Genomic DNA, 132,899 nt, shown 5'->3' with positions numbered 1-132,899 from the left:
GGAAACATAATTACAGAAAAAAATAATGAACCTAAAAAAAGATGAGTTGTACCTTTCAGACTGGATGCCATTTTTCAGGATGCCAATATACTTCTTTCTCTTGTCCAGGGGCAAAACGTCCACAATGCCCCCATCTGCTTTGATCACCCCTGCATGGATGGCTGCTCTACAAATACTGGAGTGCTGTAAAGAGAAAGAGAGTTGAATTAAAGTCTTTGTAATTCTTCTACTATGAAATACAGTAAAAAATCTATTACACCCAGACACGTCTGCACATACGCACTGGTACACTCACACAGTTGTTCCACAGTCTGAGCCAGAAGTCTGGCTCCAGCACAACAGACCATAAGCTCTTATCAACAGTCTGGAGCAGAATCATTCATTTCTAGTCCAAACACAGATCACACTGTCCATACTCCCCTCCAACAATTCTTACCAGACGGTTCATGTCTCATATTTAACCAACATCCAACTACGACAAAGCTGTACAATACATTTGGGTGCCTGAGATTGCAAAACATTCTCAAGCACATTTGCTATTACCCACATTGCTGACTTATTCTGTGCCGGTTGGTATGTAAGCATGGTTAGTTAAGGATCTCTTGGGAACTGTGATCTGTAGCCAGCTGGATGTCATCAAGAGTCAATTTCATCCATGGTGAAACCCCATTAAACCCCTCATAGACTTCATGTGCCAGTTGGCAACTCCAAAATGAGCCACAAGAGTGATGGGAATACTTGCACAGTGTACGTCCGTTAAGTTTCGTATGTAGGGTAATTTACAGTGACTAATACACTTTGAACATGTCTTAGGTGACGTCAGAGTAATGATGTACGAACTAGCCTTCTTGAAACCATGTCTTTCTTTCTCTTCTACCTCTGAGATACAGGCACACAGTTACGATAACACTTGAGTGAGCCTGTAAATGATCAGGCCCCATGCAGGGTAACACATTCCTGGCATCCTCAGGCTTGCCTCACCATTATGCTCATTCCCCATGAGCCATGTTCCTACTGGGAATAGCTTTTCTTAGCTACCAAGCAATCCTTAAGTGACTAACAAACACTAACAAATTTCAACCCTTTTTGTTTAAATGGGACAGAACTGAATGGCTACTGCGCCGGTGTGATTCTTGATCAAAGTGTTTGTAATGGCGTATTACTTACGTCTGTATAGATGTTGTTCCCGATCACTGGTGACCAAGAGGAAGGCTGATTTTTGCAGTTGGTCGGACAGGAGATTCTGAGGAAAATATTAAATATTTGTATGAATTTGCAGCAACAGGAAAGGGTAATATTAATATTAATTATTATTTCAAGGCTTCTTTTCCTGATGTGTGTCTAGATTTCAAAAGTTTTACAACAAGTAAGAGAGTTAAAGGCTTTGATTTTTTTTTCATTTTCATTGTCAGTTTCTTAATTTGAGTCATGGGAACCTACATGAACAAACTTTTGGTTATATAGATTATTTTTATGTAGCGATTTCTGTATTTCTTTATTTCACTCACTACTCTTGCTGGTTTGAAGTGGGTTAATCTACTGTTCAATAAAGTAGATCAAATTAGTTTTTCAGTGTAAAATCATGGATATTTAAAGTTATAGATAAGTTTTCAGTACTATTTAACAGAGCAATTCTATAAGGGCAAAATGGCTGATTATGCATGATTTAAAGAATGGATGTGAAAGCGCACCTTGGGCAGTGTGAGAAAGGCTTCTTGAATGAGCAGATTTCAGCAACTGTGGTGTAGCAGTCAACGGTCATTTCTGATACAGAGAGAATAGAAAATACTTGATATACCAAATATTTGTTTGCTTACTGGGTGAATGTACATACAAATGGGACTCAGGGTCTCACCTTCCACTCTGGCCACCACAAATGCATTGCCAGGTTTAAATTTGCTGTAAAAGACATCATAGTGTTTAAAAATTAGGAGAACACCGGTTCTTATTATTGCTTAAACAGAATCACAGAAGCAAGGATATGTATGATTTCATCCTATTTGGGCAACAATGAGGCCGAGCAGAGGTATCTACCTGGAAGACTCAATGCCATTCTTTGTGGCTTTGACAAAAAATGGAAACTTGTCCTGTCTTGTGACGTCGACCACTCCTCCGTTGTTGTCAATCGCGCCGAAATGGATAGCAGCACGGCAGATGCTTGATTGCTTAAACAATGAAAAATGGACACATATAAGTATACATTTATATTATAAAATGGTACTTGGTATTACATTTGTTTCATGCAACAGACTCACCACATCGTAAAAGAGAGTCCCCCAAACTTTCCCTTTTTTATTCAGGCAGTTAGCAGGACACTTATATCTGTAGAGTTTAAAAAAACATTTTATGAAACTGGAGGATGTGTTAGGTAAATGAAACTGAATAGACATATGTGTACATCCAAATAATCTGACCTGTTGCAGGTTGCTCCTCTGCACTTATCTCGCAGTCTAGTCTCACACTTAATGTTCTGAACTGCAAGACAGAAAGAAGAAAGAATCTGTAAAGAAATGTGTGAGAATATGAAAGTGTGGGGTCATTGTTAATAGTTCTTGTAGCTACCCAGGAAGGTGCTACTGGGAGTCTTTGAAGATGGAGTCTTGGGAATGTTGAGCCTGGACACTGGTTTCTTTGGAGCAGAGGGTTTGGGTTTGGGGACAGGTTTGGCGGTGGTGCGAGGTGGGAGTGGGACCTGAGGCCTCTCCACCTCATTCATGTCCTCTGTCTCTGAGCGCTGAGAGTCTAATGATGGATAAACAGACAGAGTTCAGGCTGGTAATATGTTTAATTTGAACATCTTTGAATGAAAATCATACAGCTTTGCTCACCTTTGTAACACAGATTATTCCTGCATCCTCCTCCATAGCTGGGAGGGCACTGGGAACAAGGGCGGCCATGCTGGTACGGAGCCTCACCGATCCAGTTGCCCCTGGAGAAGTGGCACAGTGGACAGATTGACTAAGGTGGAAATTAATCATCAGTCAAGCATCTCTGGGCTCATGGCCTTATAATTACTTCAGAGCTCTTTGCCTGCGGTCAACACTCCTAACAGTCATTAGTCCCACAAACTAATAAAAACCCTCCTCGTTGTCTGTCAGGCAATTACATTCTGTGGTCTGTCTGGAAAACAAACGTCTGCTCAGCTCTTATTTTTCTTTCCCAGTGTTCATTATTATTTTTCTATTCTGACTTCTGGAGGAATTTTAATAGGGCCAGTATGTCACACAAATGCCCCGCACAACTATTCAAACAGGAAAAATCAACTCTACAGCTATCAGAAACACATACTGTAACATTTGTCAGTGCTTTGAGGAAATTCGAACAAGAGTCCAGAGAGTAAAGGTGATGATGAAAAGTGGAATATGAAGGAATATTGATCTTACTTTGGGGAATAGTTGCACACAAGGTAAACGGCATTCTCCCATATTTCTCCCCACACGTTCATCCTTGGACACACGTGCACAGCACAGCCAACACGGCTAGTGGTTGCCCAGACCAGCTGTAAAGAGGGAAATAAAAGAATGGCCAGTGGTACGAATGAAAATAATGAAAAAATATAATGAAGTAAACTATACACCTTGCAGCCTAGATTTCCTGTGTCACTTCTCACAGCTCGTGGGTCAATCGGTCACTTGAGGAGGCAACTAGATCAGCAGTCACAAATTAATGGGGCCACTGGGACTTTGGGCAGCGCCTCGTCTGTTATTTTATTCTGCCCCAGACAGATGCTCATCATGTGTGAACACACTTTGCCCTCTATGGCACAATCGTGATCATTTTCATCATCCAGTTATAAGTGGAAAATATGACAGTTTTTTAAAAATATATCTTACTCAGAACAAACAGAAATCAGCGTAGACCCAAAACTGTCTGAGGTAAAATAAAATGCCTTATTAAATGGAAAGCTGCTGCAGTGGTGTTACAGATGAATGATGTGCCATTTGACGGCGAATTCAACACAGCGTGTTCCAAAACTCCTCCTCACTTTCCTCCCAACTCTCAAACATGTGCGCTCTCCCTCCTCAGGAATGTTCATCTTTTTCTTGGTATAGTTCGAGGCCACTGGAAGCAGTGAGTCAGCACGCAGACTGATGTGTGCTGAGTGCTAGTAGTTTAGCCCAGTGTAATATCTAGCTTCAGAGGGTCTTCCACTGCAGAGGTAGTTAAGGGGTATGACTGCTAGGACTGCAGATACATCAGCACCTCCAGCAAATAAAGAGACTGAGACGAGGTGATGATGCTCAGATTTGGCACTGTCCCCTCTCTGCAGCATCTTTAAAAGAATCCAGGTCAAGCAGTGAGGGATGTCTGGTGTCTGGAAATGACTACCAGATGGCAGTGATCAGGTTTCAGGGTGAGGGCAGAGGGAGGATTCTGGATGTTTCTGTAAACTCATCCCAGCAGCTACAAAGTAAAGTCTAGTCGCAGAAGGGGCCAGCTCCACTTCTGTTTCCTTTAGATTGATTTATTAATTTTCCTGCTCATTCCTAAATTCTCTTCTCTGTCTCCCACTCTGCAATGTTTAATTATTTACCGCCGGTGACATCTTTGTTTTCGCTGCCTACAAGTTACTATATGCCTGAGTGTCATTTAACCCCTCTTTCCTTCAACATCTTTGCCCATAAATACTGTGAAATATCATACAGAAGGAGAGGGTGCAAACCCCATGTTGTTTTCTTATACTGCTCAGAAACATGTTATGTTACATGTGTTTTGTTTAAAAGGTAAAAGAAGTCACATGGTCAACACTAGCACAAATACTATCATAAATATGGCAGAGATGACAGTTCATAGTTCAAATGGAAGTCAAATGTCTAAAATTAGACATTTCAAACTAGGTGCAGAACTTTTCCTCCAGACAGAATTTTGCAATAACTGGTCAAGTTGAGAGTAAGCAACTCACTACTGAGCAGTTCTTTAACTTGTATTTTGTCTAAGTTTTCACTGAACTCTTTTTTTTTATCTCACCTGGGTGTAATGGGTGCACATGGGCCCGGAGCAGCGTTCTGGACACCAGGGGCTGCACTCATGGGGGTAGGGATAGGTGTAGTCTTTCACCTCATCGTACCAGGCCTGGACGTGGAAGGCAGGGGACCGGTATCTGTAGGGCCCATGTACACACAGACACACATACACAGACACACAGGTACACACACACACACACACACACACACACACACACACACACACACACACACAAACACAAACACACACACAAACAGTAGGCTCAGTCACAGGCCATCCAGGTACCAGGGGCAAAAGGGAAATATCTAAGGAGGCTGCCAGGTGCTTTGGCCAGACTTAAGAAACACTGCATGAACCTCACTGCTCCTCCCCTTGCTTCAGGCCTCAAACGATGAGTCTGAATTTGACCTGGCACACAGAACAGCAGTCTGTTCCCCTCCATAACAGGGGAAATCAAATCAGGTTAAAAAAAAGAAGAAGAATGAATCAGAGCAAACCTAAACATGGCTCCACATTCTAACAAATCAGTCTTAGGCCTTATTATAAACATCTCTTTTTACGGTATTGAAAAGTGCTGAGCTTATAAATGGAGAGTGGAGGGGGAGTGGAAAAATAGGACTCCACACTGGGTTTGCTTGGCACAGGAAGAAAAGAAGGGAGTGGGGAGGGAGGGAAGGGGCTGTGAGAATGAGAGCAGATTCCTGGAAGGGCACCTGCTGCGATAGCCATACGCTCTTGTACTATACACAGAGGCCTGCTGTGTCTGATGTCTGTGCAAACACACACACACACTTAAGAACATCAAACTTAATAGTATCGTACTGACTAGCGCTATATATGCTTGCACCTCACACATGTTTATGCATCATTGATTTTGAAAAATGCAGTGATTTCTTTTAAGAAGTAAATCTGTTTGAATTGATTTTGATTTTGGTTCTTGCGACATCCAACAGTCATTGCATTCCCAGCACTCAACGACTTTGTCTTACAACATGAATAATTAGGGAAACACTTGTTACAAAATAGGAGAAGTGCATAGAAAGTTCAAATGAGCTGCTGGTAATTTGACTCCCTTTGGCCTGTGAAAACTTTTGTTCACCTGTTTTTGTTTAACATTTGAGAGCTTCCTCAGAATACACATGTTTATATTCCTTAAAGTCAGATGACAAGTATAGTTTCGGTACTTAGATGCTGTATCTGCACTATTACCTTATCGTAATAATAATTACTCCATAATAATTCAAATAAATACAGATAAAAATGTCAATGCATCTCACCTGCCCCAGTGTACAGCCAGGTTCTGTCCAATAGACATGAGAAGGTCCTGAGGTCCATGATCCCAATGACATGCCTCCGCCCAGTGAGTGGCAGACCGCTCCAGCTCATCGTCCCATACCTGCATGCATTCAGTAAAACCAGTCACTCACAGGGAATCTACCTGCAACATTCACCTGCTGCATCTACTATAATGTGAAGCTGTGTGTCTAACCGCAACCTGTTCAAGGCCTCCCACACTTCCCTCTTTCTCTGTGAGATGAAACTGAGCTGGATACAAGTACAACATTAACCTTAGACAGTGACATTTGAGTGGAGCAGCTGGCACCTGGCCTCAGTCCACTACAAATCTCCAGCAATCACAGCTGAATTATCCACATTTCCTGAGTGGGTTTCTTTACTGCAGTGCAGAGGAGAGTGGAAAGCAGAGAGGACACCTGACTCCCACCATGGAGGGGGCACTATGAAGGGAGGGAGGACTGCATACAGCGTGGCCCCTCAAAGAACATCTCCTCAGTAAATTTCCAGCCTTTTGGTGGTCGCTAACACATGCGCACACAGACACCACTGTAACCCCAAGCACCCATACACTAACACAAACACACACACTGCCCGTTTGCTGGAATTTGAGAGAGCGCTGGGTAGAGTAAATCTTCAGACACTTTCCTACCCGGCTATAACCACACTCCAGAGACACAGGCCACCACTATTTCTCTTAACTTTATGGACCTTGTGGTTTTCAATAACTTTCTGTGTGTCTCAACAATAATTTCTCATCTACTTTACCCATTGATGTGCCACGTAGTCTCACGATTTTCCCTCTCTACCCTTATTCTCTCTGTCCTCTATTGACCCAGCCCTCCCTCGCTCTTCTCCAGTGCTGAGCTGTTTGCAGGTAGGACAGAGTCAGCATTATTATCCTCCTTGTAAAAGAGCAGCACAGCAGGCTAGTAATAGCTCAGCATCATGACTGCATGTTTCCAACAGAGAGAAAAGGTTGTTTTTTATTAAAGCAACACCACTTTTTGAAAGTGTTTAAACTCCTAATCACCAGCCTCATTTCAGAGTTCAGCGTTGCTGACACATTAAAATGTACTTCTTTGTGAGGTAAAGCCAGAAATTAAAGTTGTTTATTGTCTTTGTTGACTGAGAATGATTGCTAGATATGAAGGTAATGTGGTTAATGGGACATGTCTCACCATGTTCTCCATGTTGGAGGCAGTGGGGTAGACACTGCCCCTCAGCTTGTTGTGAAGCAGGACAATCTCCTCACGGTCTGACCAGCGGATGGCTCGCCGGTTCCTATTGCCAGTTGTGTTGCTGTTGCTGTTCTGGTCAATTTCCTCCTCGTAGCGGCTCAACAGCTGTCTGAGTTCCTTCGAATCAGGCAGGAAGAGGGACACTGAGTCCCTGACGCACAACAGCAGAAGGGAGAGGGAGAGAACAGGAAGCCAGGCCATGACAGCGCAGGTCATTCTGACACCCAGATGTCTGAGTTTAATTTTCAGACTACAGAAGACAGCGTTTTTTTGTGCGAATGCAGCTCCTGTGTCCCAGACACAACCTGCAGGGAGGAAACATTTAATGAGTCTTTCCTCTCTGTGTGAGTCAACAAGTTACTGGGTACTGAGTACTAGTTACATAATACAGGTCTACAGATTACTACACTTGCATAGGAACCACTTCCTCAAATAAAATTGTCAGCACAAACAGACTTTTTGCAATGTTTTAGAAGTTTGATGAAGTACGAAATATCAGTGGCTGTCCTTATACTTTCCCTCCTGTTGCAAAAGCTCTCTTGTGAAACTGACTGGCATAGTAAACTGAGACCTCACAAGAGTCCTCACTCAACTCTGGGCTTTTTACTCTCATGAGTTCTGCTTTCTGTCAGTTTAGCCTTTAGTCTGTTTATGGTTGTTGCATAGAAACAGTCACCAGTATTAAGTACCCTAATAGAAGCTGATGCAATCTAAAACAATTGACCAGCAATAAGTCCTATCTGTTTGATGCTTTGGATGTTTAGTTTGTGGTTATAATGACGCATTAACAACTCCTGTTTAAAATATTCTGTCCTCCACAAGTATGAGATACATAACAGTTATGTATTACGATCCAGTTGGAACATTATAAACTAGTAGACTTGTTGTATAGGATTATACTAGATTATACAGGTGTAATTTGGTGATTCAGTGTCTGATTCAGGACCCCACTCAGCCTTTCATTCTTCAGGTAACCCTCTCAATCCCTGTGATGACAGGTAACAGAAGAATGGTTAAACTGGTTAGAAATAAAAAGGGTTCAATTAAATCTGCCAATTTATTAAGTATAGCATGTCAACCTTGAAATATACCAGTGTCTCCTGCTATCTCCACAAGGTTAGCTCTACTCAATATCAGATCACTAGCCAACAAATCACTGTTAGTTAATGACGTCATTATTACCTATGATCTAGATTTTTTAATTCTTAGTGAAACATGGCTGACTGAATGTAGCTGTTGTGCTATTCTCAATGAGGCAGCACCAACAAATGTCAGTTGTATGATGTGTCGAACTGGTAAGAAAGGCGGTGGAGTTGCTGCCATCTTTAAATCTGTATTTCAGTGCAAGGAAATTACATTAGGGGATTTCAGCTCTTTTGAGTATCTCTGTTTTTTATTAAAAGGTAATCCAAAAGTTATTTTTTTAATCATTTATAGACCTCCAAGATACTCATTGATGAGTTTGCTGAACTGCTGTCAGTTATCTGCACTGACTCTCTACAACTTTTTAATCATAACAGGGGATTTTAACACAGACAATAACATGGACAGTAATGCCAAAGAACTCTCTGCTCTACTTGACACTTTTGGCCTCTTGGAACATGTGAAAGGGCCCACACACACTCGAGGACACACTCTGGATCTGGTTATCTCTCAAGGTGTTGATATTTCTTCTGTTGATGTTAAGGACTTGGCTCTTTCTGATCATTTCTGTGTGCTCTTTGACTTACAGATCATTCAAAATGTTCAGTTAACCTCTGTGTCTGTTAGGAGAAGGTACATAAATGTATAAATACCAGTGCAAAGTTTATGGAGGCTATAGCTATGTCACCAACTGTGAGTGCAGAGTCAGCTGATGAACTCAATCAATCAATCTTTATCTTAGCGTAAGTGGAGAAAAACTAAACTTCAAATTCACCATGACCTCTATAAACAACGTCTTTGTAATTTTAACTATGAGTTACTCAAAGCTAGACAGCAACACTTTTCTGAAATTATTAATAAGAACATCAACAACACTCGTACTCTGTTCGCTACAGTTGATAAGCTTACAAACCCCCCTAAACAGATAGCCCCAGAACTCCTTTCCGAATTTAAAATAGTTAATCAAAAAACCATAGAGGAAACAGTGCAGCATCTAAAACCATCAACATGCTGTCTTGACACAGTGCCATCAGACTTTTTTAAAACTCTTGTGAACTCTGTCCAAACAGATTTGCGACAAATATTAAATAGCTCACTTCAATCAGGCACCTTTCCTAAACCCTTAAAAGTAGCTGCTATTAAGCCACTCTTAAAAAAGAGAATGCTGGATGCTTCCATGTTAACCAACTACAGACCTATCTCAAGCTCATTAAGAAAGCTGCAGCTCAAGTTTTGACCACAACAAAGAGATCAGAGCACATTACTCCAGTTCTAAAGTCTTTACACTGGCTCCCAGTCATCTATAGAATAGATTTTAAAGTTCTGCTACTGGTCTACAAATCACTGAATGGTTTAGGTCCAGAATACATGAATGACATGTTAGTAGAATATAAACCCAGTAGAGCTCTGAGATCTACTGACTCAGGTCAGATAGTTGAGCCCAGAGTTCAAACTAAACATGGTGAAGCAGCTTTTAGCTGTTATGCTGCACACAACTGGAACAAACTACCAGCAGAACTGAAATCAGCCCCAACTGTGAACATTTTTAAACCCAGGTTGGTATGTTTTAATGTTTGGGTTTTTATTTTTATTTCTCAATATTTTTTTATGTTTTTTGTTTACTTTTAAATGTTTGTTTTATGTAAAGCACATTGAGTTGCCATTATGTATGAAATGCGCTATATAAATAAAGCTGCCTTGCCTTGCCTTGCCTATTGTATGTTGAAAAGTTATTCTGTACATTTAAAAGGTATGTTTTCCTCTTTATCTACAAAGAAACAGTGATCTGGATTTTTATTGTACATTACTGAATAGCCAACATCATAATGTCATCATTATCTTATTGAGCATATTGTGAGACTATACTGTGACACTGGCCAGACCCAGTGTATGAGTGCAACATTTAATTTGAACACAAATGATATCAGACAATAATATGAACCAAAACACTCAACAAATTTGCAAATCTAGCAAATGCCTGATTTATACATCTATCAGTTTAATGAGTCAGTTTGTGATAATATAGCACTCTTAACATGGAATATAATGATACCTTCTTCTTACTTAGTAAATATGACATTCACTTTGCTTTAGAGTTGTTATTGTTACTGTTAAATTCTGAGAAATGCTACCCTGTCTACATCATCTTCTTACCGTCTCTCATTATTTTCTAATAAAACTGAGTAGCAGCATGTGACACTAAGGAGGTAAACCTGAGTTCATGTCAGGTTGACAAGTGTTCACCCTGTTGAAGCGTATTTGAGCACAACAGTGCATTCCTAACACATCCAGGGGCAATACTCTCTAACTGACCCAGCAGCTGACCTCCCTATGGAAAAAAACAAAACTTCCAAGATTTAAGCAAGACCAAATATCACAAAGCAGAAACCTTTGTTAAGAGAGAGCAGCAGTCAGTCGGTATTATTAGAGAAGAGAGAAAAAAAGCTAGCTAGTGCACTGGTTGCTCTTCTCCTTGAATCCCTTCACCTCTTTCCCTCTAGCTGAAAAGGCAGCATGAGTTCTGGCACCGGCTCTGTGTCAACATGCTGTGCCAGCTCAAGACACCAGGAGCCAGCGGGCAGCTGAAGCACCACACCCTGCTCCTCTCCTTGTGCCCCTTTTTCACACTGAACCTCTACCAACTTCTCTGTCTGGGCCCTTCTCACAGCTCTCCTAAATTTTATACCAGAGTGACAGACACGAACATATCCACATGTTGCTAGATACTGGAACAATCTCTGCCACCGGTGGTGATCTAAAGAGGGACTGACCTCCACTTCACCTCACTACTACTTTGAATGTAAACACAACTAATGTCACAATATATAATCTCTAAATGCATTTTCATAAGCACATGATGCCCACAGGCTTTATGTGAATAATATCTTAAAATGTAGGATTCAAAATATTAAAATATTCCCCTAGTATGCTCAGTAGGTATACTGCTCTCCCACTGACATGGCTGCAAAGTAAAGTGTCAGCCTATTTTACAAGTAAAGTAGCAAAGTCTGAAAATATGGGGGGGGGGGGGTTGTTGCTCTCATAATGTCATGGTATTTAACATTTTAAAAAATCATTGTAAATAAAGAAAAAAAATCAGCTTCATTCACACCAAGTTATTTCTGTCTAAAGACGTAAACGATGTATTAGCCTTTATAAAGCCCCTGCCACATCAAAGCGCAGCTGCATGCCATATAACGTGTGTAATGTGTAATCTTGCTCACCTTGACCTTGCTTGTCTGTAGCTGCTTGATTTCGGAGTACGGAGCGGTTTATATTTTATTCCCTTGTGAGAGGACCAGGCTGCCGCGGGACTCGCTGCTGCTTGTTGGCGGTGTTCCTGGAGCACATAGGAACTGTGTAACTTTCTGAGCTGCTCACAGAGCCTTATATAGAGAGGGGGACCCCTCGGGAGCAGAGGAAAAAATTAGTCTCTCCTCACTCCAATCCCTCCCCCACCCACTCGCCAGTCTCCATGAAGTAGGCAGGAAAACCGGCGCACAGCCTAGTGTCTACAGGAAAGCACCGGGTTGTTAAGATCACCATCTCTGAATCACGATCACGAATGACAGTTATTACAGAGACACATACACAGATATTTAAACAAACTTAACAAGAAAAAGATTATTTTAGACTGTGATCATTTCATAAACTTTTCCGTCATAAATTAATACAGTCTTATTTTTAAGTAATCAGATATTGAGTTTAAGCCATTTTGTCTGACTCTCAGTCATTTTTATTATAGTTTTTATTCACTGTTAATCCTACCAGTGTTATTTTCAGGATCACTTATAAAAAAAACAAATATTAAATGGGCAGTCTGCAGATTTTACACATAAAGTTCAGTTACTTCTCCTAAGGAGTAGTCGACTACAGATAAAGCCTATGAAAACATTTCCATGATACCCTCTGTGGTATAATGGTTGCTATGCTATTGTATTCATGTATGACCTGAATTATGGAACATGTAGCATCCAGTTTTTAGAGCTTGTGTTTAAAATCAGCATATTTCAGCTCCTGCTGCTTCAATTTAAACTATTCTTTTTTCATCAGTTTCATGTAAGTCAATTGATCTTGAAGTGCATCTTGACAAGTTGTGAGAGAACCTTTAAAAACACTGTAGGACAATAACTCTTACAGATAACAGCTGACTCCTCCTTTTTGATCACTGCTCAAGACCCAACAAGGATGTCAAAGGTCAAACAAGGTGTCACATCCCAGGTTTCTCTTCAATCATACGCATACAATTATAGATCAATAATTCAATAATAAATCCATCCAAGTGTAGGAAATGAGTGCAAAATATTACACCACATGACATATTGTAAAAATTCTGTTTTAGTCTGTCGGCACTGCACAACATCTATGAATTGAATTTCACTAATTGTAAATAGGATAATTGAGTGAAATCAGCTTTTGTAGTTTGACTGGAACAACATCACTCAGGGTTTACATCTCTAGTTAAGACAAACTACAGAAAAAAACAACACATTACCTTCATTAAGATCTCCACAGCATGAAAACACTTCAGATTTGGTCTTGGAGAGGTTGAAGTGTGGAAGAGAGGTATTGAGGCTCATCTGATCTAAAATCAGGGTTCATCATGTGTCACTGCTGTATTGTATCTCCTTACTGACCTTGCAGAGAGCTAGCTGTGTTGTGACCCAAATAGTTCACATCTTATTCCATCATGAGCTTGATTTCTGTCTGAAACATCTCAGATATTTACAAGAACACAGCCACTCAGAAGGGATGCCAGCAACTGAACCCACAGACAGATTGTCTTCCCACAAAGAGTCTGCCAGTTTGGGCTCTGCACTCAGTCAAAATACATGTTTAACAGGAAGTCTGGCCCATCATGCATCTGTTTTCTTTCTTCAGTGTCCCGCAAAGATGCTATAGTGGGTAGCTTTTGTGAGATGTTTACTGTAAAATGATGTTTCTTAGAGAGAGGGAAAGAAAAGCAGGAAGATCAAGCTCATCTGTCTAATCTATAGTTTGCCCTCATTCATCCTTGTCAGAGAAACTCACCCATCTAACAAACAACCCATGAATTGTGATTTACAGTTTTCAAATTGTGGGATATCAGACTAATAATTTAGTAAAACATCTGGGATTGTAATAGCACAATCCAGAGATTCCCTAAATGGAGATTTTAAATCTTAAGAATGACATTTCGATCTGTCCTGATGTCTGCAGTCTGCCTCAGGGCTTATGAAGGAAGTGTTTTCTCCTCCAGGTGCATCATGTAGAACTTATATGAAGCCATTCTCCTTAGCTATTACACAATGATGTAATCAAATCCTAATGGGTTTTGAGTTGACTGCAGCTACTGTTACAGATCAGTTCTCCAAACATAAATTCGTCCACATGAAGGAAACACATTTGAAAGATTACACCACATTACAGATGATTTGACTCTTTGTAGAAGTTTTGTTTTTATTTTTTGTGCATTGACAATGAGAGCAGCATCCACAAATACCAGCTTTGTGAACCTTTACAGTGTTACGGGTCTCCTCTGATTGTAAAGGGGTACTCCACAGATTTACACATGATGTTTACTAGTCACAACAACTTAGCCTGTAAAAACAGCTCTGGATAAACATTGTTAAGTCTGAGAAACAACCCAGATGACGTCAAAGTTTTATCATCATCATCATCATCATCCCTGACTTTTACTGGAAGCCAGTATCAGTAAACCCCATCTAGAAAGTAAGGTCTTATGAAAGACATCGTCATTTTTCAGTTGTAGGATCAAGTATTTTGGAGTTTCACCCTTATTAGGAACTAAAAGTCAGGATATTTTGGCCTCAGTTGTCTTCTACTTTGATCATTTTCAATATGTCCCTAGTGAGTCCCCCAACTTTATGGAAAAGAAAAAACTAAACCACTAGAGTGCCTCTTCTAGATCTGTAGTAGCAGTTTGTGCATTTATGGTATGTTGCCTTGATCTTGATTGTAGACCCAGTTTGAATTTTTTTTTTTGTCTCTGTGGGTGATGTAAAACAGTTCACAAATACCAGTCAGCACTTATTTGTGCTCTGTCAAACCATTAAAGCATCATGTTACTTTGAAAACTCCTTAAGCAATGCTGAGTTTTCAAGAACACAAATTTGGCCTCCAACTTAATAGCTTAACGTCCTGTCTTGCTGGTGTTTTTTTTTTTCAAACACGCTGTAAATCATAAGTATGAGGACATCTTTTCTTGTGTGAAGGTGGTCCATATTGCTGGATTGTGGATGAGTGGATTGTCAGGATTAGAATTTATTGTATATGTCCTGATGAGAAAACCTCAATCTGCATTTCCTGGTCCTGAGCTGTGCGTGTTAAGGTTAGTAGTCATTATGTAAGTCAGATATGATGACTGTATTCAAATGCCCATGGGACGGTTTCCTTCTCAGAACCATTATTCATTACTTGGCCGCATCAACCCTGATACATAATTCATATCAGGACAAATGGAAACTGGAAACTCACAAATCTGCATTAGTCTCAGTTGACAGAAGGATTATTCAACTCAAGTTTTTTTGTGTTTTATTTTTTTGTTTGTTTACGTTTTGACATTATATAATCATAAGTGGGTTAGGGCCTAGTTTTAGTGTTCGAAGGGACCCTACATCCATTATGCATACACACACATACCGATTTCCAAATACAACACAGAGAGCTGGTTTATTTGTACAAGGACTTCTGGAGGTCCTTGAAACTCTGCCTGCCATGCTTATTTTCCTTATAGGAACTGTGGAGTGCTACAGAAACTCTAAACAAGACACATGAAAATGAGATGCAGTGGAGGGAAAAACTGGGGGAGACTGAATGAAGAGACCATATGGTGTACAAGGCTGATTATAAAAACAAACCAGTGGGTGTATTGAAATGGAACAGGAAATGCACAAATATCACTCCCACAAGTATAAACATGTGATGGGAGGCCAGATAAGTTCAAAGCTAGCACACAATAGGAGAAGTGAGCAGCATAAGGATGCTGTATAGAGGAATTTGTACTGGCCCTTTGTGGTTTTTGACATTCTGAATGGAAGATATGTTACAGGCAACAATCATGATAGAGGTAAGTGCCATGTTGATAGGTAGAAAGTACCCACAACGTATCAATAATAGGTACTATATATCCATTATCCATTACACAGTGGAAACACATGGACATAGCATCTGTTTTCACCATTCAGTAATGGATGTTTTTAGGCTTTTTACTGCTCAATGGCACCTTTACCGGATGCTGCAGATGGAAAAATCCAGATTTGGCAAACTGGCAGTGAGTTGCAAGTATGGCTTGGTTTGACCAATAAAACATGTCAAAATGAGTGAGAGGAAATACTTCAATCTCACATTGCCAGTTTGGTGAACTGTGCCCTTAGACTAAGGCACGACTTGCTTTTGTTTCCATATTGAGCGATGGTGGCATTAATGGCCGTCACATGACTCAGAACAAGGTAACTCGGTCACAAGTGGTTGAGTTGGAATAGATGTGACAGGTCCCTATTGTTCTCATCCCGATGCTACATGTGGTTTGACTTTGCTGCTGCAAGACAGTTCTCAATTTTGGATCTCATCTCCACATTGAATAATTATTCTGATCCCTGGTACTTTTTATTACCCAAAATGCCACAATAACATAGTATTACAGGAAAGCATCATGTTGTACGAACCCACTTTGTGTGATTGCTGCAATACTTTGACCATAAAAAAAAACAAACAAAAAAAAAACTTGCTTGTGTTGAAAAATATGCAGTTTGAAAAAAAAAAAAAAACAGTCAAAGCCTTGAAACATTACTACAGCATGGCTAAAGGAGACAATTCTGAGTAAAAGGTGGTCTATGAGTGAGTGTCCAAACATGTAATTTTCTCTTCATGCTGTGGGCCTGTAAAGAAAGACTTCTTGTAGATGCCTTTGGACATTAACATGGAAAAATACTCCGCTTGATTGTAAGTTTGAGAGCAAAGCCACATTTCAGTGGACAGCCGAGCTATAGTAAGGAAGGAATAAATAGTAAGGAATACCAAAGGGCAGAAAAATCCTGACATGGCAGATTTTTCAATGATGGGTCTGCTTCCAATTAAACCAAACAGAGGCGAGCTCAGCCATGGCCTTAAAGATCACTCTGAGCACTGAGGCATCCAGTAAGACCACAGGAGGGGAGATATAACATACTACACATAGTATATGTTGACATGCAGGAACATGAGACCAATTAGCAGCGTGTGTGGTAAACCAAGACTCTGCGGATCATTTTTTGTTTTGGTTTATTGTGCACATTGTTTTGTAGGCCAGTCCAAGGTGTAGAGACTGCAGATGTTTTCAGTATCATAAGAAAGCCAAGTAGTGTTTCTGACTACACTTCATTAGCAAACGGCTTTTTGCACAATCCTTTATTTGAACAATAAACAAAATAGAATGCTGGAGGCTTAAAATTAAAAGACAGTATAGATTTTGTTTTTAGATCAATATCCCAACAATTCCCAAGAGACAATAGTGTTAGGAGCACATACTGAAAAGAGATATTATTGAAGCATTTCACCAGCACATTTCCTGACCAGCCATGAGAGACTGAGATAAAACTGTACAACAGAAAGCTCAAGGTGTCCGTTTCAATGTCCCAACATCCAAACATTCTTCAAAAAAGGTGGGGAGGGGGTGAAAAAAAAAAACAACAACAACAAAAGAACAAAAAACAACAGTGTCACAATTTGGCCAGTAATGATTACAAAGCCAGCAGCACAACTGAACTATTGTTAAAAGTTAGAAGATGTAATGACAGTCTAAATAGCATGCCTCCTTTTTCTGTGTGGAATGAGTCGTGGACTGTGACAAGAAATGGCAACAAGACCTCCAACGGAGAAGGAAAAAGAAAGTTTGAAAATAAATTGCAGGAGAGGCAGTAGGGCCAATATAACGCTGTCCTTTGGTTTACCTGGGAAAGGTTTCTGACTTAGAAACCCCACAAGAAAAGTCAATTGAGACTACACACCACATAAAGATGTTATATTCACATACGGGTAAAAAATAATTTAAAAGTAATGAGTCATTTTGGAAAATATCTAACATAAATTTCAAATTGAAGGGACTGAAACAAATCAGTGTCAGTGAATTTACAATCAAATAAGGGACTTGTTAAATTAAGTTAAATATGTGCCCTTCTATTAAAATAGACATTTTCACTCTGCACCATCTCTTTGATCTGAAGCATGAAAATGTGGGACAACCACCTTCAGACAGGGACCTGCTCTCACTTGTGTACATTGTTTTAATTGATGGGACAGTCTCACAGAAAAAAGAAGACTTAGGGAGATAGAAGTCCAAGTGTACTTCTACAATCATGTAGAAATACTTGAGCGGATTACTTTTTGTTACATGTTAATACTGCGATTCTGACACTGTAGTTTGGAATGAAAAGGGTCGAAAAACATGACAAAAGAGAAAATGACAAAATAGAAATAAATATCAAGCAAAGAACTAGTTCAATTTTATTCATTGTTGTGCTTTAGCCTGTGTAATTTCTTTTCAAAACACCAATTCAAATGCAAGCATATTTCAGAAGGGAGCGAGAGCATGGGGACATCCAATAAATGATCAATGACAAAAAGAAAAAAAAAAAAAAACAAAAAAACCTAACATCCTTTAGTAGCTCAAACAAACAAAAATCATCACAATGAATGAATGAATGATCCAAAAATCAATATCTTCGACAAAAGCAAACATTCTCCTTTTGTGCGCATTTCTGGGGTCATTATGCAGAGCTTAAGCACAGATGTAGTCCTACTTCCCCATAACACTCAGTTTTCCTCAACTGGGAGGCAATGCTGAGCCGCAAAAGAGTGATACAGGTGTCAGGTACATTCCGCTAACACTTCAGACATTTCTTTTGCCTGATCAGGGTTAGACGTACACTGAGTGGAATAACATCACAGATTGAACCTAAGGCAGCCCCCGCTTTCTGCTGACTTGGGGGGTTAGATGGGAGGTGTGGCTCAAAACTACACTGATAAGCCACCTATACACAGGTGGAACCTTTAGACAAGTAAAGACAAAAATAAAAATGAAACAATGGAAAAGAGAAGGAAATGTACAAAGTAAACAAGGGCGGGTTTTGCAATGGAATCTGTCTTGATTGGTTTGCCATCTCTCCAGTGCAAGAACTGAGTCTAAAAACTAGCGAAGTCCATTAGGACCCAAACAAGTTTCCAGTCAGCTAGATTAATTTTTCATATCCTTTTTTTTTTTTACATTTTAGTCTAAATATTTGCAAAATACGTATTTGCCTGTCATATCGTATCGTAATCAATCAGTTTATACTTTGTGCACAGAAGCTTATTTGTTATCACTTAAATTCTAAAGCGCTTTTTTTTTTTTTTTTTTTTTTTTAAAGATAGTCTTTCTAACTCTAAACCCAGATACCATAACAAGGTTCTCTCAAACAAGAAAGCTGCTCAGTTCTCATTTAATGTACCACATCTCCTGTTTTTGATGGCTCAAGTAAGGTTTAAAAGCATCATAAAAGTGAGGAAATGGAGGAAGAGGAGTTGGTGTTGGTGGCAGAAAAGACAATCTGGTCTTGGGAAGAGAGACTTGTAAATGCTGGTGCTGGGTCTTTTCAATGCACTAGGGCAAATTCAAATATGCTTTTAGACTGCTGCAAATTCATTAGGCCAACAGTTCTCCTTACTAAAAGGCAAACACTGATATTTCTATGTCATTTTTCTTTTAAAAAAAAAAAAGAGAAAAAAAAAAAGGTAATCCAAACAAGAGAAGTTACCCCAGCAGTCCATTTGCAGCCTGTGGTGGATAGTTCTTCCTGTGTGAGAGTCCACTGTTCACTATCTGAGCCGAGCTGTGGGCTCAACCAGAGGTGAGTCTTGGGTCCATAACTGTGACCCAAACTCACCGTCTATTCAACAGTCCTTCTTTGCTGCTTTAAAAGTAAAACAAAAAACAAAAAACAAAACAAAACACAGCAGTGGTGCACAGAGAAGAGAGCAGTCACAGGGAAATCTTCGTGAATGCAGCTTGTTTCTCTTCTTCCAAGAGACAAGGAAAAGGGTGTTGGAAAAGCTGGTTCTCAGGAAAGCAGGGGTAGGAGGGAAGAAGAGGAAAATCTTGCAAGAGAACAAGTTGGGCAGTGTTCCTGTTCATTTGTTTGGTGTGTGTTTGTATCACGTGTACATGTATTGTCAACGAGTGCATTTTGAGCATGTATGTTTTGTGTGTTTGTGATTATATTGGGGGATGCTTGCGTATATGACAGGATGTGTGTGTGATGTGTGTGTGTCTACAGCAGGTCGACACGGCGGTAGTACAGCAGGTAAGCGGTGCGCTCTGCAGTCTGCTTCACCACCTGGTACTGGTTGATGACCTTCACCGTCTGGTCGTCGATGCGCAGCCAGCCATTAAGACCAATGTGGAAGACATCCGTGGTGTAATGACCGCCTGTCGCGCTATTCCCATGGTGATAGACAACTAGAAGAGTTTAGTGACAGAAAAAAAAAAGAAATAAACAAAGAGTGGGAAATTTTATTTGAAAAATGTGTAGACTTCAACCTAAAGTCTGAAGCACAATACTGTGCGCAATGTAACTGCAATAATGCATACAAAACACTAAGAAAACTCGTTGTTTTTAAAAAGGAGGCATGTTTTGAGTTTAGCTTGACAACACAGTCCAGAGATTTAATGACTTGTTGCAGCACAGGACAGGTGGCATTAGTTTATAGTCACAATGATGACTACAGAACACTCAGCTAATCAGTAGATGCCAGATGTGATTACATTGTGTTCAACTGCACATGTCCATTTTATTAATTTGCGCACAAGGAGTGATTTATTTTCTTCAAACACTTAATGCAGTTTAAAAAAAACTCTGAACAGGGGACAGAACTCAAGCTAAATCAATCATAGTCATTGCCAGTCGTTTTGACATTTTGTTCATTTATTTAGCACACACTCCTCAACTGTTGGTCAAGGCAGCTCTGGTGCTCATTTGTTAATTCAGCAATTATGAAAGCAGAGGGAAAACACAGGCTGATTAATTATGAACTGTTTTTCCTCCAGCTGGATCAAGTGTTACTTGGAAAACTCAGCAAAACACTGAGATATTCCAAAACACTCTCTCTCATTTATTACGGTCCCAAAGTCCCTCCTGATGTCAAACATAAGAGCAACTGTCAACACCAGAGAGGATGGATGGATGAAGGATCGAGATCATGTTTAACTAACAATTATTACAGTGACAATATGTAACAAAAATATAACCCCATTCACCAGATGTAATGTGAATGAAGTACATAAAAAACAAAACACACCTGCAAAGAGCCTGTAAGTTCTTTGGCCTTTGACAACTTTGCTCCGCACTCCAGAGGATAAGAGATCTGAAAGACAATAACAGAAAATACCCTGATTAGACAATGACGTTCCAAAGAATCGCTCAAATTATAATAACATACAGGATGTGTTGCACCATTTTCTGTTGTTGACCTATTGTGATTCATACTGCAGAAAAATCAAATGTTTAGGGGAGTTTTATGATGATACAGAGTTCTCAATTGTATACAGCTTAGTAGCCAGACAGGAACATTGTTCTGTGGTAGTGTGATCTGTTAACAGCATTTGTTGGGCTCAAAATTGAAATGTAACTTTCACTTTAAGTTTTTTTTCTGTACAAAAATAGTGAATAAAATATTTACGTGTATTTAAAAACTTTAACACTGTCATTTTGACTCATTCTGAACCTGATCTTTTTTATAGCTATGCCGGGAATACTGATACTCATTTTCATGTGTGGCTCCCAAGCTGAGCAGATAGATCATCACTCACCATTCTTTCCTTTTGAGTTTAACAAAGACTCATCTCTCTCTCTCGCTCTATAAATCGTACCGACACCAGCATCTCATTTGGCCAAATCATGGAAATAATTATCTGTCAGACTTTTGATGCATATTTACTAACTTTTGCCCCAGATTAAGAGTTCTTATGACTTATATGGAGTCCTGTCAACATGTTTCTTAGCCACAATAGCGCTTTCATGATTGACTGACATCAACTTTACACAACTATATAAAAAGGATGTGTGGGCAAATATTAACACCTGGTGTGGTCCATACCTTTGCTAATTTCCAGGTCAACGGGGTAATCGATGTTCTTGGTCAGTTTCTGGCAGCCTCCAGTCTTTTCAAAAATAAATCTCTTAAGATGGAGCACTAACACAGGGGGCAGCTCTTCCAGAGTTACCCTCCGACTGATCTCAATCTGAAATGAAGGACAAAAAGAAAAGACGTGCATTCAGAGAAACACATTGTGGTAGAAATAAAATTTATCCCAGACAGCTTTGTTACATTTTCTTCAAACATTAAAAAGACTGTCAAACATTTATTTATAGCTATAGACTTAAACCCAATAAAATGCTACAAAACAAGTACAAAACAAGATGTTACATTTCATTGCAAAACACTAGAGCTTCAAAGCAATGACTCATAAATCGCTCTGTTTTGGGTTGTTTTAAAAAAAAAAAGAGGACAATAATCAGGCTGTGGACCAATGTTTACTGTCTCTGAAATAAAAAAAGACCAGAATGATAGCTTCATCTATTAAATAAAAAACCTAAAAAACTATAAAGATGCCCATTATAAAGCTGCAGCAGTTATTTCAGTACAAGAGAAGTATTTGAGACTACCCAAGGAAACAATTACGAGCTTTGTGAAGAAAATTAAGGGATCCAATGAGGACAATATATGTTTTTACAGTTTTAAAAACACAATAAAAGGCAATAAGAGAAGTCACAGTTCATCAGTGAGGCAGGGTTTCATATAAAAATGTGATGTGATAGTGCTACTGATAGTGTTACTGACACCTAAAAGAGCCTTTTCTCATACCTCCTGCTTGGTTTTAGAAGTGTAGCCCTGGACAGACTCCCGTGCCACCAAGGTTTCTAGAGCCTCCTGGACAGTGCGGATCTTCTCTGACTGGATGTCCAGCTGCAGAGTAAAGAAAGGCTGCAGCGTGGCTGACTCCTTAGAGTTCTGTTGATACACCACCGATCTGACAGAGAATCAAAACACCGCGTAAGATATCCAGAGGAAATACCAGTTACGCATGAAGAACCTGGCTTTCTCCCATCAGGGCAGATTATTATTGATAACTTGCTTCGCTGAGTATATACACACTTCATGGAACATATTTTGAATTTTACAGTCTTTAATATGTGAAGTGGCTTTAAAAAATTGTAAGTGTAAAGTAATTACATCTGTAGATCCTCAAGATTATTGACATTGGAATCATAAAATCATCATAAGCATATCCTGATTGCAACATCAAATTTTTAAAAGGAAAAAAGGCACTGAACATCCTGGCTGCTAGAATTCCATTAAAAAGTCTAAAAAAGACTGAAATGGGGAAAATCAGAGTAATTTACTGTGTACATGCACTTAAATAACCAGGTTATGTGGGTAATCGCAGAATGTGTTTACATGCACCTTAGTAACCAACCTGGTTACTGTAAATTTGTGTATACATGTAGCAGAACAGTAACCAGATGTCTCTCCAACCCCAACCTAGAGGCTGACAGATTTTAACCCATTACTGATAGAATATGCTACTTCCTGACTTTTTGTGGGGGGGTTTTGGTGTGTGTCTTTGTCAGAATGCAGTGTGATTGAAAAACATTTTCAATGGTAGAAATTGACTTATTTAGACTTATACAGGCTACTCTGTTGAAGTTTCAGTAAAATCTAATTATTTTAAATACAAGGACACATCGCTCCTTGTAATGATCTCTCCATTCATCCAGCCGCTCCCAGTCTGCAGTCTTCTTTTAAGCATGTGTGTAGTTGTAAAAAGCCATTTAGGAAACCTGGTTACATGACTACATGGTAGAGTAATAGGAGACATCTATCTGGGGAAACCAGGTTTCTTTAATCCCCTAACCCGAGAGCTTTCTGGAGAAAATCGACTGTAACCGGGTTACTTAAGTGTAAGTAAACTCACTGAGTGATTCCCCAAGACAAACAAATTACTTTTGCTAGAGCCTCCAAAAAAGCAATGGGTTATAGCCAAGCTCAGTGGGTGTACACACCACACTCTGTAAACATACACTTCTGTATTCCATTTCTCTCTGGTTGCACCCATTTCTGAGAAAATAATCCTCTGAGACACTGCACAACTAGTATAGACCTGGACTGTGCCAGACCAGAACCTCATAGACCATATTATTTAGGCAGGCTATGCCTGCACAGGTTCTAAACTTTCAAATTCATCTGAAAGTTAAGACCTTTGTTTGTGAATGTGTGCCCCACGTCTTACTGTCCAGACTTCTTACCACATTCAGTCCACAGTGGCTGTTATTCTGAAGGACTATGGTGCTAGTTGCATAAAAGCTGGAGATGGCTGGTGGCAAACCGATTTGTGATGCCACCATGAACTGAGGTCAAGAGCGAGAGAGAGAAACTAACTGACACAATAGTCCATCAATGTACCTGATGTGTCCGCCAAATATGTCAGTGATTGGCGTGCGGACAAAGTCAGCTTGGCGAGTGATGGAAGTCTTGTTTCGGGGGCCAACTTGCTCCCACTCATCCTCACTACCCTCTTCCTCCTTATCAGCAACATCTTCCTCCACACCTGGCTGGGACTCTGGTCCGTTAGGCGTGGGAGCTTCTGCTCAATGAAAATGAAAGAAAAACATTTTAGAGGTCCAGAGACCAAAGTCTTCAAACTGCCTTGAAATACGCTAAAAATGTTTTAAACAATTCTCATGAAGTTTTGGGGGATTCAAACAGATACAATGTTCTTCAATAGTTAACTCTGAACAACTGCAACAAAAAATAAAACTCCATGTCAGCATTTTATTTGGAGTGTATACTTTCCGTCGTTACCACTCATATGATGGTATGGTAAATAGCTGCAGCTAACAATAATTATGTATTATCAATTAATCTGCTGATTATTTTCATGGTTAAGCATTTGGTCAATAAAATGATTGATTAAACACTCATTACAACATCCTGGAGTTGAAGATGACCTCCTCAAATGTCTTATTTTGTCCAACCGTCCAACAGTACAGACATTTTTGCTAAAAATGTACTATTACTGTTATTCAATTATCGAAATAATTGCCAATCAATTTTCTGTCAGTCAATTAATTGAATTTAGTCATTGCAGCTCTAGTGGTAAATGGTAGAACATTTCTAGATCACAAAACATTGAAGTTTTCATTTTAATAACACAAATGTTCCTTCGTCCATTCCTGTCTCTTGTGACAACAGCACAAGAGACTGTCTGAACAAACGCAAGAATATGCTGTACCACGCCTAGGAAGGGAGGCAGTCATTTAGAAACACAGCTCCCATGGTAACGTGGATATAAATTAAAATATGATTTTTAAAAAATCATTAAACAGTGTTTAACCTTGTTACACTTGGTGTAGTTGTGACTTTATAATCCACATCAGACAAAAAGAATGCATCAACAGTATTTTCAAAATGTGCACATCTTTAACATGTATTTACGTAAATAATTTTTCCTTGACAAAAACCCAAACCAGCCAATCACTACTAGGAAAATGAGCTAAATTGATAAAGTTGATTTTATACTTGCACTGCCATGGGTTCAAATTTACCCATACCCGTTATTCAAAAATACATTAAAGTTTCATTTTGGTGATGTGTGTTTAAAAATGTTTACTGTAGTTGTAGGCAGATGCTACTCTGTTCTACTGAGAAATGTTACACCTGTTGAAAACGGCATCTAACTTTATCACTTCAGTAAATAATACATCCGTGTTGACAATAAAAACTGGTCAGAGATATTTTCGCTTCGTATTTAATTGAAAACAAAAACAAGCAAAAAACCTCACAAGCTCAAGGCTCTGTCTACTACGCTGTACTTCGAGTACCAAGAGCAATAACATTCAACAGATTAATTCGATTGGACAGTATCTATAAAGACTTTATAAGTCTTGTGATATGATTTTGATAAGTGGTAAAAGTGCTTACTCTCTTCCTGAGGCGAGATTAGTTTTTTCAATGCCAGCATCTCCTCGTGCAATCCATTTAGAGTGAAGCCAAGGTACTCCTCCGCATCTTCCTGTCGACCCTGAAAGCAGAGCATGAGGACATCGCCACCAATTAAAACACACCACTAAAAATGCTGACTGTCAAATAAAACACTCATGACTAACAATGAATGTGCATACACAGTCATTCATTGAGGTAAACAGACAGGAGGGTGCAGGCCTCATTGGATAAAGATTAAAGTCTCATTCAGGGTTTAAGTAATTTCATTCATTAAAACTTTGAATCATAATTGACTCAGTGTGTGTGCATTAACTATATTATTCATGCGAGTTATCAAAAACAAGCACATTTCCTTCGAGCACTGTCTGTTCCAGAGGAAGTGTATTCAAAAAGTGTAACAATTACAAAACAGCAGCACCTGGACAGATTTTGCAGTGATTCTGTAATTAATGAGATCCTGTGGCAGCAGATCCTACCTTCTCAGAGAGACTTGACTTGATGAGAGTGAGAAGTCTATAGATGTAAGTGGGTTCAAAAGGTACACCAGGTCGAATGTCTTTCATGGCCTTCTCGCCAACAGCTGTGGACACGGTTTCAAAATTGTACATGAATTGTGTGGACAGAAAATGAAATCATAATGTGTTTGTAAAGGCTTTCTAACAACGTACCTTGCTGTTTGGCTTTAGATGGCACAGGCATGTTGTTGAACTCATTTACCAGCCTTACACTGTCAGAGAAACAAAGGTGATGAGCTTAACATATTTTAACAGAGCATACTGATAATCACTCCTATAGCAGTTTGCTGAAATATTACTCACAAGTTGTCTATCATGGGTGTGGAAGTACATGGTCTCTGTGTTTCATTATGCAGAGGAATGGACTTCATCAGGTGATACATGGGAGGGCATGCAATCAGGGCCTGTAGGGTCTGAGTGTTTAGAGTCAGGGAGGAAAGCAGTGTGTAGTAGAAGCAATGTGACTGTAATAGTCACTGTAATATACTGACAAGTAGATCAATTCTAACATTTTGAAACAAATGGTATAATTCAGAAGCTTGTAAAATTAAAATAACTTCAGACATATTTCATATTTTCATCTTGCAAGTTTTTCCAATCAAACTTGAGGATGGAAACATCTCAAATGTCAGTTTCAATCAGTTTCCCAAAAACACAGTAAGATTAATCACTGTTAAGATGTTTTGTGCTTTCTTTAAAAAGGAAAAACATAATTTTCCTGGCATTCACAGTTTCCAGACAGAGTTGAAAAACACAAAAGTTCACAATGGCTGGGACTTCACACCATCTGCCGATATACCTATCCTTTGTGCAACCAAATGGGTAAATGTGTAAGCACAGTTCTGAAGTGTTAAAAATACATCTGTAGCAAAACATCAGAGTGAAAGGATACAGCGTTGATATAGCACCAGTTTCCCTTGTTGATCAGTCCTCTCGGCTGCAAAGACACTGGTTTATGTATCAACTTCACATTCTCAATAAGTTCTGGGGAATCAAACAGACACAATGTTCTTAAATAGACAACTCTGTACAACTGCAACAAAAAATGAAAACCCACATCAATATAATGTTTTGAGTACATATTTTCATTCATGAACACTTTGATATGATATGTAGGAGAAGACCATTTATAGATGACAAAACAAGCAAGTTTTTTTTAACAACACAAATGTTCTTTCTTCCATTCCTGCATCTTGTGACAACAGCACAAGAGACTGACTGAACAAAAGGAAGAATATGCTGTACCACGCCTAGGAAGGGAGGCTGTCATTTACGAACACAGCTCCCATGGTAACGTGGATATAAGATTTACACATGTGATAATAAAAACAGTGATGTTCAGTAAAATGATTAAACCTGTAGATCTAGCTATGACTACAAAACAATACACATCACACAGAGCAAATACATCAACAGCATTTTCAAGATGTGCATCTTTAACCTATATTTACATAGATTGCACTCATGCATTACCAGTCAAATGTTTTGGACACACCATCTCATTCAAGTGAATGGAAATGTAGATGATTTAACTTGTTGCTTTGCAAAAACACATTGCATTATGAGTACAAGCCAATCACTGTTAGGCCAAACTGATTTTACTTTTGCACTGGCTTCAAACTGATGTATTTCTTTGTCTTTTCTTTAAAAAAAAAAAAAAATTCAACTGTTAATTATAACCTGTGCTGACTGTGTGTGTTATTCATACATAAAATACACACAGACAAAATCTATGGTCAGTTTTTAGCAAATAACTATAGATCTGCTTCTGGTCGTGATTTGTAATTTTACACACCAGTGACCAACTCTGGCCTAACTGAGCCAATGTTCAATGTCCTGTGCAAATGTTCCAGCCGCTTACATATTAAGGAAAAAGTAAACCATTGGCACAACACTGAGGCTTATTGCACATTTCCCTCCCCCGTTTCAATCAAGCCAATCAGTTGTATGGACTGTACAAACAGGTCGTCTGTGGCTGTGTGCTGATCTATTTCAAAATGCTGTTCACATGGAGGTCCATGGTACTAAACACTGGAACAGCAGACTAAATACTATCAAACACATTCAAGTAAAAGCGCTAAGGAACTAAAGTGCACAATAATCCAAACACTGGGGACACATTTCTTTCTGTACATATTTGCATTGCCTAACACAGTCTACAGTCTTATGTTGCATGTTTCTCCTACAGAAAAAAGCCATTATAGCCTGTGGGGATCAATATGAAGCACTGGTCTTTGAGTGACACCCATGAAGATAAGGAAACCCTATTCTGCAAAACATTAATACAGCCCCAAGGTTTTCTACGTAAAAAAGACACATTTTAAATGTTAATAGGGAACACACTATCGCTGAAATGTAAAAACTTTGCATTAATTTATACACAATAACTACTAGGCAGTTTAACAGAACAATGTGTGCTGTAAATGCTCCAATTTGATTTAACTGTTTTTTGTTTAAAGTGAACTGGAGACATAGAAACAAATTAGGTCTCAGGTAGATTTCCACAACCTTTTGAGAGACAACTGTAGACCAACCAGAACATGGTCTACAGGTGTGCTAACAGGTCTGTGAGGCTGTAACAAGACACAGCAGTGCTCTGAGCTAAACACTATCACATCATCTACATGATGACCATCTTAGTTTAGCATGTTAGTTAGTTTGCCATCTAGTTATCACTAAACAAGGTTCAGCTGAGGCTGCTAGGTCACTGGTTTTAAAGGCTTTTGGTCATACCCAAAGAACTGGCCAAATTACAAATTTAGATTGATGAAGGCACTAGGAGAAAAGGCATGGGAATCATGAAAGTAATTGGGATTCATCTTCTAGTCACTACAGATATAAGAATCAAATCTCATGGCAATCCATCCAGTCAGTGTTGAGATATTTTACTAAAAGCCCAAAATGGGAACCTTCTGGTAGTACTCGAGGAAAAGTCACATGATAGCCAGTCAGTAGAATTCATCTTATAACCATTTCCCCATGCAACTATTTGTGTCTTTCCAAAGGTTCATGGAATTCAATCAAATAGTTGAGATATTCTAGTCTAGACTAACCCACAGACTGGCAGTGCACATCCTTAGTCTTAAACATAGGAGCGAAAGATTTTGCATCCGTATCTCATTGCAAGTCCTCAAATGACTGAAACCCGAAGTCCTCCAAAATACCAGTTAACTGTGCTTGTTGTTGTGGTCACTTCAACGATTGTCGAAGCCAAACCACAATTGTTTGGCCTTAGTTTATTTTCTAGCCTGCCTGATAAATACACATGTTCCTCTTTGAATATCACACTTAAAAAAGGTAACATGTGATTTGAGATGCCTCAATCCTCAATGCCTGAATCCTTACAACATGTAAAAAAATTATAGAACATCCACCTCTGATACAGCTGTGTGAGGGGAATGAGGCAGGCATGCCAAGGCCTCCTGGCCTACTTATATTGGTGTTATACTGGAAATGGGGTATGAGACAAAGTGGGTTACACAAATGTGACTAATGACTCAGTATATGGCAGCTATTTGGGATGTAATACCACCATCTAGTGTTCATTTAATTTCTTGAACATGAATATAACATGCCCTAAACATTTCCCTGGGGTAATGTGTTAATGAACAAATTCAGCTTAGATTTTCATGTAAATGACCATAGGCTGCAAAATAAAACTGGTCACTTATCTCTACTGCTAAATTATTTAAAAGTTTACAATCACTTAATACAAGAGGCAGAACAGTACAGTTGTCTCAACATTGCCACCAAGTGGACAGATGGGGAATTAAGCAGCAATGCACATTTCTTACAGCAAAACACTACAAAACATGTAGAATGGGTTGTTTTCTGAAACATCTTCATGTAATACCTGCAAGTTTAGGGGCCATAGGATCCTCTGATACGTGGACAGGGCCATCTTTGACCTCCACAACTTTCTCAGGCTGCTCTGGCGTAGCAAGGGAGGGAGCCACGACTTCCACAACATTCTTTACCTCCACAAAGGCCTGAGGGCCCCCAGGCAGAGGCTTGGAGTTGTGGAAGAGGCTAGCCCAGGATTTGGGGAGGTTGGCAGTAGGTGCAGCAGGAATCACAGGCGATTGAGCCTGCTCTGTCACTACTGGCTGGGCAGCAGAGTCTGGGGAGCCCTGCTGAGCCTGCTCCCCAATCTCACAGTCTTCTTTGTGTCCATCTGCACTGACAGGAGTATCAGGCTCTGCTAGCCCATTGGCTACCCCACTGTCTGCTAACTCCCTTCCCTCCAATTCAGTAGTCATAATGGATGCCGCAACGGAGGGGGTAGCCACAGCAGCTGAAGGAGGAAGAGGTGATTTGGAGCGGGGGCTGTGTGGAGTATCTGAAAGTTCAGGGCTCTGTGGAGCCAAATGATCTGGCTGCTGATCTGCAGTCCTCGGTCCCTCTGTCATCCCTCTGCTTTGAGAGGAGGATGAAGAGGAGGAAGTTGCATTGTTGCCATCTGATAAAGAGGCAGCTCCACTTGTTAAGTCCAAAGAAGAGTCATCAGGGCTATCACAAGTCCTCTGATCGGCAGCGGATGTGGGGGCAAACTTGGTTGCTGTCACTGCGGCTGTTGCCGTGGAGACAAGACAAGGGGTGGAAAGTTCAGCCCCTGACAATGCCTTACCGTCCACATCCTCAGCACTGTGGTGTGGGGTGCCGAGTGCATGTCCGTTCACCAGTGCTGTCACAGGCGTCCCATCTGCTGCACTGCTGCTGTTGTTGCTGCTGCCAGTTGCCGGGTCCAGGTAGTTGTAATATCCTGGCGGTCGCTTTTTCTTTTTCTTCCTCTCCCGCTGTCCAAGGCTGCCAGGGAGTCCGTCCATGTCCTGGCAGGCCTGGTGATTGTCCAAGGCCGAGGCCTCTGTGTCGGGGCCATCCAGCGAGTTGAAGTGAGCTCCATCAGGGACATCAGCTGCTGGTGGAACTGTCTGTTGGGCTTTCTGGGCTGTCTGGCAGCCCAGGATGAACTCTGGAGCCTGGGGGTTGAGGGTGCTCGACACCTTGTATAAGGGATCATTCACCCCAACAGGCTTAGAGTCCATCACCTCGTCAACGCCAAACTCAATGCGCTGATAGTCTTCTGCTGCAGGTAACATAACACATAAATTAATTAGAAACAACAAGTTTTTTCCTCAAATACAGCCTAAATATGAAAGAAAACACTGCTTTATGAGATGTCCTCATATAAAAACTGTAAATCCCAAAAGGGATTGTGGGAGCTCTGACTGAATCTGACATACCGATAAAAAGAAAAAAATACACCTATTTTTAGCTCCAACAACTATTGCTGAGCCTATACTTGACTAAACCCACATTCCTTATTTATGCAACTCCCAAGGATATTGCTAATAAATCCAGAAGTAGGATGATTCAACAACTAACATTTCCCATTCGGCACAAAGAGACAATGAAGTCTAAAGGCTACATATTCTACAGCATACTGACAACATTAGCTAGCAATTATATAGCCAGACTGAATAATTTGTTGTAAATCTATTTATGTATAGACATAAATTTGAATGTATAAAATTGAACCAAGCTTTGTTTGGCACTAGAAGCCAACCACTTTGCACAGTTGAGGCTAAACTGCCACAGAAGCAAAACAATCATAATTTCTTAAAAGTTACTGAGATTTCATATTTAGTTTGCATTCAAGGGTTCAAGTGCATATGCAAATTGTGCTGAATTTACCTTTAAATAAAAAGACCTAGTTTCTTGACAAGCGTGATAAGATATTCTTCATAAAAAAGTGTCTAAAAGAGGTAGGTTGATAAACATTAAAGTAATCAGAAATTATAGAATAAAGTTATGTGTAAAAACAGTCCTGATAAACATGATAAAATCCAAAAAATAACATGCCTACCTTACCCTTTCATACATGGTTAAACCCACCATCCAACATTAATTTAAGAAGTTTTAGACAATATTCTTTTATAGATGACTGAATCTTCATGATTCATGTGTTTTTAAACTGCATTTTTTATGTATAGCAAGGTGACAACTGATATTTTCTGACTTGAGGCCTAGGATTCAAATGTCATCTATAAATTGCCTAGGACTCAAATGTCATCTATAAATTAACTAACTGTAAATGAACCATGTATTGCATGAAGTTGATATATTCTGGTGGAGACATCCGATTAAAATAAGTTTGCTGTTTGTTGGTGTGCCATTTTATCCCAAATGAAGTTAGTTGGCTATTTAAACAAACTCAGTCTTTATTTCAATTTTATACATTCACAAATATCCTCAGTTGTGTTTCATTATTCATATGCCCTGATATGTAGCTGGAATGAAAGGAATGCATTTCAACAACTTAAATATTTTGGATGTGCCAAAAGTGAAATGGTCTGGATACTTCACAATGGACTGCACATGAATGATGTACATCAAAGTGCATCATTTCTGTAAGACAGAGTACTTCTTAGATGAACATTGTCAAAACAGTTTCAGTAATGTAGAACAATGTACACAAACATGTCTGTCATCATTATAAAACAATTGTACTTCATTGTTTAGTTAAAATGTGTTGCATGGCAGCTTAAATAATAAATGATTATGCAGTGTGAGGCGCAAAAGGTGAAAAAGTGAACAAACAGGAAACATTAGTAGGTGCTAATCAGAAAAATCATCCAAGTGTCTCTTATTATGACACAGCAGACTGGTCACCGAAACTGAAGACCCTCATATTCTGCAAGGGTTAAGAGGGTATAAAGACAGCTTTTACCTCCTTTACTAGGATTAGAAAAGTCCTCTGTTAGTGTTACTGAAATCACACTTCATAAATGTAAAATGCATTCAGCAGTAAAATCATAACCATGTAAGGCTAAATAGGAACACACATGTTAGCAACCACATAAAACCATCACTATGCCCTTAGTAAATAAGCTGTGATTGTTAAATCATACAAAAGTCCAATCTGATAAGTCAACCTGGAGCCCTGCAGTGGTGAAAATGCATTATATGCAAGAGAGGATAAGATACTTAACAGTATCTTGAGCATGCAAAGCTCTACAGATTTTACCAACAGGCAAGAGAAAGAATATAGGTGCAAGGTTTAGAAAGCCACCAGTTTTTGAAACCTGGATTTTGAGTTTACAGCAAACGTACAACAGCTAGTCAAGCCACGGGGTGTCAGACTCCTCAACTCACCGCAAACCTGCAGTCCCATAGACTCCATAATATAAGGTACAGCAGGAGTGCAGTAACTTCCTAAATAATCAATACAAATCAGGGTAAGGCAAATGTCATGTGCACATGGGTACCATTTTAAAGAACGGTGGCTGCTATTCCATCTTTTTATTACTTAGTGGCTTGAAAATCAAAAGATGAAAATGGTTGATGTATTCTTTAAAATAATGAGGGTGAAGATCTACTGGGATTTGTAATTTAATAAATATTGTATGTATAAAAACACAGAAAACAAACATGAAAAATATCTCCCTGCCAGGCAGATCAGGTCAGCTCAGCCTGGGCTTCAATGTTACATTTTAAAAAGACCTGGTTTGACAAACTACAGTGATATTAAATAACAGCATGAAAATAGCCAGCTCCTACAAGAGAAGGTAGGGTACCGTGATGCCAATGAATTTGAAAAGTACATTATTTAATAAGTACATTATGTAATTATACGTGATTGAGTGAATGTGAAATGTACATACCAGAAGACTGACTAACGCATGGGACTTTGTCATTGAACGGAGGAAGCTGTGAGACAAAAGACAAAATCAGATGTTAATATATTAAAATCAACCTGATTCATTAACGTTTCAGCAGATAACTGAATATCTTTAAGTGGTCCAACAAAATGGTTTTGTTTTTGTTTTTTTAAACTTCACACGACAAAGTGAGCACCGGAGGAGAACACAGATTGTCATTGTAAATAAAGCTGTATAGACAGCAGAGTGAAATGCAGTGAAAGAAAAGCCTCTGGGGGACAACATGTGTCAGAGTTGTGGAAACCCAGCGATGGTGAGGAAAAACAAATACATGTATCCATCCCCTTCTCTGACTCCGAGCGATCACATTTTCAGTCTCCAGAGAGAAGTTCTGTGTAAGGGCACTGCACATGGACAGGAATGCTGTTCTATTTACTGAGCTTTGCAAGCTTGTTGTGCTAAATATCACAACCTCTTGTACTGAAGCTCTATGAGAAATTTGCAATGTAGCATAAAGTCAAGAGGTTATGTAACACAACAAGTGATCAAAGCTCTGTAAATGCAACCATGTTCCCGTTCTCATTGTCGGTTAATGATGACGCCTTTGTAATAACATTTTGGAACCCGTCCAATGAACCGTGTTTCCACTTACAGAAATACTGCTGATCAATATAGGCTACCTTTGTCTCATTAATTGTCAATCACAATAAAATAATGATTTGTCAATGCAAATATGACACATATTAGCTTATTCTTGTTTACTGACATTTTCAAACATTTAACATTATAATTACTTTGTAATCCAGTTCCTTACCTCAACATAACATCGTGGAGTCACAAAAAACTGATTGATCTCATCAGGGCTGAATTCCCCGAAGATGTACTGAGGAGAGAAAACAATACAACAGTTAGCTGAAAAGAAAAGCAATATTGTGAAATCCACTTTTCTCAAATATGTATTTAAAATAAAAATATAAAAATTAGGAAACTGATTTTGAATGGCTTGACAAACCATCAAAACAAATCACAAAACGTGAGGTCATTCATCAATATAAAGAAAAGAATAAATTAATGTAAATGTCAAATGGACAGGTAGGGGTGTCCAAGAGGGGTCCAAGCTGATTTCTGGCAGAGGATATATATAAAAATATATTCATAGATTCATGTACATATCGCAATTTTTTAATGGGGTGATTTTAAAAATGGATTTTTCTCCCCAGAATCGATTTTTTTTTCTATTTTAGAGGCTCTATTTTGGCCAAGTGTTTTATTTTATTACCTTACAGCACTACCTTTTCATCACGGCTGCAAAAATGACTGTGCTTGAAGTAACCTGACGTTAACTATGTTGATCACTTGCTCGATTTCATTAGAAGTTGCTAGCAGCTAGTTAACCATGTAACTTCGCTTTTGGCTTTGGTGTAGGCTTCATAACACAACCTGCCCCCTCCCTTCATAAGCTACTGAAGTAGGGGAGGATAAAAGCAGACAACCCAACTCTCCTGGACGTCCTGTTAGTCTCCAGCATATTGATAGCGGCTCCTTGACGCCCGCAAATGAGACACAATGTCCCGGAATCTGGAACGCGCAAGCAAGAGCGCGCACTAGAGAGTGACTGAGCGCGCGTGTGTGTGTGTGACTATCAATGCAGCACGTGTGAGAGCACAGCGTCCTGATAGTGTGTGTGTTGCTGCTTATTACACCAATCACACCTAAATCTTCTAAAGTATAGGAGCAGTTCACACTACATAAAACTAGAAAGTGTGCACACGCACAAAAAAGGATGGGTTTTCTATGGCTTTTGCGCGTCATATCAATGATCTAATGTCACTGTGTGGATCATTAACCTTGTTGCAGTGTGCTCCCTGGTTATAGTTAGTGAACTATCAGCTTCTACCTGCTCAGATCTCACAGTCCGCAGCAGGAGAGGAACAGAGCAGCAGGGGAATCTAGCGCACATAGTTTGTATGGAAGTTGTTGATTTTTAACTCTGTACATGATTTGAATAGTTTTGAAGTTGACCAGATCCTTAAACTTTAGTGCTTTCAGTTTAATGAAGAGTGGGTTTGTTGGTTCTCTGTAAGAAGTTTTGTTTATGATTCTTATGGCTCTTTTTTGCAGGATTGGATCTGTGTTTGTTTTGTATGCAGGGCTTGAAATTAGCACTCGCGACCCAAATTCCTCAATTGGCGAGACAGAATCTTAGCTGTCTCGCCACTTGGCTAGAAGACTGAATATTAGGGGTGCCACGAGATCTCGTGAGACGGAAACACAATGATATTTCTTGTCGAAGTGAATATTGTCTCGCGAAGCTATAATTGAGGGGAGCACCAAAAAAAAGACGATCGGTTTTCTATCGCTCATTTGCACATCATGTCTTCTTTTTATAATGTCACGTGTGGATCATTAACCTTGTTACAGCTTCTACCTGCTGAGAAGATCTCACAGAAGTATGAGATGAGGAGCAGGAGCAGGTTAACCTCAGGTCTCTACACTGAGCCTGAGGTAATAAGAGCGGAGGAATCTAGCGCAGCTATGGAAGCCTAATGATGCCAAAAGTAAAATGAGTCACATTACCAAATTATAACACAAATATATTGTTCTACTTGTGTATTTATGTGATACAGAATTTGTGCAATTTACTTTTATTTCTGTGTTTTTTTATTAGCAATATGTTATAATTTGTGATAATTATATTTGTTTATTTAATTTATATTTATATATTAGAATTGTTTCTAAGCTTTATAATTTACTTTTTAGTATTTGTGATTGTATCTAACTATTGTATTTATGGTTGTTATTTCCATAAATACCAAAATCTATAAAATATCTATATGGAGAAACCTTTTACAGTGCTGCATATGATATGATGATTATATATTTAGAAAGTAGAACTAAAGTGATTCATTACAAGATGATTAAAACATTTCAATTCAATTTCCATTTTGTGAGTTTCAAATAAAAGAACAGTCATTTATTTCCTCATTGAAGTTTTCTTAAAAATATTGTTAAAATCTCGTCTCGTGAACCCAATATCGTGTCTCGTCTCGTCAGCTGAGTGTATCGTCACACCCCTACGAAATACAATAGTATAGCAACGTTTTGGTTTTGGCTAATAAAATATCTGGTTGGCTAGTAACTTTTTTGATCTACTAGCCACTTGGTTAGTAGATGAAAAAGTTCATTTCAAGCCCTGTTTGTATGTGTTCCCCATACTTCCACACAGTAGCTCATGTATGGGAGTATGAAGGAACAGTACAGAGTGTATAGTGACGTCTGACTCAAAAGATATTTGACTCTGTGTAATATTGCAATGGACTTTGAAGTTTTTCTTTAATGTGATTTATGTGTGGTTTCCAACACAGTTTACTGTCAATCATCACACCAAGGAATTTGATTTCAGATACTCTATTTTTGTCATTTATTGTCAGTTTTTTGCATGTGTCAATTGCCCAATTACCAAATATTATGTGTTTAGTTTTGCTTAAATTTAGTGTCAACTTATTTGAATCAAACCATCTCTTTAGAATCTTTAGAACCTGTGATTTATTATGATTAATTTCAACATATTGATATGTTATTTAGGTAACAGGTTATCCATTCTAGTGCTACTCCTCTGATTCCATACTCTTGAAGTTTAACAGTAACAGGTCATGATTAACTGTGCCAAATACTTTTTTTAAATCAAGAAATATACCCATGGCATATTCCTCATTTTCTATGGCCATTGTTATCTCACTAACAAAGTCTAACAGTGCATATGATGTGGTCCTGCTGGTTCTGAAGCCATACTGCTGCTCACAGTATTTTATGTTTTGTGATGAACTCATGTAATCTCGAATAGAATATTTTTTCAAGTATTTTGGAAAATTGCGAAAGCAAAGAAATAGGTCTGTAATTTGAGAGGATGTGTTTATCTCCAGACTTATATATGGGTATTACTTTTAATGTTTTCATTATATTTGGAAATACTCTGGTTTTCAGGGATTGGTTGAATATTTATGTAATGGGTTTCACCACAGTCAATGTTCTTAACCATGGACATGTCCATATCATTCCAGTCTGTTGACTCATTTTTTAATCCTTTGACAATTTCAATAATTTCTTCTTCATCTGTTCCTTTAAAAACATTGAGTGTTGAACATGTACATTACTACTTTTCATTTCATTTCTACTGTCAGTGCTTGCAATCTCTTTTGCCAAACCTGGACCAACACTAACAAAAAACTCATTAGCTACTAAATTCATATCATTAATAGTGATGTTGGTTTTGGTAACTGAAGACAATTCATTAGGGGTGTACCGATTGACTGGCCACCAAAACTAGATGATTTTATGCATTATCAGCTCAGGCTGGAACCAGCAGGTCACTTTGAGTATGGGGTGATTGGACTAGCCAATTTTCTGTCACACTGAGGCTGTGCTGACTAGCGAGAACATCAGTACATTAGCAAGATAATTTAATCATGGTGAATTTCCATTATGGGGATAATTGTGAATATCCTCATGAGTGACTGGAAAAATCTGTGTAGCTCATTAGCAGTCTTATTGCTTTCTTGATTTATGTTGAATTACCATTTGCCACGAGAGGGAGCATCTTTCCAGTCAACTGTCACCATAGCTGAAGGCTCTAAATATGAATGCTTGGATTTCAGGTTGATCGGTACATTTTTTTCATTAATGGATTTTTTTTTCTCTCATTGTGATTACCTGCTGGGTGAGGGCGAGTCTGAGTTTGTCCTTGTTTGTTTTCACATGCACAAAAAAGGTGTCCTATGATGCAATAAAAATATTTGTATCTTAATATAAAATTTTAGGTAAAGTGATTTCAGTATGTTTTAGTGCCATTTTAAGACGTTTAGCCCAATTATTGAGAGTAACCAGGTTATGTCACCTTACATTGATTATACTCAAGATCTCTGTATACATGAACTTCACCATAGTTGGGTTTTCCCCCCACAGCAACCTCCCCAAGACAGTCAATGTGCTGCAGCCAGTGTATTTGTCATCAGCCAAAAAGAACAGGTCAGTGAGCCTCTTAACATAATCTTGGATAAAAATGGGAATTTCCAAGACCATAGCCAAACTCTGGGAAATCCCTGTTTTCATCAGAGATAATTTTAACAAAATTAAGCATCCTTCAATGAGCATGTAAAACAGAATTTTTTTATCTCTTCGGCGTGTGACATTGTGTTTTGTGTTCTATTCATCTGGTCAGTTTCTTCATTCCTTGCGTTGATTGATTTTTCACCTACCCTTAAAGTGTGTTCCCACTCAATTAAAAATTACTGAAAAACTGGATGCAATGTCACCTTACTGTGTTTTCCTATATTAAAATAAGTTAACTTTGTTTTTTAAAGTCACTTTACAATTTTAGTCCTCATTTTCTTTTTTTCAGAGTATTGTTAATACTATTAGTACCATTATTGTCATTGTTTTATTTATTTGTTTTTACCAACAGTCATGCTTCACCCCTCACAGCTATAGGGGAAACACCATACAGTGTAACGTAAGTGTCCACATGTCCATGGAAAACACAAAGCAACTGTGAAAAGATGAAATGAACTCACTAGCCATGCTGTTAATCCTCCCAGTGAAATAAACAGTGGAACGTGAAAGGGGAGGCGCACAGAAAAGAAAGTGCAACTCAAGCATATGTAACTCTTTGCAAACGAGGCCCCACGCGAGGGCCCACATTGCTGAAATGGCACTACAAGCGACAGCCAGCCAGCCGTAATCCAAAGGCCTCAGGATGGCTAAAACAATCACAACAGAAAGAATGTCCCTTTGCTTCTTTCTGCAGGCGTGCCACACGTACCACACTAAGCTTCCTTTGCTGTTCGTTTGCACTGAGGATTACAACAAATTAGCCATCTGTATGATTTCAACACAGTTTAGTGACGACACAACACAGGGCAATAGGGAAGGCCGTACATGACAGAGTGAGCAGGGACGAAATAATGTCAGATTGTGAACGCAACTTTAAAAAGTGTAACAATGAAGAACAGGATGTACCAGAGACTGGCTGTGTTTTTTAAGCTATCATTATTGATACTTTCTCTACATTGATTTTTCAAAACCCTCTGATAACAGCTTCACCATAGATGTGTGCCACCGAAAATATAAATACGAGGAAAAACCCACAACCAATAGTTTTGTCCAAAGTACACATTAAACCCTAAAACTGACTAAAGTCACAAAAAGACCACATTGTCTTCTTTGTGTAACAAAATGTAAAAACATGAATCTTGACATTCAGCACAATTAAGCCAACATCCTCACTGTTGTTGCTCCCTGATGAACTCATGTGCATCCCATTTACAATCCAATCAAACAAAACACCCCAGAGCAGTATTTAAAAATTCTATTAAAGTTAGCCAGAGTATTCTTAGTAATAGCGGATAATATATTTGAAATTTGTACTATAAGCAATCATTAAAAAGCACAACTACATGAATATGTACAGATTCTTAAACATTAAATTAGCTTTTACAGATTTTGAGTCACACAGTAGCAATGTACAACCCCCCAAAACTGACTACTACACAAACAATCTGTGTACTCAAACCATAACAGGTGACAGAGCCAGCACTAATGTGATTGTTCTCTTAAATTGGAATGCAGAGTTATTAATGGACAACTTGGCTGAGCATGAAAATGCTGCAGCGCCACTACAAATAAGGTCAGACTCATTTTCAATGTATCTCTGGAGCATGCCTGTGCCTGCATATTGGTGAGATGTAGTAATACAGTGACAATAATCACCAAGCATGTAATAAAGAGGAGTATGACACTGGGAGAAAGGAATCACTGTCATCTATTCTGATTAAAAAACATCTAAAAAGGTGCCACCAGACAAGAGCAACTGTTTGAGATTTCAACCCTGTGGCAACATCATTTATACAAAACAACCCTGTCTCTCTTTTATAAATAAATGTGAATTGTTAAGTTATTTCAACATGCAGCAAGGCTTGGAAGATAAATCTTAGAATTGGTCTGACACTTTCCTGCCCCACCACCTAATTAATCATCCTGAAGACAATTGGCTGTGTTCACGTGGTGAATAACTTTCTGCTGTTCCCTGTAATCAAACTCTCAACCATTCCTTATAAAACAGTCTTATACACTTATCTGCCTAACTAAAACTAATGTATTAAAATAAAAAAAGCCAACCTTCATTAAGGTTATAATGCTTAGAGAGGTTTTTGTCTGCTTTAAAATCATTTTGAAAGCTGCTGTTTAATTGTTGTGCATTGCTTGAGGTGTTTCTAAAATTTTGTCTCAGTCACTGACATAAATATGGTGGACAATGGGGTAACATAAGAGCTCTCTGCTAACATTGTGTGGCACAATCTGTCAAATTAACTATCAGAATTTGATATTAAAGGTCAGCAGCATGCTAAAATGCAACTACTCAGAATAATAACACATTTACAGATGGAGTGGTAAAATGCTAACATTTAGCATGTTGGTGTCACAAGATAAGGATGAAATGGAAACGTCAAAGAACAGCTAAGGTGATGGGAATTGACCCATAAGTTTAATATTAGTCTAGCCGATAACTTACGTTGCACAAGTGCAAATGTTTACCTGGTGAGGTGAGGACAAACATTTGTGGGAAAAATCACAGATAAAAAGTACTATATGGACTATGACTATCTATACAAAATGTAATGGCACAAACACTTGAACACAACTGATGAGAATATACAATTTCACTGGATGACATTATATGACGTATACTCAAACTCCTACATGACTATGTTTTCAATCTCTGGGGAGTGACAGGCAGAAATCACTGTGCATTTTCTAGATGGAAGCTCCATGTTTACACTGCTTTACTGGTTTGACAAGCTGAGAGGAATAAACTACACTACAAAATAAAAATATGACACCTGAATGCCACCCATGCATTTTGTGTGTGTTTAGTAGTCTTTAAAGTCTGTGTAAAGTAAGAATAAATATGTGTTCTGAGTTTGACATACCACAGAAAAGTGTGTTGTTAACCACCCTGCCAAATTTGAATGATTAAAAAAACATAAATCGCTAAATATATGAAATTAGGCTTCAAAGTTGTGTAAAAATCAGCCTCTTCTCTGCTCCCAAACGCTGTGGGAGTGCCCGCCGAGTTCACTGAAACCCCGCCTCCTACCAAGTGTCACCTGTCAAAGTCACCACCTCTACCAGAAACATGGACACTAGGTCTGAGAGATTTCTGCTGCTAACTCATTGGCTAACTGGCTAAATGTAGACTGTAGTAGTAATAGTAGTGTGCGCTGAATGTATTTATACCGCTACAACAGCAGGGGCGGGTTTATGCTAATCACCGCTGCGTTACTTTCAGACCCGCCCACTAAATCCTGAACACAGAAATTTTGAAACACAGTTTGTGAAGCCTAGCTCCACAATTCAAATCTAAATGGTTGAAATGCTTTTTACACATTTTTTAGAGATACATTTATGACTTATTTAATGTGTTTAAAAGAAAATGTCTGAATTCACTTTACACAGTCTTTAAAAAGGATGTGTGTGTTGATGGTCACCTTAAAAGAAAACTTCACCACATGTTAATGACGAACTGTTTCATAATGTCAGTGTCATGAACATTATAGAACTGTCAAAATAAAAACAAAAAACAATGAATCTCTTGTATCAAGTTAAGCCATCAATTCTTGATATGACTAATTTTTGAGGTAAGTTCTTGAATGCAATGAAATTATTTCTCAAAGAATGTCATTTTTGAAGAATAATCCCAATTTTATGCCCCAAAAATCATCATTGTTTCCTTTGTGGATAAATGTTTAAATGTGATATCTATGAACCAGTTTTAATGTATAATTCAATTTTCATTACCATAAATTAATTCTAATTTTCTGTGTATTTCTTAAGACCCTGTAGTGGCCTTCTGAATGTCCTGAAATATATACATTGTTGACTAAGCCTTTATCACTTCAATTTTGAATAAGGTTACTGGTGTTGCAAGGTTGGAAACTGGCCATCAGCATTCGGTTGCCAAAGCTGACAATTATGTGCCATATTTTAAATGTTTATAATTGCAGTAATAATCGCCCTGTGTAATTATACCACATGACCCTATAATTAAGACTGGTTAACCATCACTTGTGTTTTTTTTGTTTGTTTTTTCTCCCTTGTCATATGTACACATACACATGAGTAAACATGACTAACAAGTAGCTCAGCTTTGCTTATTCAGCAAAATTAAACAAACAAACAGTTTAGCACACTTTGAAGATATTTATGATGAACTGTTACTGGGGGGGGGGGGGGGGACTGCTGTGCAGCTGTATTTTGACAGTTGTCAGATCAAAGCTTTATTTATTTGCCGATGCAATAAATGAGGAAATGCTGAAACTAATTTGGGGAAAGCTGTTTTAAAAGCATGATGTCTCTTGAGGTGCTGCTGCCTTTAGTTATTTTGCTGCTCCTCCCATTTATCAGCCCTAACTTGCCACAGGAGTTTTAACGAAAGTTCTTTTGAGTGTCTGAATATCAATATTAACATTACTAGCTTTTAGATTTTTTACCTTTTTTTTAATCCACTCACTTTCATATTTGTAATTTATTAAAGTTGATTAATGTAACAGCAGCACTTACATTTACTGAGCACAAGTCATGAAAGGGACTCTTTTTTTCCTGTTGGAAAAAACGGTTGCAAACAGGAGCAACCAGAAAAAACAAAATAGTTGACAGTGATCCAAATTTGGTTGCCCGAGGAAACTGAGGAACAAGTTAGTCAATACTTGATTGAAGTTTAGATAATAGTACAAACACAATACCATAGTAAGATCATTGATATGTTAATGAGTACATGTATGATCCTTTATTTGATAGGCCAACTATAATTTGCCTGATCATTATACCAAACACACATAAGCTGAAATCTGTATTTGAAAGAAGCTGGGGCGGGTTTTATCCTTTAAGCTTTCACTTTGCACAACACTAAGCCAATAGAGCCACTGAATTTTAAGGGCCAGGAAGAAGTGTAAAAGCATGCAGAGTCAGGTCCTCACTGAGGTTTCCCTTCCTATGATCCTTATCCATGTTTCAACTTTTGCTTCATCAGCCAGTTTGAACACTGTGGAGCATTTATCTTAAGATAATCGTATTTATATTGTGTGGACTTCTGTCTCAGGTTAAAAGCTACTTCAAATCAAGTAAGTTACAAGAAACTTCGGACCTGGCATGTATCTGCCATGCACAGCTAAGACTTCAAAATGGGCCTTCCCACATGATAGCTAACTTCCTCAGAAATCATACCCAGCATGCCAACTAAAATGTAAGTCACACAGAAACCGGCGATGTTAACGTTCGCTAAACTCAATCCTTGTTTATAAGCATTTCCATATCAGATCAATCCTTGCTATCAACCAAGGGCCCAGACTTTCGCATATATCTAGCTCACCAGCTAGCGAACTGACTGCAAAGTAGAGCCACACCACCTGTGCAAAGCTGCTAGCTGGCTACCAGCTAAGTGAACGGCACGTAATTAACACATCCTCGCTCACAACCACGCAACTTATCGCATGCACAACAACTCACAAAGCAGTCACCACACTTCATTGATTCCTAGTGTGCAATTTTAATCAGTTATGGTAAATGTGCGCTCGGGGGAAGGCCCGTCGCAACACTGGGGCAGGTGGGCCATGCATACACGCAGCAGTTTTCTGTGTCACTTTGCTCTGAGAATTAACTCATGACACTTGAGGGATCTCACACCAAAGTGCCACTGACATGGGCTCAAGCACGCTTTCGTGACATTTTGCTTAACGTGGCTGTCATACTGTGAGAAATAATTGTAAAAACCTACAGCAAATAGTGCCGCTGGCTCATTTGAATGAAGGGACGGCGGGGCCTGTTAGCTACCATGCTGGTGCTGTTTCAATGAGGCTTAAAGAGGGGCATTAGCAAGCACTTTTTTAGCACTCACATTTTCAATGACACGACTACCCCAGGTATTTCAAATCGCAACACACACGTAACCAAACCGCTACTACAACGTAACGCTATTTTAGGTCAAACTGTTGTACACATGTATGGCGGCTGTGGGTCTATAAAGAGCGTCAGGGGTTGTTTTTTCAGGCTAACGTTAGCGAGCTAGCTTAGCTACCTGGTTGCTGTAAGAAGCCATGCTCCCGGTGAGATTTTTCTCTCCTCCGCTGACAAGATGAAAACTCTCCCGGGAAGGTGTTGTAAGGTTTGTAACGACCGCTACAGAAGGTGTCCTACTTCGACGCCATTGTCATTTTCTCCAATGTTGTCCTGGCAGTCGTACGTCTCGATTCGTGTAATGCATCAGCACTTCATGCCGCTCGCATTGCCGTCACCGCCATTTCTATCAAGCATCTTCCTCGCCTCGCTAGCCCGAACCAGCGCGCGGTCGGTTGTAAGTGGCAGCGTGAGCTCGAGGAATAACGACAGACACTTCCGGTGACGGTGACGGTTTTTCTCTCAGACTTCACGGTAATAGTCCCCGTGCATGTAATGAATCCCTTGTAGTGACAGATGGAGACATTTTTTTATGTCACCTATGCTGCGTATAATAGGTTACAGATTACTAGTTACCCTATTTAATAAGATATTCCTTTATTAGTCCCACGATGGGTACATTTACAATATTGCAGCAGCAAGTGGACGGTAAAAAAGTGTCAATAAAAATAATAAAGATAAACAATAAATGTGCACAAGCAATAAAAACAATAGTGGTAATATAAATAAATATATATGTATATATTATAAATCTGTAATTAGTTTCTTTCTCTTTTGTTTGTGTTTATATATACATGTGTGTGTGTGTGTGTGTATATATATGTATACACATATATGTATCTATAACACACACACACACATGCACACACACACACACATATATATATATAGTAAATAATAATAGTAATATTATGTACAAAAGTAAATAAGTAATATAGATGTTAAGTGATAATATATCTGAGTTGAGATTGTTATTGTACAGATACTATTTAAAATGTATTAAGTCATATAACTATTTCAATTCAACTTATAACATTTGATTTATTTTCAAATTTTTATAACAAATGTTTTTAGCTGTTAGGGTAAGTGCACCCATTAAGCCCACCAAAATCTAGGTTCATAAGTAACTGTAATTTAACTACACATTTTTTCTCAGTAGCTATAACAGATTACAGTTACATTTATTTTTAATCCCCAAAACTGCATACAAGTAAAATATTGTTGCATAAAACTAAAAAAAAAAATTAAAAAACAGGTTATTTTATGATCACTTATGCATATTCACAAATGATAAAACTGAATTATCAGGGAACCCTGAAGCAAATATTTTGCCTCAAATTAATCCCCCACCACAACATTCTGCCCTATTCCTGTGTGTGTGTATGTGTGTGTGTGTGTGCGTATGTGTGTGTGTGTGTGTGTGCAACATTGCCTCCAAATTCCCTTTGAGTAAACTGCAGACAGAGGACTACACATGATAGCTTAATTATATTAAAGCTGTCATGTTAAATTTGTCATCTTGTTTGTCTATGCTGTATTTCTTTAATTTGTGTTTCTTTCTCCCTCCTATGTTGCCCTCAAGTTCGTTTAACACAAATTTACTGCAATTACTTGACACTTGAACAGGTTGTATATATTGTACATAACCACCTATCGTATATAAAGTAATGACACTTTTTACCATCTAATATTTATCACTCCTTGCCCTCTTTTTTGCACTGTTTGTGACCTGGTTACAGTTCACCAGTGTTACCTGTAGTCATATCTTGTGTATCTTTCTGAAGTAAATTAAGAACCACTAAACCGGAGTCAAATGTGTAAACAGACTTGGCAAATAAATATGATTCTGATTCTAAAATGTATTTAGTAATATGCACCATGTTATTATAATATAAACTAAAATAATACATGTGTTAAAGTAGATTTTGACACCCTTCTACCAGAAAATGTAGTAATGGGCCCTGGAGCAGTTGCAACTGCCTTACATTAGCTCAAAAGGTGCATTAATCTACAACTTCAGAGTAGGTGGAGTGATCTTCTCTCTGTAAATGCAGAAATAACCTTCTGATGGCCATGACTTCAATCAGAAATGCTGCAGAGCTGCAATTAGCACGACTTCATTAACATGGAACATGGTCACAAGTTTTTCGTGACATTTATTTTGAAATGCGGCGGAAAAAGTAAAAGTGACGTAGTGGACTGTAGCCGCGTGCTTCACGATGGCAGCGTGACCGCGTGCGGTGTGTACGTCCGGGTTGAGGCATGAATCGCACATTTTTGTTTTTGGAAGTTAGAGCACGACTGAAACCAGCCATTTTTATTCACGCTTCGGTTTTTCTTGATCTTCAGTGAAGCTGCCTGTGCTCTGAAATATGAGACCAAACTGATACAAGTGCAAAACATGTTGCTGTTTGGTTTTATTCTGTAATAAACCCAATACAGGCCTAATAAAACACGTATTGTTCAAGGCACAATTATACACAATAAATACATTCAACACACTTTCAACTACTACACATTGAAAATATGCCTAAAATGCTTAGATTTTAGGCATACATTCCACTGTCTTTTTGCAGAAATCCACCTCGTAACCAGTGGGCGTGGCACGGCACAGGTGAGTAGCAGAAGCAGGAAATCTCAACACAGGAAGTTTGAAAAGGGTTGTTTTTTTCTCGACATAATTGTAAGGAGGACCATCAATCTCCGCGGTCTACACAATCCAAAGGTAGGAAACTAATAGCGTATCTCTGAATTATTCAGGAGCCCTACATCCATTAGCCTTAATTGAAATAATGAAATCGAGATATGGATGAATAAGGTAGGCAGGGAGCGGACAAAAATATGAAAAAAATATGTTATCAGTCAATGTTTACACGGGTGAGTTTGTTTACTTCTTGAACAGGGCCCTACCAGGAAATCGTGATCCTGCAGTGATGGAAGAGGTACCTAGTTCTATTTAGTTCAGCAATGTAAAAGTAGCCTACCACATTATAAGTAAAAGTCCTGCAGAAATATCCTACTGAAGTAAAAGCACATAACTATTTGCAATTAAATGTAGGCTAGTTGAAGTAGTACAAGTAGTGGTATGGTTCCTCTTATTAGACATCATTATATTATTAATACTGAAGCAGTGAGCAGCATACTGTTGTAGCTGCTGGAGGTAGAGCTAGTTTGAGCTACTTTGTATAGGCCTACAGTTTGCTGGTTTAGTCCAGTGGTTCCCAACCTGTAGGTGTTGGGGCCCCTTTGAAAGGGTCACCAGATGAATCTTAGGGGTTGTGAGATGATTAATGAGATGCACTTTTTCTCTAATCTTTGATTTTTGGTGAAATATTGGATACTTTGAAAATAGATTTAAAATATACCATGTGAGAAGTTTAGAGGGGGGGAAAAAATCACAATTTGGTGGAGCTGTTAACAGTTCACAGATATCTGAAAAGTGGCCCTGACTGCACACCTCTTTTGTATGACGTCAAAAACCAAAAAGTTTGGAAACAATTGGTTTAATCTTGTTATATTATCCATTGTGTCAAAATTTAATCTGAAAAGTAACAAGTTATACATAAGTACAATATTTCCCTCTGAAATGTAGCGAGGAGGAAGTATAAAGTTGCGTCATAATAGAAATACTCAAGAAGGGATACTTCAAAATTGTACTTATGAACAGAACTTGAATAAATTAACTTAGTTATTTTGCTTCACTGCTCTCCAGACGTGGGACCACTGTGTGGAATCACCACCTCTTGCTCATTATCCATTGTATTAGTAAACCTCAGTCTTTGGTCCTTTACTTCATCCAACTATTAATCTTTATAAAATGATCCTTTGTGCTGCTTTACTGTGTAGACCAGTGTCACTTACAGAGATACAAGCCAACTTTGTCAACGAGGGTCCGTAATAGGATTTGTGTCAATTATCATGTTATGTAGGCAGAGAAAGATGCCAAAGAGGGGAAGACACCACCAGAGGAGTGATGATTATGCAGAGCACAAGAGCAGGGACAGAGACTACTCACACAATGCAGACCACTCCATGTACGACAGCAGAGATCACAACCAAAAGCCCATATATATGGACAAAAGAGGATCTGCTGGTGACAGGAGGGCCAAAGAAGGCAGACAGAGGGACATGACAACTGACTCTCATGAGGAGTCACATGCTTACAGAGCCAACAATCATCAAGGACCCTCGAGACTGTAAGAGACCACATATTTTGTGTACATGGCCTTATGCACTCACTGTCATGTCTTTTGCATAGACTAATGTGTTAGTCATGCAGCTCATTTTATTACTTTGCCATGTAAAATGACATACCATCTCAATGTCAAATATTTCATGTTCTTTACAGGTCCAGAGAGACTTCGGTGTATCACTCTGAAGAAGAATATAATGAACAACACCACAGACAAGCTCTTTACAATCTCAAATATATCCTAACCAGTAGAGGCAAGTCATATTTGTTTTATAGTTCTTCTGTGAGAAAGTAAAATATAAGTTTCAATCAAAGCTCATGCTTGTCAACATTCAACATTTCTAGCCTTTGTCAAGATATTTACTCCCGCCCAAGAGGTTTTTTTAAATTCATTTTTTCATCATTTTGATTGTCCATTAAAAGTGAATTTAAAGTGCAGAGTGGTTGAAAATTCAGAATGATGCAATTGGGCAGTGTGAAACCTGTGGAAAACACTTGTTATTCCTTCATTTATTGCCTGCAGAGAGCACGTACAGTTAGCAGTTGCCCTGAATGTGATAATAGATCATATATCATACTATGGATACATGTTTTTGAAGAGCTGATTTGGAACAGGCCCAGATTATTTTTAAATCATTTATAACAAAGATATTTGTTTTATTCTTATATGTGCTATTTGTTTTTTTGTATGAAAAGTTATTTAAGTTATATTGATCTGCTACCAGATTCATGAACCAATCAATTCAGCTCTAGTTTCATTGTTTCATTTTACTATACATTAGTATCAAGAATGTTTATATCCTATGTCTCCCAGGTGTTTGTCAGATTATGGAGGTATTTGTGAATCTCCTTATCGTCATCTGTGCCGGAGTGCCGTACAGCAACAATGGGGGTTACCGTGACCTGGCCAGTCTCGGTGGACTCTACTATTATCATTTTGGTGGAGCAAATGCCTTCACCGGAGCCGATGCAGACAGGGTGAAGGAGTTGGACCGGTTGTTCCATCAGCTCAAGCGGCCTCCATACGTCTTCACCATGGCCTGTGGAGGGGTTTTGATGATCTATGCCTGCGCCATGTTGGCTCTTGGGATTTTCAGAGTCCCTTTCCGCTGGCCCCCTGTGCTTCTGGGAGAGGCTCTGCTGAATTTCCTCATTGGCTTGGGCTACATCCCCGCGCTGGCCTTCTACTTTATAAAGTTACAGGAAACCTACGATAATCCAATCTGTAAGGAGAGAGAGAAGCTCTACAAGAGCAAAAACCACCAGGGCTTTGAGTGCCAGTTTCATGGCGCTGATATCGCAGGAGGTCTATTTGGGGTGCTGGGTGTGTTTGTTTTCATCTTTGGCACAGTGTTAGCTGTCAGAGCTTTCAGGTCAGTGCGGGAGCTGAAGAAGCAGATGAGAAATGAGGACAATAATTTTTAAGCACTATTTATTCCTTGACATATATGAACACATTTGTTCATGGAGTGACAAGAGAACATGGAAGGTTTTTTAGTCCCATCAGGTGTAACTTTGTGTACTCTGGCAGAATGTAATCTGTGAATCAGCTTTTTTTATTCTATTTTGTATCCTCTGAAGTTTTTATAAGTTTTTAAATTGTATTTTGTAGAACTTTTTTATTATTTTAACCACTTTATTACACTTTTCCACTTTACATACCTGTGAATGTTGTCTGTTACATTTTATATAAATGTGTAGTTATAATAAACTGCTTAAATGTTTTTATGAATTATGTTTTATTACTCATTTTAACAACTTCTGTGTATAAGTAACAACTAGAGGGTAAAACTCAGAGAACTTTGCAAATAGTGAACAATGAGAACAGTACAAGCAGCTATATTTTAAATTTTATTTTCTCTATGTTATGGTTCTCTTTGTTGTACAGACAGTACTGATCTCAAAGTAAACTGTCCAATTGCCAGAAAGAAACCCTAGAGACAGTTGTGCAGCAGAGAAAAACATCAAACTTGCCACAAACAATATCTTTAAGAATGACATTTCCAGGTACAGTCTTTAAGGGTTTCATAGTCGAAGATCTCTTTCAAGTTTCAATTATTTGTGTTCCACACCTGCATGACTGTATATACTGTACCCTCCACAGATCTCGACTCTCTCAGGGTGAAGCTCAGTCTGTTGATAATGAATCCTGACAGTTGGATCTGGAAACAAACAGCGGATGTGATAGATTGATTCGACATTTCCTTTAATCCAAATGTAAGTAGCACTTGATAGGAAAATGTCCAGTTAACAGTGTCAAATACCTTCTGAGCATTATGTCTGACTAGTACATAACAGTTTTGTTGTTGTTTGTGTCGTCACATCAATAATAATAATAATAATACACATTTAAAACTGATAAAACATCTACAGTATTCCCCAGGGAACAAATGATAATGATGGCTCCTCTCCTTAGAGGTACAATATCTTTGTTTTTTTAGACTTTATTTGAAAGAAACCGAGAGACGTACTTTGTTTGTCCCTAAAGGTCTCACTCCACTTACAGCGAAACCACTGACACTAGGAGTTTTGTCTTTTAATTAGTTTTTTTCTTTTGTCCTAATTTTCATAAACCATTTAACTTGACATTAGGGTGTCATTCTTAGCTTCACCAATAGATGGCAGATCAACTATGTTCAGGAATGAATGAAGACCCCAGCAAATGGAGCTTGTTTGTACAAATGTCTACAGTAGCTGGAAAGTACTACATCCGTATATGTGGGATGATTGAATGTAAGAAAACTAAGATAAACACATAAATAACCTCTTATTACATCACACTTGGGACTTTGAAATGAAATGCAAAATAAATTGAAGATATCTGCTGAACAAAAAAATAATTCTGATATGCATTAGAATTAAATGATCATTAAATTGTGAGCAAAATGGACACTGGACAGAAATTCACAGTAAAAAGTTTTATTGCTACTTGGCTTAAAGTTAATTAAAAAAAACAGCTCATCTGCTCAAAACTAATGATAGCAGCATTTTAAATAAAATAACAACCATCTTCCACCCTCAAAGTTCACAGGAGTACAATTCTGTGTGGCAAACAGCAAAAGTGCTCATTGTTAGTCTTGATCCTAAATAATCTCTCTTCTCTGATTATTAAACACAAAACTAAATTTTAGCAGCAATCTGCATGCTCGAATAAAAACCTAAAAATCTTAAATATGCTCAATTTTTGTACAAATAAATCAGATTTTGTGTGTTTCCTAAGCTTTTATCTTGATTTATATTTAGGGCATGCTTTTAACTTTACATAGTTATAATTTGTACCTTAAAACAAATTGAGTGACTACTTTTCTGTAGAATCCCAATCACTTTAAATTCTATAGTGGAGAGGGAAATAGAAATTTGCATGAAACAATGAAGTACAAAAATAAACATCAGCTTCTTGGTGTCAAGAAAAAAAAAGCACTCTTAGAAAAGAATGTACAGAAAAGAACCATGAGATTAAACAAATGGCTACTTTGGTCACATGTTAAACAACTGGAGAATCTTTGATCAGGTTCATTCACCGTATTCACGCAGGATTACAGTCGATCCATTACTCACAAGGGCATGCATATACTTACTGCACATGTGCACTTTAGCTTCATTTTTACATACACACAAACACAGACATTTGGCAACATAGTTGTACAGGGAGCTTGTTAAGTTGTGCAGAGAGGAAAGGATCCATTGCACTTAAAACATGAATCAGCAGCTTAAAAAAACACTGACACAGTAGCCTACTCAAATGGACATACCCTCTGTTTTGGCGCATAACACCACTGGACCCCATCCACAAAATGATTAAAGGGAATATTCTTAACCAATGCATTGTACTCCACTGTACCCTGTGCTTCCTTTTTCTGTATCTACACATACAGAAGGCATATGTACACGCATACTGATTAGTCTACTGATACATGGATCATTATACAAACATATTTCATGTTGAAAATGTGGACTGGATAGTGGGTGAATATACGCTGTTGACCAAGACACAGACAGAATGGATGTACAGTGTGTATAACTGTATATAAAACGAACCAGGTGGATTTGAAGAGTACTACATGCAGTGCAATGCAGTCTGACTTGGCAAATTGGGACCAAATAGTTAAAGCGGCACTTAAAATGAGCCAAAGGAAAGGACACTCACAAAATAACGAAACAGTGATGCAACTTGCACACACAATCTCAATAACATACATCTCACTTACATACATACATACATAAGTCAATATTCATTTTCAGACATATTGAGAAAAATGCGTCTTGTAGTTTTAGGTGTTGGAAAATGATGCTCTGATATACTGTACAGAGATATATATATAAAGTTGACACTTTGCATATTTAAATGAAGGAATTCCCCAGCCTCGGTTGTGAATACTATTTCTTAGTAAAACTTGTAAAAAGTCAATTTCTCTTCTTCTAACTTGTAGAAGAGAAACACTTTTCTCAATGTCTTTCAGATTTGTACCACATCCCTCACAATCAAAATCTGTCTTATAGCTTCTCTACCTCTTCCTGTGGCATTTCATATGCAGCGCTGACTGATGTTTCACTGGCATCCATCAGGATGTCTGACTGACACACCTTGTGGCATCTGATTGTGGGAAGCTTTCCCTTTTCTATCTCAGACACTGCACAGTCAAATCAATAATGTGACTGGAAACAATTTATCAGGCATATCAAAGATTGCCTGTTCTTCATTTGAGAGAAAAAAAATCCAAAACTTAAATTGAAATTACTGTCTAAATCTTAAATAGGCAAATTAAGGACTTTTATCACATGACAATATTATTGGATACCAGTATACAATTAGTACAATGTTTCAAACAAATAACAATATTGGATATGAATAATTTGTTTTTTAAATGGACAATCGAACTTCCTCTTTTCCAGACAGGAGGGGTGCAAATAATATACTGTATGTATAACATTGTACATTATACTATATAGAAATATATATATAACAAGAACAATGTTGGACAGATACTGTTATTAGGAATTAAGAATGCATATTATGCTGTTTGTGGTGCTGATGTTGAAAATTGAATTATCAATTGAGACCAATTCAGAGGTAATTGATAGTAAAACTCTCTCATAAATAAGAACTGCTTGTCATATTATAAACACCAAAAAGTAAATGTTATGTTATGTCGTCATGTGACTTACATTATCATCACATCTGTTGGCTATGTATTCTTAGATAAGAGGTGATACGTTGAGCTGAGGGGAGCCACAATAATCCAAGCACACACAATGTTGATCAAAATCTCATATATTAAACTCAAAAATACATAATTCTGAATAGCATTATTTTGTATGTACAAAGTGCTTCAACAGTGTTAAATCCAAATAAACAAAAGTTGCAGATAACACGAGAAGATTCAGACTCACACATCAATTAAGGCTTCATCACTGACTTTTCACTCATTCCTGTGGAGCAAAGTAAGGACAGAGGGGCTGTTTTAATAAACTACACCCTCAGTGCTAAAGACCTCAGTCACAAACAGAGCATGAGTGGGATTAAACAAATGTTTCCTCCTTTCAAAAATAGTGAGTGGTGATGCTTTAAGGCTACAAGGGAACACTGAAAGGTCCAGCTATGCAACAGCTGTGAAATGCCACAACTGCACCACTTCTGACTCTGGAGTGGAAAACAAAAATATACATCTAATATAGTAATCACTTACATGAGGAATTACCCAACTTTGGCCTTCTAACAACCACGGCAGTCCTAGCAGAGCTGCTTTCTCTTTTGGCACAAGGTGGGGAGATTAAGTAATGGGTCAACTGAGGTTTTCAGGGCTGCATATTTACCTGATAATTAAAATCATGTTTTTTTAGGTGAATGATTGGTCCCACACATTTCAAGAGAAAACTGCTGGGGAATGGATGGCACCAACTGTTGAAGCACTGCATGGGACCAAATAGAGGAAAGATATATGATACACTGTTATAGGAGGGACATATCCTGCTACAGTGTATTATTATTACAGTACCTCATAGTGCTGCTGCACTGATAATAACTTTTCTATTAACAATGTGAGCTGAATCCTATAGATGTATTTCCCCCTGATCAGAAAAAGGCATGAATGTATGAAATATGTGCGAGTGAAAGACAGCTATATCATATCATAAGGATACACAATTTGTTGTTTTGTCCCAAATTTTCTGAAAACTACTATTCAATAAAAATAGCATGTTCACCTGTCAAAGTGTGGACTCTGCCCCCAAAACTTTTGTTTCAAAAACTGAATTTGCCTGTCAGGGCATGGATGGATTAAAAATAAATGGTAGCAGCCTCAAAAGTTTGGATATATTAAATTGTACAATCTAAGTACTAGAGGAGATATTTCATAACACACAGTACATAAAATACTGCATCTATCCTTCTTGTCTTGACAGAATACCATGTATTAATTCACTGTTTGTGCCTTAATAGACTGGTTTGTCCAGATAACTACAATTGAATTATATCCAAACATTCTGGGATCACCAGTCCACACTCCAGTGACCATAAAACTGACTAGATTTAAATGAAACTTTTGTTTTCCTATGTAGTTTATAAGGAGATCATGTGATCATGCACTGTCACAGATTATAGTGGATTTTTGAATTCTACACCATGTCAGCTCTGTACAGTTGAATTACTTTGATGTTATTTTTGACAGCTTTTCAAAGTGCATTGATCTAAATAGCAATATTTTCAATCTTGACGTCATAAGCTGAAGCACACCTGGTCACACCTGCTAGTTGTGAGTGTGTATTATACTTTCATTTATTCTATAGAGGAGATTCTATACACATTGTGTGGGAAATGTTAATAAAATAAAACCCAACCAAGAGTTTTCTGGCAATGTAGATTATTTTGTCTTTACATTTTCTAGTTTCTATGTCACTAGCATTTATATTGTTTGATTTTCCTTTAATAAGCCACAGGAGGAGGAGGGTAGCAGTAGCTGTGCCAGTGTTGGTCTCTTGGAGACACTGTCTGTCCTCCAAATTTAGATAATGAGCTCTATCCTCAAACACAGACAGGGTGTACGGGAGCACCAGGCTGTCTGCAGTAGGCACTTTTTCAAGTTTCAGTCCCAGGGCTTCTCTCCAGGACATGAGAGACCACATAGCCCCTGGAGAGGAGATTTGACCTCACTGAACACGATCCCGCACACACCATCTAGATTTCTTGACTTTCCAAGTAAAGGGAAATGTTGCTGACATGTTTAAACACATGAGGTATCCCATTTCAGGTCAGGCTTGTTTTGGTCTTTGATAGTCAGCTTTCCTTTTAACAACATTATGTCATGATCAGGGATCTTGGTTGCCTTCTTTTCTTGGATACCCAAATTGTTGCACATAACCTCTTTTTTTACCTCACATTAATGGCACAGCTTCACCTTGTAACTATCAATGTCCCACATGCTTGTCTTGTCTTCACAAAAGATCTGAGTGGCAACATGAATTGGAATATCCCACATTTATGAGAAAAATCTCCTCTACTTCCCTCAAATGGCACGATCACAGAATTGCAACCACGTGGCACTGTGCTGTGTTACCCTTCTAGAGGGCGGTATCGTAGACTTCTTGCTGTAAGATCGGAGTTGGCCCTGGACCTGGGACCAAGTTGGGGGCAAAGGCAGGAGGGTGAGGATGATCCCACACGGGGTCTTTTAAGGAAGGGGGTGTGGATGGTGCGCAGGGGCCTGAAACTAGAGGGCTATGGCCTCTTAGCTGCTCCCTGACTTCCTGCTCCAGACAAGGAGGCACAATCAGCTGGTCCTCTGGGTCCTGCTGTGCTGGGGCAGTGAAGTAGCCAGATTTCTTCTTGGGAGCCTCCAGGGCCACCTCAATGAGATTATGACTATCCTCAGGGGCCACCACAGAACCATTGGACAGCTTCTTCCCAAACAGGCTACACGTGGAAGGTGACTTCTTAAGGTCAGCAATCTCTCTCCCACAAACTGCCAGCAGGCAGCCGTTTGTTGCAGACACCACCACAGTGTTCTGTCTGCGTGTTTTGCCATTGGGATAGTCAGAGCCTCGCTTTTCAAAGTCCAGGTCTTTGGGGCTCTCAGGGGCTCCTGACCGTAGCTGGAAAGCACAGCAGTGAATGTCTACCTCCACTTCTAACTTGCTGCCATTGGAGATCACACCCTCGAGAGGAGCTTCATCATCACTGTCCAAGCCATTGTCAGACTGATTGCTTGAGAAGGTGGCACAGGAGGGCTGCCGCTGGAACAGGCCTGGATGGGTTCCTGGCCCAGCTGATCCTGGCATCATAATACCACACAGTGTACTAGCAGGGTGCAGGCTACACCGTCTCTCTGGGCGAGAGGCAGGTCCCGATGATGGGTGCTCGTCAGAGGCAGTGGACCCCGCCTCGCTTCCCACCTCTGATGCTGATGTCTCACTATTAAACTCAGAGACAATACCACTACTGGATGACAGCATGACTGTGTCATTGGAGCCTGGGATTATAGACACAGGAAAAGGTGCTGGGGGAGGACCCCGTGGTTCAGTGGTGGAGACCGGTGGCTCACAGGTACAGCTATCTTCACTAATGTGCAGGGACACCACCACAGCCCCGATGTTATCCTTGCAGCCATAGCTCTGGGCGAGGGAGCAAAGCTTCTTGGCAGCAGCACGTGGATCCTGCACAGCCTGCACAGTGCACACTGCCTCCTGGTAGGAGACACGTTCAAACAGTGCTCGATTCCCCAAGATCAAGAACTCATCCTGGGAAAAAAGGGGCTCAGTGTGCACCCAGGGCTTTGGTAGCACCCAGGGAGACAGATAAGAGCAGCCCAGCAGGCGAGAGCAGCATGTCACTCCGCTTACTTTGTTATCCTATAAAACAGAAAGGCCCTTAGTATAATAATAATGCATGGCTGTACAATGTTTGATTATAAAGCTGCACATTAATACTAGTTCTAAAGATTTATATGTAGGAATAGAAACATAACATATATTTCATCTGTACATTACCTCAGTAATAATGGCTTTGCTAAGTTTGACTCTCTCCATCTCCTCAGTGCAGTTCTCCAAGCTGTAAACCTTAGAGAGAGGTACAGGTCGGCCATCCCGGCACAGCACTGCCTGGCAGGTACCCACGTTGGCCACAGTGAGGCTCAGGTAGCCTCCTGGCTCTGAGGACTCATGGTGGATATAACACAGCAAGGCAGAGGCACCCAGTTTCTGTCCAGCCATACCTAGTTTCCTGTCCCAAAGGAGAAAAGACAACAAAATTGCTGTAAAACCCTTATATTCACTGACCAGCCAAAAATAGCCAAAATACTGAGAGGGCAATTATCTGTTATTTGCAAGCGTAAAAAAAAGTATTTGTAAAGACTGACATTTACAAATGTGTCTTACCTATGTGATGTGATGAAAGTGTTACTCATATACACACTGTCTATACTGGAGTGCTGCACTTCCTCACAAAGCACATCTCCCATGGTGCACTGGAGCAGCCGGGGCACTTCCTCATTGCGGTCTCCATCGAAGATGCCGTAACATGCTTCCACACTGTCTCCAAACCGGTCTACGGCCAGCACAGACACACACAACCTGCCCCCAATAATGGAGCGGAATTAAAAAACAGATGACTCTGTGCATTCCATACAGAGGTGAACCTCATACATAGTTCAGCTCATGACACCATAGCTCCAGGTCAAAGGAAACAGCAAGGGGTGACAGCTGATAAAAGACATTGCATGGGCCCCTACAGCAGTCATGACCCTGGAGGAGCAGCCAGGCATACTGAGGTCTCTACAGTAATGCACTTATCGTTGTTACAGGCATTAGATCCAATTGAATTATTAGGCTCCACTGCACCAGCAACTCTGACTGCCCAGATAAAACTGCTAGGCTCCTGCCAATAATTCAGATATTGACTCAGTGTTAGACACCTGCTATGTGCTTGTATAGCAACAACCCAACAGTATATCCAAAGCACCAAAACACGTTTTTAAAGAGTGATTATGTGCCTGACAGCAGAAGACAAAAGGTAAAGCTGGGCACTTTGGCCAGATTAGAAAGACTGGCTGAGGGAAGATGCATTTTTACATGAATGAGAGCTAAAGTGTTTTAGGTCAAACAAATTTGATTACACAATGAGCACTTCCATAGTCATTTGTTTACTTCTACATGGCAGTTTGGAGAGATTCTTTGTGCAGCTGAGAAAAATTAGGCTTTTTATATTCACAAACAGAAGAAGACACACTGCTCACTTGTTCCTTTGGCCGCTCATTTCAGAGTAACCATGGTTCCATGGAGTAGAGGCATTCAAGGAGTCTCCTGCTGACGTTGTGGATTTCTGGTCTAATTTAAGGGTGGTAATGTGACTAAAAAAGGAGAAGAAATACAGTCAAGACTATTTTAGATGGCAGTATATTTATACTTTTTCTACCACTACCAGTAATAATAGTAGGTGTTTGATGTGACATGTAAGAATGATGGAATGCCCCTCCAATGTGTGTCCAGACAACTACAGAATACAAAGCCAAGGTTTCAGTATGTAACTAAACTGGTCTGAATTTTGTGATTCACCTGAAGAGGTTAAGGGTTTTGTGTTCCAGCATCAGGCTGCTGTTGCCTGTCAGGTCCAGCTCTTGCAGAGTGGCAGGCAGCGAGTCTGGCAGCTGGATCTCAGTCAGCTCATTACAGCTTAGATCAACGAGCTGCAAAATATACAAAACACACATGAGCTGAAACACGCTGAATATAATCATAAACAAATGCACTTGTCAGGTGTCGCAAATAGAAGAACAACAAGTCTGACCTTAATCTCGGGCAGGTTCAGGATCTCTGGGAAGACAGTAATGTGGTTGGAGTGTGCTATGAGGGTATGCAGTCTCTTACAGCTGGACACAGTGGAGGGGATAGTCTTAAGCTTGTTGCCACTTAGATTAAGCTCCTCCAGCAGTTCTAGCTTACTCAGCTTACTGAAGACACACAAACATGACAGTGAAGACTCCAGTGAGCTTAAAAATCAGAACACTTATACTCAAAATGTAATTCAATTATAGGATATAAACATATGGCACTATGAGTAGCATCTTAGATAATGGTCCTTAATGATAATACAAATTTTATCTGTATAGTAATCCTACAGACATACATAAAGAACTTTACAAAAAGCAGAAACACAAGTCAGAAAATAGGCAGGATGAAGCATACAAGTTAAAAAGCTAAAGACAAAATGACAAAAAGACCTTGTTATAATAATAATAACCATTGGAAGTAAGTTATTCACAAATATTTGGAGCCTCAGATATGCAGACTGACATGGAAGCTAAGGTAACACACCTAGCAGGGAAGGACAGCAGCTGGTTGTAGGCAATGTGAAGCACCCGCAGACTCTGGTGTCCCACCAACAGAGCACCACAGTTCTCGTTTAGGTTGTTCTTCGTCAGGTAGAGCTCCTGCAGTGTGCTGAGGCTCTCCTCTGATTGGCTGCTGGGAGGAATACTCTCTAGGGCATTGGCTGATACATTTAAGTATTTCAGGCTGCGAGGGAGGACAAATAAAAGCAACACATGCATTAGTTTTCAAAAACTGTGTGTAGATCTCTGCATTGCATCCTATTGTGTCATAGCCAGGACTGCATCTAAGGAGTGTACCCATATAATCCTGTCTCATTTACAGTGGATTTGAAGTTGAAATGAAATGAGATTTTTCCCCTTACATTTTAATTATTTTAATTTTCGTTTAAAGTACATCAGGACTTTGACTAAATGCAGACCTCAAGTGTTTGAATATCAGAGAGCCTAACAACTATAATATGCAATTTACATTCCATAGTGCTTGACTTATTTGCAATTAAGATTATATTCAGTAAAGTAGTCTGTGGCAAAATGATTAACATGATTCTAGCAATAGTTACAGCTACAATATTTGTAGTAGTATTACAATGGTATATGTTATGAATCCACAGATTTGCACAGAATAGAGGACATACACTGTAGTAATGTAATTGAAGGTACAAATGTAGATGGTTAAGGTGTAAGTTCAAATGTGTGGGGGCTTTGCAGGCTTCTGAGGTTTCTCCTGATTCTCACTGCAGTGAAGAGGATACCTCTAAACACAGACCATTAATTCCTCCCTGCAAGTGGAGCATTGATTTACATACTGTTGAACCTACACAGAGAGGAAGGACAGTAATTTAAGCTCTAGCGGTTTACTGTGTAATTGGTATTGTTAAGTGATTGTCTGTGGGTATCACATATTGAACGGGATCAAATTGTCCTTCTGACCCATGAGGGAGTGACCTTTGTCATGTTGCTTTTTTAAAACAGTCAGACATTATTTAAGTGCATGGATATCTTGCAGCCCACAAACATTACAATACTTTTCACTGGTCAGGCCTTGCAGCCTTGTGTTGGATTCAATGGAAATATGAATATGCACGACTGTTAGCTGTCAGTGCAGTTTCCATCGTCACAGTTTTGATAGCCATTGAGCCCCTTGAGGCAAATTTGTGATTTGAGATATTGGGCTATATAAATAAAATCGACTTGACACCTTTTGCATCATTCTTTAGTGTCACTGCTGCTCTCCTTGTAAGCTGTGCAGCTTTTAGAAAACACATCAGGAAACCCATCATGCACAAAGTAGTCCCTACCATTACGTCTCAGCATCAGAGACAATAAAGTACATTAGAGTGCTTGACCTCCTAATGGGTGTTAAGTGATTTACCACACAGGAAATAGGAGGGTAAGTTAAGATCCATTTACGTTCTAGAATGGTCCATAGAGCTAAACCACAAACCTTCCATACACACTTTACTTCATCACCTAAACAATAAACTATGATACTGTTAATTGTCAACTGCAACCAAACAGGGAACTGCAGGAAGAGTGGCCAGCTTTTACTTTTAAAGAAATCAAGTAACAGTATACACAGTATGAAGAAGAGGATGGAAAGAGAAATATAGTCATATCAGAAGAGGAAAAATGGTTGAGAAACTCACTTTAAGGCCTTGTAAAAGAGACTCTCAGGGAGCTCGACTAGCTTGTTGTGCTGGAGGTCTAGGGCTTCCAGAGGGACGTGGTCAAGTAGGTCAGGCACTCTCTGCAAACGATTGTTCCCCGCCAGCAGCTTTCTCAAACTCAAGCTGTTGAACAGTCTGTTGGAGTCCCAGGGAGATGTTAGAGAGACAGATTAGGATGTGAAAAAAAACCCAACAGACCAACAAAAAGGCAAAGAACCAGAAAACATTGTCTCCCCATGCAAACTTGACAACTAGTGAAGCTTCAGGGGTGTTGTCAGGCATGGCAACCCATGCTAACTAATGCATCAATAACTTTTTCTGCTTGGCTGCCTAAACAGACTGCCACAGCAGTTTTTTATTCTCTCCTGAAACCATCACAGAGGTCATGAGTTGCTACAGTGAAGATGAATACTATCTCATTTGCAAAAGCTTTTCTGATGTCTCATCCAAATGCAAATGCAGTGTTAAGGGCTGGCAGTGAATGATGGCAACTGCAAGCCAAGTACTATAGGTCAGATAGCTTTACACAGATACTGTCTTCCACAAATGGAGTGATAACACCTGTTACTTGTGCCTTGTACTTACAATCATTACAACATTTATGGGAATAATGAAATCATTTTGGCATTAGTGAGCTGTTAAAAAGCATGACCACGTGTTATGTGACACCTGATGCTCTAGAAAGGATAATGGGCTGTTTATAACAAGAAATTAAACAAATTCAAATGATGCAACATGAGAGGTGGACTTTGAACATAACAGCTTCAGGAATAGTAACAGAACAGAGCCAGTAACCTGGAAGGAAGCTCAGACAGGAGGTTGTGCGTCACGTCTAGCATCTCAATCTTTCTGCAGTCGCACACCCAGTCCGGAAGGTACTCCAAAAGGTTCCTGTCTCAACACACATACGCATATGCACAGCGAGACACACACGCTAAGACTCAAAGAGAGCAGAGCTGGCATTTTCCTTCTAATTGCACAGATGAGTAAACAGTTTTAAGATTGCAATAAACAGTAGTGATTTTAAGTGTTTCAATAATTATTTAAATAAAACACACAGAATCTGCACAGTCAACACCTGGTGGGACGTGAAAAAATGAATTTTACAAATTGTTACACATTGGGATTTAGATCAGAAACAAAAAAGAGCATATTTTTATTTCTGACATATTTTTGCATCTACTGCTTAATTAGTTATAGTATAGTATAACCATACACACCAAAAATGAAGAAGTCTTAAATTGTATGCATGGGCAAAAGATCTGGGCCTAATCAACCTTTTTTTTTCATTATTAAAAAGATAGGTTGAGGGGCTTTTGTACATACTTGCCTTAAACATTATAGCATATACTGCAGATAGTTTTTGTGCTGCCATTAGTGACATTGGGCATTATGAAAAAAAGTGATAAGGCCAAACTGTTGAGCAAAATTTGCTAAATTAACCTAAGCCACTCCTTTGTGCATAGTGACAGAAAAAAAGGAAAAAGAGCATGAGAGAAAAAACAAAGAGAAATGTTTACTATATCGCAATTAAATCTGCACGCCCCAACTGGTAAAGTTTCTGACTGACATTACGAACAGTAAAAAATCAAACACCAAAATCTGTGAACACAGATACCATGGCCAACTCTTATTCCCAGCCAGAACTCACTGTGATAAGTCCATGTGTGTCAACTGGTTAGGGACTGGATAGATGTTGACTGTAGTAAGGCCTATGGGCAGATAAAAACAAGCAATCAGCACCTAAACATCTGACCTGTGCACATGTGTGTTTATGAAGTGAATGTATCATTAAACATACAGACATCTACAGCCAGTGAGGCAATAACAACAGCTAGTTGACCCTCTTTGACTCACGGTTGCTGCTGGCATGAAACATGCGCAGTGTGAAACCACTGAGTGTGAGTGTCCCCAGCTGGTTGCGCTGGCAGTGAAGAGTCTCCAGGTTGCAGACACAGCTCAGGTCTAGTGTGTCTAAGCAGTTGTCCCTTAAGTCCAGCTGGGTCACCTGGTTCACTGCCTCTAGACTCTCACTCTTCACACAGCGTAGCCCATTCAGCCTGCATTAGATGGGAGTATAAGGGATGGAATTACTACTTGTATGTATTAATGTGACATCAAATAAAATGCCTTAAACAGGAAGTACATTGGACAAAATTTGGTAGTAGTATGGTATTTATTAGATATTGGGTATTTTAGTTTACAGTGACAGATCATCAGTATACAAAACTGTGAGACCATCACAACTATTGACACTAATGTTAATCTTTAAGAATATAGAGATGAATAATAGACACTTTCTTCTCTAGTATTCACCTGAGTTGGAGCTGTAGTTTATAGTTTAACATTTATCTAGAACAGGGCAATGAACTATACTGTTGTGAAAATCGGGGCATGCCGAAAAATCAACATGAGATGAATGCTCCAACACTGTAGTACTCTTCTTAAGACAGTAATCTGAAACACACATCCATCTGTCAAGTTACATGAAAAATCAGTGACATCCAAGATATTGTGTTTGTTGGGGGACAGATTGGTTTGTATTTAGTATTCTATGCCTTAAAACAGTCCCCAGCTAGACAACAAATAGCAGTGAAATTCTGAGTTCATGACTGCCAAGGCTCTCCTTGATCCAATCCTTCCTGTTAATAAACAACAATTCCTCTTTTATGAGAGCTGTCAGCCCTCTAATCCACCACAGATGCACCTTGCCCTTATAAATGAAGTCTGCCATTGCCAAACCACAACTTAACTCTCAAGGCTAAGTTATTGGTTGGCTGTGGGCGGAGCAGTGGTTGCTGGTTTGATCCCCAAAATGCTATGAAAAAAAGGAAAGCGTTCCCATTCCTCACTATACCACCACTAACTCCTCATGTGCAAGAAGTTTATTTAGCCCCCAGCTGTTCCTAAGGGGCTGCTGAGAGACCAACTCATTTGTAGTTGTAGTGTATAGTGTAGGTGTGAAGCAGGACACGACTGAAAAAAAGCATTTGTGCTCAGCAAAACTGGCATCTGTAAATAAATGTTAAAAAAAAAGGCAAGGCTGAGAGGTGAGGAATGGAGGGATGGCTGAGGTTCAGAGTTGTGTTTGTGTCAGTATATTAATCTTACTGCCAATGTTGGACTAATACAGAAAATAAATTTTAGAGACAGATGGAAGTGCAGGGGTATTTTCCATCTACCCTCATACTCAATGAATGATTGACAGTGATATGGAGGCTTCCTTTAGGTTAAATATTACATATTGATCTGACATTATGCACCCAATAACGGATGGCTTTATTGAGAGAAGAGGATGAAAATGATGAGAGAGAGATAAAGAGAGATAAAAAGAGAGAGAGAGAGAGAGAGAGAGAGAGAGAGAGAGAGAGAGAGAGAGACAGAGACAGAGACAGAGACAGAGAGAGAGTAAGAAGGAAAAGACTGAGGCAGAGTCTAAGGTGTTTATTCCCCGACTGGCTTCTTACCGGAGGTCAATGTTTTTCAGGTGGCTCATTCTGGCCAAAGTACACAACTCCAGACTCTCTACTCTGTTTCCAGCTATGGCCAGCTTGTCCACTGCAGTCAATCTCTCCAACACAGCAGGGATGTGAGTGAAGTTGTTGAAGGAGAGCCCCAGACTGTTGAGCTGGGACAGGCCACCCAGCTCCTCAGGCAGGGAGCTGAGGTGGTTTCCATCCAAAGACAGCGTCTGCAGGCTACAGGAAAGGACAAAACATGTCATGTTTTTCTTTCTTTTACTTCAAAGACTGGTCACAATATCTGCTTAAATCTATTTGAAGTTACAGTCATTAACTGTGGACTGAGCAGCATCCTACATTAAGCAGGTACACAGGCTGAAAACTGGACAGATTTAGCTTCATGATTTAATCTGGTTGCATAACATAATATTTTAACTGCATGCTTTTCACTGACTCCATGAAAGCCTCAATACAGTTTCTCTGAGAACATTAATTATGAGGACAATGGCCTGAATGTGCGAAACACATCTTCAACTTCATCAACTTTTGAGGGAACAAAAGCAAAAACACAATGTCATTATTGAACAGAAAACAAATAAACAAAATCAAATAGACCATTGTCTTTCTCAATTCTTACTTAATTGTTCTCAGCTAAAGTAAAATACAAATTAGGCTAACACACACACATTGCGTTTTCTGTTCTGCTCATTTGTTTTCAATTTTAAACCTTCCCTTTTGTTGATTAGCTCTGAACATTTAATTTTGTTTTTGCTTTTGTCAACTTGCTTTTTGAAATGTTTGTTGTATGGCACATACCAATAGGCTACATAGATTTATCTATCTATCTATCTATATATATCTAAATATATATATATATATATATATACATATATATGTGCTGTCAATAACGCGTTAACACAAATTCATTTTAACAGCACAACTAATGCACCCTTGCCCCGGCCTTTGGTTTGGAAATAAGGAAGCGATGCAGCAGTAACGTTTTGGATAGTAAGCAGAAATGGATAGTGATAACAAAAACAAAGACATAACACAAAGAAAACAACAAATTCAGCTCCAAAGCCCTGCCAGATGTTCTATCGACAAGACCAAAGTTATTTGCTTTATGGAGTACCTCTAGTCTCAAATACCAGTCACTGGCCAAGCAGCTGATACAGAGAGACCTCCTCCTACTCCTTCAAGGGCAGACCACACTAGGTGTGTGTGTGTGTGTGTGTGTGTGTGTGTGTGTGTGTGTGTGTGTGTGTGTGTGTGTGTGTGTGTGTTTGTGTGTGTGTGAGCATGTTTAAGTATGTTTACAGTTTGTGGTATTCTGTGACTGTTGATTATTTGGGATTCATTACTTGTAAAATCACTTTGTGCAACTGTGCAGTTAAAATTATTTTTCTACTTCACCCAGTTCTAACACTAATTGAATTTTGTGTGTCCTGTATGTTCATGCACATCTCACATATGTACATAAAGAAATGCATACATTACATCTTAAGGCAACTATTCATTTATGTACTGTATGTAGCGTGTGTATTGTATGTACATGTATATGTGTGTCACTGTATCCTGTACTGCACCTTTGAAGATTGCCAATCTGCACAGGGACAGTGTGAAGACTATTACAGGAGAGGTTGAGTTCAGTCAGGGTGAGGATCTCACACACACATTCAGGGAACACACCCAGACGGTTGTGAGACAAGTTCAAGCTCTTCAGCTGCGAAAACCTAAAGACAAGAGAACAGCATGTAGGATGATAAGCACGTATAGCAAAAACTTTCACAAAAACAAAAAACAACTAAACTAATAAAGTTGCAAAAGAACAAATACAGAGTTCTTGTTTTAGACCATAAATATATGAGGCATTCAAGTTTTTGTTTGCTGTTAGTTCTACATTGTGAAACAGAGCATGACCTGCCAAGCACATTTTGGTGCTGAGAATAAAAAATAAAAATACAGGAAACTTAAGGTGACCGTCCATTAGCTTCAGAGCAGAAGTAAAATTTCTCTGTGGAAGATTCAATGAGACACACAAGCACCAGCATAGTAGCTGACCTCGTACTGTGGTCCACTTTCTGAATGCACTGTCTCGTCTGCGTAGCTATTTGCTGTGCCTCAGGAGAATGCAGAGGACAAGGGATGTGAATCAAAAAGAGGATATATGGTAAACTGCAGTAAGGCTTGAAATCCCGATTGAACACTGTGGAAATTAGATACTGTATATCCATTCCCCACAAGTCTACTGTGGGAGTTTTTGTGCTGTTATTTGTGCTTCGGGCTTGAACCGGGTTATTAAGATGCCTTTGAAAGATGCTGAAAAAAGCAGCCAGTGGCTCTGGCAGGAAAGACAGAATAGTGCTCACATTGAAAAGTATTTATATCCCCCCACAGGTGCCTTAGTATCACCAGTTTGTGATGTTGCCTAGATGTAGCTAGGCCAGTCATACACTGTCTGCTAGATTTGATGAAGCTGATACAAAATACTGCACAGATGCGTGTTTCCTAAATTCTCAAACAGAAACACATCCCAAGCATAAATTCTGCTGCATGTGTGTGTGTGTGTGTGTGTGTGTGTGTGTGTGTGCATGTCTTTCCCACACGTCCAAGATACTGGGCTGTGATGAATGAAGTGGTGCCGTGTTGCTACACAGTTACATCTTCCACATTAACCTTCCTCTTGTTCCCCCAGGTGCTGTAAGCAGTGGAGGTGCCGGTCATGAGTCACAGCTGGTCAGAGTACAGACCTCATTTATTGCATCCTCTTTCTAAATATACAGTCAAGAAGGAGGGTGCACCAGAAATGGGGAGAGGGGGAGTAATATATATTGTGGCAGTGCAGGACATTGTAGTGTAGATCATCTTCTTCGTATTAGCAGAATAGGATAATAATATAATATAATATAATATAATACAGTATAATATAATATAATATGATATAATATAATATCATATAATATAAGACATAAACGCGAGCCGAGTGATAATGCTGGAGGCATACAACAAATAGAGACATTTGCAGATGATTAATATTTAATAAATATCTAATAAATTCCACTTTTTTAAATAAGCGGTTCAGGACTGGACATGAAGCTAAAGGCCTGTTTGACTAGTTTGATTGCTGTCAGCTTTCTAGCTTTCTTCGAAACCGTACGAAGTATGACAATAATATGAAGCTTCATTAATCTCCCTTGGAAGGCTGGAGCACAGGGTCAACTACACAGCAGCCAAAAAATTCTCTGTCATGCTAAACCCTATTTCAGGAAGACACATTTTTACTGTAATCCCTTGTTCTCTAGCTGAAGGTTGTTTGCCTTTGTTGCATCCTTTATTAGCAGATGTTTAGCTAAAATTGTTCAGATAAAAGACATGTGATTACCTGGGGAGGTTGAGCAGGCCTCCAGGCCCCTGTAGGCTCATGAAGTTGTGTCGCAGGTTGAGGTGAGTGATATCCTGGCTGTAAAACAGATATTCTGGCACTGCTTCCAGACTGTAGCAAGACAGGTCCACCAGGCTCACTGTCTGAGACACCACCTTTACACACACACACACACACACACACACACACACACACACACACACACACACACACACACACACACACACGCACACAGATTAGAAGAACTGTAAATCGATACTAGAAAGGATTTTTTTGGTGTCAGCACATCACATTACAAACATGAAGCTCAGTTTATTGCATTTTTGTACTGATTTTCAATCTGACTCTTGTGCTAGATGTATAAAAAAGCTCTTTGTATAAGCAATGCTTACAATTCACATATCACATAACTGTCACATAATGTGGGACCAAAGAAAAAATATTATAACCATCAAACATTGCAATTTTGACGCCGAAATATGGCCATTATGGTTACTGCCATCTTGCTTGATTGAAGTGCTTTGCATCCAGATACAGTGGATGGAGCATTGTTCCCAAACTCAACAGTATTTGCATTGCATGCCCTGTTAACATCTTCTGAGCTGCCAGTGGATGAAGTTTTTGAAATAAAACAATTTCCAGGGGGAAAATCTAAAGGAGCCATGAAACTCTAGCTAACTTTAGCTAACACCTTCTGCTATATTTAACAACTAGTAGCTACACTATCTTCCTATTTTCATGTGACATTAATAGTTTTACGAAGTAGGACTAAACCCCCAGTTTTACAATAACTTTCCTATCGGCATCAACAAATCCAACTAAGAAACCAGTATCCTCCTGTGACCCAATAAAATTTCTTTCCTTCTTGCTCAAGAACTCTACTCAATACGAAATATAAGAGCAGTTGATCATCAGGCAATAAAAACATCCAAACACCATGTGCCTTATTGTGAAATCCAATCCCAAGGGAACAACAGCAGGCTTCAATAGTTAAAGTGTGACAAAGTTTTTACCTAAAGCAAGCTTGGACAGAGGAAACAAATACTATACATCGGCCTCAGATTATGCACGCAGCCGGCTTATTTGCAAAGACGTGACTTCAGACAGGCAATGCCCCAGTTTCCAGAGCAGTAAAGCTTATCTTCCAGAGGAGCACTGTCATCATGAATTAAGAAAGAGAGTAACTCCTTAATATGAGCCAGTTACAGTCAGGCCTCAGCAAACTTACTGTAAACTGAGTTGCTAGTTCACTAGTTACATCTATCTAAAACTACTGCAGTCTACTAGCCCTGCAATAAATTCAGTCCTCTGAAGGTTATAATGTTAATTTTTGAAAAATGAATTTAATGTTATGATCATTTTGATGGCCAGAGTTTTATGGTGCTGTTAAATTGTATTGTGTTAGGCTAAGATAGAAACCCCAAGGGAATAAATGTGAGACACACAATGAGTTCACAGGTAGTAAAACCAACATGTGTGATAACATCTACATGTGTGATTCTGTGCTGCTTTCGAATCTCAGTCTCCTCTGCTGTCACAGTGTAGCTATACAGATTTATTTCATTTCACATAGAAAATGCAGCTGAACAGACCCTTAGTCATGTCCAAGATGATTGTTTACAGGCCAGCCATCATTGCAGGCTCCCCAGTAATGCTCATCCAGCCCAGTCTGAGGACTGCGTCTTCCATTAACTACAGGGCTGCACGTTGTGCAGCACGCCAGAAAATGGGACTGCTGCTCAGCGGGGCGTGACATCACGTCACCGCTTTTTAGAGATGACAAAGACAAAACTGCTCATCTGCCACAAAACTACTCGTCTGCCAGGCAGCTCCTCTTTAAACAGAGTTATTAGGTGACGTGAGAGTGGGATGATGGTCACAGACTGACAGAAGAATTGAAGAGGGGCTGAAAAACAATAATAGTTTAGATAATATTAAAGATACTTGTTTTAAGTGATTTGCATAGTTGTGAACAACACTATGACTATTAAACACTATGAAGAAATGTGACAGAGAAAGAAGACCAGGAGAGAAGATATAGAAAGGAGAGAAGCTCTATTGAAAAATAGCTATGTGAGAGGAGAATAATACTTTATACTGTAACATGAACAGAAGTTTTGTGATTTTTGCAGTTCCTTCAAATGCTCAAAGATGGACACCACATCCATTGATCATTCAGTCAATACACATCGATTCAATCATGTGTATATGGATTCTGATCATTTCTAGAGCTTAACAATCATGGATGCAAGTTAACAATTGAACTTATCACTTTTATGAGTCTTTTTAAAAATAAATACACTTTCATGTGTCTATTTAGCATCATGTTAACATTATAAGACAGCTCAAAGACAGGTAATCTCACTGATAAGGCCATAGTCTCAGATATATCTGGTGCATTAATGTAGCACTTGATTGATAGCTCCAGTCCTCTTTAACCCCTAAAACTCTAAGATGCTGCAGTAGTTCGACCTTCTCTGTCGAGCTTCTGAATTGTTTTAAACTGTCAGGATGTCTATGTTCTGGTGCGATAGTTACTGAATAGTGAGTAGCACAATACATATTATTCCCTAATCACATTAATTAACCACAAACTCAGTTTTTGCAAATACATCTGTGTTGTAGTTAGGACTATGCTTTTAATACAGTATGTGTGTAAACAATTTATTCATGACATAAATCATTATTGAGAAAGGACGTACTGACATAAGATGCTTGTATATCTCTGGTAACTTTCTAGCCAATGTCAGCAATAGAGGACTATTGCAAAGTAGTATTATCAAAACATTCTGTTTCTATTTCTACACATTTAAAAGTATGTATACCAGTTGCTAATTAGATGTAAATATTTATGTGACATAATTAGTTTGAACACATACAAAAATGAATCTACAGGAGTGTATTTGACATATTCTGACTTTCAAATTCGTATATGCTGCTCTAGCACTGTAATGTAATGTATCTCTGACCCTTATTCAGTATGCAGTCTAATCCTGCATGCTCATTTTGCAAGCACAAATGCACTTGCTGCGTCTCAAACGCACACTCTTACAATTTATGCAATGTAGCATAAACACTGGCCCAAATCCACCAAAAACCTTCATCAGTCATCATCCCCAGTCTCCATAGAAACCTTTCGTCTAAGTCTCTGCCTAAATAGAGTGCACTCATAGGCTACTCGAACCCAGTAATCCATACCACCATGGTAGAGAGAGATCTTGGACTTAGCATGAATCTGCAACTAATTGGATTTTCTTTTTTTTTCAGTTGGCTTTCTCCTTCCATGGCTAATTGTAGGCTGGCTCTGCCTCAGTGGAGGCTCTCAAAAAGGCTGTTCGGCTCCAGGAAGGAGCTGCGGCACAGAAGCCATGAATTAGAATATTAGAGCCAAAACAAGCTGAAACAATGACTTATTTGAAGAACAGCTATGAAGACCTGGCAGCATTGTCTGAAACGCATGCAGTATATAACAAATACAAAAATATGTTTGGATCATTTAACTCTAATCCACACTGACTCATGTAAGATTCAACTGATGTGAGTTGCCATAAATGAAAAAACTCAATAGAAGTGAACGCTAATAGAAGTAAAACATAAACTATGTGAATCAAGGTATGCTGTTCAATCAATGCCAGACACCACTGACAGTGTGCCTCTGTGGAGCCAATCAGCAGTACTTGGACAGAAGGCAACTGTGGTCCTAACACCTAATCCCTGATTTAAGGACAAGCCCAGAGGGACAAACAAACATAATGTGCAGTAACACACCCGCTGTGTCTCTTGCTTACTTTTGATGCCTGCCGATGCCACCGCTGGTAGTCCGCGAGTGTGTCAAAGTTGACAAAGTATGTCTGGGCCTGTGATCCGGCTGAGCTGAACATCAGACAGTGTTGCCTGCGCTTCACCTCCTCCACCTCAATACAAAAACAACACACAGATAAGGTAAGGAGGAACACTGGGAGAGAAAACACAAATGGCAAATAGTATTTATCATTACTATTTATTGTAATGATGAGGGTAAAATCATTTTCAGTCATCTTAAAGTTTTACATCAATCAGCATGTCAGTATTTATTTTGTGATGATGTATTATCTTTGATATACAGCTTGTTGAATATTTGAAAAGTTTGCATATAGTTATGTATAAAAGGAATCTGCACCTTCTTGTGTTTTTTTTAAATCAGACATCTTATTTTATTGGTTCTCTGACAAAGTAGTTAGTTGCTAAATGCATTAAATGCATGAGGTGCATTGCATTAGATGACACACTATCCATCTACAGTCATCTTTTTAACTGATAGCACTGCACTCAGTTCCATCCAGACCTCCAGCCCAGCTGTGTTGTTGTAGAGTATCTACTCTAAGCCTGGAGTGTAGCTCTTCCCTGGGGAAAGAAGAAACCCCTTCAGGTTGTCTGACCTACAAACTCTAATCTCTCACCTTTCCCCCCACCAGAGGCAGGATGTGCATCTTCCCAGTCAGGCTATCTTTGACAGAGGCCACAATTAGACAGGTGCCGCATAGAATGACCTGCCGCTCAGCCCACTTGTGCAGCTGTGTCTTGCCCTTCCTGACGCTGAATACGCCTGTCAGCAGGGTCCGCTCCTGCTGGTCTGCGTTCACTGGACGCTCTGGAGGAAAAAGGCCACACATAGAGGTTATTGTAGATCTAGAGACATCTATCTAATGCACAGACAGCCCCACCCCTCGTATAATAAACACATTCAACTAATTAATAGCAAATGTTCTGCAGTCATACATAGGACAGAGGCTTCCAGAAAATGAAGTCACATAGATAGTCACAGGTCAGTGTGATATCACCTATAGATTAGTCAGCTCCTTAGCTCATTGTTTCTAGGAACTGATCTTACATCAGCACTTAGGATGGACACAGCACTGCTATCTCATACTCTGTACATATGGATGAATCTGACTGCACAACAATATATTTGATCAGACATGGAGGGGATGTTAGTTTCTCTATTTGACCGATCAAATTAAAACCATAGCAGCTCATTTGTTTAGTTGCACAAAAAGTGCAGACTTGGGTTCATGTTTGATTATATTAAATGTAACTTATTAATATATGTCCCACTTCATCTCAGTATGCCAATACCAGTAGTAACAGTCAGATTGGGACGGGTCAGGTTTTGAAGATGTGATTATGGCCGGGTTCATGTATTAGCTTTTTCCCACTGCAGAACTCTAACCTACGGTGTCTCAACTGATCCTTGAAATGAAAGATTCAGGCTTTCTCATCATAAGATCACAAATAATCACTCCTCATATGTGATTGTGAAATCAACATGCTAGTCAACACATTAAAGCAAAGGTGAACAGCAGGTAAAGGATCAAGGTGTCCTGTGAATGTATATGATACTCATATTCATATTGATGAATCAGTCACATTAAACTTAACTGTTTTTCAATTAATAATAACCAACTTGCACAGCAGGCAGCCTTAGCTGGTCAGTGCTGAAGGACACATCACCGAACCATCGCTTTAAAGTACACATTCAGGGTAATGGCAGGTCAAAGAAGCACAGAGGAGACACAGCCTGAGCCTCTTGTCCTTTGTTGTTAAATTTCCTCCAACCAACATATGCTGCCTCACACTCAGAGGTTCTCACTGGTGATCTGCTTTCAATCTCCCTCTTTTGTCTGACTCACACTCTCTCTTTCCACCTTCCCTTTTACTTCACAGCCATCCAAATGAAATGAAAGCCTGCTCATGCTTTTCTTCACGAGGCAAACTGATAACGAACAAACCAAATGCACAACAAATTGACTGGCAGGCAGATCAATAGCAGTGCCCGTTCCTTGGGCGTCCCCTCAATCAGAGAGAAAATTAGAGACATAAACTCTCACAGTTTTACTGATGGACAACATGGACCTATCTAAAGGGGGAAAATGAAACCTCAATGCTCCTTTGCTACAAATATGTCCACAACACAAAGTATCAAAAATGGTCAAGTTCTGAAATTTGGCATTGCAGGTTGCACCAATCATACTCTTCTTTATATACATACATACACACACACACACACACACACACACACACACACACACACACACACACACACACACACACACATATATATATATATATATATATATACATATATATAAAACACACACACACACACACACACACACACACACACACACATATAAGATGCCATCATTTGGACACTATTTTATTTCTATAGCTACTTGTGCTGAGAGAACATTTAAATGCAAATGAGGATTTACTATCATGGACTGACTCTTAAATCCATGCATGAATCCACACACACACATCCCCTCTCCAAGTGATAAAGAGAGAGATTCAGCAAATGACATGCTGCACATCAAACACCAAAAACCTTTTAGTATTTCATTTGAGTCTTTGTAACAGTAGTTTTTGTCAACAGCCTCAAAGGTTTATGGAATACAGCTGACAGCCAAAGAGTACGTCAGAATAATCCAAACATAATATATTCATTAAAACAAGTAATTAAGCCAAACACCCGCCCACTGCAGCACACACATCAATACAGAGTCATGATCTTGCACCCACTTGATATGAATTGATACAGGTTGCTTTCACTGGCTTCACAGTACATCTCCAGAGGCAAACTCACTCCTCACCTTGCTGTTTCATGCTGTCAGTCCAACACCCGGGAATTAACATGGATATTATATAATATTTTTTACGTGTGCATGCATCAGTGAGTTGCACAGCTGGGATGCGACATTATGTCCATGTCACCTTATGTCAAAGGGGCTATGTTCTTAAGACCGGAACCTACAGGATGCTAAAGCTGGAGAAAGAATACTTAAAAAAATCTTCATACCAGAAGTGGTTTGGTTGGAAAATACTGTAGCCTTCCATTTGATCATAAAATCTATATTTCCCAGTTACAGTCTACTGGACCTCCACCATTCTTTATAATCATGCTACTTTTCTTGTAAACTTTATGTATGACACCGGTCATCTAAAAAAGACTGATGTGAGGCAGAACATGATTTTTTGTGTTTTTTCTGTGTGGCAATCAGCTTACAAGTACGGCACCACAGACTCACACAAGAGACATGGAGATCAAGAGCTATTATGAAAACATGAGAGTAAAATAATTAGTGGGTTTAAAAGGCAGTGATGAAACTGCAACAATAGTTCAGTCTGAGCCACAATGTCTGCTGAAGTGAAAACCTTAAAATGAAGTACCTACTTCAGTGTTTTACATCATCTCTGAAGACTACAGGTGATGGATAGTTGTTGTTGGATAGTAAGACAGACAAAGAGCTGTGCAGCAAAGTGTGCTCTCTTCTCCCTGGCACTAACAGGCACTAGCTTAAGTGATCTGCGGTTAGTTTGCTGCTCTACTCATTGTGAAGTGTAGACATGTGTCATAGACTGCACAGCTTATCAATGACAGTCCTATTATAGTCAATGCAATAGTTATATAATCAATAGGTTAAATAATACTTTGATCAGATATATATTAAATAATACTTTGATCAGATTTGGTGAGAAATAAGCACACAGTCTACATTCTCCGTATGATTGTGCAGTCACAACAATGCAACATGCTGCATTTTGTACTTTCTTATCAATATAACCACCCATCATCGGCCTATTTACGCAATACGAAACTAGTCTTAGCCATAAAGAGCCAACTTCTCTAAAACAAACACACATGCTGTCCCTCAAGGTCTATGGGGTTATTAGTTGCTAGGGAAACAGGTTTGTTCGCGAAATCAAAGTCCAATCTGAGCTGGTAAACATCCCTACTGTCTCAACAACCACCACTGGCTGCTCCGTGGAAAGCCGGCAAGATCAATCCCATCTCACCAAAGACAAATAGTGTTGACCATTTCCAGTGGCTCTAGAGGGGTTTAGTGACATGGCCGTAGATGTTGTGTCACACTGGGTTTTTTGTTACAGGATGTTTTTGCCTCCACTAAACTAATCCTCAACCTGTGTTAAGCAACCTCCTCCGAGATGCTGCCAAAGTGCAAGGACGGGGTGACAAGTGACAGATCAGAGTCGACTGTGTGTCTTCTTATCTCTCCTCTGTTCATCTCAAGTGCGACTGCGGCCTTCACCCGCCAGCAGACTCGCTGACATCTCACTTCACATGGCATGCCAGATGAGCAACGAGGCCGCAGCAGGTCAAATTCTGCTCCCGTAGAGAGAGGTGACAGAGATGGAAGGAGGACAGGGGAACTGAGAGGCATATGAAAATGTATGAGATAGGTCTGTCTTCATATCTGAAATTGACAGTATTAATATATTAAACATTTGAAATGTAGCTACAAAAATGTGTTGATTATTCAATAAGCTAAACAACAGAAAATAATTCTGCAACTATTTGATAATCAAGTAATTGTTCAAATGAAAATTCAAAAGTTTTGAGAATGAGCTGTTTTTCTTTGTCTAAAAAGATTGCATTAAACTGAATACTTTCCAGTTTGGGATCATTTATCAGACTAAACAAGACATTTGGAGCTCTAGGAAATTGTCTTGAAAATGTTTCACTGTTTTCAACCTCTTCATTTAGTTATGTGCTCATTTTCTCTTTTGTGTTAGATAGTTTTAGTCTGTAACTCCTCATCTTGATTTGGAGGTCATTTATGTTGTTTTAATCACTTATTATTTTAAGGAAACTGTTGAGCAGTTATTTGGACACAATACTCTCTGTATCACAGGTCTCTTCTGTTTTGCTCAAGATTGCATAGATTGCGTTAGCATGCAGTAGGGGGTCAGAGGAGGCGGAAACACAGTCTGATTTCACTCAGAACAGCAAGCTCTTTTTTGGCAGCAAATTCAAATTCAGCCCACCACTCAGATGCCTCCTCTCGGTGGCCTGTTATATAAAAAAATAAAAAACCTCTTCTTTAAACTCTGAGCATGGAATTCAGTTCTGATATCAAATATAGCAGAACTTGCAGACAGATGGAAAGTGCACAGCTGAAGACAGATTACATTAAAACAGACCAATAACAGACACCGTTAACATTTTCTCTCAAATGGTAAGCCATCTTATTTGAAAAATGACCATGAATCTAGAATGAGAGACAGTCTGCAGGTTTAAAATGAGAAAGAGGAAATCCTCTGGAGTAGAGCTCCATCACAGAAACAGCACATTATGAGGAGCTGGCAGGAAACCACCAAGAGTCCGCTCTGCAGAGCTCTCTTGCTCGAGGCAATTCTGTGGGTACGATGATTTGAATAGAAAATTCATTTTTCTTTCAAATCTCAGTCAGACTACTTCTCTACTTTTGGTCATTGTAAACCTGTTTTTCTTCCCTGTAGACCATGAAATGAAAGAGAAACCTCATGCTTGGTTATTTACTGTGATTCTATGCTTTCTGCCCCTTCAGGACATGATAATTACAACTTGGTAATAAATCACTGGGCCTCAGAGTTTCAGGCATTGGTTCCATCTATGCCATCACAGACATTCAACCTCTTCATTTAGGTTTAATTTCCACTGGTAAATTGGCACCAGCCAAATCAATAACTTATTAGGTAAGTTCACACTCCTCACAGATGACTTATTTCCTTCTGCTCTGAAACTGGCAGTAGGCCTGACATGAACTGTGTGCAGCAGCTTTAGGTCTCAAAGCTCCAAGATGTAAGACGGAGATCACCCAGGCAGAGGTGGAACAGGGCCCAGTGGAAAAGTGCCAGAGATTACAGCACGCCTTATCTGTGCAACAGCTGCATGGGCCGACCCAGAGAACCACTGGCCCTCAGGCCTCTGAGCTGTTTTCACTTGGAGCATTTTTATTAAGTCAGCATTTAGAAATGTGTACTCCCGTGCCCATGTTTGTTTTCATCTCATCTGTATACCACAGCAGGAGTGTGTGTGGGAGGTGGGAGGGTGGAGAAGGTTCAAGATGAGTTTCCTGAACAAATAAGAGGATGCTGAAAATCTCCTCCAGTCATATAAAATACACTCTGCTTTCATTAATCATTTGTTTTTCCACCAAAAAAGCTCAATTACTTATTCACATTAATATCTTTAAAATTACTTCTCCCTTAACTCTTTTTCCTTCTTTAAAAAATCCATGATCTATAAAGATGTAAATATTTTCATCTCAAAAGTTAAACTCTCCCTTCACTGAAAAGTATATCTTCAGTGTATGTACACTGGAGGTTTCAAGTTTCCACATTACACTTGTGTAAGTTGAATATTGGACCTAACATGACCTGCCAGATGGTTTGTTACACAGACCCATCTGAGAAACTGTCCTTGGAAACTGTTTGGAAAAGGAGCTCTAAGAAAATACTTGGCAGGTGATTGGATGAACCATCTTTTTATCACTGTCTTACCTGCAAGGCCACTGGATTTGCAAGATCGCAAGATTACGAGATCAAGACATCATGAAAGAATCCTCACAATACACTGATTGATCTGAACCACCGGTGATTCAGACACAAGCACATAACTTGAAGCCTGACAAGCCTGCGTGATATTGCAAATGGAGCTGCCTTGCAAAATAATATTGGACCACAATTGGCTCCAGACTAGTTGTGATGACACAAATCATGTTCCTAGGAACACGTCTTATCTAACTCATTTGGATTTACTTTATTGACACTTTCAAGTTTCCAAAACACAGGTCGGGAACCACTGATGTCAGCCTATTAAACTCACACATACGATGCACTACATCAGCCACTGTAGTCTTTATTGGTGGGCCACAGTTCCCCTCATCTGCGTAGTCAGATCATTACCCCTGACAACAGCTGTTAGACAAGCAACCACCTGGGAGAGGGATCTCAGAATAAAGCTGTTGTTGTGTGTTTAAACAATACATCACAGCCCACCCACATCAACATGGTGGGTGGAAATGAAACACCAGGGTTACCTTGTGCCAGCCAAAAAACGAAGTATACTGATGAGACTGTACGGCTGGAGGGGTAAGCACAATGGGATAATTCAACACAGCAACAATAACATGCAAACTACACTACAAGTTACTTCTTACTCACTTGCAAATTCTACAGGCAGTAAACGGCCAAATGAAGTTGTCCTCTTGACCTCAGTTGAATATCATAGTGCCAGAGTACCAGTGAAGCTTGGTCCCTGGTCCTCTTTTCCCATGAGCTGACAAAAGGAGGCAGGAAGTCTCCCAGGGGCCCAGCCTAGAGTCTAGCCAATGCGGCCTGACTACAGATAGCAGCCAAGACCCAGCCAGTTCTCATGTTGGCAAGGGGCAAACAACGGCTAATCTACCACTGGACCCAAGGACTAAGAATAAGACTGAGGCCACAGTGAGCTTGAGATTTGATGACTAAACAAACAAACATAAATTTTATTACCAATGCGGTATAAAAAGAAAGTTGTATTTATTCTTTAGATGCTATCAAAAGCCATGATAACATATTCCACGATAAAGGCTGCTCATAACCCCAAATTTGATGACTGACAGATTTGAAGTATGTATGAGAGATAAAGCAGGTCATCATAGTATCTTATAGTACACAGTTATATCATATTGGTCATATTTGAGCATAATCTTGTTGTTTCAGATGATAGACAAAGTCATTATATCTGTTCCTAAATCTTTTCACTATCAGAATAGTTTCCTTGCATGTCCCTGCTGGTCGAACTGAAAATAATATTTTTATTCAGTGTGGCAGCACTGCACTTCAGTGTAGGGAGGAGTGTGTGCTCTGTGTGGGAGGAATGACATGTAAGCCCTTTAGACGCTGCGGTTTGCTCAGTCTTCCTCTTTCTCTGGCACCGCAGCAAGTGCGCAGTTATAACCCCAAATGCAAGGAGTTCCACTGACTCAGCAGGAACAGCAGTCAGTCCATTAAGTAGAAAAGCATTACAGAACAACATCACCCTTAATGGCAAATTCCTTTATTGCTAGATAGTATCATTTGACCTGCAGAAAACAAGAACTAGAGATGTTTCTGTGTTTATCTGAGTTGTATTTAGATTCACGCAGGGATACACATTTGTCTCTATAGAGTCAGGGTGTGAAATAAACACACATTGCTTCTGCTGCTGCATTAATATATCACACTGACACAGGAACACTTAGTCACTCCTGTCCTGTGGTCAAGGGACCATGTTGACAGCAGCAGGTGAAAGGCAACCCTCACAGGGATGAAGGAACACCACAGGAAGAAGGATGGTGGGTCACTCATCATGACTGGTGTGTGTTTGTGGCACCCCCAGCTATCTTGAATGCTAGACACAGCTTCAGAAAGGCATTGCGTTCAGGGAGCCTTGGACAACTACTGCATTTACTTTCTCCAGAGGGAAATCCTTGCTGAAGAATGCCCACTTTCATGCACACACAGAGACCTTCTTCAGAGGAAGACACTGGGGCCCCAACCAGATCCCAAGGATCAGCAGCAGATAGTGAAGAATGGGGATGATGGCCTCTGTAGGTCAGTACTCACCAGTGTAGAAGCGGATCAAGCAGCTGAGGTCTGAGTTGGCTGCCTCTTGCTGTACTCGTACAGGGTCTGCATAGCCCATAGCTGCCAGATAGTCATAAACCATATGGAGAGGTCGTTCAGTGGGGTCCAGCCTCCTGCAGGAGAGAAGTAAAGGCGAGGTGGTGGGAATGTGTATCATCAATTTCTTTCAATCTCTATAAAGAGTGACACATACACAGACATTACAAAAAACCTCAAGTATTATACTAAATGAGTTGATCAGAAAAAAAATATGCAGTTAGACTTCAACTACACTCACTTGCATTACAATTGAACTACAAGAAGATAAAACATTCTGATGAAAAACTTTCACCTGTCTCTGCCAAATTACCCTGACCAACCAAAAGTCACATGCAAAGCAACAGGAAACTAGACCCCCCACCAGCTTTCCACCCACACATCACAAAAATATTACAAACAATGCAAAAGCCCTGCTAGCAAAGGTCTGATGGGTGCTTCATCTTTTTTGGTGTGTTTTGGAATTTTGTTTAAAGAAATAAAATGCTCTGAGATGTTTGACAACAGAATGGATCTATTACAGCCAAAAAATGACCAAGCGAAATTGTGGAAAATGCACTTGCACCGCCAAAACATCTTTTCTGTGCTTCCGTGCCTCCACTGCTTTGGGTCAGATCATAGGAAAATACTACACAAGTTTTAACCTCACAGACAAACTGAAATTGCTAACTATGATAAAAGTTGCGGACTTATCACCCTGCATACTATATCAGTTTTCTTGATAAAACCCAAATAAATGTGCTAACGTGAATAAAATGTATAGTTAAGGCCAATCTTTCCAATTTCCAACTGTGGATGTGACTTAGGAAAAATCATCTTACCTCAGTTATAATAATATAATAATGTCTCTAAGAACTCTTCACACTGATATGTAGCAGGACGAATACCAACCCTGAAATCTGGTACCCCAAGCCAGATACAATAGGCCTTTACTTTTAACACCATCATGCCGCACGAAGGACAGCAAATCAAATGAAACACTTTTGTTTAATATAATAACCGTTATGAGGATTATGGGTTTTTTTTGTAATTTGTATTCTGCAATACACATCTGCTATTTAGAAATGAGGCAAATACAGTGTTATACCACGAAGACAATCAATTGATGTTAGTAGTGATTAGTTTTTTATTCTTATTTAATTGTAAAACGGGATTAATCAGCTGCCTTTTTACAAATATATCAGTATCAGTATGACTGACAACTACGTATATTAAATTATTAAAAATTAAAGAACATTTATGGTAAATAAAATATTTCAAAACATCACTGTCCCGATACAACAGCTGAAGGCCACCGTCCCCCTGTGAGCATGTGTGATTTGCAGGATCATGTCATTTGATTTCACACAGCTGTGGCCTAAACACCTCAATGTGGGATTAAGGCAGCTTCCACCCAGCAGCAAAGGGGGTGACTGACCGTGCCTGTTAAGTCATTCATACTGATGCTAACATTCAGCACAGATATGCCTCATTTATTCACAAATCCGCTAACCTTGGGCAATGCTGCAAGAAGCTGTTAAATATATGTCCAAAGGCAGGTAATGCGTTCTTTTGTACTTGGGGTGGAAGATAAATTATGCAGCAAAAAATGGAAATGTGTCTCTGGATTAGTACATGTTACACAGATAGGTGGTGTGTACAGGAACCTCTAAAAACAATGGTGCACCAACACAGGTGTCTCCACTTATTTGAGTTGAATAGACTTTTCTGGATGGTGTGGCCATGCACAGATGGTAATTGACTGATAGTTTCCTCACACCTTTATCATTATTAGTTCGTGCTGGTGATTCCCAGCATGGTTTCACTGAACACAGACACTGAAAGGTTTAATAAAAAAATATTTAAATTGTGTGTTTTAATTTTATTGGTGCATATTTCAAATATTATATGTTTTCAGGAGATGTAATGGCTCAATGATTATAGATCATGTAGCAACATAGAGGCCAAGTGCTGGGAGCAGAAGGTTGTAAACCTATTCATTATTTGTTATCCTTGTACTGTCTTGGAGGATACCTTCAGTGAAAATCAATATTCAGACCATAACTAAGCTTACAATTTATGAAACAAATCACAATATTTGTGGGTAGACATGTTTTTCTACTTCGCTACTTCTACTGTAGTAATGCCAATTGTGTGCTAAATCTGAGCATAATGTTAATTGATACTAATCTTGAAGCTTTATAGTTTTTTGCTTTGCGACATAGCAGTATAATATGTTCATGTCTTGTAGTTATTGCAAATTAAAGCTTTGAAAACAAGGAAAATGTGAGATAATGTTACCTAAATCATCCTCCATCACCTGTTTATTGTTGCAGAGTTTCACAATTCCTAATCTGTTCCAATCTTTCCCCTCATCCAACAATCCTGTTACACCCAGCCTCTACCCTTCACCTTTTGAGCCCACAGGATACTGCTCCTGTGTCACTTTTTTGGACAGAATTTGGGATCATTCACCTGTAAATTTTCCTTCCATACCTGACTGCAGCTTAGCATTGACACCTGGTTGAGGTTGCATCTGATATTTTCAATCATAGCAGTATTCATAAATTGCTATTGGTGTGGTCCCTTGCCTTGCAGATTGTAGACACAAGCAAATGAGATGAGATTTCTCTGCAGTGTGCCTGGCCTCACTTTACATGTTGGAGTGAGGACCTCAGTGATTTGGGAGGCCGATAGTATTAAGCTGCTATTCCTCTGAGAGGAGCTAGCTGACTTGTCTGGTAGCCTCCCTTTGGACGTGTTCTGGGCATTACCAACTGGGAGGAAAGCCATGGACAGACTCAGGACACGTTGGAGGGATTACAAATCCCATCTGTCCTGGGAGCACTTGGGGATCCCCCAGGAAGAGCCCGTCGGTGGGAAAAAGAATACTGGACCACTTTGCTCACTCAGTTGGCACTGTGATCCTGAAAGAATGGATGTACTCCATCAAGTCCATTGCATCAGTAAATGTATCTTAAAAGGGAGTTTATCTGACTAAAAATGCAGAAAAGAATACAGACATCTTCCTTTAAGCAGCACATTACTACAGGCTATAAAAAGAAACCGGAAAAAAGCTCACATCTCTTCCTTCATGTCCTTACTTACTGCTCCCTCCTCAGTGCTTCTCTCACTACTATCAACAGCTTTGTATGCCTCAGATGGTTCTTGCTACTGTACATACATGTATTATTAATCAAATCAATGTTTATCTAAATTGATTAACATGAAAGTGAGAAAATTATAGGCTTGGGTGACTCTTTAAGGTCAAACATAAATGGAGTCCCAGCTCATGTTTTTTCCATGAACATATGCACTTTTATAATTTAATTTATGTTAACCTTGACTTCACTGCATGTGCTGTCTGTAGGAACTGAATTTTCCTTTGTATAAATAGAAATCAGAGTTTCCTGAAGTTGGTAATACTCTGTTTTCTGATGAAGTCTTTATTATTCGATTTAAATCTGCCCAGTCATACTGGCTGGCAGACTGCAATTTAAGTGCTGTACACAGCCTTTCCACAGGCTTACCAAAATCCTTTCATTTTTACCAGTATAATTATTCTGCAATGCCTACAGCTCAACATCAGCATAAATATAACCAGGTTGGTTTATACACTTAGTTAGTTGATCACCAGCCTATAAAGCGACAACAACTTCCAGTCATGTTTCCAACACAATACATGATATCAATGGAATGATCTTTGTGCCATTAACATTCACCTATACACCCATTAATTATGCTCCATTATAAACCCAACAACTGGCATTTCTCCTAGTTCCCCACATCATTTTCAGATTCTAATATCATCATGGAAACATTGAACAGACAGTAAGCCATAAGCCCCTGCACTTTAAGCTACAGCTGATTACTTATCTTATATTTCCTATGTGAGGATATTTCTGATATCCTCACATAGACTTCCCAGGAAAGCAGAAAAGGAACAGCCCAGATTCCTTTCTAGTCATGGATCAGCAAGCCAGCATTTTATTTAGCATTTTACTTTTACAGATAATCAAGGGGTCATTTGCTATTTCTGTCTATGTACAGTATTTCTTGTGGATCTGAGAAAGGCCTACAGTTGTGCTCCCTGAGTGTGTGGGTGAAGTGCTGTGGGATTGAGGGATGTTGGGTTAAGTGCAGCAGGTCCTCACTGCTGTGTTTGCCTTCTTTGCATTAAGTCCAGCTTGTTCAAGGTGACATTCTGTTTGCAGTTTTCGTGGGCAGAATATCAAGTAAAAGCAAAGGCCTGGTCTAGTTTTGTGAAATGAGATAAATAAGTATAATGCTTAAAATACTTTAAATTTGAATATGTTAGTTAGTGTTAGTGTACTGTTGTGAGTCTGATGGAAGAGATGTTCTTTCATTTTACCCTACAGCTGTCTAAACAAGCTGCGAAAGGGCTCACATTTCGTGTGCACTATGCACGTGGAACTGCAATCCAAAGCATCTTTATGCTTTATATATCTTTTTTATTTCTTTCACTTATTGCCACGTCCATGTACGGTAACTGCATGATTATGGACTGGGCTGTGAGGTGTAAGATGCTTCTGAGTATAAAACAATCCTGAGATTGACTGGATCAAGTAGAGAGAGTGATGCAGGGCTACAGCTGTTGGATGTTGGGAACTTATAAAGTATAAGTACGTATTTACCTGACTAGGTCTCCATGCAGCTGAACATAGAGTCCCTGTCCATCCCTCTGGGCACACAGCTCTTCAACTGTGGTGCTCGTAGAGCAGAGCACCAACTGCAAGTCTGTCTGAGGGGTAGAAGAAGCCTGGGGGCCAGAGGCAGGTAACTGGGGGTCTACCGTTCCCCCATACAGACACACACAGCCCCGCTGGGTGTCCCCCTTGAGCCAGTCCCGCTCTCGTGATCCAAATCTGGTCTTTCTTGTCACGCAGCCACGACTCCCATTTCGCTTCATGTTGCGCTATGGATACAGAGAGAGTCATTCAAACACACACACTGACATCAGAGATAGAGATCAGGATGTCTAATAGCCTAAGGATGCTCCCAAAGGTGCTGTGGGCTTACTTCAACACATCTGTTATTTCAATTAGGGCTGTGACTAATAATTATTTATTAACAAACGCTATTTTCTTTATTAGCAGAGAAATAATTTATTCTATAAAGTGTTAAAAAATACAGGGGAAAAAATCCATGTCAGTTTCTGAGAGTCCAAGATGACAGTTGGAAATGCCTTGTCTTGTCCGATAACAACAGCACTGACTGGAATGTATGAACAATCCTGTGAAGAAAAGGCCTTTTTTATTCTGGTATCAGTCTCACTGAGGATGGACTCTGTACCTGCATTACTGATAGCAACTAGTATATCACATTGTGGCTCACCGTTGCCCTAATCGTGGTGAAGTTAGCCGGATGTGCATTAGCCTAATGTTTTCCCCTGAAAGTTACGGGATGCTAGACTGTTTAACTTGGGCTGACTGATGTCACACTAAAATGATAAAATGTCAGTAACATCAGCTGCTCAAAGACCACAGATCACAAAAATGTTCTGTATTCTAACTCGGTAAGTAGGCTGGAGTTTGTCAAGGATGCTCCTTGACCTCACTTCTACACAGAAAATGTTTGGACAGGATATCAAGATACAAGTATGAAGACGAGGTTGGAGATTAAAAGGTGACATCACTGTTTGCAAATCATGATGTCATCTTTGCCTCATTTGCTCACAATGTGACCTGGGTGATACAAGAGACCTGATGAAGGGACCTGGCACCAAAGAGATTTCTCCTTTTTCATATTCTCGCCTAAAAGTAGCAGGTCTGGCAGGTCTTAAATCTTGTTAGCATTAGCTTTTACACCTATGCCAGTAGCCTCATTACCAGTTGGAGTTATGATTCCACCCTCCAGAGGCTGCATAGCCTGTGCTCATCTCCACTGAGAGTTTTTTCAAAACTCCAACCACAAAGCATTGGACTTTTTCTGAGGAAATTTACTTCCCAAGTGGCTGTGCCTTGCTATCTTACCTACTTAGTACCTCCCCTCTTGGCAGGTGAATTGCTATCTTGTGCGGTTTTAGCTAGTGCATTTTATATTTGACTGACTGCTGTCTTTGAGGTGTTTTCGCCTCATTACATCAGCTATGTCGCCGCTTGGGAAACTTTAGCAGAGCATGTTTTTGTTTCGCTCCTTAGCTACTCACTTACTGTTGTTAATGGTAATTACATGCAATTACAGCTACCAGGTTGACCTGTGTGAATAGTGACACTACTGGAGTCTGGGTTTGTAGCAAGTGTTTTTCACGCTATTGCTACATCGCTAGCCTTACAGTCATGCTCTCCATTTGGAACTCATGCTTGGTCCTTCTAGAAGATGGCCTTGACACATGCCCATCGTGCCTTGGCATTGAACACCTGAGGCAGACAATGCTCGCATTAATTGTAGCTGCATGCAGTTAGAGAGGACAAGATAACCAGGGTGACACCTCCAGTGCTAAGAAGAGGTGGAAATGTGATGAACCATTGGCCGTGAAAGTGAAATTATGGCCGGCAGAAATTATGGAGGCAGGGCTGGAGTGCAGCGGAGAGGGAGGGGGGAGGGATCTGACAGTTGTACTTCTTCAAATTTGATGCTAAGTCCTCTCTCTCCTCAAAGTTACCAACTGCAGTTATAAGGCTCTTAGCAGCCTCTCGAGCTTTACCGGGTCCATTGTGGCAGGACTTTTTCTTCTTCAGGCCAGGGCACGTGAATTCTCCCTTAATTGGACAATTGGCTGATAGGTGCTCCATCCCAGGAGCAGGCAATCTGCCACACAACCACTCCTTTGACCCATTGTGAATTTTACAAAGAGCACTTTAGTTCCCAGTCAGTCATGTTCATTGGTGTTGCCATCGACTCAGTGTTTAATGAGGTCGTAGAAGGTGAACAACACCTGAAAGCATGTCCTTGTTCAGTCAGACAACATTTTATCACATGAACCACCAGGGGGGCACCAGATCCAGTCAGTCCCTGCAGGAGGTTCAGAGGCTCCATCAGTCCTTCAGAACACCCATCTGAGAGGTCTGTTGTTGCCAAGGACTGTTTGCATTGGAATTGAGATGGGTCTGGCCCAACCCCTCATTTCTTTCTAGTAGCCCTTCAGCTTTTCACATCAATCAGTTTACCAATTTCACAGTTTTTGCCCCAAAGCCAGGGGCAGAAGGACTGCTTCGTAATGCCATCCTTCTTTCTCCCATTCAGGCTCTGATATGGTTCTACAGGTGTGTTAACTGGGCTCTGTAAGTCTGATGTGCTGTTTGACTGGTATGGAGGGCATAGGAAGCGTTGTGCTTTGTCTAAACAGAGGCTCTTAAGCTGGGATGTCAATATCATGTCTTCAAGTACACATGGTTAGGGGCCTCCAGGTCCCCCTGGTGAAATGTCAGTCAACCAACCAAGACCACTTCTTGGTCTGCCTTGAAAGGTGTTCCACTAAGTGACATCTGTGCAGAAGCTGCTTGGGTTTCTTCCTGTACCTTTGCCCTCTTCTACACAGTGAATGTGGCTGTTGCCCACCCAGTGATGATGTCTGGTCCTTCAGTCTACAACTGAGGCTAAGTCAGTGGAGATTCTTTGTGACCTTGTTGGTATGGGTTCCTTTTCATACTTTACTTACAAACGTAACTAAGATGACCACCAGAGTTAATTGTCACTTGGAGTCTTGATGAGGAGATTCTGTAGGAGATGACTGCTGGGTGCCAGATTCCCTTATCAGGTTGCTTGTGTCACCCAAATGTGACTTTATTGCAATGCAAATCCAGGTATTTCATACCGTTTCTCATACCATCTCTAGCAGTCATCCAAAATTCATAGAACCTTAGTGACATTCGTAACTAATTTTATGTTCTTAGCATTTTTAACAAGAATTTAAAAAATGTTTTACAATAAATGTCTGTTGATAAATAGGCCTATAGTATAGAGCTTAATCAAATGAATAAACTAACTGAGTAATGCACACATTAAGTGAATAGCACATCTGTAATCCTGTATGAGTGGTATAAGTATAAGTGCGTGTGTAATGCCTAGTGAGCAGCTACCTCGGGGACTGTATGTCGTTACACATCATGTGTCTTGCCCTAAAATATCATAGAAAAACTGTTCAGCAGTGAGCTTTCATATCAAGATTAAAACAACCTACGGAGTGTGTATGTGTATGTTTGTGTGTGTTTGTGTGTGTGTATGTGTATGTGTATTGTGGATGTTAATTGGCTCTGGCACATTCCTCACTGGATGGGAATAATCCACAGATCAATCATCAACCTCATAATATTAATCATCGAATATCACAGGCGTTACATAATATTACAATTACATGCGTTTTTTTCATTCTCATGCACTTTGCCCTGTTTGAATCACCTACTGCGATGTAAGAAAAAAAAACCTTGGCATGTAACACAATATTAAGACATTTTCTGGCACTTTGTCCTGCATGAATCACCTACTGCATCACAAGAAAAACATCCCCTCGTTATGACCTGCCTTTAGCACTCGTATCCCCGTTGTAGCATGAGCTCCGGGACCACTGCGGCTGCCGCGACCTGCAGTCTGATTCAGCCCCGCTCGGTGGACCACCGTGTCCGGCTGCCTGTCTATGCAAGCCCCGTTATCTCCTTTCTTGATGCCCGTTTGGGTGTTAGTCGCCACGACCGCTGTATTATTATCCTCGTCCTCCATCGCCATGTATGCTCTCTATTAACAGCGACAAAAACCAAGAAGTACCGTCCTGGTACGCGACTGGGAAATTCCCACGGAGAGGTAAAAATTCCTCCTGTGTCGGTGCAGCGACGCCATATCTAGACTGAATGTGACTGCTGCCTGTCAGACAGGCCTGCAGGACAGCTGATCAATAAACATTAAATGGGCGGCTTCAATGTATTTATTATTCATCAGCCACTGAGGCTCATCTTTTGCCACTTGATGCATTTAAATACTAGAAAATCAAGAAACGTGTGGATTTAGGGCGTGTCTGTGTTTTTGTAGGTTTTGAATTTATAGGCCTACTTGTGTAAATGTTTTAATTTGAATCTTCCATGGTATCCGTGGTTGTACTAATATTATAACATTCAGTGCCTCCTTTCAATAAATCACCATTTTAAATGGTTTATCAGCTGTAACTAATGGTAGCATTAAAATTATTTACTTACTTCATGGATAAGCAATTAACTTTTTCACCAAGTTGTGAAAAATGATTTCCTCCAGCATGACTTGACTTGTTTTTATAGTCAACTTCACTGTTTGACCTTCTGGAAAGAGAGGTGAAGCATAACAGAAGAAAACTACATTTATTACGGACTTGTCATCATTTGCAGATGACAACCCCCTGACTCTTTATTGATGACTTTATTGGGGGGAAAAAAAGCATTTCATGGTAGCTATGGAAATTTGCCTATAAATGATTGTTGGTGGCTTATTAGAAAGTCAAAAACTCGTGGCACTTTATTTATGATTTCATGACAGGATTTCACAACCTGGCAAAATAAAAGGTATTATTATTATTGTTAATGGCTGCTTTAGCTGATCTATTAAGCTTAAGCTAATATATGTTTTATTCACCATCAATAAAGCTTTTTTTTTTTTTTTTTTACATCTTAAATATAATGAATAAAGTTTATTGGAATCCCTATTTAATGTTGTGGTTTAGAGTTTTGAAAATGTAGCTTATAAATGTAGGCTACTTGAGGTAAAATGTTGGAGCTAAAATTAAACCTTTTTTTTTTTTTTGCAATTTTTTACTAGCTACTAATTGTTTTGTTTCTGTTATTTACATAACCCTCCACACTCCAATAACATGAAGATAACACATTTCAATATCCATATGTTCAGCTCAAATAAACAGAAATATAGATTTCTAATGATTCGAATTAGGAATGAAATGTACCTTTGGAGCACATACACACCTGGGCCAAGAGAGCACCTGGTCCATAAAGTAAATTAAAATCAGTATGGGTACAAACCAGCCCAAATTATGTTGGGTGATTGAGAGTTCATTTTCCTGTAGAGCTTTAAGAGTAAATAGTTTAGGAGGAACATCTACTGAAGACATCCAAAAGAAATGCAGTGAATCTGTAGAGAGTATATCAGTGGAGCATCAAAGGTGGACTAATAACTGGTTCAAGCACTAACTGCCCTTGGCCCAAAAAACACAAAATAAACTCAAGTGGTAGGAGTCCAAAGGTGACCCCTGCACATACCTTGTTTTATAGAGGGGCTCTAGCTACCGTTAACATTTCAGTTCATATGCTTATGTTGTATGGTGTATATTTCTAAAATAATTTGTGTGTAAATAATCTCAAACTACAGGGGCTGGGATGGGCTGAATAATGGCACCACAGCTCATTTTCTCCAAGGCCTCCTGGTGGGGAGTTTTTGACTGTCTCTTACTGTATGTAATGTGTACTGTAACTGGAAAAGGTCCACAAAGTAGTGAAGTAGTAGTATAAACAAAGTAGTATAAATTGAGTGCCAAGGAATTTCAACTACACACCTGCTCATAATTCACCTTCTTTATGAATGTTCAGCCTTTAAAGAATGGGCCCTTTAACAGCAAATGTCACTGTAGGAAAAGCAGTAAGCCAAGACAGTCTTAACCACCATGTGAACCACCATGTGAAAGACCAGGACCCTGAAACTGAAGCAGCTAAATGGAATTCAGCCTATGCTTTTCCTCCTGTGACATGACAGGATGTCTGTGAAAAAGGTCTATTGTAACTCAATTAACTCTTCATAGGGTCCCACTCATCCTCTGTATACATTACACAATAAAGTGAATAAGGATTGATTGCTATAGGGGTCTTCTACACTCTAGTGACATTATTGGTTGCTGAATAAAAGCAGCTGCCTGGCTGCAAGTTGTTCAAGTTGTTGTTGTTCATGTTTGAATTAACTCCCTGATGGACTAATATTTTATGATCAATCATTGATAAACTGAAAACATATTAAAGCATTGGAAGTGACTTTTTTCCTAAACCAAATTTGTGTGATACAGTCTTTCACGGAATTGAGCTTTTGGTAGTCAACAGATAAAATGTATGTCTGTATCTGTAACTTTATGACTAATGCAGGAAATTGAAACCAGAAAGGTCAAGGTACTTCATCACAATGCTGCAAAAACCATATCAAATCCATGACTGAGCATAAATATGCCCTGTTCATTGATTTGCAGCCTTGTTCTCAAAGGTCTATTACTATATTGGTATAAATGGTAAATTGATATTGTCTCACAGTGTATGTTGTCACATCTCCCATCATTTTTCAATAGGTCAGACTGTTGCATCACACCTCAAACCAAAAAAGAAAAAAAAGAAACTACCATAGTTCAACTAGATTTTTATTTGACTTTTTATTCGCGTGATCATTTTCTCCAACCCAAAGACAAGAATACACAGCATAAATTGAAAATATCCCATTTAATAGTTTACAACTTCTCATCTTTAATCATCATTTTATACTTTCAGTCTGACATTCACACTCACCTTGAAGCCATGGAACTGGATTCAGTTCGACATGACAAACTTGACTGGAAAAAGTGAACCTCATGCCTCCACCCTCCCCCCAAAAATCAGATACCACATAGTTTTACAGTCAGGACTGGCCTGGGGGAGTTACAAATAAAGTTTGTTTTTAAAATACAATGGGCGTTTTTTTTCTTTTTTCTTTAATTCAACAGGTAAAGTGAACATGGTGGTAATCCAGATGCTATTTTTGCCAAGCATTTTCCACACTGAATTCACTTTGACATAGTTAAAAAAAAGAAAGAAGATAAATCAAATATCCAATTAATCCAAATGACTGATGTGCACTTTCATTACCCTCTTAAAAACATTAACAGTATTGTGAGCATTATCCGAACAAATTCCTATTGTATATGTTAGTACTGACCCATGAAGGTGGTGTGACAGATTTATAATTTGAATTTTTCTTGCATTTCAAAAAAAGCCTCAGGTCAAGAGTAGAAATGACATTATTTACACTGGCTTTCACATGCAGCTCAGAAGCTGAAAGTTGAAATTGCAGCCAAAAACCATGTCCTATCTAAATAACAGACATGTTGCACACCATCACTCTCTCAAGCATTAATATTTTCTCTCTCTATCAGTCTCACACACACACACACACACACACACATACATACAAACATACTATCACTTCAAACGCTGATCACACCGCTGTTTCTTTTCTTCCTTTTTAAGTTACAGTGTCCAAAGCACTTATGTTGGGTTCATTTCCATTTTGTACATTTAAAACTGCATGAATTACGGTATCATCGAAAGAACTGATCAAATGTGATTAACAAGGGTACATACTGGTTGAATAAGACATTACAAACAACATCAACGAAAACATTCAGGAATAGATGTATGACACTTCCTTTCCCATCCCATCAGCCTTCCGCTTTGCACAGCTCCCCCATGTGGTTATTAGCTTGTAGCACAGACTCATCCCAGGTTTGTGTTTGGATTGGTAAAGCAGCACCTCTATGCAAGCAAAATCAAATAAGATATCCATTGCTATCCATCATATCCTGCAATGATTAACTGCCATGTGAAGTTCAATTTTAAAGAGTGAGGGCTCAGATCAGTATGATGTGATGAGTTACAGCCCCATCTTTCACTTAGGAGCCCCAAAGAGAAGAGCACCTGAACCAAACAAGAAAGCCAGAAGGTGTGCCATGCATGGGCAAATAACATCAGCAATAAGGGCAAAGAAAGTAATGAGAGGCAGGCAAAAAGAATGACACTTTTGTTCACACCCAATGAAGGACACGACTGCTCCAATAAAAACATGTATTGGCTCTTATCCTGATAGAAGTCTATTCTGATTTTTACCAACTGGCCATAATGGGGGAAGTTAACAAGCTTCCTTGATGGAGTATTAGTGTTAGCTTTGTTTTGTTAAGATATGATTCTTCTTAAGCAACAAGATACATGGCAGACAAAAATCAGCAAACACACCAATATCAAGGGGCATCATTTCACAAATTGATTTGTAGGTTGAACAGAATTTAATATAGTCAATAATCAAGAGTGCAGGACACTAAACCACACATAAGGCCAGAGGAAGGGTTACAACTTGCTCGGGGGGGGGGGGGGGGGGGGGGGGGACATTGACACGAGGCGTTTGAGGGGCAAGAAAGCAGGTGAAGGTGCCACTTCTGCCGCTGTGCAGCACTGTGCTTAGGTTTCTCAGTAGTACAGTACATCATTCAGACATCTGTTTTAAGACAGATTCAACCCTCATTTCAACATCTAAAAGGAACCCCAATGGGTAGCCTGCTGCCTTACCAACTATCTTTGTAAAAGAAGTAATAGATGACACATCCAATCATGAATGAAGAATGAATAGTAAATCAAATGCAGCTCAATTGCATCCTTTTTAAGATTGTTTTTTGTACATATATGCATACAATTATACGTCCTAGCTAATCTTTTAAGTCTTCATGTGGGTTTTATTTAATTTGATCAGCTTTTGTTTGTTTTACAACTATATACAATGTACAGGCAGCAGATCATATACTTTTACAATGAGTGGTGATACAGGGACGTCTTTAAAGACTGATGCTGACTAGATCTATTTAGACAATATACATTGTGAATAATTGGATTTTTTTTAGAAAATGGTATCTAAAAAAAGGATGAAAGATAGTACAAGAGACAAAATTGTAAAAGCCCTCAATATGTACAGAAAAAAAGCCAATATAGCATTTGTCAACAACAGAAAAAAAGTTAAACTGAAATAATCTTCTCCATATACACATATCATAGCTCAAAAATATTTCCAAAGCTAATAGTCACTCTGATTTGGTCACAGAAGTTAGATAGTGAAGCATAGTGAAAAGAAGTATACAGCCTGATTGAACATCTGAGGATCTCAACACAGCATTGCAGGGCTGCTAAGCTTGGTAAGTAATGAGATGTACAAACTAGCATTAGTTTTGTTCATGCAGATGCTCCCCTTGATTGCAATTTGTGACTAAATAAAGCTGTTGATCTACTGCCACTGAAAGTTAACAGAAAGAGAGAATATTGTGAGGTATTAAGGTTACTGTCCCCGACAGCATGGTCAGACTTCTGATTTAGAGAAGACAAGAGCCGAGAAATCATACCAACAGTCACCACAGCGCAGCCCGTCCCAGTACCATACCACGTGATCCACACTCACACTTCAATGTTTGTTGACAGGGGGGGAAATCTTAATGATACTTCACTTTCATAGAACATTTATACTCTTTAAAAACACATTAAACCTTGATGCCAGCTTATGAAAAGGTTACACATATTAGCTGCCATAATCTTTGAGATTTGCTTCGTTTTAGGACCTGTTATGAGTAACAAGCATTTCAGGGCATTTTTGTAATAAAGGAAAGTCTGTAACACAACATAGGGAACGAGACAATCAGGATCATGTAGCTATAATTTGTGTTTTTGTCAAAAACAACAACAAAAGACTTTGCTGTAGACATCCAGGAAAGCCGGTACAAGTTTGTGATTGATTATTAACTCGTTATGAAATACAGAAGTGAAAATTTAAAACTAATCAAAAGAAGTGATATACCATTTCAAATCCATCAGGACCGTTTCCCTCAGATTTAAAACTCGATCAGCACACAAGCAGACTGACAAACGAAGCTCATACAGAACTCAATAGTTCAGGGGATTTTATCTAGCTAAGTCAGAAAGGCACATCACTTTGATATCAGGCATAAATAATTAAGTCAATTTACTGCAGAAATAAAACATACTTTCACAAAAAATAGTGCCAATAAGATGGCCATCTCCACCAAAGAAGATAGCCATGAAAAAAGAAGACTTGAGGGGAGAAACAAACAAAAAAAAAGCATTCAGTGCATGTAACTACATTCATAACAAGCTTAATTTACATGTATGTGCATGGTGACTAGGTTCAACCAGGTTAAACAAATCTCAAATGCATCTAGATTGCAAGCTAGACTGCGAAGACACAGATGCAGGAAAGGTTTAAACGCAGATCTCCAACACAAATGCAATCAAGTTGGCTTCAGATAAATTTCAGGCCTGGATTACATCCATCCTAGTGAATCTATGAACATCCTCAAACTACTCTAAGTAATTTACTGTTGAATTTATAATAAAGATCTAAAACTAAAGCTACAGATGAGAATTTTAGTAGAGTTGTGAAGGGGAAAATCTGAGGACATTCTTTGAAACTAGTCATGTGTTATCAAACTGGGCATTGTGGATCTGTTGATGCTTGAATCTTCTTTTTCTTCCTATAGAAACATAGGATACACAGGCCTACTACCAGAGCCAGAAAATACCCTCTGAACTTGAGTCAAGATGTGATTGTGATCCTTACAATGCTCAAACATGCTTTAAGCAAATTAATGTAATTCAAAATGAATACAACTCTGACAAGTCATATCACTCATGATGTGGAGGGTCACAAATAGGTATTCTAGGAGAGGATTTATGAATGCACTAAATAGACCTTTCAAAGCTTTTTCTGCTGCCATCACAGGACTGAGCGCCCAGGCCTTCATATAAAAATGTAATGCAAAGCCAATCATAAATATCAACTGAGCAAAGTGTGTTAGTTTAATTAGAAATTAAAATAAAACTATAGTTGACCGCAGTGCTCATAGTGGGCAACACTTTTTTTCTCTACAGTGACTTAAGAGGTGGAGTGTGCCACAGTGAGTGCTGTGCGTATGTGCTTCTGTGGGCGGTGGTGATGGTGCTGGGCGGAGGGTATGTGTGGAAAAATAGTAGAACTAAGAAAAGAGATCATGAAACCAATTAAAAAAGAAAAGACAAAGTTCATTGATTGATATGTTTTCCCAATTATTCTGGTGATGTCAAATAGTCAGTAGGGTCTTCTTAACATCTGTATTTTCTCCTGTGTTAGATGCTCTGCTGTTTCCCATGCAACTCGAGGGCAGCGGTCTGCAGTGACGTCACAGGGGGATCCGTTGGAAGAAAGGAGGGAGGCGAAAGAAAAATCGTTTTCATAGTTCCATTGGTGGGGCTTTTTAAGAGCAACAGAAGCGGCTCATCACTGCCAGGACTGAGGGGGGAAGTTATTGACCTCAGCCAGGTCTTGCACAGGTGAGCCTTTGTGGGTGTACGTCAGCTTGATCCTCATTCGTAGCTGTTGCTGAAATTTTGTGAGGATTATTAGGTTTATAAAAGAATAAGTGATGTAAGTCTACACAGGGTAAACTTTGAACAAAAAAGGTGATCAAACAATATGCGGTGGACAAACTCACCTTCTGTGGGTTGAGGACTCTGATTACCTGTGTGACCGTTCCCTGGTTGAGTGCTGGGACAACATTACTGCTAGGGGAGAGGAGCTGCAGCTGGAATGTCTAATAAACAGATAAAAAAAGACACTCCATTAGATGAACAATTTAAATGATAAATGGAGAAACGGGGTCATTATATAAAAATAAGGATGCTTTCATTGATTGGGTGCAAACTAAAACTGATGAATGTTCAAACAACTCAGTTGCACTTTTAGACAAATGTAGATAACGAATGTCACTCAAACATGATTTTTGTTGCTTGATCAATCAGGGCAATTGAGTCTCTACAACACTCAAATCTATGGCTCATATATATATATTCATGTCACATTGAGTCAAACATTGACTCAAGGTGGCGCCAGTGACAAAGGTGGGACTTGCAAAGCAACCAAGTGAAAAGAATCTTGGCATGGTGAAATTTTAAGTTTCTTTTAATGGTTTTATTTATATATTTGTCTTATTTAAGCTAATGGTCACTAACAGTTGGTGCTAGATTGTGCTTCCTTACCTTTGGTACTGCAGCCTGAAAAACAAACTCTGTCATATCTGCCTCTGTTGTGTTGGAAGCATGGATGGTGATTACCGCAACGTTTGGATTGGGGTTAGCCCTCTCAAATGTGAAGTCTATTTTCAGACCGTTCTTGTTGTATGCCGTCATAGGAGGAATACCTATGTGGAGATATCAGGGCAAAAGATTTATACATAGGATAACTAATATTTCATGGAATGCCTCATGGTAATAACCAAGTACTTTAAGACATAAGGATTATACCACAAACTACATTTGGGAGTGGATGGTCAACAGGAACAACACACTCTCACCTGCAGATGCAATGTCATTAAACAAGGGCTGTGAGGAGAGGCCATCCAGGAGGAAAGGGGGTTGGGAAGCGGGCACAGAGGGAGTAGGAGCAGGGGCTGGACCGCCTGGGAAGGGGAAAGCAACACACCAGGGTTTAGGAGGACACAGACACAGCATTATAAGACATTGTAAAAGGCTTCCATATGTATCCTGTTATGACAGAAAAGTTGATTTGTCATTTATGGCGAGCTTGGGTTGATACTGCAGCATTCCTGACAAACTGCTACCAACTTGGCACATCTTGTCTTTGTCAGCAAAACCATGTTCCACATCTTGTATCATTCTATGGGCTAAACATGATAGTAAATAGCTTCACCTTACTAAAAGTGGTTGCTACAATGTTGATACTGGAGATTCAACAGGATGAACAAAATGGAATACCTTTACATGATTCTACTGTAACATTACTATTACTACAACTGATTAAAATACAGTTTCTAGTGCAACTGGCAAAAGGACACCACCAATATCTACCAAATGAATGTAATCTAATGGTAACACATGATTACTTGTCTTTTTTTTTTTTTACATAAAAGCAGGCAGTGTGAGCACTATCTTACTGCTGAACAGGAGCAGACACAGATTGGACAACACATTCATTATGGTGGCAAAGGCAGATTCATATCAGGTCCTTGCTTTGCTCTAGAGGGAGTCATGAGCTTCATACAAAACATCCTACCGCTTAGTGAGAGGTCACCCAGCAGATCCAGCAGCTCTCCTCCAGCTGAGGCTGGCTTGGTGGGCATTGTGGTCTGGATTACTGGTACCACATCATTACCACCCAGCAGGTCTAATAAACAATTGGCCTAGATGACAAGGACAACACAAAAATGATAACAAATCTATATGTACACCAGATTAAAATAGCAATAATACTTTATTTTAAAAATTCAGCCACCTCCCTTTAAAATCATTAATAAGTCTATGGGCCAGTTATTTTCTCGCCCTGTGCCCGCGTTGCCTAAATAGCAAATGCACTTGCACCGGTGTGTGCACCCATAGGCGTTTTGGTCTCAAAATTGGGTGTGGTCAAGCGCATTAGTCGCACGTTGCTATTTTGAGGCAGAGGAGCAACTCTGCGTTACTCGCTGGTGTTATTTTAAGGGCGCATTATCAAGATATTAATAGGCGGGTACACAATGAATGTACACACAGGGACAGGCAGCGGGACACAAACATACAAACAAATAGAAATAAAAGTATTACATCAACATATTAAAAAACACATGTCATATTGGTTAGTCATAATAGTTATCAGATTTAATTAATTGTAAAAATAACAGACTCAATGAGAATGAGCCTTCAACTACTCTGTACGTTTATTAGTGGGGGGCGGGGGGGCAGTCAGCACCTTGGAGAGTGCTGCTGCAGACAGTCCTAACAACTGTATGAGGGGTTAACATATTTGAACAATATTTAACACATATTCTTGAGACGACATGGATCAGGTTTAGATACTTTAAACAATTAAAACCTTGCTGAGTTTACCTGTTACTGCATGACTGAACAAAACCTTTTTAAAGACAACCAAAACTGTAATGAAAAGATAAAGCATTGTGATGTCTGTGTGGTGTGCAGCTGCATTCATGGTGACCTGACGGGAGGATATGTGAAAATATTCAATATGTTAATCTAGTAAGCCTGAGAGGACATGTGTGTTAAACAGCTTTCTGTTTGTGGTTTAAATTACTACGTTGAAATAGCCACTGAATTAATATTTACTTTGTTTAATAGCCTACGTCAACTATGAATAAAATCAAAGTGATGTACAATCATGGCCCAGCAAAATGTGCCTTACTTTTATTATGTTTTTTTTATTTCATTTTTAGCTGCTTCCAATTACGTTACACCACTTTTTCACCTGTATTCTACAATTTTAAGTGACGTAAGTTATGTCAGTGGAGTGGTGTATTAAAACTTAAGCATTGACTCAGGCAGCAACTTGCTCCCATGCTGCTTCTCTCTCTAATATAAATATATGATCATATTGACCACAGGCCTGCAGGGGGAGCTCTAGTTATAGTGAGGTGATGTAACTCCATCTTTTTTTCTCAGTAGTTGCCATGGTGAATCAAGGTGTCGGGGCTCCATTGATGAAGGCTTTTTATAGCTGTTGTGCACGCGCTAAACTCAAGGTGAACATACTCAGAGTTGATGGAACTAATTCAGATCAGCTGTTCTGGAACCAGATACTCAGAGTTCCCCATCTCAGAGTTTCCCATCTCAGAGTAAGTCAACTCAGAGTTTGTTGAACCTCCTACCTGGAATACCCCCCAGGCTGCTTCAGTATAACCACAGACACCTACACTCCTCAGACTGGTCGGTTATATTTTCAGCAAAAGTAACTCATGTTTCATTCTTTAAACGCATTGTCTGGCAAATGCGCCGTTATAAAAGCAATCCACTAAAGTGACAGCGCTCCTGGCTTCTAAAGGGACTCTGATTGGTTAACAGCGTGTTAGGCCCAAAACACACTTATGAATAATGAGGGGACTTAAGTCCAACCCTTTTAGACCATGCGCCTGGTGCATTGACCATTTTTTCCGACGTTAGAATAGGAAAAGTGGATTTGGACACACCCCGAAGGCACTTGCGCCACATGCTATAGATCTTTAAAATAGGGCCCTATATCAACCAAGACAACATAATTCGGCGTCGGAGAGGGTGGTTAAGTAGTTACTGAATTAAAAGGACTGTATGTATTTTAATTTCTTCTTAATTAAATCATTAAAACTGCCCTCACCTGATTGGCTGGCTGGGCGACAGGGGGTGGATGCTTGGGTTCCACAACAGAGGGTTCTGTCTCTCCATTGGTCTGCACAATCTCTGTGGGACCATTAGTGGCAGTTTTCTCCATAATAGGCATTCGTTCCAGGAGAGCTGGCCTAAAGTGGGGGAACAAGCAAGGGATACAGAGGGACACACAAGACAGACCAAACTCAAACACTAAAGCTTTTTTTCTGTTTTACCCACTGGTACAATATAGTTTTGATAGATGTGATGGCAAATTCTGGAAGATGTTGACTCACCTCATGTGGTCGTATTTCTTGAAAAGAGCATTGTACTCCACAGCTCTCTGCTGCAGCTCCACATCGATGCTGCTGCCATATATCGAAACCACCTTCTTGATTCGGCTAAAACAAAGGAAAAGAAGAATTCATGTTTAATGATCATCATCTTGGCATGCACATGTTTGCAAAGCTTAAAAGAAAGTTTAAAATCCTAGGTGTAAAAGGCCATTACTCACTTAACGCCGCTGAAGCGAGTAGACAGCTTCATGATGGCAGTCAGAGAGTAACCCCGGGTAACAGGGGTGGACAGATTGGACACCAGAAGGCCTTCCAGCACATCCAGAACTTCATCTTCAGTCACCTTAATTCAAAAAGAATGAATGAAAAGCACATCAACCTCTGATGACCAGGCATTTCCTTCAAGTTTAAGATTTGTGCACTGCATGGCTTTCACTATTGTGTGTGCTTGGGTTTCTTCCAGGTGTACCTGGATGGGTTCCTCCTCCTCACACTGTCCAGATACAAGCAGGTCTCCATACTCTCCTATGCACCAGGACGCCACCTGGACCAGAGGTTGCTACGGAACACAGAGAAACACAAATCATTCAATACAAGTACATTCAATAATGAAATCTATATCTGCATGATTCAGAGATGTAATCAGGACCAAACTGGAACTGCTCTGACCTGTGAGATGTCATCCAGCAGGGCTTTGTAAAGTCTCTGTACTGTGTAGGCATGCATCTCGACACTGTTGGTGATGAGCTGGATGAGGTTGGGAACAGAATCGTCTCGCACATAACTCCCTGCCTGTAAGGATGAGCACAGATGTCAGTGAGTAGGTTAACAGTAAAACTAACTAGTTGCTGAGTCTGTTAGCAGATTTGATGAGTTTATCATTTATAACACACCAGGAAGTACTTCTGCTATTATCATGATCTCTGAGAATAAAAAACAACCAATAATCAGAAATTAGAGGCACTATACATACTGTTGTCAGGACTCTCATGATGGTGTCTATATGCCATCTTTTCGAAGGAGCATACCTGTAACAGATGATATATTGATGTTACTGGTTGAGGACTGGAGGAGGAAGAACATGTAAAGTTGTCTGAATAAAATACAACCAGGACACAAATGCTGTCAGAAAATAAATGGTGTCAGCATAGTCTTTCAGACGATGGATCACTCATTTTTTCATCACACAGCATCTCTTACAATGCTAGCCATCCAGTCTTAATTGGATGAATTTCAGTCTCATGTATAATGTATTGTTTAACACAAATTGATTTTCTTCCCTCTTCAGACATTACTGACATTCAGTCTACACATATCTTACCTGAATTATACTTAATTAATTCTAACAAGTTCTATCAACTTTATTTTTCTGTTCTTTTTCTGAAGCACATCAAAGGAAAATAAAAAGGAGAAGGTTGGTTTTATACTCTTGCACATAATAAGGTTATGATGTGAAGGATCACAGGATCAAAACTGACAAAACAGCTGAGTACAGTTGTAATATGTAGGAAAGTCTGTGTGTCAGTGTCATACTTCTCTGCAGCTAGGAAGACTCCAGATGCGCAGTCTGCTTTAAATTCCGGGTCACAGGAGTCCAGGAAGTAGAGCAGCTCTTTCATCATGCCTCTAATGTTGTTGCCGTTCACCAGGGCGAAGCTTAGCTCCATTGCACGTCTACACAGCAATCAGAAGCGGATTAACAACTGAAAGAACCAGACTATAGAAAAGGAAACTTTTGAACTGAATGCAATGTATGCAAAAAGCACTATAAATCCCTGTCTCTCACCTCTTGATGGACACATCCAGGTCTTTTAAACAGTCCACAATGGTGCTCCGATGCCTCTGCACTGCATTGTGGTCTGTCTGTACTGTCTTTAGTAGAGATGTCAATGCCACATATCTGGAATGGTGAGTTTAATAAAAACATTAATGAGTACATTTTTAATCTGCCAAAAGTCTTTGAGATCTTTATAAACTGTAAATGATTAAAATACCTTATATTTTTGTCATTGTTAAGGAGGAAGCGACCTAGTATGTTGATGGCCAAGACCTATAACGGAAAATGCATTTAGGCTTCAAACAAAACAAACAACACTCTTACAATGTATTTCTTTAAAATGAATTTGCTCACCCTCAGTCCACTCTCAGACTTGATGTCCATTATAGTCAGTACAGTCTCGTACAGGATTGCATTGCCTACGTTTTTACTTGTCTCCGTGTTTGTTGCGACCTGCAAGTACGAATGCCACACATTAGCCAAAATACCACTCAATCTAAAAGTCTCCGGGTGAAGTTAGTGTTAATGCTTAATTCCAACCTGTGCAAGAATGTCATTCATCGCTTCACTGGAGTCATCGTCACTCTTTCCTAAAATTCGCAGTAGTCTCAATATCCGCACCTAAGAAATAGAAAGAAACAGTCCTGTCAGTCTACATGAGAAATGTGATGTGCTTAATTGATACCTGCAGGTGAATTCTATTATCAACTGTCATTCATTTTCCACAGCAACAACACTGTCTGCTCTAGCTGTAGGTGTGCCTTCCCATGCTTCATTTGTTTGTAATCCCAGCCTCTAAATCCCTGCTCAATTATAATTTTGCAACAACTACAGTACCAGTTAAAGGTTTAAACACAAAATTCCCCTAAATGAGAAAACATGTCCAGACTTTTGACTGATACTGTATATTCAGCACAGCACTTTTACATGTCTCCTGTTCCCCATGCCATTTCTGTTAAAGTGAAACTGATGCCTATATTTTAAGTTCTGGTAACAGTTGTCGAACAGCATAATCATCATGCCAAATGAAAATCCACAGTTACAAGGCACTTGATATAAGTGAGGGGGGAGATTCACCTGCAGGAATGGGTCGCTTATGCCTGACACATCATGCTCAGGAGAGTATCCAGACATGATTAGGTTCTTCAGGATTCTCACCAACTGTGGAACCAGCTACAAAAAAGACCAACAATAAAAGACAAGAAAAAAAAAAAAAAAAGGTGTCACAATATTTTGAGTTTGAGTTGATCCATCAAACCTTCTTTTTCTTACATATTTCATTCACTTTTAAATCTTATCATTTATACTGGTAGCCAGTCAAATTCATGACAAGAGTAAAATTATAAGGATTAACACATTATCATTGAGGTAGAGTAATATGGTTAAAACTTATTGAATTGTCTTCTTTTTAAAAAGCTGATTGTAGAAAAATATTTGGTTACAACATTTGGCTTTGAGAGAATTAGAGAATCGTCATACACACTTTGGTGAACAAATGGCAAAATAATCAGATGTCCATTGAAGACTAGAGTTTGATTCAAAACTAGAAGAAAATTCATTTATACAACTATTTATTTCCTAATCTGACATGATTTAAATCTCCCAATCTCTCTCCCTTTCTTCTAACAGTTGGGAAACAGTTTGCCGTCTTTCCATGGTTAAAAAGGGAAAACTGGTACAATCTTAATTTCTTTGCAGTCAATATGGAGATAGGTCTGGGAAGTTCAGGCTACCTTCACACAAAGACTAGCAGCAGAGAAAACTGATAGCAAAGTTCTTGGAAACTCTCAGGATGTATTAGTGAGCAGCATGCTGATTTACAAGATACGACATGTACATAAAACAGCTTTGGAGTTGTTAGAAGGTGTATTTTTTTCACTTTTGTTTCTGTTTCCTTCCTGCTTCCTGCTCTTTCTGGCAAGACTAAACTCATTCCAGACCTATCATTTTACAGAATACACAGTAGGGATCAAATTGATATAAATCTTGTCTTCTAACTGTGGGTATGATGACAAACAACCAACCCACAATGCCAGAGTGTTCCTTGAAGAAACAAAAAGAAATGTAAACCTTTGAACTTCTCTTTGTCTTAACGTGACATCACAGCATTATTTTTGCCAAATGGGTCTTTTAACTTTTGTTTAAGATGGAAAACCAGACAGACTCTCCACAGACAGTTACACTCTAACAGTGACACATAACCAGTGGGAATCATCTGCTCCTGGTGACAACACCTGTGGCAATCGTGAAAATATACCCACCCGACTGCATGTAAATAAACTGTGATCAAATGAGTTAGGTAAATAATGATATTCAAAGGAATCGTGAGAAATGAGTCTGACAAATGGAGCAAAACAATGTTTCGCAATTTTCAAAACACTGACATAGTAATGATCACCATACAAGTTAAATAAATTAAATAAATTAAAATTATATATTTAAAAAACAAAACAAAACAACATGACGTTACTTGACACAAATTTGGTTACATCTGAGGTGACTGTGAGGAGTGATTACTATTTACAGCATGCACCAGCTATGATATCAGAATGTACTCTTACCTTCTCATTCTAACACAATGCAGGAATTGTAACAAAGACAAATGACAGAAAAAATATGAGGTAGATGTTAGGGAGGGGAAACTGGAAATCATTCACTTTCAGAGAGCTCAAAATAATGTTTAGATCGTGAACATGATGGGTGGTGCCTCTGGCACACTTTTGTTACACCTAGAGGAGGAGAGGTACAGCAGCAGGTGAAATACAAGAGAAAAAGACAGCGGTAGGAGATAAAAGACTGAGACATTCTTTGAATGTAGAGCAAACCTGTAGCACAATCCAAATCCAAGCCTCATAAAGTTTTATGTGTTTGTCTAGCTTAGCTGTACCAAAAGGAAATGTGTGCGCAAAGGGAGAATGAAATGTGACATGAGCTCAAGACGAATGCAAATTTCTTCAATGGTCCTTGAGGTAAGAGTGTGTTTTTACCTTTCTGAAGTGGGCCAGCATGTCAGGACTTCTTTCACACATCTCAGTGAGGAGGACAACTGATGTATGGAGAACACCTGAGGGAACAGACCAGGTGAGGGTTATTTGTTTTGAAGTAATAGATTGACAGATGTGTGTGTACTTTGTTACAGGGTATTAGACACCTAAAACAGTGCTATGTTTAAAGAAAAAAAGAAAAAAAGAAGAGGGTTAGGGAAAAATAAGAAAACACACAAAAGGACAATTGTTGGTGAGTGCCATTTCTTTAGGTGCAGATGATTCAGTGAAATACAATTCTCCATGAGTTTGAAGGCATATCATGGCCAAAACACTGTACAGCAGTTTATAACCACCAGAGAGAATTTTACAACTCTGTATCAACCATTGTGAGGCAAACAGTCGTAGTAGTTACCCATCACATTATAAAGTAATCTGGCCGGAATATGAGCTTGCATCCATTTTACTTGATTTTTAACTATCAATTTGCATCTTCAAGTTTGCATATTTATAGATCTTATTGCCATTCTCCATTCACAGTATACATGATTCAGTGCCAAACTATCAAAATCAAATGTTCTTAGCTGGGTCAGGTTATTTTAGTGACGTCTGCTTGTGACATTTCTTTTAGGGGGGGGGGGGGGGGGGGGCACACGCTACAGAGTTTATGACAGCCTCATTAATTCAACTCTTCTCTGCAGAGGACACCACTTAAAGGACACGAGCTGCCCAGCTGTTCTGAGCAAAGCACACTGAGTGGAAGGATATAGGACAAAGTCTGCATTTGTTTAGGACAAGTCCCCCTCCTCCACAAGCCAGAAACTGCATACTGATAAACCGTTTACACTCACCATGGTTCTTCTCGCTCAGCAGGTTTTTTGTGGCTGGAAGGAACATTTCCATAAGTTCTGGGACCTTCCTGATGACATGAACTGCACACAACGCTGCCTGTCAACAAATATTTTGATATGACACACACAGTGAACAAACGGTCCAATGTTTAACACAGTCCTTCACTTTAGGATGCATTTCATTCAACCACAAACATTTGTTCTTTCAAATATTCTTAGAATTTATTTGACAGTTTGTCTAAAGGTTAATAATAACACTTACTTTTTTCCTCAAGTAGGAGTTGGATGTTTTGAGCAGCTTCTCTACCTCTCCAGCCAGGTCACGGCACATTTCTGAGGAACCCATGCAACCCAAGGTGCACAATGCCAGTCCCTGGACGTACTGTGTGCTATGATTCAAGTCACTGTGGTGGGACAACACAGATGAGTTAGCCACAGAAAAACAAGTATACAAACAAGACAGAACTTTAGATATAACAATATATATGGGAATGAGAAACAGTTATATAGTATGAAGAGGAAACTTTTAGTAAGGAGCATTGATGAGAAAAGCTACTGCAAAAAAAGATTTTACAACAGAATATCAAATATATACAGTGAGGCTCTGTCCTCCCGACTTACTTCTTAATGCAATTTGTCATTAGTAGGTGGACGTCCTGCCTCTCGTCCAACAGCAGCATAGCTCCCAAATAACCTATTCGTTTATCAGTGAATTTTTGGGACGCAATCAACTTCAGGCACTCCAGCTGCAAAACAAGTCATCATGTTAAAAAGCTGTCTGAGGGTATGAGATTTGTACTAATAACATTATTGGAAATCTGAAAAGCCTCGGTTCATTTTGCCCTCCCAATCATCCTCCAACGACCAGCACACAATTTACCTGCCCAAAATGTGCTGGGTAGCCCAACATGTGCATATAAAGTAGCTTTGCCACATTTCTGCAACGGTATGTATTGTCTTCCTCTCTGAAGGACGAGCGGATAGCAGCACACTCTTTCTGGATCATCTCACGCTCCTCTGCTTGGGTCCGTGCTGTCCGGATAGTCCGGATCAGCTCCCGCAGTCTAATCGGAGCTGGCATTCTCTGGAAAACAAAGAAATACAAACAGGTTGGCACCGGACCACAGTAAAACAGATAATGTACACTTGTAATGAAATTACAGTTGAGGGGAAAAAAGAAACTCTTCACGCTACAGCATCTTACATAACATATACACATAACCTTCACATATGTCAGCCTGTAAACACACCCTCTGATCTCCAGCCTTAACCCAGTTTCTCCCATTAACCTGGTTTCATGTGTGCATGTAAACATACTGAAATCATCCAGAAAGACAGACTGCACTCAGGCTATGTGGAGGTAAACAGATTATTCAATGCTTGACTGAAAGAGGCTGCTGCAAATAGATGACTATAACATTTGCATTTCTTTAAGAGTATTAGAAGTGCAGAGGGAAAGGAGAATGGCAGGTGAAATTTCATTCCCTTGCAGGGAAGCGTCTGAGAGCACACAAGCTTTAAGCCACAGGAAGAGGTTTAAATATTAATAAGGAGTGCATGCTTAGTTGTGAGCATAAATTCTCCTGTGTTTATATGCACCAACACCCAAAATATTACCATTTACCAAAAAACCCCAAACAGAGCCAACCGTTATTGGGTTTGCCTCTTCAAAATAGGCAAGACAGGCGAGATGATTCACAGAATTTAAGATGAACAAACTCTTCAAAGAAGCAGGGCAAGGTGTCTTTCTTCTATAAAATGAAAATGATCGGTTAAGAAGCCAAACTAGTTTTGACAAACCACAGCTATAATTAAAATCTCATGAAAAATAGGATATAGCGCACTTTATGGGGAAGAACAAGATAGTCACAGTAGTATGATGAAAATGTAATGTGAATGTAGATTCTGGCATGTGGCTGTTTCACTTCAATACTGACCACACATATCCACAATCTATCATCACACTTTCACTTCTAAAAACTAACTGCAAAGTTATTAATGATGGCTCCTCTACTAAGAAAGAGGTAAATTCTGTCTTCATCTCATGGAGCCTTTTATCTAGTAGCATGTAGTACATAATTAAGCTGCTAAAGCAACAGAAATTATGGTAATTACTTGCAGAGCAAATCCATTTTCTCCATCTAACTACCTAGTGCTAAAGTGGATGTTTGGTAGACAGAATTACAGTGCATTTGGACAGAGCTGAAACCTAACAAAAAAATGTGTCTGATGTGAAAAACTAGTAGATGACATTGTCCTGATACACAACGAATCTCATGAATAATGTAATTCCTCTTAATGTGAGACTGCATTGATGAGTACTTTATAAAATCTTGTCTACAAAGGCAGCTGCCGGCTGGTTTCTGAAAGACGGTTAGAAGTCACACTCTATCCAAAAGGCCCTTTCACAAATGGAACCAGTAGCACTGCTCGGCTTTGTTATCCACGTAAGGTAGAGGATTTAGGTTATCACACTACACGGTAGATTATGCATTTTTTTTCCTAGACAATAATTACACCACAGAAGATGTGCTGGGAATTCTGACACAAGCTGCCTGAGTAATGGATTTTTAAATTCATTTTAATAGATGAGTGAGATGGATTGATCCCATCTGGCTATATTTCTGTCATAAACAGGCTTTATTAGGTTTTTGCTCTTTTCCACTATGGTTTTCTATGGCAGTAACTAACAGGTGAGACTATATGTATCCATCGCCAGACAAAGCATCATCTTGTGATTCTGTTAAGCTGTCATGCCTCAAGAAATGTAGTAAGCATTTGACTTATCCAGTAATGTTGCTACTATTTTTCACTACAGCCCTGCATTAAGACTTATGGAAATCTTACAAGGTCCTGAGCTGGATTATTGCCAGAGTGCCTCACATCATGGAAAACCAACTCCAGATCCACTCCAGCTCTGAAAATTGCCTGAGCATTCATAGATTAAAGTGACTGGTGCTGAATGCGCTTTAAATTAACATACACTTTAACTCTCTCTTGGGCATAACTGACCTATGGATGTAATATTTTTATCTAAATGGCTTCAGAGGAAAAACTCCCTTTCTTTTATCATTGACTATTGCTGACAAGATCAAATGAAATTCTTTGAAACTATGCCAGTCTGCTGAGGGAAATAAGGATCTAGACACAGAGGGAATGAAGACATCCTTTGTTGCATAAGGTGGTGATTTGTAGAGAATATAAGAATTGACTGTAACTAAAGTGGAATAGGAAGGGTGGTCAGGCAAGGCATCACTTTAATAAAGCTAAAGATCTACTGTCCGTCTTAACACCATTTATATTACCTGAGCTGAATGGACCTAGTGTTGAGCCAGGAAAGAGGCTCCCTGCCTCTTGCTGTGCTTATAATCAAATATGCAGAGTACACATTAAAAGAAGGTAAATCCAGCCTCTACTGAGAGCTGATTTAATTACATTTCCTCATTCTTACAGTACAGCAGCACATTCTTGATTTTTTACTCTTCATTACTGTTACTACTGGTACTAGGGGTGTAACGGTTTGTGTATTCATCCCAAACCATTGCAGTACAGATATTACGGTTCGATGCATGCAGTCGTACGAAGAATACACTCTGTGACTTAAACTATTACTGTAAAAATAGTTTAATAATCTACTTACTCTGACATGCGGAATAATAATTGCACCAGTTTCACCTGGAATGTTTTGGCAGTGCACCATGAGCACACTCAATGTGTGTATGTCATGGTTGGATTATAAGAGCTGTATATGGCACCGCCACTCAGCCTGGCAACCAGTTATTCACAGTGGCCATTCACAGTATTACAGCAAAAAATACCCCATAGACCACCACTGCAAAAGAGTGGTCTGTAAAACTGTTGACATGACCCCTCAAACTGCAAACAAGGTCAATTAAGACTCTTCCTATTATTAATATTTGATCCATGGCGGTTTTGTATTCATAAGACCTTCCTCATGCCAAGAAAAGCAATTTAAATATCCATGACATCATCACAATGTAAAGTCTATGGTCCAAGTGGGAGCTCGTGGGTGGGGCGTTTTCAGTGGGCGGCACAACACAGAAGCTGATTAAAAACTTTAAGAGTACATATCAGCCGAGCAATTCTTATTGGACTGAAAGGGCGCCATTTTCAGTTCGATATCTAGCTCTTATCATACATCGATGGTTTATGCTAGCCGTCTAAGACGAGGTAGTCTGGTTAACCTGTAGTGTCACTGCAGTCAATATGACAAACAAGAGACCCAAAACACTGACTGAGTGCAACATTTATTAAAATATACTCCGTTATCGCCGTAGTGAAGCAATACTGTGTTTCCCCATCCCCCTCCTCTGTGTGACTGTCGTCCCCGCTCTATGGCGGTTGGCTGTTCACTTCACCTTTGAGTGAAGATAATGATGAAAACATGTGATTTTTGATGGTGTCAGGCGGCATGTTGTAAGAACCAGTTCTGAGAGATAAAAATGCAGTTAAAAAGTATGACAGTAAAAGTACTGGTTTGGTCACTGTGAGTGATTTTTTTTTATTTAACCAGGAAGTCCCTTGAGATTGAAATCTCTCTTCTGAGACAGACCTGGCCAAGACAGCATACCAGTTACAGTTTAAGCTTTAACAAATCACAACAGATAGGGAAAATCAATATATATCTCCACTGCAGCACAACTCAACTGTTTCAGTAATAGTTTTGGCCAATGGTCCACTGTTGGATGTTTACATTTTTCAATAAAAAAGACCAAAACTGAGGGAAATACTGAACTGTGAATTCTGCCTTCTGTTACACCCCTCACTATTACCAATATTTTCACTGCTAAACCTAGTTAGACAAGGTTAGCTTTACTGAGCATTACTAGAAAAAGGAAAAAGGGAAAGTTTTGCTCTGTAGTCAAAGTTAAAATAGTTTTCCACTGATGCAGAATTGTGGGTCTCATGATGCCCCTTCAAATATCTCCAAACCCCTAAAAATGTGACTGTGGGTCATTTGGGAAAAAATCATGTAATCTGACACAACTGAGCAAGCATCATCCAACCATAACCAACATGAATGATGAATCACGCAAAACAAATTTCCTCCCTCAAAAGATATGTAACATTTAACACAACTTTCCAATATGGGAGTACTTAACATGTATTCTTAAATGTTCATAACAAGCGTTTCTTCTCATGAGATTTGGACTGGCAACCTTCATTAGCTTTCAGAGCCTGACAACCAGCAACAAGCAACAAGCAAAAGACTCGCCACACCTCCCTTTTACCACAGGGAGCAGTCAACCTGTCGAGACTGAGACATCATACTGGAAGCATAAAGAGTTAAAACACAGATCTAAATGGTTTTACATTAGATGGTTGAAAGTAGAAATGTGATATTCACTGCTAGCTTCCTTTCTGGGGAAAGGCTGCACAGCTAAATTAGACATAAAGATTGTTATACAGCTCCAAGATGACAAATATACAGAGTCACCACTGGGGAGAAGCATTTTCCCTACTCAATTTGCCAGGATGTTGTAACCTGCACTTTGTCTCTTTATTTTCTGGCTGCGCAGCTAAGCACTCACATGTTATAAAAGAAATACTGTCCAAGCAGAACACTCTTTCCTTCTTGTATGACAGACTCTAAGAGATCAGCTTTGCATAGCTACAAACTAGTGACAGTATCACCAAATTACACTACTAGGAAGTGCAAATACCCAAGAGTACAAATAAAACAAAATCACTGTTGTTAGATAGTTCACGTTTTACATTTATGTCCTGCTTGGCTGCTTCCTACGGACACAATCAAATGTTGAGTTCTGTATTTTAGTAGACAACATGAAACTTATTTGACATTCAAAACATTATGACCAGTGTCTCATATATATGTATATATACCCACACACACACAATTTTAAATAGAGTTGCCTGCACTTTTACGGTTTAACAGATCTTTGAATTCACAATGTCTTCTTTTCACACATCTATGTTGGCTGCAGACTACTACTACAGATTGAAATGTCTGTCAGACTGTTACATTCATGTGCAAATGTTAGTCAGCTTGTGAAAACATCACAGTTTGCAGCCATTCCACCTCCCACAAAGGTCCGTTACCACATATAAATCTCAATCTGTGGGACACTATAAATGCATATGAAATAACTTGAAATGCATGTTCAAAGTGTAGTGGTCAACAGAGACTGCAGAGAGCCATTACAGAGCTAAATTCTAACTAACTGGCAATGATCTTAATTAATAGCCGAGCCAGCTAAACAGATGTCAAACCAACAATTGAAGTTGCCTTCAAGGAGGTCCAATAATGAACTGAGTGTTTGTAGACAAGTGTTAATACCTTATCCCAAGCAATCTTCAACTTTTCTTTGCTCCTAGGCCACAGTTGTTGCTTCCAATGCGTTGTCTAGGTTAACTTAGTCAAATAGTTATTTATTTTGCTTTGCTAGGATGCAAACCAACCAGCAGGCAAAGCTCGCAGGGCAACCATCCCTAATTTCAAAACAGCCAAGGCTCGTTAATAGAGTACTTTCTCTGCCCCTGACTATCATGACCCAGCTGCTACTGTGAGGTAGTAATGAATAAATAAAAAATCTAGGAGCCATTGTGCCAGACAGATGTGTTACCAAGACAGTGGTGATGCTTTCTACATACTACTAAGCGAATTGTCTATATAGAGTGCAAACATATATATAATAATGCAAAGAACTAAACCATAAATATTCCATACCATTGAGGCATCTTGCTACTCTTCTGATAGCTCACTTTACGTGAAAACAGGTTTATTGTTTTTGCTGTGCTTGAGACAAACCCTGGAGGGGTTTCAGTTTACAATGCATGGGAGACTGGGCTGTAGACACAGTGGAGTGGGTTGCTATACTGTGTGATTAATAACAGCTCACCCTACTTAAAAATAAAGCTCTACTTCATGCTTAAGTAAGCCATAAAGTTAGTCACTGCTTCACTGCCAGCAGAGATAAAGGTTGAGTGGTTTCATTAAGGTCATTGCTGTCTTGTTTAAAGCATAACATCATGCAATCTTGAAGTTATCAAACTGCATTATTTCATAACAGAGGGAACCTTGACAGTGGTAAGTGCACACACCCAAAGTGGGATTAGGAAATGGTAGTTCTTTAATCTTACACATGTACCTGCAGCTACAAAAAAGGAATCTGAAAAAGGTTTATACGGGAGTCACCCATACTGTACGTCACACTTATTTGCCACTTCCTACTTACAGCTGACTTCTTTAACATTAACCCACAATTTGTTAACTGATGACCGCTTTTCCTTACATAGCGCACTATTATGTCAATAATGATATAATGTCAATTCCTTTTAATTTCACGCTGTCAACACCACACAATTAACTTCAGCAACTGGAACAAAAAAAAGTCCACGTCCTTAAAACACTGAGCTAGCTATCGTTAGCTCCCCTGGTTATCCAAATACAACCTTAATTTGCAACTGAAATATACACAAACTGTCACATGTGAGGAAAGTCTGACATCATTTCTAAACTTGGAGACAAACGTCAAATGTCTAATGTTACTTACTAAGGCGAATTTCACCTAGCAAAAGTCAGCTAACAGCGAGCTAACACTACTACATACTAGTATTTGCAAAGAAAGGGCAACATATTAAGCTGCCAACACAGCAGCAGCTGGCATTATATTTCATTAAATGAATGGTTTATATAAACAGCATTAGGGAGGGATACTGTCGAACTGAAACGAGAGGCCATTACAGGCTCGGGCATGACACCTGAACCTGCTCGCCGATTGATCAGGACATGATGCAGTTTAGGCCTTCTTGAAGCATTTGGATTATCAAACTAGCAAGTCCTCTGTAGCTCGTATGTTTCCCTGTTAAGGCTGCCTAATCCTAATACTATCATCACTACAAGGTAAATGTAAACTGTGTTAGATAGACGAAAACACGGATGTAGCTTTAAGTTGTAAGGTGTCACGATGATTACAAGTTAGAGGACAATACATAGCTACTGAGCTTCACATCCCTAGCCCAGCAGGTAGCTAGCCATCTATGAGGCTATGCTACCTTAGCTGCTGACAGGCACAACCCCGGTGCTGAGGGCTGCGACTTCCTACCACAGTGACACTTGTCAACGCAGATACAACACAAACCACTGACGATTATTCAAACGTCGTGCCATTTTAATTTATCTCTGCCGACATAGTATTCTTAGGATATACTTACTAGCCGTAATGATGCCAGAAAATGACTGGAATCGTCTCTATTAGCAATGGAGGGAGGAACACACTAGACATGCAAAATGGTGGCTACTCCAGCCTCAGCACTACCGCAGGCGGAGGGTTACACTGACATGTCCCAGAGGCTGGGAAAGAAGCGCGGACAGTTGATGATCAGCGCACAGTGACGTTAGCTTGTAATAGTCTTCTCCTCTGCCCGACACTCCCGCCTGATATGCCAGTGCTCACTGGACAACATGGGTAACTGTTTAATTATGTTGTAATGATGATGAGAACTGCAGCTAGCCGACTGTACTGTTAATCCCGGTTATGGTGTGCTTGTTGCCGTCTTGCTCTCTTCCATCGTTCGTTCTCGCATTGCCTATAAAGGGCTAACGTTGGGCTTAGCCAGCTAGCTAACATTAATACATTGATCTCACCGGTTGATTGACTCTAAATAATATAGCGTAATGTGACTTTTAGTTTGCACACTTATGCGTGTCATCTGTCACTTGCTGCACAAATGCCGTGAATTTCATGACACGGCGAGATTATTTTGTTGAGATGGCATATTTTCCTTTTAACGCTGCGGAAGAACACGTTTTTTACCCTGTCAATGTCGTGCTGCGGTCCGTTTACTCGTGGCAGTCAGTGATGACGACTACATGTGATGTTATGACATTAGCTGGTCAGTGGTTTGGGCGCCACCCAGTGTTGGTACTGTGTTGTCTGGGATGGATCAATGGTTTACCAAACAGTAGGGACTAACCCAGTTATGGTCTGTAAAATAGCTCAAGCAGTTTGAAGGTTTTTAATGATTAACCTCACAGCTGCTTGGCTAACGATCATATTTAGAGAGGTATCAAGAAGATCCAAATACAGTGAAGCTGGGACCTTCATACTTACATCACAGTATGTATTTATGGTTTATAGGAATGCTTAAAAAAGACCTCAGGTACCATCTCTACCAAGTTTAACAGCTGGACACAAGATGTCTCCTACTTAAAGTTCTCACTGTTTGTACACTGGAGGTTTCAAGTTTTTACATCACATTTGTTTAAGTTGAATATTGTATCAGGATTGGCTTACAAACTATTTGTGATGTCACAAATCATGCTTGTAGGTATGATCTGAGCATTAAAGTAAGATTTCCAATTAGGAGAGAGAATCTACTTTCAGCAGATGAATGTGAAAACAGCCTATGTCTGTTTTCTTTATATAGTGTCAAACCACAACAGAATTTATCTCAGAAATGATTATTTTAAAATGCCTTGGCAAAACTAAAAGCAAATTAAATAATGTATGCAGAAAATAAAATGCTATTTTTTATGCACGATGCTGTTAATTTAATGTGGCTTTTCCTGGTGGCAAATGCTATATTTCGAATAGCCTCAAGACTTTTTCTGAATTGTACACAGCAGTATTGTCAGTCTTGATTAAACCTTTGAGTATGTATCTGTGGCACTGTTAATACAAGTCTACACCCATCAAGTCACTTATTTCTGAATTGACAGCCCAGAGGCTTATCAGCTGTATGAACAACTCTTATCAACACTGATCTGCTCTATGGGCCTTCCTCTCTCACACAACAATAATAGAAAGCTACCTTGATTACGTTGCTGAGTAAAACTCCAAACTTCCGCAAATATGGAACATGGACTTTAGTTTAAAGGTTTTGTTCGTCCATCATTATCCATTGTGGTACATAGCTATACAGAGAGTTTTGGTTTTGAGATATCTGCCACCACCAAACTACAGCATAGGTAAATAAAAGTTTGCACAGTCACAGCATTGAAAAATTGCACAAAAAATACAATGTTGCTTTCCAGAAACAATGTTCTGGTTACTCTTGATAATCCACAGAAAATGCTTTCAGCAGTTTCCATTGTGACATGTTTTTGTAATTTGGGTGAACTTACCCTAAAAAAACCCCTTCTGCTTAGTGATATAAGGAACAAGAAATTGCAGCCAAAATGCCAAACAGATATCTTTGAAGTAATTCAGAAACAGTATTGCCATTACATAGTTTATCCACCAGAGAGCACTGACAAGTTTATGTTTCAACAGTTAAATGTCCTGCTCAGGACATAGATTGGTCACAATTCAGTCATAATACAGAAATCATTATAAAAAAGTCTGTGTTACACACTCATATTGAAAACAAATACCTGCCAATATAATCAGACTTGACACAAATATCTAGTATCTCTCAGAGTCTAACTTACACTGGACCGTTATTGTAGTAAATCCAATTAACCTAGTATAAAAGTGATCTAGAAATTATATAATGAAGTAATTATTTCTCTTTATAGGAGAAAGTTGGTTGTTTGTCTTTAACACTTTAAGCTTTATTTATAATACACCAGTTTCTCAATAAAACCTAAATTGTGGATGTGAATGTAAAAATACTTGAAGGCTTCAAAGTTCATTCTTCATCTTTAAAAAAAAAAAAGTATTTTGACAAAACAACTCATAACTCAGGTTCCTCATACTGTTATCCATTTATACAACTCAGTATTGAAAAAAAGTCAAACATGTCAAAATGTTTCAATTCTTTCACAATATCTCAGACACTAAAAGACTGATTCCCCTCACTCGCAAACTAAATCAAAGGAAATTCCGGTTTTATTTCAACTTGGACCCTATTTTCCCATCATTTACAGTCTTCCTATCATTTACAGTCTTCCCATCATTTACGGTCAAAAAAACGATGCATCGATATATTTTATTATATTTTATGTCTTAAAAATACTGAGGCACGAAGCATTTCCTTTTCTTGCGAGGTTACTTCATAGTCGGTATTATTTTTTTCCTCCCCGTGTGACGTGAACGCATCATACTATCTTTATCTTTTCGCGTGAACTCCCCATCGCCCCTGTGCATCCCACAATCCTGTGCGGCGTGGCTCCAGATCAGCTGAGCTCCTGCAGCGCTGCAGTGAGCGCACGGCTGCCAGCGGCTCGGGGATCGGAGCTGGCCGGGGCTGCTCGGTGTGTCTCTGCTCGGGTTTGGACATCATTAAAAAAAAAAAAAAAAAAAAAAAAAAAAAAAACCCTGATCGAGGGTTTATTTTTCAAGCAGCTGCAAGAATGTGACTCTTTTATGTTTCCGCTTTTTCTTTTTGAAACCTTTTTGCATTGGCGCTCATCGAGTAAACGATTTGATCTTTTTTAAAAATTAGATTTATTATTTTGTTGATCATCTGCACCCTCAGTGCGGAATACACCTGGACTGGTCTCGGGGTAACTGTCCGGGGTTACGAGAAGATCCCTTTTGAATTTTTTTTTAATCGGGAGTGGGCAATAATATGTCCAGGCGAAAACAGACCAACCCCTTCAAAGTTGACTGTAGGTATTCCAGGTATTGTCTGATACTGTTTCATGACTTAGTTAAACATGTCACACTGGTTATCTGCGCTTTTATCTGCTTGTTTGAATGGAGGATGCAGGAATGTGTTTAATCATTTCTACATAAACACTGTTTCAGTTGCTCTGTTTAATGTCCGCTGTACCTTGTAATACTGTCATATAGATAAGATGTATAAAGCCAAAGACAGGCTTCCTCTTCACATACACATCACATACTTTATATTACATTTAAACCATATTATGTCAGCAGATTCTTTTAGTTTCCTGTGAGCATTAACAAACTGCAGTGACGTAGCCTATATCTCATTTCCATTTTAGCTTCTTGTTTGTGTGAGAATACAGCACAAGATATTTTTGCCTGACGTGTAATTGAGCTTTCTTCCTTTTTATTTATTTAACAATGACATCATAAGTGGTAGGTGGACATAGTTATAGATGCAAAGACACTCATTGCCTAGTAATGAAGCTCTGGACAAGTACTAGACAACAAAGAAGTAAATGATCAGTAAATGGTTCAATAGATGCAACAGTGATGGTGATGCAGTGATCTCTGGTAAATATTCAGTAGTTACTTAAACGTAGATTTGTACTAGACAATCGCAGGAATGTTGGGTCATTGCAAATATCTAATGGAATTCATCACCTTGATCTCCTGTCTAACATGAACTACATTTACTTGGAGCATAATCCTGCAAATAACTCTCCTTAGAGATTGAAAGAGTGTGCGCTACTTTCAGTGGCGTGTCTGATCATTCATATCATTTTATATGTGAGCTTGATTCACAGGAAGTTTTGTGATGGTTGTTTCCATCTGTATGTGAGGGCTCGTAGGCTGAGGGCTCACCACATTTCTAGTTTTAAGGCGTAATTTCTGTAGATGACAAATCGAAACGCCTCTTAAGTGTTAAGAAGAAGCAGACGTAGAGTCTCACCACAGTTATTATATTGTTAGATTATGATCTGATGGGGACATGCGTCTCAACTTTTACACCCAGTTGATCAGCATGGTGTCAGTTCAGTTTGCACAAGATGAAATGAGAGCACCAGAGAACACTAAAAAAAAAACTAAATGAAGCTACAGCTATTTTTAAAAAATTGACTTTTGATGACAATTGAGTCATTTCTCTTTTTTTCCTTCCTCTTTTGTTATATTCAGAAAGAATTATCAACAGCATTTCTTACTAGACTAAGATCATTCCATCACATTTTCTCATATTGATAAACTTCTAATGAGGCACTTTGTCCTTGAACATACAGGACTCTCCTGCATCTCATCAATTTCACTGCACATTTACATACTGTACCACCATAATTTCCTTCCATTTAATATCCTAATAAAATATATGACATATTGACATACTAAACTGACGCAGCATTGAACCCTGGTGTGGGTATATTGACAGTTTCCCTGAGTGTGTGGTGCCCTCTGCTGCCTGCATCCCCTGGTTGGTGGATAATACACTGACCACTTAAGACACCACTGACCACTTAAGACACCTCAGCCCACAGAAAGTAGATTGCCCAGTGTAATCTACTGAAGTTATGTATGCTCCTTTCTAAACATAGTTTGTTTAACCTGTAGTTGAAATACATCTTGCACTTGTGACCGTAGTTAATCCCCACAAGCTAATGAGATCATTTGCTGCTCTGTAACAGTTCTGGGAGAGCCCGGCGTGGAACATGCTGAGGAGGGCTTTATACAGTTTAATGGTGGCATGTGTTAATGTGCACTTCATGCTGTGACAAATGCCAAAACATTTTTCTAGACGGACAAACCGCACCTCCTGCAGCTTAGCCGGTGTATGAATTCAGGCCTCTGTGTGACTTTCCTCAGTTTTTGCCTTTTTGATTGTTTTACTTGTCTTTTCTTGTGAGGTATGAATTGTATGCACGGAGCTGTTTCTCCAGAGAGGGTCAAGCCAGACAGACTGACAGACCAGACAGGCAGGGAGACAGTCTGACGGGCAGGCGGGCTGACACGCACAAAGACACACACTCACACACAAACACACACACGGACACACACAGGGAATTCCAGACAATAATACAACAGTGCTGTCTGTCTGGCTATTTGTGTTCCTCCTTGAGTTTGATGTACAACAACGTCAAGAAAAAAAACACTCTTATATAAAAGTTAATTGGGACTGGAGGTGATGTGTGCTTTCTGGAGAAAAGTGGATATGTCCTTTATGTTGGCAGTATAGGTACTGATGTGGTTGCACTATAGCACTGAAAAGGAGAGAGATTAACCAACATCTCAGAACATTCTGTTTTTTGAGTAAGTGTGTGCAGACAGAAGCTACAATTTTTAGTACTTTGACGTGCATTTCAGCTACTGTGAAAAGTACAGAGGATGTGCCAAACAACTCAGCTTTTTAAAAACTCAAGAGATGTTCAGCACAAATCCTCCCTGACTATGTGTCCTAAGGATGACAGTGTAGTCTTGTGGCCTGATCAAAAGTCTCTAGTATGTACATAAAAGTGACATTTTTGTGGGATTTATCCAGGAGAGGAGTTTGTGTTCATTTCAGGTGTAACACTAACCAGACAAAGTCTTCCATTAAGAAAAAGAAAGGTAACATAAGAGGAAACATAATTTAATGACTTAACCTTCTCTGTGATATTAGGTCAAAGTAAAAATTGATCAGACGTCTGGCCCACCATCCTTGTTCTCGTCGATGGAAGACAGGGGCCCCAGCACTTCCTGCACATTCAGACGGTGCTCTCTCTGTGTGTGTGTGTGTGTGTGTGTTTTGGAGGGGATGGTGGCTGAAAAGAAGAAGAAGGAGGGGGCTTTGAATTCAACAGGACCCCCATTGCTTGGTGTTTGAGTAGAGTTTTGGCATTCTATCTTTTGTCTGTTTTGTTTTGCACGCCCCCCCCCCCCCCCCCACACCCCTCCCACACACACACACACACACGCACACACACACACACACACACACACACACACACACACACACACGCACACACGCACGCACACACACACACCCCCATCCTCCTCCTCCTCCTCTCTCCCTCTTCTGTGTCTGTTGGCTGATGAGTTTGTCTCTTTGTCTGGATTCAGTCAGACACTGCGTCACCTCCTGCCTACAGACACACAGACTCAGAGATAACATCACAGTGGCAGAGACTGAGGCAGGAGGGGGGGGTGAGGAGAGACAGATGTACAGACAGAGCCTAGCAGTGGGGGGATGGGTATCTCTCACACATCAATCATTGGCTATGTGCTGTGAAGCCTGCTCGTTGTAGTAGTTCATAGTTCAATACTCTTACCCACTCTTCCAATGCTAATGAATGCTTGGGTTTCTATGGTAAAGTGGTGTCCAAACTGTGTTCACATACCAACTTCTCACCAGAGGCAAAACAGCAGAATTATTGTTTTCCTCTAACATAGTGAGAGAGAGTGTGTGTATGTGTGTGTGTGGTGTGTGATACCTCAGGATTGTGACGAAGGCTGTAATTACTTCTGTCAGTCTCAGGTAACTGAAGTCAGGATCTCTCTCCCATCTCTGATCTGTGTTAATGGAAAGAGAGCGCACAAGGGAAGAAAATTGAATTTTAAGCTGTCATTAATTTCAGCCATCTGAAGTGAGATGTTCTGTGTGTGCGAATGCCAGAGGAACGTTTCTAAACTGTCTCCAGTGAAGCAGCGTTGGCAGTTAAATACGGTTGTGCAGGGTCAAGTGTGATCATCAGAAAAGTGAAGGTTTTTTTTTTTTTTTTTTTCCACCCGATCCCGCAAACCAACAGAGCAGCGATAAAACAAAAGAGTGGCATCTCAAGGAGTTAAATGAGCCACATATGGGCTTTCATGCTATGAAGGTTTATCCTCCCCCTCAGAGCTGATGGTATAGATATGGAAGTAGTCAGAGCTACATACAAGCAGGGAGGACAGAGGGCAAGCCAGGCTGTTCAGTGTGTGGGTGGTACTGAGAGAGAGAGAGAGAGAGAGAGAGAGAGAGAGAGGAACACACTGAGTAGCAAGGCAGTTAGCTAGAGGAAAATAGTACAGGCTGCTTCCCCTGTGGGACTGCAGCATGGCTGTCGAACAGAGCTAGCATGTATCTCTGTGTACATGTGTGTGAAAAAGTGGGGGTTGGGATGCAAATGAAGTCAATTTGTGTGTGTGCACATATATACATGTCAGCAGGCTTGCTTTACCATTTCTCGAAGTTCTTGAGAAATATGTAAATTTGTAATTATTTTCTAGCTGATGCGTTTTAGGAGGCTTTCTGATCAATTTTGTTGCCTTTATGCATGAATGGTCTCTGCCTCTCTGCTTCATCAAATGACATCAGAAGCGTGGACACATCTTCCACAAAAATGTAAAGTGTTTGTTTCCATGGACAAAAGAAGATACACAGCTATAAATGAATGGATCAGTGTTGGAAATTCATACCTTCTTGCTGTATGCTTTGACAGTAGATTTCTATGTTGCCATGGAGATAAGGCACTCCAATGCTTGATGCAGTGTATGGACAAAAATGTCTGTGTTCAAACAGCCTTATTTACTGACATGTTTAACGCAATGCTATATATTATGAACTTATTTTTAAAAGGCCCCTGTTACTGTAAGGAGGGCCACCACCACAATGTCTGTCTGTTGTTCTGTCTCTCTGGTTCATGGTATACAGGAAATGATGCTGTCATATGTTAAAAAAAGTCTCTATTTTCTGAAATCTGAGATGAGTGGTTTGTTCTTCTACTTATATGTCTTGTAATTTTTTATGCAAAGGCAACCATCAAAATAATTTCCTTTTAACCTGTCACACTGGCTTCACCTGCAGACTTCACCTCTTATTCTTGACATTGATTCAACCATTGATTCATTGTTAAATGAACAAACACTATTAGAGCTTTCCTTAAACTAAAACAATGGTTTTGCAGTATGAAACTTTATTGTGTCATTATCACATTACTTTAAAATACAATGTGAAAATTTAGCAGCACACAATAGAAATTAAATCCTCTGTCATGGTATGTGTGATTTTATATAAAACAGTATAGATATACATCCTGATACATGATACATTGGAATAATGAGACGGGAACGTTTTTGGCAAATCCAGCAAATGAAATACTTGACATATGGTACTTTATTACATTGATGCAACAATCATAAAAAACAAACTTTTCCATAAAGCAATGAACAGAATGGCACAATAGACATATTTATATAATCTCACATATAATGGCATATTACCTACTTGTGGTGTCGCACTCCTCGCTTGTCTTCCCAGTCACACAACTCCATGACTGATTGTTATTTATTTTGATCTCCAGGGCCATTCCACACTTCAGGCATCACAGGACTTCAGCACACTATTAACATGGATGGCAGGGACGAATTCACCGAGGACAGTGAATGCTGCAGCAACAACTCCCAGGAGGTCCTTGGACAGGATAGCATCTCAGGTACAGGATGGAGGGATGTGACAGGAAAGGACTGGATGGACTCTGTAGGACATCCTTGGACTGAGGGGTGTTAGTGAGAGTAAGCCCTGCTCTGTGTTCTGTTGTCTGTCTGTATTGATAGGGCTGTGTTTGCCTCCATAGAAGACAGCGATAGTGACCTTGACAACCACGGTGAAGACTCGTCCTCCAACGCCTCAGCCGACGACCACATGACCACCAAGAGAACACAGTGCCGCCTACAAGGAGCGGGTGTCAAAGAGGTGAGAGGGCCACTACACACGTTAACCAGTAAAAGTGGCTGAAGAAGTATAACAAAGGAAAATGTGTAAAATGGTCCATATACCTTTTACATAACATTTCAGGTGCAGTACAATTAAATTGAACATGTCTCATTAAGAAACATGCACAAGTTATTATAGGTTGAACTATTTAGCAGAAACTGTGCAGCCTCACCATAAAGGTGCCCAGTTTCATCTGGAGATATACAGGGTGTCCATAAAGTCTCTTTATTACAAAAGCAAATGAATAGACAAATATGTGGAAATGATCACAAAATGAGGAGAAGATGTTGAAGTTTTTTTGCCTCATTTAATACACCTCTATATGGGCACCATTAGTTGTACGAAGCACATCAAGACGGGACTCCATTTCTTGCTATGTTCACTGCAGCATAGCCTCATCAATGGTGGCAATGGGATCAATGATCTTTTGTTTCAGGTCGTTGATGTCCCGTATCGTCTAAATTGTACACCTTGTATTGCACAACTCATGTGGTTCATAGATTCGCAGGGTTTCAAAGCAGTTATGGTTGTGGCAAGACTTCTGTGGGCTGAGAAAAATGATAAACTTTATAGCCGCAGGTTTTTTAAATCTCTTATCCTCTAGCTGTGGGTGAAACCCCATGTGTTATGAATGCTAATTTGGATAAAGATCAGTATGTAATGTGTGTTAAAGTAACCTATGTGACTGCAGTTTTAATGGCGGTTAGTCTAAGTGAGTTCACACCTGAGAAAAATAGCAGGTACTTTGCCTGAAATTCTGTTGAGTGATAACAGGAACAGGAAGTAGTGTTATGTGTTATATCTGCTATTTTTCAGCGTTTCATTCTCATTAGCTCACGTTAGAAGTGTAAAACTCAAACTGGGTTTCATTCAGTCGCTGTGCACTGATGTTTATCTAACACTTATGTGATACCCTCTTTGGTTTGTCTTTGTCATGTATGAAATTTGTTCAACTTAATAACCAATCGTGTTCACCATCATCATGTGTAATGATTAAAATTGGTAAGTAAAAGCATCTTTTTGTTTGAGGATTTTAAAGTGAACTTGTTAACAGTTGTGCAGGGTGCAACAGTGCTTGAATAAATCAGTATCCCCTTACTCATTAAACAAAAATGGAAAGGAAAAATCACAAGCACTTCAATTTGGTACACCACTGGCATCAGCCAATATGTTTTGTGTCTGGACCTTCTGTTAGAAAACGTTCTGTATTTCAGCTTGTGCATGAGTCACATCTGTGACAGTAGATGGCATCATGTCACTGTTAGTGAGTCATTGGGGGTTGTGAGAATTCTGCTCATTCAGAATCACATCACCATATAACACATGTAGAGATGCTTCAGCTGGAAGCATGTGAAACGGCTAGTCTGTCCACGAAGACCCAGCGAGAGATAAAAAAAAAAAAGTGTAGTGCTGGTAGACTTATTCTCTATGCACCAATCATATAGCTGGTGCAATGAACCTTACATAATAAAAAAACATCCTCTCACTAATTTAAATAGTAACTCAAAGACGTTTTCATCTGTTTTAACTTAAAATGTTGGGCTGAAATATGAGCATGGATATGAAAGTGTAGGGGATGTAAATATGCTTGGGAACTTGTGTTTTTCTCCTGAAATGTGTTGTAATGGTGCTTGGTTTCTCTCAGGAGAGCGAGGAAGGGTCAGACCACAGCAACAACTTTGTGTGTCCTCTCTGCACGCTGGATTTCAGCAGCCCTGAGAAGCTCATCTCTCATGTCTACCAGGTGAGAACAAGACTGGTCTCGCCCTGTCTTAATTCGAGCACAGAACCATGTAAACAAAGCAGCTTTATTTGCAGTCTGTTTCAAATAAGCTGGTTGTGGGTCGTCACCTTTAAAGCCCCTAAGCAGCTTTTAGCATCAGTACTTCAATGAAATACAGGTGGACAAAGAAGGTGTCGACTGGTATGATTGAGCACTCTGAGCACCATATCAAACCATTTAAATGCTTTTAAATTGAATAACTAATATTTAATATGATTTTAACCTACAAACTTAATTTTCAAAGTTGTGTGATAACTTTTGTTACACAAGTTTTTAAAGTAACAAAGCGTCATTTAAAATGTTACTTTAAGATGATTTAGAGCAGGAAATACTATATATAATACTAACATCAAAATAATATATACTAACATCACTTGCTTATGGCACAAAAGCACTTTACAGGAAATGATAATTAATGTCCATTATGATACTATTAAAGTTAAGAATTTGTTTTTAATATTTGAGTTTTGTAAAACATTGATTGCTTGGAGTTTAAAAATATGTTCAATATTGTTGTTTTCATCTGTATGATCGGTAAATTATACCACAAGAAAAGTGTCATTACTTCTTCAACTTCCTGTAATTAACCTTCATTTCTTCCTATTCAGAGCAACTAATTACATTAATAAAGTTTCCTCCCTTCCTGTCGGCAGTATACTTAAAACATCTCTTTTTTTTTACCACAGCTTCTTGTTCTTATTTTGTTTTTCTGTCTTTAATAGCACACGACTATGATGAGCAACACCAAGAGCTATGTGTGCCCAGTGTGTGGGCGAGCCCTGAGTTCGCCTGGCTCGCTTGGACGGCATCTTCTCATCCACTCGGAGGACCGCCTGTCCAACTGCGCTGTCTGTGGTGCACACTTCACAGACACCAACAACTTTAACAGGTTGGGCTCCTTTCCAGTGTAGCTCTCATCTTACACTAGATCGTGAAAGCACAGTGCTTTTTTTTTTTCAAATAAATATGTAGATGAATCTGATATCAGACAAGTTATATTTTGTATTTAACATTTTTTAAAGTAAAATGCTAAGTCAAGTCTCTCCACGGATTTTTTAAAAGATTAAAGATAATAAATAAACATTTCATAGTAAATAGATAATATACAATACATTATGCACCTCATAGTTGGTTTCTATCTTCCTGACTTCCTGGCCGATCATATTCCTGATGATTTCATTAATCTTTAAATATTAAAACCAGATCTGAGGGTTCAGTTATGTTCAGCAGACAGACATCACTTGATTCAAGAGGAGAAACTCATTTTAAATAGTACAGATGAAGAATGATTGATGCTGCAGCACAGTGACGTTTTGGTTTTAAAACTGTTGGTCACAAAGTATTTAAATTCTAGTCAATGTTTTTGTTATAAAGTAAGTATAAACAGGTGCCCTGTACATTTTAAAGATACATTAAATAGTCTTTAATGAACCACACTCAAACACAATAGAGCTGTTGTTCTCAAAAGTGTGTGATTAGGCAGGATGCAGAACATGAGGGATGAATAAAATTAGTACGGGAATGACAGATTTAATGGAAATAAACTTGCATGTTGCTTAGCAACTGCCATAATGTTTCAAGTTTAAGCAGCACTGGCAAGGTCAGGACACAAAGTAGAAGGAGAAACATACAAGCTGTATGTAATATACAGTATTTCTGACAGGGAGGGAAAAGTGCATGTGCAAATGTTAGTTTATCCTCAGAAAAACCTGCATATGTACAGTACTATGAAAAAGTCTTAGGCCACCACCATCATACAAACTGAAAATAAAGGAAATATGTACACAAAATTTAACATTAATTATTAAATATTATTCTTAATTGAGGCTCAATTCCATTTAGGTTTAAGAGAGCCAGGTTCCTGCTATTGCGCAAGTGTAAGGGAAGGTCTGAATACTTACACACTTTAGCCAATAGAAGCCGTTTTCTTTTGCACAGTACTGTATGTTCTAACCAAGCAGAGTCCTTGAAAAGCTGCATCTTAATGGTGTGTGGAACAGCTCTTTGTTATAGGCAGCAATGATGAACTCTTAATGAAGTAATTAGTTTAGAAGACCTATATGTACATAAATATATGTTGTATGTCACTGTAGAGATGATAGGGATGTTAAACACTGCCAATTACAATAAAATGCCCCATAAACCTGCAAAATGCTGAATCTTTAGATAACAGTTATAAATGGATTATGTCTTAAAGTAACAACTTGAATGTCAATAGAGAGGCAGACAAACAGTATCAATAAATGTAAAAAAAATTCTCAATTGTATTTTTATATTTTAGTTTGTCTTAATCAGTTTCTTTCATTAATCTCATAAGGCACATCTGACATACATGTATTTGCTCACCCAGGATTTCTGATAAGAGTCCTCTAAAGGTAGTAATAATACCAAACTGTTTTTTTGTAGCTAATCACAGGTCACATGACACAGTGTCTTACTCACCACTGAAACGAGTGGACTGAGAAATGAGTAAGATGAGATGAGTCATCTTTTCCCCACCAGACAAAACTGTTTCAAATCATGTCACTATAGCAGCGTGATGAATGAATTTATATCATTCATTAGTACCTGTAGTTTAAATTTAAAATGGTGCCTCACTCAGCTACAGGTTCACCAGTGAAGGCTAATGCTCTCTCTGTTTCTCAGGGAGAAGCTTAAAGATGTTCTCGACACAACCAGGATGGATGTCTCCGATGAGAGGGACTCATGTTCTGTGTCCCAGTCGCTGTCCAGCAGCCCCATGTCCAGCCCGGGCCCAGGCACTCGCTCCTGTCACGGACCAGGCCCCAGCCCCAGTTCATATCAGGGCCCTCAGTCATGTCAAGCTCCTGACCCCAACACCAACCTATGTCAAGCCCATCGTACTTGTCAGGGACCAGGCCACTTATCCAGCCAATGTCAAGGCCCCAGACCATGTCATGGCCCGGGACTGTGCACAGGCTCCGAGCAAGGGCCCTCTTTCCCCTCACTGCCCGACAGTCTCCTCTCTGAAGGGCCATCGCTTGCGTCTATCCCCGATGCTCTTAACTCCTCTTCCTCTGGCCTTCCTCCTATCCCAGACATCCTCAGCCCTATGCCTGTGTATCCTGCCGGGGTGCTGCTTGTGTGCAACAGCTGCGTGGCCTATCAGCAGTTGGTGGAGGCACAGTCCCCGATGCGAAAATGGGCTCTGCGCCGGAAGAATGAACCCTTGGAGGCCCGCATGCAGCGACTGGAGCGCGAGCGCACGGCAAAGAAGAATAAGCGTGCGTGTGAGACGGAAGAGGAAAGGGAGATAAGGAGGCTGCGGGACCGAGAGGCCAAGCGCATGCAGAGGATGCAGGAATCAGAGGAACAGCGAGCACGCAGACTGCAGAGGGACAGGGAGGCCATGCGTTTAAAGAGAGCCAACGAGACGCCTGAGAAGAGGCAGGCCAGGCTGATCCGCGAGAGGGAGGCCAAGAGGATCAAGCGGCGACTCGAGAAGATCGACCCCGCTCTGAGGACGCAGATAGAGCATGACCCCGCTGCTATGGCCGCCCTCACAGCAGACATGAGTCTCTTTCAGTTCCCCTGCCCCATGCCTGTCCCTTCTATTGATAACGGTCTGTTCATGAAGCTGCCATAAAGACCTGGTCGCCGGGGAGGAAACCAACTGGCCTCTAGCAGCATCATTAACCTCCATACTTCACCATCAGGCTGCCATGGCCGCAGTGAAGCATTCCCAGCTGGTTTACTCCCAGCTCCCAGGGTGCTTCACACAGCTTCACACACAAAAAACTGCTTTGTTAAATACAACAAAAACTACTTCAATTCCTAATTTATTACAGTCTAGAGAACCTTAAGAACAGGGTTGAGTATGTTTCATATTGTATGGATGATGACATAAAAGCATGTTGTAAAGAGATTTATCTGTTCGTCAGTGGGCTAGCAGATGTAACACAGTTCATTCAAGTAGGAGCAGTTATCCTTTGAGGAGAAAAGTCTTTTGCACATGGACCTTCAGTGACAGGAGTAGGGACTTTGTAGCCATAGCCCCCTCCTTTCTGGTCCACTCCGCCAGCCCAGTGACTCAGGTTTACCGGTAGCTACACCTCTCTTCAAGCTGCCACCGTGAGTCCCTGGGAAGTTCACATTCAGTCACACTACTACCTCAGCCGGTGCCGTGGTGGCGCCCTCTGTCCTGTGGCTTACTGCGTTCCAACTCCAAGCTTCCAAAGCTCTATATGTACTGTATACTACTACAGAGGATGCAGGTTGTTTTCCACTATTTGGGTTTGCATTTATCACTCAGGCACTTTTAATAGGACAAAAACATTCACAGGAGCAGCTTATTCATAAACACACCGGTACCACATGTATTCGCCAGGTGTGATACTATGAAGGTTTTGTCCTATTGAACACGGCCAGTGTTTAGCAACATTCCCCCTCATCTCCTGAGTTGTACAACTCAATGCATACGCCTCTTACATTCTCTTTGCCAATCTCTTTTCCTTTCTGTGCATCGTCACACTCCAAATATTCTGCCAATGTTTTATATTTTCTGTTACAGAGCTTTTTCTTTAGCTCATAAAAACTCAGTCTGTGCTGCTGTTACTGTACTGTACAATACATTAGTTACCTCTTATATATATATTTTGGGCTCATCACATCAAGGAATATTGTATTAGAAATGTTCCGTTTAGTGGTCACAATGAAACAGTTCCTAATATGTTAAGAACATAATTTGTTACATTACTTGAATTATGCCCATAGAGATGCATTAGTTTGCTTCATTATGAGTGAATTACAAAATGAAAGTGGGGTTTTTATTATAGAAAATTTGACACAGTTAATGCGATGCTTTGCTTCATGCAATCTGTGTAGCATTCACATGCTTTGTAAGGCTGCAGTACCTTCAAAATCTATCTTAATTTATTTCCTGCATCAGCAGAATTGACGAAGCATATTTAATAATGATTCATACAGTACGACAAGGGGAACTCGTTTTCATTTTCCCCACCCGCTACTGAGCACTGGGGCTAATTTCATGATACATTCAGCTCATTTTGGGAGAGAGATTTTATTACTCTATATTCATTAACCTCATTCCAGCACATATTTATGCAATATGATGTGAATATATTTTTCTTGTGGAAATGTTTTGATTATTTTGTTACCGTCACTTGTAAATGTTTAAATTTGAGGCCATGTCTAGGGTGGACCACCCGCCCCCACACCCCTCTCCCCTCTTTTGTTTAAGGTAAAGTTACCTCCTATTTTTCTTGACTTCACGTCTCCAGATGCAAACATTTACATTGTCAAATGACCAGTTTCTGAAATATTCCTCAAAGAATGTCAGAGACACAAATGAGTACTGGTTCAGTTTGAGTCACTCCTAGACCAGAGTCAGTCTACCTGGCTGTTTGCTGAAGCAGCAAATTTATTAGAGACTTATAATAGTTTTAAGAGTTTAAGCTTTTTTCATCTTCAGCAGCTTTTCTAGGAGTGCATCAAACTTCTATGCAAAGGATATTTTATTTATTGCAAGGGAAATTAGTTCACTTTTCACTGAAACTATGCAGAGTGCAACTTTTAATTTAAACAGACTTCAATGTAAAGAGTTTAGCTTCTCAGGCAATTTAACTCAGTGAGAGGGCTCGAAGCCTAGATACAACACCCTGGTCCATAAGACTCATTTATAGATCTATCATACGATGTGATAGCAACCGTTTTTAGCGTGACTTTTCTAGAGACGTGTCGTCCTCTAAGATTTGTTTTCTCTTCCTCATTCAGCACGTGAAAGCAACAGGGTCTCACTGCCATCCTATTCATGACATACTGTACCAAGGGCAGATCAGTGTTCTCGACAAAGTCTTCGGGTGTCATTTATTTCTCTCTTCTCTCCGACTATGAATACTAGGTATTCTCAGAGGTTGCTCTTTGAAATTGCTGTGATCCCCTTTTGCCCGACAGTGGAAGGCGGCGACAGAAAACTGTGGTGTCTGTGGTCTGACATACTGTCACAAAGGAAGTACTATGAACTCTCAAGTTTTCTGTCCGTCTTTATGAGCAGTACTTTCATTATGGATTAGGTAAGCACTGCATGTCGTGAAACTGCACTTGTCCTAGAATGATTGAATATGAGCTTGTGTTCTACTGTTAGTTTTATGCCTGCCTGTTTTTTACAGTTTAATCAAAAGAAATGTGTTGTTAAAAAAAAAAAGAAGAAAAAAACGTTGGCCTTTCTGTTAATTCTATCAGGATTTTCCTCTCTCAATGTCCATGTTTACAACGTCAAATCTCTCTGAACAAGGCCAAATGAATGAGCTAAACTGCTAATGAGAACATTCACGCTAGCTGCGATATCAATGCATTCTGACTGGATGGCACTTTGGGGGCCGCCATCCTCTGTTACTGGATTAACAGATGTACAGATCAAGATGAAACCTGGTAAAGAATGTGGAAATAAACATTGACTTTACTATAATGATAATGGCCAGTGTCACTTCACTCCTTTTCTTGTTTTATGGGCATTTATGTATATTAACACTATATAAGTTATTACTATAATGGAATTGTAAGCAGCTATTAAGGACATTTTATGTGATAATTGGTGCTTTTGTCAACATCCCATGAAGCATCAATAACTAGTGTAAACAGTTAATGACTGACTGATAACATAGTATAACTGCAATCATATTTAATGATATATACACTGGTAGGAATGATTCAGAGGGTCAGTTGCAGTAAAGAAAATGTACTAAAGTTATTTTTTCAGATTAAGATTTTATATAAAAAGACAGAAT

At 39.4% G+C, this 132,899-nt stretch overlaps 6 protein-coding genes across 13 annotated transcripts in view; 2 read left to right on the top strand and 4 right to left on the bottom strand.

The window, feature by feature from the left end:
• Positions 1 to 11,980, bottom strand: part of crispld2 (cysteine-rich secretory protein LCCL domain containing 2) — a 17,717-nt gene extending 5,737 nt beyond the window's left edge. Inside the window, exons 1-14 of the mRNA XM_053321394.1 lie at positions 11,867 to 11,980; positions 7,440 to 7,804; positions 6,243 to 6,361; positions 4,969 to 5,101; positions 3,384 to 3,499; positions 2,829 to 2,929; positions 2,563 to 2,742; positions 2,415 to 2,475; positions 2,256 to 2,322; positions 2,035 to 2,165; positions 1,856 to 1,899; positions 1,692 to 1,764; positions 1,168 to 1,243; positions 53 to 183 (exon numbers count right to left, since the gene is read on the bottom strand). Of these exons, the coding sequence (XP_053177369.1) occupies positions 53 to 183; positions 1,168 to 1,243; positions 1,692 to 1,764; positions 1,856 to 1,899; positions 2,035 to 2,165; positions 2,256 to 2,322; positions 2,415 to 2,475; positions 2,563 to 2,742; positions 2,829 to 2,929; positions 3,384 to 3,499; positions 4,969 to 5,101; positions 6,243 to 6,361; positions 7,440 to 7,715 (1,508 nt within the window). The 5' untranslated portion in view covers positions 7,716 to 7,804; positions 11,867 to 11,980. The remainder of the gene's footprint in view (positions 1 to 52; positions 184 to 1,167; positions 1,244 to 1,691; positions 1,765 to 1,855; positions 1,900 to 2,034; positions 2,166 to 2,255; positions 2,323 to 2,414; positions 2,476 to 2,562; positions 2,743 to 2,828; positions 2,930 to 3,383; positions 3,500 to 4,968; positions 5,102 to 6,242; positions 6,362 to 7,439; positions 7,805 to 11,866) is intronic.
• A 5,035-nt stretch (positions 11,981 to 17,015) lies between these two features.
• On the bottom strand, positions 17,016 to 45,209 carry usp10 (ubiquitin specific peptidase 10). 2 transcript variants are annotated; one of them, XM_053321344.1, is made up of 15 exons: positions 44,963 to 45,209; positions 34,649 to 34,717; positions 33,838 to 33,883; positions 33,329 to 33,388; positions 30,027 to 31,259; positions 27,066 to 27,157; positions 26,477 to 26,586; positions 26,327 to 26,385; positions 26,135 to 26,238; positions 25,638 to 25,737; positions 24,120 to 24,300; positions 22,521 to 22,686; positions 21,753 to 21,897; positions 20,955 to 21,020; positions 17,016 to 20,115 (listed from the first exon to the last, which is right to left on the bottom strand). In XM_053321344.1, exons 1-15 carry the CDS (start codon positions 44,981 to 44,983, stop codon positions 19,928 to 19,930), a joined length of 2,640 nt encoding a protein of 879 aa, XP_053177319.1. In that variant the 5' UTR covers positions 44,984 to 45,209; the 3' UTR covers positions 17,016 to 19,927. The 2 variants fall into 2 exon arrangements, with proteins under 2 accessions (XP_053177319.1, XP_053177328.1); XM_053321353.1 differs by having other exon boundaries at positions 30,027 to 31,256.
• A 2,304-nt stretch (positions 45,210 to 47,513) lies between these two features.
• Positions 47,514 to 50,658, top strand: marveld3 (MARVEL domain containing 3). Of its 2 annotated transcripts, XM_053321435.1 has the most exons (4): positions 47,514 to 47,566; positions 48,771 to 49,037; positions 49,190 to 49,287; positions 49,848 to 50,658. In XM_053321435.1, exons 2-4 carry the CDS (start codon positions 48,781 to 48,783, stop codon positions 50,456 to 50,458), a joined length of 966 nt encoding a protein of 321 aa, XP_053177410.1. In that variant the 5' UTR covers positions 47,514 to 47,566; positions 48,771 to 48,780; the 3' UTR covers positions 50,459 to 50,658. The 2 variants fall into 2 exon arrangements, with proteins under 2 accessions (XP_053177410.1, XP_053177402.1); XM_053321427.1 differs by lacking the exon at positions 47,514 to 47,566 and having other exon boundaries at positions 48,633 to 49,037.
• A 5,119-nt stretch (positions 50,659 to 55,777) lies between these two features.
• phlpp2 (PH domain and leucine rich repeat protein phosphatase 2) lies at positions 55,778 to 90,093 on the bottom strand. Its single transcript, XM_053321332.1, has 19 exons — positions 89,793 to 90,093; positions 85,964 to 86,244; positions 81,273 to 81,406; positions 73,304 to 73,494; positions 72,653 to 72,778; positions 68,865 to 69,019; positions 67,069 to 67,215; positions 65,489 to 65,719; positions 63,879 to 64,081; positions 63,673 to 63,733; positions 62,817 to 62,912; positions 62,001 to 62,156; positions 60,338 to 60,538; positions 59,811 to 59,973; positions 59,579 to 59,709; positions 59,260 to 59,373; positions 58,403 to 58,597; positions 58,016 to 58,247; positions 55,778 to 57,877 (listed from the first exon to the last, which is right to left on the bottom strand). Exons 1-19 carry the CDS (start codon positions 89,991 to 89,993, stop codon positions 56,591 to 56,593), a joined length of 4,305 nt encoding a protein of 1,434 aa, XP_053177307.1. The 5' UTR covers positions 89,994 to 90,093; the 3' UTR covers positions 55,778 to 56,590.
• Positions 90,094 to 92,700: 2,607 nt separating this feature from the next.
• Positions 92,701 to 115,379, bottom strand: ap1g1 (adaptor related protein complex 1 subunit gamma 1). 3 transcript variants are annotated; one of them, XM_053321363.1, is made up of 23 exons: positions 115,290 to 115,379; positions 107,974 to 108,177; positions 107,715 to 107,839; positions 107,356 to 107,497; positions 107,094 to 107,190; positions 106,246 to 106,322; positions 104,336 to 104,431; positions 103,799 to 103,879; positions 103,613 to 103,711; positions 103,476 to 103,531; positions 103,268 to 103,381; positions 103,015 to 103,155; positions 102,455 to 102,509; positions 102,151 to 102,273; positions 101,951 to 102,040; positions 101,700 to 101,824; positions 101,482 to 101,586; positions 101,196 to 101,337; positions 99,132 to 99,258; positions 98,413 to 98,517; positions 98,099 to 98,259; positions 97,555 to 97,653; positions 92,701 to 97,442 (listed from the first exon to the last, which is right to left on the bottom strand). In XM_053321363.1, the coding sequence occupies exons 2-23, from the start codon at positions 108,172 to 108,174 to the stop codon at positions 97,341 to 97,343; spliced, it is 2,463 nt and encodes an 820-aa protein (XP_053177338.1). In that variant the 5' UTR covers positions 108,175 to 108,177; positions 115,290 to 115,379; the 3' UTR covers positions 92,701 to 97,340. The 3 variants fall into 3 exon arrangements, with proteins under 3 accessions (XP_053177338.1, XP_053177347.1, XP_053177355.1); XM_053321372.1 differs by having other exon boundaries at positions 92,701 to 97,436; XM_053321380.1 differs by lacking the exons at positions 106,246 to 106,322; positions 107,094 to 107,190; positions 107,356 to 107,497; ... (1 more) ...; positions 107,974 to 108,177; positions 115,290 to 115,379 and adding an exon at positions 105,820 to 106,206.
• Positions 115,380 to 115,442: 63 nt separating this feature from the next.
• Positions 115,443 to 132,580, top strand: znf821 (zinc finger protein 821). Of its 4 annotated transcripts, none has more exons than XM_053322770.1 (6): positions 115,443 to 115,543; positions 123,937 to 124,068; positions 124,210 to 124,328; positions 125,995 to 126,093; positions 126,855 to 127,021; positions 128,779 to 132,580. In XM_053322770.1, exons 1-6 carry the CDS (start codon positions 115,540 to 115,542, stop codon positions 129,737 to 129,739), a joined length of 1,482 nt encoding a protein of 493 aa, XP_053178745.1. In that variant the 5' UTR covers positions 115,443 to 115,539; the 3' UTR covers positions 129,740 to 132,580. The 4 variants fall into 4 exon arrangements, with proteins under 4 accessions (XP_053178745.1, XP_053178738.1, XP_053178729.1 ...); XM_053322763.1 differs by lacking the exon at positions 115,443 to 115,543 and adding an exon at positions 118,373 to 118,629 and having other exon boundaries at positions 124,213 to 124,328; XM_053322754.1 differs by lacking the exon at positions 115,443 to 115,543 and adding an exon at positions 118,373 to 118,629 and having other exon boundaries at positions 125,998 to 126,093.
• Positions 132,581 to 132,899: the final 319 nt, after the last annotated feature.

The sequence above is a fragment of the Scomber japonicus genome, chromosome 1 (genome assembly GCF_027409825.1).
Source record: "Scomber japonicus isolate fScoJap1 chromosome 1, fScoJap1.pri, whole genome shotgun sequence".
NCBI lineage: Eukaryota > Metazoa > Chordata > Actinopteri > Scombriformes > Scombridae > Scomber > Scomber japonicus.
Note: the sequence above shows the minus strand (reverse complement) of the source record. Positions and strands in the feature narration are given on the sequence as shown.

Coding starts and splice junctions, on each gene's coding strand:
- usp10 (XM_053321344.1), bottom strand. CDS start 44,983: ATGGCTTCTTACAGCAACCAG. Junction 33,389..33,837: donor ATGCGTTAGTCAGTCTTCTG/GTATGTACATTT, acceptor TTGATTATTTAG/GAAGTTACTGCACTCCTGCT. Junction 31,260..33,328: donor TATGGGACTGCAGGTTTGCG/GTGAGTTGAGGA, acceptor TGTTACCTGCAG/CAGAAGACTATCAGCGCATT.
- marveld3 (XM_053321427.1), top strand. CDS start 48,760: ATGTTATGTAGGCAGAGAAAGATGCCAAAGAGGGGAAGACACCACCAG. Junction 49,038..49,189: donor CATCAAGGACCCTCGAGACT/GTAAGAGACCAC, acceptor TGTTCTTTACAG/GTCCAGAGAGACTTCGGTGT. Junction 49,288..49,847: donor ATATATCCTAACCAGTAGAG/GCAAGTCATATT, acceptor TATGTCTCCCAG/GTGTTTGTCAGATTATGGAG.
- phlpp2 (XM_053321332.1), bottom strand. CDS start 89,993: ATGGCGATGGAGGACGAGGATAATAATACAGCGGTCGTGGCGACTAAC. Junction 72,779..73,303: donor TGCCTCTGGTGGGGGGAAAG/GTGAGAGATTAG, acceptor TTTTGTATTGAG/GTGGAGGAGGTGAAGCGCAG. Junction 67,216..68,864: donor GGCCTGCTCAACCTCCCCAG/GTAATCACATGT, acceptor TCTTGTCTTTAG/GTTTTCGCAGCTGAAGAGCT.
- ap1g1 (XM_053321363.1), bottom strand. CDS start 108,174: ATGCCAGCTCCGATTAGACTGCGGGAGCTGATCCGGACTATCCGGACA. Junction 101,338..101,481: donor AAGAAATACGACCACATGAG/GTGAGTCAACAT, acceptor CCCCCACTTTAG/GCCAGCTCTCCTGGAACGAA. Junction 98,518..99,131: donor GGGTGACCTCTCACTAAGCG/GTAGGATGTTTT, acceptor TCCCCTTCCCAG/GCGGTCCAGCCCCTGCTCCT.
- znf821 (XM_053322747.1), top strand. CDS start 118,590: ATGTCCAGGCGAAAACAGACCAACCCCTTCAAAGTTGACT. Junction 124,069..124,209: donor TGGACAGGATAGCATCTCAG/GTACAGGATGGA, acceptor TTGCCTCCATAG/AAGACAGCGATAGTGACCTT. Junction 127,022..128,778: donor GACACCAACAACTTTAACAG/GTTGGGCTCCTT, acceptor TCTGTTTCTCAG/GGAGAAGCTTAAAGATGTTC.